Source organism: Megalops cyprinoides, chromosome 4 (assembly GCF_013368585.1).
Source record: "Megalops cyprinoides isolate fMegCyp1 chromosome 4, fMegCyp1.pri, whole genome shotgun sequence".
NCBI lineage: Eukaryota > Metazoa > Chordata > Actinopteri > Elopiformes > Megalopidae > Megalops > Megalops cyprinoides.
In genome coordinates, this window is record NC_050586.1 from 38,392,009 (window position 1) to 38,536,187 (window position 144,179).

Here is a 144,179-nt window from a genome sequence, read left to right on the forward strand (position 1 = left end):
CACTCGTCCACTTTTCTCCAGTAGCCTACTACACTATTGTCGTGAATATGGCAAGATATCCATAAAAACTGGTTTTTCGTGGGAGTAGCATATTTTGCCTTTCGAAATGACCCTGGCGCACAGAAACGTTATGTTGTGTTATGTGTTATCATATGTTTTATGTGTTATCGAGGGGTCTCTGATCTGAACCATGCATGCTCTTTTGTTGTGGAGAGCAGGGTTCAAACAAGTGATTGACAGCACATGGTAGCTCCACTCTGTATAGTGTTTGTGAAGTCTCATTTTCCCATCAGTATCAAAGATCCCTGTACATCTTTCAAAGGGTTAAGTTTGCTTTGGATCAGTAAAATGCTATGGATTTATGGTTATATTTGGGAATTTGTAGTGGTTGATCCAATAGGCTAACTTCATGCATTCCTACTTGCATAACTCTTGTAGATTAAGTGATTTGTTGATAAGCTCCTAAAAGTTTTTGTCTCTTTTTTCCCATTACCAGGGTGTGGGCAGTGCCAGTGTGACCCATGCGGTGGTGGTCATTTTCTTGGAATTTTTTGCCTGGGGCTTGCTCACAACTCCAATGCTGACTGTAAGTAAAAACACACCATTATTATTATAAAAAAAAAAACAGCACTATTTTAAAAAGTCCTTTAAAAAGTTCTTTTCAGCACAGAACTTCTGTACTACTGCCACGGGCGCTACTAATACATCCCACCAACAGTGTCATAACAAAAGATGGTGTATGTGTACTGTTGCTTTGGTAAGGCACCCTGCTGTATAAATTTTTTATATGCTGAAGTGTAAGCTATGCAAGGCATCATTGCTAAGGGTACCAGTAAGGAAATAAATGACACTATGTATTTGACAATGCATTACATTTCACCCGATGTAATGAAGTGCGAGTGTTTGAAATAACTGATTTTACCCTGGAACGATACAGGTTACAATTATCAGCAATTTTGCAGAATCTTTTAAATATGTTCATTCTAGTATAGTTCAAATTGTCAGCCTACTGATTAAAGATTAAAGATTTGGTTTGTGCTTAGTGAAAGACAGAAACAGTCAGTACGGTGGGATACAAGCTAGACAAGAGTTTAGTTCATGTGACTAACTTCATATTTTTGCACTCTTGAAACATTTTTTTTTAGAGATTCATAGCTCAGCGGTTAAGTGGTCACAACAGAGCCAGGATAGGCTTAGGATTCACCTGCAGTCTGTTTATCCCATTTCTTCTGTGTCAGCCATTGGCTGCTCTCTTTCCCTAAACATATTTTTCATGTAGCTTAAGTAGTGTTGAACATAACTGCTAACGTACTTTCAGGTCTTTAACTTTTACCTTAGTCAACCTGTAGAAGACTGTGGGTAGCCATCTTAATCAGAGCCCAACCGTTACAGGGTTTTTAAGACCGATACCAATTTCGATATTTGAGGATTTAAAAATCCGATAATGATATATTGGCTGATATTCTTTTTTTTTTCCCCCAGAAACACATAACATAAACAAAGATTTTCCCTAACATTTGTTATGTGTAGTTATTTAAGACTCCTCAACAAGATAACATGACATAATGCAGTTTAAAAATAAACTTGTTTTATTGTCATAAATAGTGCTTTGAACAAAAGTACAACGAAATATATTAATAAATAATTTGATAATAAGAATAAAATATAAAATAATTATATTTTAATTATAAAATTATAAAAAAATAATTATATTATAATTATAAATATAAAATATATAAAAATACAAAAACGTTTTAAAAAATGTCATGCCATCTTAAACTATGCAGTAAACTGATACAGTGACCTAGAATAAATGCTGCTGTTAAATGCATCTGATACTACATGACTGTCTGCAACGAGGACTTGCGACTTTGGGATTTCACACTACACGTTTGAAAGAGAAGCTAGATAACTTTGTTTGGCTACCAAACCATGTTAGATACTTGTTCTGGTTTAACCCTTTTGCATATAACTTATGCTATGTAGCGCGCATGTTTCGTTACATGGTTCGTTATGTTTTCATTAGTGTTATTAAGCTTCTTTTCAGTTAGCATTTGCTATATTTTTTAGAGTTACATAGCTGTTTCCTCAAAACTAAAATTAGCTAGAATTTCTCCAATAGTGTTCTAATTGCACCAGTTTTAGCATACATGCTAAACGGCTAATCACACCGGTGTGACCGTACGCACGAAAGGGTTAATAATTTCCAATGCACTGACTGTAACTACAGACATGTGAGTCGCAGATATACTTACCATTGCTTCATTTAGGTAGAATAAGTTAAACGCTATAGTTTAACCACTCATTAATGTTAGCAGTCTTCCACTGATAAACATGGCATTAGCTAGCTTTGTGGGTAACCTCATTTAGCAATAGACAGCGTTATAAGCTGCTGTAAGCGATGTTGCCAGAGAATTTTTAGAAGTGACAAAGGAGAACTGATAGGACCTTTGTTCGTTTACTCACTAGAACTGCCACAGTTTCATAAATAAACCTACAATCAAGTTTGTCAACAGCTTAGCCTACACCACTCAACTACCGTAACGTTAAACGTTAACGTTAAAAATAATTTTGGTGTTTAACTGACACTACTTGCTTTCACGTTACTGCAGCAAAACCAGGCATGGCTGACATGAACGTTGTCAGGCTTATTTAGGCTAAGAGGAGAAGTGATGGGGGATATTTATTATTATTTAAGTAATGTATTTCACGTGGCAATTATCAATTTACCTTGAACACAGATGATTTCCATCGTGGGCTACTCTGCTGGACTCTGCTTGGGTCAACTGATTGTTGTGATTTGTGGCGTTTCAAGCACGTGTGTTGCCAACAGTGGAGTTGCAATGTGCCCACTAGTGGACAAACTACGCAACAACACTACTCATAACATGGTTGAAGGATCCATCTTCCATCTCTCTGTCTCTGTCATTTATCGGCATTTGTAAACACGATACCGATTTATCTGCAATTAGTTCATAGGGGCCGATAATATCAGCTTGCCGATTTATCGGTCGGGCTCTAATCTTAATATCATGTGAACTAAGCAGGCATGAATGAAGTTCTATCCCAGCAACAAAGTAGCTTCATTGCTGAGCTGCAGCAGAGCTGATGCATATTTCTGTACTTATTTCTTTGAATTCAGGTCCAAAGCCAGCAAAAACATATCACATTGTTTTGCTCCATGCAGCTCCATTCCTTCCAGTTCCTACAATGTTATGTTCATATTAATCTAAGCATATATTACATGAAATTAACAGCCTTAACACTTCTGGAGGCTAATTGGTGGTGTTGGGGTTATCAGAAAAAATCCAAACTTAATTGAATATAAAAGTAAGAAAATTTAAATATGTTCAATCCCAAGTTTTTTATTCTGTTGATAGTCAGTGTCATATGCATTTGTGTCTGTTTTCATCTCTCAGGTTCTACATGAAACATTTCCACAACATACATTCCTAATGAATGGCCTCATCCAAGGAGTAAAGGTAAGAAGCTCTCCTAAATATTCCAGAAAGCAAGACTGAGAAAGAAATTTAATTCCAACTTTCCTTTTCCCTCTTAATGTTTTCACATGTATTCCTTTCAAGTGGGCTTTTTTTTTGAGACCATATATGAATGCTTTATTTGATGATGATTTACAATGATAGAATGATGTTCGCATTGATGTGTACAGCATATTTTGCTTCATTTTATACTTATTTATCTTATGTGGTTCATAAATTATTAATATTTTAGAATTATTCAGTACTGTGCTGTAAAATAAAATGTTGTTGATTATATGAGGATGGAGCTGTTTATGTTCTTTAATAGGTTATATTCATATTGCATAACTGAAAAATATAGATTGTGCTTTTAAAAAATTTTCTGATTATCCAGTGTTATTTTTTCATACATCAATACATTTTCAAGAAATTCTAGGGTAGGAATGTGTGAACAAATTTCTACTGTGAGGTCTGTATTTTGGTAATAATTTTGGTGTGTTTATTATGTGGTTTTTTGTTTTCCTAAAATTGTAGGTAGGGGGAACACTTCATGCTCTTAATAATAGTAGAAGAAAACATATTTTTTCATAATTAAATAAATATGCTATAGAGCACTGTACTTATGTATTTGTGTGTTTGGCAGACACTTATCCAGACCATTATCATAACGACAATAATGACATATCATAATGACAGGACACGTTCAGTGCAATTACAAGACAAAAAGGATCATAGGTCAAGAATGGTCAATAATATAGTGACCTAGCCCTAGCTAAAATATAAATATGTAACACTGTTTTTAGGTTACAGGTAATGCTTAACTGTTACCCATAAGAAAAACATTCCTACATCATACTAACCTGCACATGACAGTGATCTAGAAGAGTAGCACTCCCTTATAATGCAGAGAATGCACGGTGCCAAGCAGTTGTTTGTTCATGACCGCAACATTACCTTGCACCGCAAGGTAACAGACTTATAGGGTTTGTCAATGATTTATAAGAGTGACATCGCTCCATATCAAATGGCACTCAGGGTTTGGAATAAACAGGTACTGGGTGTTGGGCACAGGAGAAGTGCAGGTTCCTGGAACCAACCTGAAATATGAACAGGCAGAGTTTCATTTGGGGTAGATGATGGTAATGAATTCTGTTGTTCTGATGTAGTTTGCTCCTGGACAACAGGTGATTTGGAGATGTATGGGAGGGGCAGACATCCCTAGATTACCTGGAGAGTAACTGCCAGACCACATATAATTATGTATGATTATTTGTATTTTTTATTAAACATTACACAGAGCTACAAACACTCATATTTAATGCATAAAGGTAGTTCTGCTCAGTGTTGATCCCCTTGTCATTTTACACTTTTATAAAAAATGTAGGTTTGACATTTTCTTACAGTGCACTTTAAACAGTTGCAGCAAGAAGTATAGGGATGTCAAATAGTTTAAAATGAAAGAATTTTTAATTTGAATTCGTCATGTTAGAAAGACTGTGGTTTGGGCTGAGGTTTCCTTTCTAGGTTCTTTCTAGGTTTCTAAGGCAGTGTGAAGTAAAGATATGCCTTTACAGAAATGAGGTTTGTTGAGCATTTAAAACCTTATGTTTCAGGGGTTGTTGTCCTTCATGAGTGCCCCTCTGATTGGTGCCCTGTCAGATGTGTGGGGAAGGAGGTCCTTTCTGCTGGTTACTGTGTTCTTCACTTGCGCCCCAATCCCTCTGATGAGACTAAGTCCATGGTAGGAGGTGCTGCCTACCGCTGTGTTTACTGTGTGCAGTCATATGTCTCTCATGTGCTCCCCCCAGCTCTGAAAGGCCTCTAACAGCAAGCAGCAGCCCGGAGAGGGACAGAGAGAAGCGGGCATTCTATGCAGTGTGTGCAGAGGATTATTTGAGGAGTGGATGTGGTCAAAAAGGCTTGGGAGAGCACTAGATGAATCTGTCCCTTTTTTCTGTCCCTAAATTTAATGTTAAAAAATAAAACCAAACTTCAAGTAACTCCTGTAGTGTCTGCAAATGTTTTGGTATTTGCATCTCTCTACTTTCTCAAGCAGTTTGTTCGAAAGATGAACTTTTGAAGGCGGACGTGTTTAACTGAATAACTTTTGTGCTCCTAATTTTGTTTCATTTTCTACAGGTGGTACTTTGCGTTGATTTCTGTTTCTGGAATCTTCTCCGTCACATTCTCTGTAATATTTGCATACGTTGCTGATGTCACTGAGGAACATGAAAGAAGCACAGCTTATGGATTGGTAAGGAAGTGTTTATAGTTACCCTAATCCCTTCTCCCCCAACTTCTCCCCCAATTTCCATGAAACAGTCCATTGAAAGGTAGATGTGCAAACACATAAGTTTACAAACACTAGAAAGTATCTTGGTCTTGTGTAGCAGCAGTAAATTAACCCTTTGCCACATGGTTTCAGGTTTCTGCAACATTTGCAGCAAGCTTGGTTACCAGTCCAGCCATTGGGGCCTACCTTTCTGCCAGCTATGGAGATAGCCTGGTCGTGCTGGTGGCCACAATCATCTCCTTGGTGGACATCTGCTTTGTCCTCCTGTTTGTGCCAGAATCTCTGCCGGAAAAGATGAGGCTCACATCATGGGGAGCGCCCATTTCATGGAAACAAGCAGACCCCTTTGCTGTGAGTGCTGTTCACACACATGGTGCTGTGTTGAGTTAATTACCACAAAGCCACATGTAGTGCATTTAAATAATTACAACTAATCAACGGGTCAGTGATGATGCATTAAACCATTTCATATTGTCAATATACCCTGATGCTTCACTAATGAAACAGTCAGAATTTCCCAAGTAAGTAAAAATAACACTTCTATTAGGCATGTTGTGGACCTATATGTGGGTGGGTGCCTATGTGGGTACCTACATGAATCACCTTCATGTTGATTGCTCAGATAGCGATAAAAAGTCTTTACGGTGTGTAAGAGACCAAAATGGCTAAATCGGTCACAAGATTTGTTTCATTTCTATGCCGCTCTCGTCCGCAGTCCCTGAGGAAAGTGGGGAAGGACTCCACAGTACTGCTCATATGCATCACAGTGTTCCTGTCCTACTTGCCAGAGGCCGGCCAGTATTCCAGCTTCTTCCTCTACCTAAGACAGGTGAGCTGTACAGCATGTGTCCCATTCTGCATCATGTGTATGTGTGCAGTGCTGTATAGGGCTCTACCTGTGTTTACATTCATAAAATACAAACCGATGCCATAAATTATTCATGTTTGTGTCTTTATGTCTTATGCTCTCATAAAAAATTATGAGTGCAGAAAATTTTGTAGAAAAGATTGATCTGAAAGTAATTGAGTGCCTTTGAATTGACATATATCAGTGCAGTTGAGGGAGAAAGACAGAAATTCTTTAAAAGGTATTTTGAAAAGCTCTCTAATTTAAATTCTTTGAAAGTAAGAAAAAATAACTCATCCCGTTATTTCAAATGCCATTGTAAAATGAAACCTTCACTGGCTATCTGTGACGATAAACAGTTTTTGGGGTGGGGGGCTTTCGTGTTCTTACCATGTATTCTTTCAGTACTGTCCCAATATACAGTACATGCACAGTACATATAATATAACTTTTGAACTTGTAGTGGCCTGGACTGCGAACTGTTCTACAAGCCCGAAAATATTCTTCACAACTTTTGTTATAGCAGTGTTACCCTACCAATAGCCTCAAGGGGGTGCTGCATCTACCAATTAAGGCGTGGAGCTGCGCCCACCAAAACCCCGAAGGCAACATATTAATAATTAACATCAGTCCTTGAATATACATGCAAAATGAAAAAGAAATGCTAATTTGGAATGCCTATGATATTACATCAGAAACATTTCTGTGTTTCAGCTGCTAATACTTTAATAAGTCATCTTTAACGAATGTTTCCAGCTGTGTAATGTTTAATATTACTGTCAGGCTCTTTGAAATAGAATTGTGCAAGGCTGTTGTAAGCAAATTGTATGTCCTCTGTATCCCTGTTTTTTCCATAGCCTTTTGGTCCATATTGCAGAATGTTTGTAGTAATTGCAGACATTGTAAGCTGTAGCTTTGCAGTCTTTGATTTTAGACACAGACTTGTCAGAATGCAAATAAGCTGCGAGTGCTGTTCTGTGAAAGTGAATGGATGTTGTGACATCATAAACAAAAGGGTGAACCTGACAAGAGAACTAATAAGAAACCATTTCAGGAGCAGAGGAATGCAGACAGTGTTCTCTAGAAACCATGTTGTAGGGGTTTCTTTATCCGTCAGAATGAGAGATGGTATTGAAAATTTTCTGTCAAAGTTTGCAAAATGACAGGTAGTTGGTTACGGAGTTGGATAATGGAAATTACACATTAATGTAGATTATCTGAAAATCTGTTTCAACTTGATAGATTGAATATGCACAGTTTTAGTTGCATATAATTTTAGTTTGAACTGTGTTTTTGCACCTTAGATTTTATGACAATTTAACTGATGATCTTTCTGAGGCATTGATGGAAAAAATTAAACATGAAGGATAATTTTTAACCCTGTCCATCAGTTTGATGGATTATAATGAATGTAAACAGAAACGATGATTGTCTTTTAAATGGGTATGCCTAGCTCAATCATCTTTAAGGCGAATGTTTGCCAACTTTAATCAATTACAAGCTTTTACTTACTTATCACCTTAAAATGCTTTCTTTTTTGCATGAGGATCTTGCATGTTCTCTAAATGTGTCTTTTACTTGTCTCTTGAACTTACATCTGCTGTATTTTCTTTAGTGTTGTTCCTTTAAGTGGTAAGGTATGGAGAAGCGTTTCACTCCAGAAAGTTTAAATGTTCAGATAACACCTAAACAATGTGTAAGCAGCATTTTAAATGTCCCACCCTTTTTACCTTTGCACTTAAACTAGTAGCAGCCATTTTACAAACTGGTTAAAAATATATATTTGGATTGCTTCTGGTTATTTGCATTGGTGGAATTATAGTGTGGAAACGCCTGTATGTGTAACCACATACATTGAGCAGAAGTTAAAAAAAAAAACAGCATTTAATGTGGAGTCCAATGTAGTAGGTGGAACGATACGATTTAAGGCACAGTCCTACATGTGTGAACCATACAAATTTCATACCTTCTTTGGGCACAATTTATTAATTTAGGGAATAATCACATCTCTGAAAGTTGTTATAGTTTTACAAAAGTAACGCAAGCCTGGAGCAGAGAAACGTGAAACTTATTGTAATATTTGTCCATTTCTTTTAGGTCATTAACTTTTCATCCGCAACAATTGCAGCATTTATAGCCATGGTGGGGATTCTGTCTATCATTGCCCAGGTATTTTACTTAAGCTTTATAACACTATTTTATAATATGTATGTGTCTATGTGTTAAGTAAAGTATATGCTAAATATGTTAGATATGCATCAACTATTGAAAACAAAACTCTCAGACATTTTGTTGAAAAAGTCTTAAGTGTATCCCACAAATCCATGAATGAAAAGCCTTGCATATCTATACCTGTCAGATTAAACTGTGAAAGGGAATGGGCTGGGTGCATAAAGGGACAGTATCAGGGCAGTAAGGACCCCCCTCCTCCCTCTCTTGGCAGACGGTGTTCCTGAGCGTTCTAATGAGATCGATTGGGAATAAGAATACGGTGCTGCTCGGGCTCGGCTTTCAGATGCTCCAGCTGGCCTGGTATGGGTTTGGATCAGAGCCATGGTAAGTCCCACACCCACCTATAAGGAGTCTCCTTTCAACAGAGGATTGCTTTGTATGGACTAAGCTCTCCAGAGAAATAAAATGTCAAACTTAATGCAGCGTTGGTGCAGAGAGAGATGAAGGACACATTGTGAAGTAAACAGTAGCACAGAGGTGACCTTAAGACAGATTGTGATCGGGCGAACATTGTTTTTCTGTGTAGAGATCTCATCTGCTCGCAGTGACAAGTGCCAGACAAAGCCTCAGCTGTTCAAACAGGTCCTGTCACATCCTGACCCTTTCCTTCAGTTTGAGTTTAATTTTCAAAGGGCGTCTTTATGAGAGGTCTTTTGGATTGTGCATCACAGGAGAAAGTGATTTAGTTTTTATTGTCATTGTGCTCTGGATTGAGTGTATGTCTTCCTTTTAAGCCTGAGGAACCTCTGTCAGCCGAAGTGAAAATTTTCTGACAGCCTCTCTCACATTATTAAATCAAGGTTGCTTTGATCACATTCAGTGCCATCGGTTTTGATAGCTATGGCAGAAAGCTAATCCTGTCTTGCTTGGCTGAACCTTGAGGTGACCAGTGTCAGTCTGTCCCTTCAGTGTTTCCCAGTTAACTTTGTAATGCCTTACTTGCCTCTAAAGATTTTAAGACCTTTTCACTCATTTAGAAGCGAAGCACAGAGACCTCCAGCTGTCCTGCAGTTCCACCTGTTTAACTCCCACTCTGTTTTCATTATCTGGTATTTCCTGCGATACTTGCTGAAGTCATTTCTAGCTCTTCTCTGTGCTCCTGATAGATGTGCTGTATTTTGTCCGGCTAGTTGGACCTAATGGCCTGAAAGACTGAATGATCAGCAGCCTGGGGGCTTGAGACAGCTGCATGTTATATGTTGCAATCAAGTGTACAGCTCACTGTCTCTTGCGACATATGTTTGGCATCTCCATCATGTGGTTTAAATTTTTACTCTCAACATGTCACAAACCAGGTGTATAGTGTCATATCAAGGAATAATTAGCAAGACTCATTGTGGTACTTCTTGCACAAGAAAACTGAGAACGTTTTACACAGTCTTGGCTTTTCCCTAGTTATTCATGTCCAAAGCAATCAAGGCAAATTGTTGCTCTTGTGCTATCAGTAAAACACATTTTTTTTGCTTGCACACTGTAGCCAGGATTGATTTGTGCTGCAGATTGCAGTGAACCATAATCAGGGATTTAAAATGGCAAGTACGCACATGTGGTTAGTCACCTGACAGTCACAAGAGTGGCCATAATGTATGAATGCATGTGTTAATGCGAGGCCTTGAAGGGAAAAGCTTTTCACTGCGGCATTGTAATCAGGAGAACTGGTTGTTCTTCTGCAGCTCAAATTGTGCGTAGTTTTATATGCTGTACAAGAATGCCAGCAAAGCAAGGTTGATACTGAAAAGTGTTGTCAGAGTTTGCCAAGATTGTTAATTTTATGTCCAGTTCTCTAAAAAAAAGACAAGATTTGCTAAAAGTCCAGGCCTATGTTTTAATCAAGGTTTATCTGAGCTGTACATTAAATGCCTGGGTCACATGTTTAACAGTTTAACAGTGTGTTTTCTCCTTTTATTTAAAATATTAAACATGTATTTTAATTTACTTATTTGTTTATTTACATGTTTCAAAACTGTTTCTCTTAGCTGTTGATGAGTATTTAAATGCATTGAAATATACTGTACACTTTCACAGAGCTAGTTTTTTTCATCTTCACTTGAGTATTTCACTCATTTCAGTGAATGACCATCTTGAATGTTATCTTATGACACAAATGAACCCTTGCTGAAGGCTTTGTATCAGCTAACATTAACTTGATACATACTTGATGCATGGTCTTCATATTTAATATCAGCTCCTATCAATGAAATGTATTTTCTTTTCTAGCCAGATATTAAAAATACACACACTGGTAAATATTGATCAGGTCTAGAGGAATAGACCTGGTAGTTGCTGGAAACAGGTAGCTGCTCTGGTGATCAGCTTGGGTTTGCTGTCGGTATCAAGCAGACTAACTGGTGCTAATCTGTGTGTGTGTGTTTTAGGATGATATGGGCGGCAGGTGCAGTCGCCGCAATGTCCAGTATCACCTTCCCAGCAGTGAGCACCCTGGTGTCCCACAGTGCAGATCCCGGCCAGCAGGGTAAGGCAACACCCCATCCCAAATTTCTGCCTCAGCACATCCCCAGACTTCATGGTCATTGAGACGGTTAAGGTCACGGTCCCCAGGCAAAGCACCGTGAATAGCAATATTGTGTTGCCTTATAAGTGCCTGCACATACCCCGGTCAGGATTAATCATTGATTTTACCCTGGTCAAGTGCCCTTGACGTAGCAAACACAACCTGAGCTCAGCAGTCCGTGTTACCCTTAATCTGCCTCAAAAGCTGTTTTTCTGTGAAGTTGGGGTGTTTTTATTTTCCTTGAGTTGTACCCACCCTGCCCTTGGAGCAAGCATATCTAAATCCAGACTAGGAATGTAATCTTTTGTGTCTGTGGCTGAGTTGTGTGAGAAATTGCCCAATATCCTCTCTCCTTGGAGTGGACGTCCCTGGACAAAAGAGGCCCACAGAGATCTATTAAGAATAAATTAGTCCAAATCTGGATAAATGTAGTACTTTCATTGCTAGGGAGCACTCGCTGCTGCATTAACAGGCTTCTGGCGTATTGCAGCTGTTATTCTGCCTTAGAAAACAGGTTTTAAAGTGTTTTAAAGTTATGAACTGATATATAAAATTGCCAATTTTTGGTGGAGTTCCCTTTTTAGGTTTGGATTTGCTAATTAAAAATAAAATGCAGTGAAGTACTGTGTGCAATATTCAGTATTTTTCACGCTGAATATTTTTTTCAGTTTTTCAAAATAAATATTTATTGGTTTTCTTTTGTGCTGTCAGAAATTTATCAAGAAGAAAAAAAATCCCTTTAATTTTGTAGAAAAGTGCAGTGCTCCCACCACATAGTCTCCCCTCCCTCTCCATGTGACATTTCCTACAAAATTGGACCTCTGATCGCAAATTTGCTACCGAATACTTTGGATATCTTCAACGAGGCAGCGCGGATGGCTTTTAATAAGCTTGGGTAATGTTGGCCTTTCATTCGCTGTGTGAACAGACGGACGGTTCACACATTTGGCTTAATGAGACGGAAAGCGAGATTTCTGGCGAAGGCGCTGAGGCAGGGCCGCTCTCTTTGTTGCTCTCCAGGAGTAGTGCAGGGCATGATAACCGGGATCCGAGGCCTCTGCAACGGGCTGGGGCCCGCCCTCTACGGGTTCATCTTCTTCCTCTTCAACGTGGAGCTGAACGACATAGGCCCTGTCCAGAGCGACGAGACCACGCCCCCACAGGACCCTGCCGACAAGGTAAGGGAAGAGGGCGACGCGTCACATTCCTGACGCTAATCTGCATTCGTAGCACAACGTTGCAAGCGTGCGACTGCGGTGTGAGTTTGTTGATTCCAGCGTGCACCGCACAGCTGTTTATCGCCAACAGAAGCAGGCTTTTAATTAGAGGAGCTTGATGGGAATTCATTGGAGCAAATTAAAGGAGGAAGAGAACTTTTAAGACACATCCACAAGCTTGTGTTACAGGTTTATTGGAGTGGTTTTGTTTGTTTCTCTGTTCACCTCTGTTCAGACCTTAGAGCTAAAATTCTTTGAAATCGGGTAAATTCGTAAGAATAAACTTGTACCCAGAGGCATTTAGTGGAGTACAAGAGTACCCCAGATTTCAGTAGGATAGGGGAAAACTTTTCTTTGTGCACACAGTGAAGTTTTGGCTTTCGAGAGGAAATCGACAGTAGATGATGATTTAAAATGTCCCCGACAGTGCCGCACCGGGGAATTGCACAGGCTGGCAAACATTGTTGAATATTTCAATGCAATGCTCGACTTCTCCTGAGGACCAGTTGTTCAAAAACAAATATACCTTTTGAAAAATCTGACAAGACCACTGTGAATGAGTTCCTCCAAGCACAACTGTGCTCTCGGCTGCATATCAAACACCGAATAGCTCCGTAGAGTATACCCCCCAAAATCATACAGCATTGAAAACCAAGGCAAAAATGCTTAGTGGAAAGCTGTCACAGTAATCTCTGTGGAGATTTTCAGTGACGTGTCCCATTTTGCTAGTGGTTGTTTTTTGGTCAGTGCTCTGATTGGTCTGCTTGAAAGTCAAAGAAAAAACAGATCTGAAGCTGCAGGAAATAATTGATGTTACCAGATTATTTCAGTTCAACTATACAGTTGTGGAGACTGTCACAGAAGAAAAAAAAATCAGTTTTAATGAAGTTCTTATTGTGGATATTGACAGTATTGACAGGAAGAATGCCCCCTCCCCCACTCCCACCAAAAATAAAGAACAATACACCTCAGTCTCTGAATATGTTCCTGTTTAATTTTGGTCGAACCAGTGGCTCCATTTGGTAACTTCTCCCAATGTTTCCCTCTGCAGAGATTAGTGGTCCCGGGGCCACCCTTTCTGTTCGGAGCCTGCGCAGTGCTGCTGGCTCTAATAGTGGCCTTGTTCATTCCGGAGCACCACAGCCTGGCTGTAAAGACATGCAACGCCCGGAAACCAAGCGGCAGCGCAAGCAGCCCCCAGACCGTCGCCCCCGCCCCAGGCAGCGATGAGGACATCGAGCCTCTCCTGCAGGACAGCACCGTGTGATGGGTGCGGCCTCCCAGTGCCCGTGTGCCCGTGTCCCAGGGACCATTTGGAAAGGGGGAATCGTGATGTCACAACCACAGAGCTCCTCCCCTTTCCCTAATTAACAGCAAAATTATTCAAGGAGACTGCAGTTTTTTTTGCTAACTTTTTGGTTTTATAATAATTATTGAGATTGTTATTCCAGTGTTTTTATGGCATGGACCATGTCGTTTGGAAATAGGGAGCAAGTACTCATGTGTGCTGGGCTTATTTTTTTATTGAGACCTTGCAAAGGAAAAATGTTAAAATCATCTGTGAAGATTTCATGTTGTATTTCCTGCTTAAGGAGGATATGGGCCTATACTGGTTTTGTGAAATTGTAAGAGGATTTCATTGGTTCTGGTGGCTGTTGCACATGTCTTTAATATCTTTCCTTTTTGGTAAGACTGAGTTAGATTGTTACTGTATCAGTTTTAAAAAGGCAAGGGCAGTTACCAGAAATCGGATCATATCTGGTGGTCATTCAATACTAAAGTTAAATGCTACTAAAAACTCAGTAAGGTTTCAGCCATGAGTTATAAATTATGAATAAGCAGTTATGAATTTGTTATGAGCTGCTTCAGTTCTTATTGAAGTTCAGCATATGTATGCTGGTATCTCGATATCGGTGCTTACAAGTTATGATTATTGCTTTTAAAGAACCGACAAGGTGAGAGTCCATTTCTTTCATGCCAGAACACCGCTTTCCTGCAGTTTCTCACAAGGGGGCAGTGAGAACCATGCAAGTAGACGGGGCCTGTGACAGCAGGATGCAAACCACCAAGGCAAAAGTACACACTGGGCGGAAGTGGAAGTTTACTCTGGCTACTTAGCCTTGACAAGAACAGGAGTGTCTGTTTGATCTACAAAAACCACGCTACCACGACCAAGCATGGAAGCACAAGGAAAGGAGAGAAGTATCTCAGTGGCTAGTCAGGCACATCCCAAAGTTGGCTAACTATCCCCCTGTATTTTCAAACCTCGGGGCAAGGTAGCAAGGAAATTGCAACCTCACATGTAGTAATCTAACAACCATAGCCAAATCCTGGGGTGGTGACTTGTGCTGTGATCCCTTGATTTAAATAAATAATTTGGTGTGTTAGCCCCGACAATGTCACGGGAGCCAGCTGTTACAGTATACACTCACAGTGCACTTGCTTGCATTCAAAAATGTTGTATACCAGGCTTATACCAATTTGTATACCAAATTGTATACCAGGCGTAACAGTATTTATGACTCATGTCTAGCAATCAGACAGCAATTATATTCAGTAGGGCTACAATTTGAGAAATGTGTTGTTGGCCTTAGTAATAGCTGTAATCTGTTTTTAACCCCGTAAGGCCAGGAGTACTCATTGTAAAGCCAGAATGCCACAATTAACATCTTAGATTGTTACCAGGACATGTTATTACACACACAGATGTTGATTTCCCTTGTTTTGCCTTATGTTAGTTATTGAGGTGAAAAACTGAATACCAGTGAAATACTTGAGCTTATGGTGCAGACCTTTTGTAAAGTGGAAAGTTCAGTTCAATCCTATGCATTATTCTATACTTACGTTTCAATCTATGGTAGTCTGGATGCTACAGCAATCTTATATTGTTACTATCATGTATGTTATCTTGTAATATAACAAATGATATATCAACTGAAGTTTATATATGCATATAGCTAGTGTTACTGAAGTGTGCTTTTATGGATATGTATTTTATAATTTTTAGGTAGATTATTTGGAGAAATGTTTTATGTACCATAAAAGGTCCCTTACCATCAAGACTTTTTTATGATTTTAAGCCTTCATTGAAAGCCTTTCAGTCAAACTGCTGCATAAGTGAGGCATAAACAACTGATAAATAACTCTCAATATTTAGCCTACACTCATCCTGGTAAACCCCACCCTCCCCCCATTCCACAGGATGTCACTAGCTACCTCAGAGTTTTTATTCAAGGGTTCTTTTCTTGGGGAGGGGAGGGAAGCTGTGCGCTGTTTCTTTTTTTTTTTTTTACAGACACTTACAAAATGCATTTTTTGTTTTCTGTGACCATTTTGTTTCATATTAATGTGTGCAGCTCTCTTATTTCAAACAACTTTGGAAATGGAAAAACGTAATAAAACTCCAGTAACGGTGCCTCTGTGATGCTTCTCTGTCTTCATTGCATGGAATTCAGTGTCTGCATACAGGGTGACTTCAGCATTCAGCATTTAGTCTTCACACACCACATACATTTAACTTTGAGAATTTAAATGTGTCACTTTCTCACATGACATCATAAATCTAATGGATGAGCATAGCTAAGCAAAGCGTAGTGCAGTAAACTTGAATAGGTGCCTTCTCTTGTTTAAAACCAGTGTATGAAGACATGTATATTTTAGAACGACTCGTTCCTGTTGCCATAGATGCAAGGTGATGTTTTTATAAACTTTGCTATTACCCCAGGCTCTGCCTCTCTACCTTTCTGTGCTTTGACTTTTTGCTGCATTGTTTACCAGCACAGGTTCTGCGGATTTTGGCTGCTTGTGGATTCTCACAGCTTTCACACAGGATAAAAAGAGAACTCACTCTAGCTGCAACGTATTTGAATCGTTCATTTTTACCTCTACTTACATATATGTTCAACTTTATACTGTGAGTCACTTTAATCTTAAAATTGAAGTCATTAGAAGTAAGGCTCTTAGGTCATCAGTAATGTCTTGCTTTTAAAATGCCGGCTCAAAATGCAAGTGGCCTTGAAGGATTGTTTTTTAACTGTGCTTGGAAAATAAATGGAGATGCACGTGCTGTAAAACAGTTATGGAGGGCCTATAGATATCAAACTGTTTAAGTACTCTTGAACTAAGTGTAAAATGAAGACCCAATGATCTCCCTTCAATTTCACTTCATCTCACTTCATTTTAATCTACCATTTACAAACAGTATGTCAGATAAATTGCCACACAGTAATACGGAACATGTTTCAGGTAACTTTTTTGTTTTATTGTACGTAATCTGTACCAGTAAAATTTCATGTATTATGTGTTATGTTATTTTCCTGTTATGTGTATTTTTTGGACTGTTTTGAATTGTAATGCATAGTTTATGTCAGAGGTATTTGAAAGTTTCTTACATAGTACATGGTCTGTGTACCAAATTTTATATTCAAATGTGCCTAAAATGTAACTTAAGCTTACATTAAATTAAATTAAATTAATGAATCAAATATTTCAATTACAATGTAAGCAATTTGCGTTTGGGCATGCAGCTTTGGGGAGAGGTCAATCTTATAAATATTTGTATTAATAAAAAGGGTAGAATATGGTTTGTCCTTGTGGCATATCTCCACAGGGTGGCAGTATTTCATTAATCAATTTTCAAGTTTGAAATATTCACTATATACAGCAAAATGATTTGATTGTAGAGCTGTCTTAAGCTTTTAGCCTCAGGCAAGCTAAAGTCTGCAATTGAGTTGTATATATCTGAAATTGTCATTGTGAGCATCCACAACTGAATTGTGACTGTCTAAAACTGAGTAGTCGATATCTAGAATTGAATTCATTTATCTGAAATGAAATGGTTATCTAAAATTGAATTGTAGATATCAGAAAAATGGAGTACATGTTAAAACAACTTGCTACTGATGGAATTATGGATACCTGGATGCAATGGTCAATATCTACAACTGACTGGAAAAAAAACTGATTGAATGTTAAAAATGGCTTGTCATATAAACCCTTATTTTGGGATGTGGCATTGGCATGCCTCTAATGTTAACAGATATTTCGATCCTTAGTGAGCTAAGGTTGCTCACAGCAAGCCTTCAAATGCGAAAGGAGAAACTAATGGTGACTTTGGGCAAGTGCACAATATCTCACACAAACCACTGGGGACTCATTTTAGTGCATCTCCCATGGATGATGCAACCTTATCTTTAATTACTGTTTTGATCTAATACATGAATGGAGAGAATTAATAATAAACAACAGCACAGATATGAATAAATTACACAAAATTACGTTCTTAATTGGCCAATTTCGCTAATAGAGTTGCTGTTCGTGCATTGCAGACTGCACATTTAATAAACATAGTCGGCTAATTTCAACAGGCACACTGCAGTTAATTAGAAAATAACAATGTGACCCACCATTGTGGAAACTGCACTTGCCAAGAGGTCTCATAAGAGCTGTAATGTCTTTCTGTGGAAGAGGTGGCTCAGGCTGATGGTGACTCTGAAGCGTGCTCCAGAACAGAGGCTTTTTACTTCCCTTCTGCCCCCCCACACTTACAGGCAGTGCAACAATTGCTGATGATATCAAGGTACCTCACTCGGCAAGATCCCTCACTGAGAGTTTCAGTGCTTCTCAGGTAGGTTTCAGACCTGAGCCAACAAATACCATACACCCTCACTCCTAGAGAAGTATTTCCTGTAGTTCTATTTTTTAAAACTTATTTATCAATACCACATTTTTTTACCAGCCAAAATATAATTAGAATGACGAGGGAATACTTGCCCCCTGCCAAGGTTTCTCTGGCCTGCTCATATCAATGTTTCTATATCACATTCTCTCAGCACCAGCGCACATTGCTGATGCCGGATAAATGCAAAAAAATAATAATAATTTGGCTGTGGATAGGACAACATGCACACTAAGCTGAATTGCAACAAAATGAAAAAAAGGAAAGCAACCATTGTTTTGCTATGGCTTACTTGAGTCACAAGACATGGAGGGTGGTGAGCCACAAAATGTATCAAAGTCTGACTTAGACATGGAGAAAATGATAAGATATTTGGATATACCTGCAGTGTTGCAATGCATTTCATCAGAATGACATCTTCCCCAGCCTTTTAAAGACATGCAGTTTTTTATTCTGTTGAACATTACCTCTCTGTTAAAATTACTGGTGTCTGTACATGGAAAACTTCGGCATAGTATTTACACAGAGAATCCTCATTGATTATTTACTTTATTGCTCGAAAATCCTCAGTTTATGGATGGGATTTGGAGGAACTATGAAATATGAAGACTTATTGTGATTTTGAATTGATCGTGAATTGTTAAGACCCATTGCCATGGTGATGCTTCAACAGTACTCTTACTAGTATGTTTCAGGGTGATTTATTTAGATACTATATATCTGAAGCCCCTTCCACCAATGTAGTTTCTAACACAAATAGATTAGGTACCTATAATGTTTCTCATGAACTTCAGGCATTGCAGCACTCACCTTTGATCTTGTTCTGTAAATTGCCCTTAGATGGCAGTGTGGAGTTGAAAACATAAAGATGTGATTTTTTTTTCCCCATGGTGCATAGCAAATAATCAATTAGAAAATATTTAAGTGACGACACCAAACGTAAAAACGTCAATACGTAAAGTCAGAGTTTTAGTTTATGTACAATTCATCAGTTGACATAGGTTGATGTGAAATACTTGAAGTTTATGGCAATGTTGACTACACTTTTTAATCAAATCTCTCTAGAAGCAGCTTGCATGAAATTACAGCCACTGATATCACATGTTATGCTACATTAGCATGGACAGATTTGGAGCAGAAATTTCAGAGAATGCAAGGGCAAATCGCTTCTGCAATCTAAACGACATCATTTATAAACCTAGTTCTATTCTACAGCCATTATGGTTTTGACAACCAAATCTACCAGACTTGAGCAAAGAAGCAATCCAAAAATCCAAAATGGGTCTACTCAATAAATGCAACTAGAATATATGTATTTTTTGCTCCTGAATATCTGTCATGCTATAACCCAGCTATCTACATAATCTCCTATTCAGTACATATAAATTTGAATAAGATAAGACACATAAGTGTTGCTGTCATGTAGGGTATGGGGCACTGAACTTTGGTTTAGGGTCTAATGAAGGAATTGCACCTGGCTGTGAGCCGAGGTTGTCGCCCCCCACCCCCCCTTTTTTGGATATCATAAACAGGAATAAGAAATAAAATGGGGAGATGGGGAGGAGGAGGGCTGACATGAAACGGAAATGGCCAGTGGGAGTTTTATAGTTGTGGATGGGGCGGGTTTGTTAATTGCGTAGGAACTGGCTGAAAACTCTCCTCCTGAATCTTTGTTTGCTACATCTTGAGTTCATGTAAGTTCAACACAGATGTTTCCAAACTTCTGCACAACTTCATATCTTCCCAAAGGTTCAGCTAAGAGCCTGACAGGTTCATGGATTTCAGCAGAGGCAGATAATCATCCCCTTGTTGCCAAATGTGCCCCTTGATCTTTGTATTATAATCTATAGGAAGTTGTAGGGTGCTCTTCCAAAGCATTACTGTTTATCTGCAGTGTCTATGAGCAACTTAAACTGAGTGTGACTTGGATTCTGCTAAAGTTTTGTATATTTTTCCCAGGCTTATAAATATTAATAGATTGTATATTACATAACCAGTGCACATCTCTGGGGAACAAAATGGGTAAAAGCATTATACCTGAATGCATATTTATGTGTGCGACAAGCATCTCCATTGAAGAGGTCAGAGAAAATTGTCAATGGTTAGCACTGATAAACATGTTGTAGTAAACTTGTGTCCTCTTGTATGCTTGTATGCGTAAAAAAGTATTTGCATTGTTTTACCTGTAAACAGTACACAGAATTGAATCTACTGTCTCTTTTGAATTTCTCATTGTACCCTGTTGGTTTTAGCACAGACAAATTATGTACTGTTTCTACACCTGTCAGTACTCCGGCCCCCTAGCTGTTGCTTTGGTGTTCTCCCTGTCTGTCAACGTGGTCCATGTGCTTTTGTTTACTGTTTTCCTTGTGTTCCAGCCCTGCCCCACTCTCCGCCCTGTCCCGGCCCACCTGATTACCTGATCTCCTCCACCTGCCTGCCTGCCCACCTGCATCCCATCTCCTTGTCACCCCAGCCCTATATCTACCCTGCTTGTCTCTGTCTTGTTGCCAGTTCGTTGCAGTGTTTTTTTTTTTTTTTTTTTTTGCACCTGTCTCAGTCCCGCCTGTTATTCTGTTTTGAGTTTCCTGTGCTGACCTGGCCTGTTCCTTGACTTCGTCTCTGCCTGCCGTTTTGCCCTGATTGCCTGATCTGCCTGTCTGCCCGGTTTGACCCTGCTTGTTCCTGTTTTTTGATCCCTGCTTTGCCTTCGGACTGCCTGCCTGGTTTTGACCCTGCCTGTTCTGCCATTACGCTCTTGTCCTACGATTCTAATAAAACCGCCTGGAACCTGAGCACTCGTGGTCTGCGTTTGAGTACATGCCTGAGCCCTGACAACACCTCTTGGTTTCACATTGGAGGCAGACTCAAAGATTTCTTACTAAAGTAATGCATAAACACTAAGTTTGACCAAACCCTAAGAATTTGGGTATTGTTGGACAATTGGAACATATCCCATTGTTGATTTTCAAATTGTTCAACTATTTCATCTATGAATTTAATGTCATTCAGTTGGGCAATGTGAAGTTAACGTAGTCATATTCTCTTGAACCAGAAATGGCTCTGAATGATTTTTCACACTGCTATCAATTCATTAAGTAAAATAACATTTTGGAATGCAATGCAAAGTTAGACATGGCAACGTTTCAGCTTTTTGTCCTATTTTGAGTGGATATGATGATATCCTGATATTTTACTCTCCCTTTCTATGATATAAGCAAATTCTTCTCTGCCAGTTCACAATATTGTAACATAGAGCCAATTCATTGATCCTGTAATCAATATTGATTAGCAGTTTTTTGGTCTTCGTATTTTCTATTAATAGGAACTTTAAATAATAAACATCCTGTCTTAGAGGAGAGTGCTTTATATAACATGAATAATAGGCTAAGAGGCTTTTAAAGGCAGGGAGAGTATAGAGCAGATTAATTTATTATTCATAAAAACTCCCCCAGAGCCAGTTATAGGATTGGTCTGAGCCAGGCATCAGTGATGACGTCCTGTGTTGTGACAGTAAAAGGAAAAAAACTTTCTGGTGCGATTTTTTTAGCTGCCTCTTCAGAATTTCATGACATAACTAAAGATAACATGTACACGTAAGAGGCATAACCACATTGATGTAACATTTATGTGTATAACAAAACTTATATTTTTACTGGCTCCTCAAATTTGACAGCAAAGCAAAACATATATATCTTAGAAGTTTAAAGACTGAAATAGGAGAAACATAAAAAAAAAATGTAGTCTGCACACATTATTGTTGTAGCTGCCAATTTTGTAAGATATACAAAATTAAATAGCATAAAACATATAGCATTCAGGAAAATTACACAATACCTGTATAAGATGTCAACCTTGCACTATTTAACTTGAATTTATGTTTGTAAGTCACTGCATCAATCCATGATTGGAAAATGCTTCTGAGGTTTTTAAGTGTATTTAAGCAAGAAGTATTGAGAAGTAGCTAGGCATTATTTTTGTATTATCTGCTTACCAATGCACAAAGCTTCTTAGTCACTCTGATCTACATCGCATTCAAACATGTATATGTGTACAAAAAATGCCATCTTTAGTTCTTGCCAACAGCAATTCCCACTTTCTTTGCAAACTGCATATTCTGTGGGTCTTCAATACCATCAGAAGTCATCAATAGCATGCTCAAAACAGGCTTGGATGTGAGTTCACAACCCAATTTAAACTCAGTCAAAATACCAGACAGAAGACTTTGATACCACTGTGAACTTTTACTGAAGGCAGTAAAGTAATAAGCCACCGCTGGAGATCTGAGTTTTTCCATTTCACACCCAGAGAAAGACAAAAAAAGCACTGACATTTGGCAAAAAATGATCTTCCTCCAAAGATGCAGCACAAAAAGAATTGGAATATGTTCAAGCATGCACTTCAAAAACACAATAAAATATTCCATTGACAATCTATAAAATGGAACCGTGTAAAGCAGACCACTTAACTCCAGCATCTGCTGGCTTTTGTTCTAGCTGGGTCCTTAACTGCCTAATTCTTCTTGATTGAACCATTTCAGCTTCCCTCCCTACACTTGAGAGCGTCAATGGTATAGAGGGCAGGAAAACTTGCTGGACTGCAGTTCTGCAAGGCCAGAGTTGAGTAGCACTCATTCAAACAGCACCTTGAAACGACCAATGTGTGGAATTGCATGTAAATGAGAGATGGAGAGGTGGTGATGAACTGACATAAATGTGTCATGCTGGTGAGAGTGTCAGGGTGCAGGGACGTGGGTGATTGCTGTAGGAGATATGACTTAGAGGGTGAATCAGTCCTAGCCAGTACAGAGTTTACTTTCAATGATTCAGGTGAATATTACCGTCCATCGATGAATGTTTTCTGCAATTAACCAAAGACGCTGTGAATACATGACAAACACATTTCACAGTTTAAAATAAATATTAATGTGGAATTTTGAATAAAGGCTGCACTTCTCCTTAATTTCACTCTTATGGTGGAAAATGTAGATTAATATTTCTGGAAATCCTTTCATATGTCATCACATGAGCCATAAGGAACATTGGTTGAGTGAGCACACCTCATCTAGCATTGAACATACCTTTAAACATAGCTTTCTATTCTAATAAAACTGAACATTTATCAAGTACTCATGGGATGAGATTTTTTTCACACATATCTTTCTCAGTTTCCCCATGTCATGTCATGAGCTCACTTGAACCCAATGCTACTGTAGTATAAGAACATGGTCAATATGATCACTGAGTATGGGTGTGTTCGTTTCCTTTCTGAAAAAGAATTACTACACATCTCTATTTTATAGGCAGAATGTCAGGTAATAACAGGCGACCGTGCCCTTAAAAGAAGCTATATATATGCTCACCTAAATTTCATTGGAAAATCATTTCTTGGAGCTGAAGAACATAGGCTGGCAAGCATACACTCTTCATCCCAGGCGTACACAAAGTTACAGGTAAATTTCTCTCTCTGAATGGAAGTAATAATATCAGCAATTTTTAGGCTGAAACTGAATTCACATTCACGTGAGTATATATTTTTCAATTTGTATTAGGATTTTCTTCTCTTGTAGGAAAGGCAAAAGGGGGAGATGTATGGATAAATATGCAACCATGCCACCCTAAAGAGATGACAGACCTCTGTTGTATACATTAGAGGGAATTTCACAAGCCATGGGGTGTAGCAAAACAGGGAGACTGAGAATTGCATAAGCAGGATTCAACATCACACTCTAATGGCAACCATATCTTAAATTGTACATGCAAGTACTTGCAAGAGGATGCCTAGCATAGATGGAGCAGTTCTAAGGCCCTGATTACTTGGTTCCGTGGTTTGTCAGCCTATAAGATCAATTAGTATCTGTCATTCAATTATGTGGTTGGAAATGGTTGGAATTGTTACGGGGCAAATATCACTACCTTCAGTACAGTGAAACAGCAATATCACTGTTGAAATAATGGCTTTAAATTCAGGCCTGACTTGCCATTGCCTTGCGTCAAGTGGACAGGAAACTGTACAAGCTACAGATAAGCAGCGTGCATAACATGGACAAGAAAATTACATTTTTAGCCTTTCCATAACATTTTGTCTTCACTTTGTTTATCTGAGATGCCACAGGCTGTGCAATACTGTAATGGAAGTGTCTACATCTTCGAATCATCCCAAACACTGCAAATTATAAAACACTTCATATAAATTAAAATGAATATGCAAACTTCGGTAATGCTGTCATTGATTTCATTATGATCTCCTTCAATTGCCTCTAGTCACAGGAGCTGGGAGGACAATAGGCAGAGTAATGATGAATATGAATCAGACCGTAATGAATAACAATGCAATGATACCATTAACTTGGACCATATTAATGAACCTAGACAGTGCATTGTGCCATGTGGCCTGTGGAAAGACTCTGGTCCTGTAGCAGGGGCATTTACCACCCTGCCACTGATGTGCACCATGGTCATGGTTGTGCCCTGTCTCATCACAATGAATAGACTTTTAACTCAATTCATTGCCATGCTGCATACACTGTGCCTCTGTATATGATTAATAGAGAGAAAGCACCACCGAGACTGTCACTAGATTGCCTTATCATGTTGTCACTATAGCCGTATAGCATAACTGTGACATGAAAAGTTAGTGAAGAAGAAATTAAAGGCCAAGCAAATGTTTTTTGTCATTATTATAATTAGTTATAGTACTAGTTGTGTAGGTGGTAGTTGTGGAGGTGGTAGTAAGATTTCTGTTTGGAAGATACACTGATCAAAAGCAATTTACATAGCATTAAAACCACATTATGCAAACTGCAAATAATATATAAGCAAACAGTAGTACTTACAGACACCCGATTTGTAAGAATTCAAAACACAGATCTTTGATTCTATTCTAATAGAATTCATAACTACAAGTTGTCAGCTGTCAGTAATATATATAAACTAAGCTCTATGAAAAACACCTGCCAGGTGTCTCTGTGTTAGAGCTCCATATCGCCAAAGCACATTTTCTGAGGTATCTTACTAAGCCAGACATAGCCTCAATCCTGCAGTCTATTAATTCTAAATCTTTATTACTAATTCAAAATCCGTTCACAGTTCCAGACAACGGTGGATTTTGGTGACCCTCTCTTGATGTAATATTTATCTGAATAAGACAGATAGGACTATGCATAGGGCTGCTCATTCAAAGCACTTAATGCTTTCGTTGGCAGAGGGAAGAACATCATACTTCTGTCACTGATAATAATATCAGGAACGTGTCACCTAATGTTCTCTTTGAAATCCAATTGTGTCGATGAGTCAGAGTATTATTAAAATGTAGCAAGGTTTATGAATTAAATTATCTTACCTTGTGAGAATTATACTGGGGCACGGTGTTTTAAATGACAAAAATCATGTTGCATAGGTAATCAGCTTTGACCTGCATTGTCAAGTTTTCTGGCTTTTTCTGAGAGAAGTGATGCATAGCTTAATTGTCTTGAAGCACACAATATTCCCTCACTATGTGAGACAATGCCTAATTATTTTTATGTTGAATACACTTTACATGCGCTGTTCATGAATTAACACTGCCAAACAAAGCACTGTTTTCCACTGCATGCTAGAGAAGTTGTAGAATGTTGACAACGGGTTAGACATCAGGTTTTTATTCACCACAAAAAAGCGCTTTTCAAACTACTGTCAGGTCAGGTTTCTGTCAAACTGAGACTGAAAGACTGAAGTATTGAAGGCTTTATGAGATCTTATTTGTATCCCATATGAAAATGTAATCTATTGTAATACATTAAGAAATATGTTATTCAGCCCAATAAGATATTGCAAATACATTTATAAAATATTTTAATGCAAATCAGAAATATATTGCAATATACCAAAACAGCAGTGATTTACATGTTTTCATGTTCAGCTAAAAAAATATATATTCTCTAAAATGTTTTTTCTCAAAGTATTTTTTATGGGATAATCCATGACAGACAGGTGAAGCATTTTCAACTTCAAACACTTCATTGGACTTCTTACTTTGTGAAGTATTGAAAGTTCTCACATTTATTGTAATTCTTCAGACAGTGAATAGATTTATGCATGACCCAAGAAGCAGTGTTTCTTAATTAGCTGAAAACTAGTTTTTACAGAATGAATATATTAATTTGCAAAACTGCAAAGTGTTAAAATGTAACTTTTTTCATATTTTCTAAAAATACAGGTACAGAATATCTCCGTTCTCATTGAAATAAGGTGATAGCCCTCAGTTCCACTCAGTGGGGGATAGACTTTCTTCCTCAAGTCCCTTTGCAGTGTCTTTCACTGTCTACTTCATAACTGCTCACTATGTTTCATGCACCATTGCAGCTGAGAAGTTCAAAAGCAAGTAAATGTTGAAGCAGTAATTCAGAACAAAGCATAGCAGTTTACAATATGTACATATATTTACTGTAGGTAGCCAACCTCTCTGAAATTTTTCTTGTTGCAAAACCTGTCATCTCCACCTTTCTAAACACGCTTCATCCAAAAGATATTCAGTGTCTTACTCAAGTGACACCTTCCAGGCAGTGATACCGAAAAAGCAAATAACTAAATAACTAAATGAATAAAACATTTAAATTAAACGGATTAATCCGTATCTACAAAAATCTGCTAAATTTATTTGTTTTAACATTTTATGGTCTCAGATGTGAGCGAGTCTCTGAAAAATGAATCCTCATACAGATGACCTGTTGTTTTGTCTACCTCAGCCTTGTTTGGTGCTGATGCAAATGTTTTTCAATGTGGGGATTATGATAATCCAGTCACATCCAAGTTTGTGCAAACATACAAACAAACAAACGCAGTAGCATTTTAACGTATAACCATAAGAGTCTCAGTTTCAGTATGATTTGTCTCCATTCATATGGTATATTACTTTTCATGTGGAAAACCTATGACATCCCTTCTCCAGCCACTGTTGGAAGGGAGGCCCCCACCCATAGCCCGCTAGAGCCAATCAATAGCCACCCCTCTGGCCACAGTCTAGATCTGGTAACGGAATGATGGACATTTTCATTTGCTAGCCATCATGTTTCTGTTTCACTCTGGTTTCCCTTCTCCAGGAGTCTCTCAACACCTATTCCCAGGATTGGGGATTCATTTTCCAGCTTTTTCCCCAATTGGCCAGGATTTTTTTTGTTTTCTTCTTCCCTCTAGAGCATGTTGCCCCTCCAGGACTTTGTGACAATCTATTTGTAAAAATGGACAACATCAAATACATTTTGATTGATTGGTTTGCATTTAAAATGCTTTGTGAAATGGCATTTATGAATGCTTAGAATTCATTGAATACAGTATATAGTGAATAGGCTATAATATGAAATGAATAGGTACAGTAAAAGTAGAAAAATAATAAAATAGAGATCTCGGCAAATAGTTCTGCTCTAGACTGTACATTATGATGCTCAAAAAGGAAATGAAGTGGATGAACATTAAATATTATCACATTATGTGTTATTGTAATCTCATGATAGAAAAGCCTGAATGAGTCATGTGTGCTTAACCAAAGACCTTAAGTTCCCCCAGATCACAATTAAGACTTTGAAAGCTATTTTCACCTGAGTGTATGCCATTTCGGATGAGATGGAAATGTGGAGTATTGTCCTTCTAACAGTCTGGGCTGAAATCATTACAGAATAATGCACAGCATATGCCCTCTCCACATTCCATATTTGATTCAAAACCTTTAAAAGTCACATTTTCAATTATAGCCATTATCGCAGCAGGTTTAATGCAGATTGCAGTACCACAGTGAGATACTGGTTTTCCAGAGCAGTCTGGTTATGGCAAACTAAATTCAAGTATCTACATTACTGAAAACCTAAAATTTCCAGATGGTTTTGTGTGAAGCTACTGGACAAAATAACCACCCAAATGTGCTTGGATCATTCTTTTCCTCATTGTTTTCTTTATTATCCCCCATCTAACTTGGACATCACTGAGGAGCTCATTCATAAACATCTCCTCAAAAATGTTACGCAGAAAACCATATAATTCAGACACACTGCTTTTCCAACACACATGATACAGATTCCATTTTTAGTTGTCAACAATTATATGTTTGCGCACTATTAAAAGCTATATTTGAAATCTTATTTTTAAATACGGCTTTTAATAGTGCATGGGCTTTTAACTTAATACCATTAATGAAGTGTGTTGAGTTTTTGAAACAGGTATACAGCAGTACTGTATTATAAGGTCTGGATAATAGTGTGAGATTTGTCTAATGTTCCATGATCAATACAATTTAAGGGACGTTTCTGAGAATTGAACAACTGATGGTGCTTTATTGAGTCCAGCTATAAAAGGAATATTTAGTGACAATTTCAAATATACAGGGTTTCGGCACTCATATACAGTAATACATTTTCTCCCCACAAAGCCAAAGTTATAATGCCTCACTGTAATTATTTCTCCTTTCTCCTCCTAATACATCACAGTTCTGTTTACAGCTCAAGGTCAGTTTTCAGGCTCAGGTAAGTGAAACAGTTGATGGATTAGTAATTTGTATGGTTCTGGACTCCACGCGACAGTGACAAATTCTCAAGTTTGAAAATTAGGGAGAGTCTTCTTTCTGAAATGCTGCCAGACAAGCAGTAAAACACTCTCAGAGGCCTAATGAAAAATGGTCTTGGCCTTTGCATTCCTAACCCATTGCTTAGCCAACGGCATGAGCTTACACCCCCACTGTGGGTAACTTGACTTGACATTTCTTGGTTTTCTCGAAACAACTTCCAGGGATTCAATAGACCGTAAGAACACAAGCTGTTGGGTCTTCCTCCATTCTCAAAACAATAAGCATTTGCACAGAAAGAAGAATTGTGCCAGTGCCACATGGTAATTTTGCCTGTGTCATTGGTTTTTGCATTGGAAGTGACAATTGGTAGTTGCTTGCACTTTCCTGTGTGGTCCCATTTTTAACCATGCTTCTTCATGTTCACTGTAGTTCCCACCAGGAAACTGCAGTGCAAAGTTGGTTATGACAACAGCTCAAACACAGGCAGGGTAATTTTAAAAGCTGAAAAATTATATATGAAGCAAAAAGAGGTAGAGAGATGCTTACAGACACACATATATTACACCACATTGCACTTATAAGATAGACTGACATAACAATCAATACCATATAGTGATCAAAAACACAGGAAAAAACATTCACATCTTAAAGCTGTTTAAAAACTCCACTTTTAAGAGCCAAGCAATCTGCTTATAAGAATAAATTTTGGTTCACTTACAACATGTACAATAATATTGTACTCAATGGTGCGCAATGGTGCATGATTATGACAAAAAGCAGTTTTTGAATACACTGTATATCTTACCTTTCCTAAATAATACACTTTGAAGGAGCTGATATGTTTTTGTAAAAAAATTTATTCAATGGTTGTTAACATTTCAGACAAAAATATGCTGGGCAGAGAATAGAAATTAAATTATTTAAAGGCCATAAATACCTTATTACATCACCAGCATTTAGCAGACAGTCCCATCCAGAGCTTCTTACAAAATGAATCTAACAAAGTGGCATGAAATGAAAATGTAAAAACAGGATACCACCAAGCATATATGAACAAATGTCAGAGCCAAACAGTGCTGAGATCACAAATGTGTGCTTAGATCAACATGTAAGTGCAACACAATATCCCCAAAAGAAAGACAATGCCTTTCCAAACACTATAGTCTTGGCAGCAGAGAACCAGGATTTAGACTAGGATTTTGGTTGAGTAGGGTAGCAGTGTGGGCAGCAGGTTGAGTGGGCAGCAGCGTGGCGTAATGGTCAGGAGCAGGGCTCGTAACCAAAAGCTTGCTTGCTCGATTCCCTCCTGGGGCACTGCTGTTGGGCAAGGTACTTAACCCACAATTACCTCAGTAAATATCCAGCTGTGTAAGTGGGGAAACTGTAATGTACATGTATGTAAGTCACTCTGGATAAAAGCGTTTGTTAAATGACACTAATGTAATGTAATTAGTAGGTGGTGACAAAGGGGCAAATTCTTCTGATGTTGTATAGGAAGGATCTGCAGGTCCCATTGACTGCTGCTATGTGATCCGTGCATGTCAGATCAATGTCAAGTGTCACCCTGAGGGTCCTGACAATCCAAAAGGCTGATACTTATGTGTTTTCTATGGTGTAAGTCAAGTCTTTGAATGGAGAATACTTGGCTGGAATGTACAATAATACAGATACAGCTCCATGTTTTATAAAACGCCAAAAAAAAAAAAAAAAACAGAGTCTATGCTCCAAAGACTTAACGGAAAAGACCGTGAGACCTCAGGCTAGCTTATTGTGCAAGAAGATGTTTAACAGAGATCCATAAATCAGCTAACTGGCTCAGGTATTATCATTCACCGCACAGCAACGTTACGGCAGTGCTTGCGTTTGTGAGCCGTGAGAAGCGCGTTGCGTTATGTACAGCGAGTGGCTGTTATGAAAGGTGACACACGGAGGCTTCGGGGACGGTGAGCGCGGGGAAGAGCAGATAACGATGAGATTTCCTCTTCATACGACTGAGAGGACCGTGAATCAAAACGTAAATGAGCGACAGTCAAAGCAGAAAGTGCAGGAGGGCAGCGATGTGAGGAACAGGGCTGCGTTGCTCAGCGATGCACTGCCCCGCTCCCAGCCGTTGGAGGCAAAAGACAAAGCTCACAGTGATTATAGTCAAACGCAGGCTGTTGGATGATTTGTCAAGGGAGGGAAGGCAAATGAAAATGCAAAAGAGAAATTTATGGAAATGTATTCCTCGCCTTTATTTACTAACGTGCAGGGGTGATTTTTCTTCCAACGGCTTGCAAATGCGGGAGTCAATGGTGTGTGACTTATGGCAGCCGGTTAGCCCTTCTTCCTGGCTCCCCTTGAGTAATGGACACCAGGCAAAGACGTTGTGGCCACATCATAATTACGTAGTGTTTGCAAGTCGGCTACATAGAAAACAGTAGCGACACTTGTTGAAGATGAAGGATTGCCCAGGGACTGCATTAATATTAGCTGCTATCCGTACATGTCCTCTGTTACAAAAGGATACTGCCAAAGGGATATTCTAATAAAGTGCAGGGCATCTGAGTGAAGTACACACAGATAAGCATCTTCTAAGTATCTTGTGCAGTGTACTTGGTCATTACCATTAGGTCTGGCTGAGTTCTTTGTATGCGTAATGATAGAAACCAAGTGAGTGCATTTTATGTGTATGAGCTGTGCTACACTGTGATACAAAGCTTCCGTATTCCAAAGCAAGAGTTTTTTTTTCAGATATGGAGCCTGAATTAGCATCAGTCAGAACTCTGCATTATTGTTCTTTTTTCCTACAGCTCTGATTTCCCCTGAGTAAATAAGAAAGGAAAACATACAACTTACGTATTCCTGCTTCTCATCTTTAGCCTTTTTTCTTTTCCTCTGTGCCCAGTGTCTGGACCTTGGTATCATCTCCATTTCATATGGAGGACTAACAGAAAGGGCTGACAGGCCCAAGGGCTTCAGCTCCTCTCCCTCATTCTTTTTTTATGCCTTTTTCCCCCCTTCAAGCAACCCTGTTCGTAATCACCAGCTGTACGTTTGGCTTATCTCGCCACAGCAACCGCTGTACTCGTGCAGGAGCACTGAAGCGAGACCAGCGTAGTCCTCTGATACATTCACACAGAGCCGGTGGCTATTTTTTTGCATGACAGATCTCTCAATGCACCACAGTGAAGTGGGCGGCAAATGGACATTACTCCACTTACGTCATCCGAACATTCACATGCACCTACCGAATCTCAAGGTGCCTAAGAGGAGAGTGGTGAGACGAAGGAACCCTGGCCAACCAACCAAACCATGTCCCTCTGGGCTCCTGGCCATTGACAGCTGATGACACAAACAGCAGGAATTGAACATGGTCTCAACCTATACTCAGGGCAGGTGCCTTGCTGACTAAAGCACTCAAAAGTCCCCCTTTTTGTGCTTGTTCTGGATATAGGTTCTGTCACTATAATAATATAGGACAGACATTATTGGCTTCAACTTTGCTATTATTTTATTTGCATGTCTTGTTGTTTTTCAAAAGAATATACTGGCAATTGTGATGTTGGGGGCTAAAGACAATTATGCTGAATACTTAGTCCCAGTGCCATTATTGATCCTACCATTGCAAAGGCTGCTATCAGCATCAGCACAGTATGTGCTACTTTTTCTCGCCTTCACCACTGAAGACATTTTTATAATGTCATTGTATAATCATTACCAAGCTGATAGTCAGTCATTTTACTCTACAATCTTGTCTGCGTCGATGTTCTCTTGTCATTTAACTGAACAAATGAATAGACTCAGCAACCCCTTTAACAGAGCAAATTAATGACTTGTATTAAATATGGAATTTGGCAATTGTTTATAGATGGGAAATCTGCTTCCAGAGTGACAAATCTCAAGTGCTGTGCAGTAAACCGCCAAGATGTGGCAGACCATAACAGGGCTTTGAGACAAGGAGCAACAATACTAACAATGATTACTTTAACATCACTGCCCATTTTTATGCCAAAGTATATGGTATTCAAGGTCGCCTGTACCCCACATGATGATGATAATGCTGCTGATAATTAAAATTAAAGATGGTGTGACTGTGTTACAGACTACAACAGTTTGAATGTTATCAGTTGTAATGTTTACAAGATCAGCAGAATTAAATTTAAATGTTTAGTGTGATGAATTAAACAAGGCAGCAATTTAAAATGAACTCAGAGAAGGCTCGGTGTGTTTCTATTTATGCATACACAAAACTTGCTAAAAAATTGTTTTTCAATCTCAAGGACAACGCCAACGTGCCTTGGGGAAAATTCTGCATGTCTGCTCAAAGCAAGATCTCTTCTTGAGCATTTAAAGCTTCACACATCAAACGTATGAGGCTTGTCTAAAGTAGTCACTTGTCTTGGAGTCTGCACTTCCCTTAACTGTTCCTCATTTTCCCGCTAATGGGGTGAAACCAGCCCTCTGCCTGCTGGTTAGACATTTCCATTGGAGTGCTGACATCAATTAGCAGCTGAACTCCCTCACTGCATACCTTCAGGATTGTAGCGGGTGATTTCTGCTGTAGTTGCAGCCAAACCTTCACACTTTTTATATATGGCATATTCTGCTCAGCTCAAATTTTTTTGTTCCTTCTTGCTTTGGCAACAGACATTGGATTTGTCGTTATATTTATCATTTCTTACTGTTTTGCACGGTAGAGAGGAAGGTAATTAAATAAATTAGAGGGGGTCCTTGTGCCATTGTATGGTGATGTGGGGGATCTTGTGTTCAATGACTCCAATGGTGACAAGAATGACAAGTGGAGTTCAAAGCTTTCAGCAAAGCTTGACGTGTTTTCAGGAAATGTGATCTGCTGTACTGAGCATGTGATGGTCAAGAGAGGGTTATTATATCTGGAAATCAAATGAAATTGGACTGCAAAACCCCACAGAAGCTGCCTGCCATTACACAAGAGATCACAAATTTTGAGTAAATGTATTCTGTATTTCTCCTATTTGATTCTTTTGAATGCATATAAATCCATATTAATATATACTCCATAAAGTAAATTCTCTTTAAAACTATGGTTCTGTAGTGGCGCTTTGCATGTATTTCACAGAGGTAAAGAGCAACTTGATAAGGTAACTTATGTATAAAGGTTATTTTTGGGTGTAATTTCTTTTAAGGTGTCATAGTCCAATGAAAAATGATCCTGTATGGTTAGTAAGCCTACAACATTGATTGAAAACCTCCAAAAAAACGAAGTCTAGAAAAGACTAATGGTACTTTGGAGAAGCTGTCAGACCATGAAGAGAAGACACTGTGGCAACTACAGAAGAGCCTACATCAGCAAAATATATAAGCACTTCCTCCATGCCCATCCTGAGAACAATATCTCTAAGATATAGAAATGGGTTCATGGAATACATAAATACTTGTGAGGTATGCTTGCAGATTGAGGTCAAAGGTGCAAGACTTGTATTTATTGTAATTTTCCACTGTATTGTTATTCCTGTCGTAAAATACAAACACCCTGGTCCCAGGTCGGTAAACTATGTCAGACAAAATTTATCAGAGCACCGAACCATAATGCCTGCCAGGGAAGTGTGTACTAATGAACCTATAAAGGACTTGTGGCTTGAGCAAGTGGCTGAGACCCACATTTAGTTATGTTAGCGCTTGGCCAGTGAGCCCTTAAACAGAGGTTTCCTTGCAATTCAGTCCTCACTAAAGGCAGAGGGCAAAAATAATTTGACATCAGCAATTCACACATTAATCAGATGCGCATAATGGTTATATTCGTAGGCACAAATATGCACAAATGTCCCCACAAAAAAGAGGCATAAATTGAGCAGGAGACGTACCAGTATCACAACCATGAATCTGTAGATGATAATCACTGTCAAATGAAAAATGGCTCTTTCTTACTATAAAGCTGTCAGGTTGTGAAAAATACTCTGTAGGGACCAGGCAATATGGGGACTTGGTAGTGTATATGATGTTCCCATACGCCTATTGAATTTGTATATAACAAGGTGACATTGTGGGTTACTTGCTGAACTCTTCCACAAAGGTTTTAGACAGATGAGGATTGTCACAGGTGGTGCACTTACATAAAAAGAGCAGATGCACATTTATGCACAAAATATATTGTACCCTTAGCAGAAAAGGAGATTGCATAAATCATTCTACGGTGCCTCTTTGGGACTGCAGACACTGCACTCGTTACACTTGGCTTATACATCTACTTCAGTGTGCCTGAGGTCCTCACAATGACCTATACACAGCAAGTTAGCCATAGGAGAGCACAGGTGCTACACAGTAGCATTTGGTTTTGTTCAGTTAAATTGATCCTGTTTGTAGCCATGCATTTAATAAAAAATGAATATTTTCCAGTTGACAAGCCTGTGTTTGCATTACCTAGTGAATTCTGTTATTAATTGTGGTCATACAAATCACTTGAATTCAACACAAAAATACAAAATGCAGTACAACAAGTACACATTTTGCTGTGCATCAACCACAGAGCTAATTATGTTAGAAGGTATCGTTAAAATAATTCCAACTACAACCTGCACTGTATGATGGTCAGTCATTTTTCCACATGTAATAATTTTTTGTTGATATTTTTTCCATATGCAATAATAATCCAATAGGTAATTCTTCTTAAGCAAAAAAGGTTTATATAGCCCATCTATTTTCCTGCAGCATTTTGCCCTGCGTTTGTAATAGTCAGATGTTTTTTACATACTCATCCAGAATGGGTACTGGCAACTAGCCATGTATCAACATTCATGGAAAACATGTATTGCATGTCTGCAAATCAGTTTGATGACACACTTGCAAAGGAGAACCTCGACTTTAAGAATCTTTCCTTCTCCTTTTTAAATGACAAAAAGAGAGAAATCCCCATAAGAAAATGTAATGTAGAAAAAGAATGGGAGTAAGATTTAGGCCAACTCATACGTGTTCATTAAATAAAAAGCACTCTTGACTCTCTTAGATTAATGAGAGACAGACTGGCACATTCCCTGCTTGCTGTAGCAGAAAATGAATGAGTATTAAAATAACTCTGTCAGCTGTTTGACACGTTTTTGATTCTTTTTAATCCATTTAGTTCATAGATGTTTTATTTCAATCCCATAATCCTCTTCTCTGAAACCAGCGATCTTAATCTCGCAAGTTATGGTAATTTGTTTGGTGCAAATTTCAATATCTTTGTATAGGACAGACTTGTTTGCTGACTATCTCAATAAATTGCTGCCTTTTAGTCTTTTTTAAAATGACATTCATAAGGCTGTACCAGCTGAATAAATTGTTTACATAAAATATCTGTGACAGCTCATCAGCATAAAATGACTAAGGCAAATCCACTTGAAGGTCACTCCTTATGCAAGCAGTGTCCATTAAAGTTCTGTGAAATTGCTATGGCAAGAGGCAGTGATGCACAAAATAGAAATGTAAGAGAAATTTGGCAATAGATTAAGGCTATTTTTCACCTGAGTGGTTTCTTCCCTTTGGATCAATGAGAGCAGCATTAGAATGCACAGAAGATGTATATACCTTATAGATTACAATACCCCATCTAAGGGCAGGTTTACAGGAACCACAACATGTGAGAGTCACCACTCCATTGGGTACATATATAATATTAAATAATGGTACCCAGTAGCAGCATCAAGAAAAAGTGATGCTTAAATTTGATATTCAGCATTAAGGACAAGCTATTTTGCCCTTGCAATGCATCTTCAGATTTCATTCTGAGGTAGATTCAAGGGTTTCAAGAATTTCACGTCACCGTCTATGAAGCTATCAAGGTGGGGGTGCATGCAATTATGGGAGGACCAGGACTTAGTGGCTGGACCTGACTGGCAAAAGCAGGGTGATTGAAATGATCTTAGCAAGTGTTTCAGCCTTGAGCTGATACGACAAAGCCACTGAACTCTATCTGTGAGATTAGTAACAGAGATTTCAAAGGTCACCTGTTGAGTGGTAGTAACATAGACAGAATTATGCCAGACTGGGACATGTTCCACCTAAAATTATCTTGGCCCATCCAAAAATGTGACACTGTACTGATAAAAATAACATATGCTGCTGCAAATGCTATTATTTTTATTATTGGTAGTGATACTGGTGCTGGTAGTGACATTTTTTGGTGAGCACTGAAGCAGGTAAATTATTATTTTTTTTTTTTTGTTGTTGTTTGTTAGTTTTTAGTCCCTATTTTCCCAAAAGAGGTACCTAACTTTCAGTACATGCTGCTTGTACTCAGCTGTGTTCACAGGTCTGTGGCTGAGTGTCTAGTTGACCTCAGGCCCATCTTAAAAATATGATCTGCCCTCACCACTGTATAGTGGACTAAACCTGATTTTAAATTACAGCTTGAATCATTGCAACTGGCCCCTACAGACCATCTTAGTCAACTGGAGACCGGAGTTCCAAAGACGGGGGATGACAGTAACGGCCAGAGGGTACTTTATTCTTGAACAGGTTCTGTACATACTGTTACTAGGGGGAGCATTTAGCTCCACAATGGGGAAATGCAGCTGCCGTTTGTTATGTTGCTGTGGCATTTTCTTATATTAGCAGGGTATTAGTCTGTCAACAAGAGGGCATTAAAATCTAGACCCAGAATGTACTTACTTTAAAATTGAAATAATAAGTCTCCACTGTCAAGCCTATTCATATGTAAAGTCCTCCAATTTTCTTCAGACAGAGGTTGTTAACATTTTTAAATGAATAGAAACAGTTTTCAGACCAGTGAGTAGCAGGTAGGTGAGGGTGTGATTTAACAGCGTGGTTCTCATTCAGTGGAATGTACTTTTGAAGAGAGACAGCAGTGGATAGAAACACAGCAATTTAAATCTGTAACACTATGACGCTTAATTCAGCATTGACTTACAGTTACCAGTTATCACTTTAGAGACACTTCAAAATATAACAGCATGCCATACAACATATGTATCAACTGGCTGTGAACAATATATGTAAAACCATTTGCAAAAGTATGGAGCTTGCTCAGTAATGAAAGACAAATCCTCTTCAGTGTCCCAATATGTTACAGTATGTTCCAAAAAAATAAAATAATAATATAAAATATAAATATATAGACCAGCAGGTCTATATATTTATGAAGATATATATGTATGAAGAGCTGTTGAATACATAGATTAATCTTGCCCCTTTCACTCTCTTTTTTAACCCAAACCCTAACTCTGACTCTAATCTCAAAGTTACATTGTATAAGGACACTTCTTTTATTGAAGCAAAGCTGTATTTCAACAGCATCATAGGTCATTGATTGGTCTGAACTGGGAAAGAATACTACAGCATGTGGAACATTGCAACAGTGTGTTGTTTGCTAAAAGTACTGTATGTATCATGTACACCAATTTTTGGTAAGTATAAATATAGTACATATTTCAACATAATGAAACACATAAAACAGACATGAATTGTACATAAAATACATATATATATATATATAAGGTATATATATATATACCTTATTTTTTATTTGCAATGTTTTGCATCTATTGTAAATATTTTGATTATGCCATTTGATAAATGTTTGTGAAATGATTACAATGAAGCCATTGTACATTTAATGCTACACCAACACGGGGAAAAATGCAAAACGTGGGAAACGCAAAAATGTACCTGTTTTAGTTTAAGTAGAGGCCACAGTAACAAAATCCGTCTCATGCTGAACGTATGAATATACTGTAAAAGCATGTGCCTTTCCTGGTTTAAAAAAGTAGGATTCCCAAAATACGTAGATATGTTGTACTGTGTGAACATTAGAAGTATGAGTCCTTTATAGGGGTGGGGGTGGTGAGGTGGACAGCAGGTCTGCCTAAGAGTTCACACTTTAAACTGGTCCAGAATAGAAAATGTCATTGCATGAGGTTGACATGTACACTGCCAGCTGGGTCATTACCCTGAGGTGCTGTCTACCTCTTCCTTTTTTGTCCGTTGACTTCCTTAAATGATTCGTTTTTATTCTATAGTGAAGGCTACCTTGGTTCCAGAGCAGATAAATCGGCATTTGTTCAACTAATTTTTTAGAGCTGTATCATTTTGATCTTCACATTTCAAAGGGGATGCAGTTGGAATATTACAAAATAGCATAATCAATGTGATTGTGGAAATTCACAGCAGCTCCAGCTGTGGGATGAATGGCAGCACTCACGGAATATGTCTTCAAATAGCTCTGAGCATGACTTAGGCTGCAATATAATTTGAGCAGCAGTAGGCCACTATTTCTAGAGGATTTGGTGAGGATAGCAAATGTCTCATTTTATAAGATGTCCCTCACATTCCACCACCTGTATGGCCTGAGTTAATGTTTATATGGTCTAACCTCTCCTTGCCGCCTCACACTGCGTTTCAATCATCATAGTTCACATCAGATTCGGGACCCTGGTGTTAGCCTACTGTCAAGGGCATGGCCCCCTGTAAGATTAATCCATCTTCAGACTGTGAATGCTGGCAGAAGCTCTCCGCTCGGCAGCCTCAGGTCATCTGGCAGCTCCTCGCCCCCACAGCGGCACTTCCAGAATTCACCTTTTCCCCCTTCACCGGACCCCAAGCGGTGGAACGAGCTACCTTCAACCGCTGGAACTGCAGAATCTCCCACTGACCTCCAGTGCGGATTAACAACACACCCACTGAGTCTTCACCCTTCTTCCCACACTCGCTCTCTACCTGGTACCTGCTTATGATCACATCAGGTATGGTGTACTGTATGTGACATGGATCATTGTTTGGCATCATGTGTATGGTGATATGACAGGAAGATTCAAGGTAACATTGCTGCAATGGATGTTCAGCACTCAGTCTGAACTCTAAGACGTAATTGTTGTCACTATAGATCATTTTCAGGCTCTGTGTCCATGTTAGTCAGATTTAGGTACTGTGTTGCTCTGAAGGACACCTGTAGTTATTGCATGCATGTTACAGCAATTTGTTTGAAATGCTTATTACTGTTCAGATTGATGTTTACTGACAGTCTAACTGGCTGTTCTGTACCCTCTCATTGCATCTGTAATATGAAAATTAATTATCTTGCCATGATGGACTTGTAAGTCACTCTAGATAAGGAGGTCTGCTAAATAAAATATTAACAAGTCTGCTCAGTTTTCAGTAGTCTTAACGCTCAACAGTAATTGGTGATTGAGCAAGATATGTATGTTAACTCAGAACAGAATGAATTCACATTAATATTCATTTTACTGTCAAAGGTCTGCCATACTGTGCTAAGAGGTGAATATAACTCCTCTTACTGTCCTTAATGCCAAGCTTTCTGGTTTCATCATAACTCCACTCCTTACATATATTACCCATAATTCTTTATTATTGACAATAGTAACATTTTACAGTATATCTCAGAGAGAGGAAGAACTGGTGATTTGCAATAATGTGCCATTAAAAACATTCTCTAAGAACTGAAGTATGCCAATTTTAATCAATTTAGTGACATTCAAGAAAGTGTGGAAGATTTCTGAATAGAATTCATAATTTACTTAAATACATATTACCTTAAAACTTTTTAAAGCCTCATAACCATTTTAACGATCAAGTATAAATGCTGTTTTTGAAGTTTCTGAGAATCATATTAATGAAATTGAGATGTGTCACTTGTAGTATTGGAGTATTAAATTGCACCCTTGTCTCTGAATAAGTTTTCTTTAAGTTTTCTTGGATTCATTTGAAGGGTTGTTTTAAATGGGTCTGGCTAAAAAAAAACACTTAAATAAACACTTGGCAATCCTCTTAATATGTACATCAGATTCAGATAAGGAGATTCCAGAGGATGTGTTCTTTTTAATTCTGTATGAATCACAGGTACAGTAGTTTTGTGTTTTTTGTTTATTTGTTTTCTTTTCTAAGATTAATTCAATGTACTTTAAATTGTCTCTATAAAATGTATGCAGTGTATATTTCTGTCTTTGGGAGATGTTTGTAGAAATACAATAGCTGTCCTTTCCCTAGTGATTCATTTGAACTAGCAATTACGTTCATAAAATGTTTTAATGGGGATTCAGCACTTTGTTTAATGTAGGTAAGCAACTATGCATAATATACCGTGTACCCAGGTCAGAGGCCAGAAAAATACTCTACATGAACAAAACAAAATATGACTTACTATTATGAATAAAATAAATAAAAGCATACTGGTCAAGAAAAATGGCCAACCATAATCAGTTGAATTGACCCCTGTGTCAGCTTTTATTGAGTAAGGAATCAAATATAATTAGGGAGAAATATAAGACACTGATTATCATAAAGACGGTACCTTACTGATAGCACTTTATTTCACATCCCCCCTATTGTGCCATGTCGGCGCCTTCAGACATATCTGTAGTTATTTACAACAGCTTTTGCTAACCGATTCCGAAAGTGTTACAATGCCCGTGACAGTAAACATTATTGCATATGGCAATATGGCAGTAAACAGTAGGTTGAACAACATGGCATAAGCATCACTATGGCAACAGTGACCTAGGCTGGCATGTCACACCCATGTCTGAGTCAACCTCTGGCAACTGATCCTTTGCTGAGCCTTTGAGAACATGGTGGACAGAGGGTGTGATGGCCATGTCATCTGTGTGTTACAGTCATCCAGTATGCTGCTCTTGGCCATTAACAAACATGCTATCTAAATTAATATTAGTATGTGTATCACTACTTTCAAAATGGCAGACATGTATTTACCTTTATTGACATAAATAAAACGCTATATGGTAAAGTCACATAGGTCATAATGTTTCCTTTTGAAAGCATTATTTGAATTATGCAGGGGCTATACAATGGTAACAAAGGATTTATGTGCTGCAGGCTAGAAGGGACATCAGATGAAGTGCTACAAAGCCAACATTAGCATTGTACAGAATATTTACAGTCCATGAATGATATTATCACATTTTATATCTATCTGCCTGTTATACAGGATCGGTTACGTATTACCATTTCAACAAAATACAAAACAGACTTTTCCACATTTCAGTTTAGCACTGGTTAGTCATTTAAGGTTTTATGAGAATTGCAAAGCCAATGTTATTGCACCTTGCTATTGTTATTTGACAGTTTTGGCAAAACATTAAAGAAGCAATTCATCAAAAGAGGAAAAAAAAAATTCATTTGTTTCTTACATTAAAAGGTGGGCCCAGAGTCAACCATACCACAATGCACTCGGTCCTCGAACGTGTACACGTTACAGTTTTTCAATACTTAATTTCAATACTTATATATGCACAACATGATTTTGGTGGACAGTGAAATTAAGGAAAACACGTTGTGTAACAATGAAAAATGCAACATTTGCCAAACTGTTTTTACAGACAACGTACATTGCGATTAGATTAAATCAGGTGTTTGGTGTGCTTTTTCTCATGTCACTTGGTCACATGTCACTCATGTCACTTGGTTCTGGTGCCTCTGAAATGATTCTGTACACTATGCAAAGGACATCCCAGTTCCACTGACACTTTCTTCAGCCCTCCAGCATTATGGTCATGAAAGACTAGATTTTCTCCCCCAAAAAACTGCTGAATGGTTGAGGATTACTGTACCAAATACCAACACAATCGCACCAGTTGATTCTAAATTGATAAGCTGTCAGTGAGACCAAAGTTACATTGGCATTGTCATTTCTTGCTTTGGTTCACAAAGTACCATGATCAATTCAAAACGTGAGAGAAAGGAAACAAAGTATTGCCACTATGTCAAATAAACAACAACAAAAACAGCAATTGACAGCTTTTTTGGGGGGAATGTCATTTAGCATCCGCAGTTTGCCTTGACCGTTCAGCTGAAGATCGGAGAGGTGGGAGCGCTGATCATATGAAGTATTCCTTTTGGGTTTCACTCAGTGCACTCTGAAGATTCATGTCATTGTTGAAAGTGGAATGAGGGCTAGGATCGGTTTTGGGGCTTTTGGAGGCCCTGATCCGATAGGCCTCCTTTAGTCGGTACAAAAACCTTACCATTATTACCAACGCACAAAACAGTACAGAGATCACAACAGCGATGACACCTGCAAACAAGATACATTGGGTTAGAGTAGCACATGTAATGTCAGCAGGATTAAAACCAAAATATTTCTATGTGTTCACTGCTGCTCTGCCTCAGTGTTGCACTTGAGTTTGAGGTGTTTTAACTTCATAACTGAAGTATTACAAAACTTCAGAATATTAATTTTAAGAACTAACACAGTTACATAACCATGAATGTTATCTCACATAGTATGCAGCATCTGATTTTAAAATACACCCACAACTGTTGATTGATTTACTTAATGAGAGCGGCATTGGAAAAAAGAAAAAGAAAAAAAAAAACATCCGTAGGTTTCAATTTGTAGAAAAATATTTTTATTTGAACTCAACAATTTACACCTCTGTTGAAAGCCCTCCTGCTATTCTGTTAATTGTATCCTATCCTTTTATTATGCAGTGAAATTTAATTAAGTGCTATGACACAGACAACCACTGTGCCATTGTGTTGTTTATGTGCTGCTGTGCTGGGCATGTTTAACAATAAGAGAAAGAAAAAGGGAGAAGAGAAGTGGACTGAGATGTCAATATAAAGTTAACCTCAAATTAATTGCAAGGACAATGTGGATTTCGGAAACAGTTTAAGAGGAACAGTGCCAAATTGTTTCTTAAAATACAAAATTCGTTTTGATTTCTCCGTTGCTGCCTGTTGAAACGTTGTCTTCTTTTGTGTTGTCAGTACACAATCTAGTGAAGTGATTTTGTCACTTCCTTTGCCAACTGCTTGACAACCACACTTCCTTAGGCACACTCTCCCCTTTATCTGCCATTTATGTCTCTGATAATGATGCATTTTTATCACTGTGAAAAAACATGTGGCATGTTGTGATGGAAATAAAATAGGCCACTGTTTGAATTTTGCTAATGTATGATACATATTTTTATATTATTTCAGTGGTTAATAAAAATGCGCATGTAAGTAATAAGCAACTTAGAATATGGCCATGTTCATGTTACCTCCAATAACAGCAGAGTCACTCCTGACGGCATCTACTATTAGTTCACCCATATCTTTTGCACCAGAATGATCTAAAGGAGAACGAGAAGGACAGAACATAACTCATAGAACTTTGCACAAAGACAAATAATTCAGACTGTTACGAAATGCAGGGGATTATTATGGTATTCACCCAAAAGTAAGGCAAGGGTTTTTTTCCTCAGTGTATACATTTTAAAAAAGCAGTGTGCAGTGCAGTGCAGAAAGTTCAAAAACAAATGAAATTATATATTGAGAATATACTTTAGGGAATTTAATTCTGAGCTCAGTAAATATATTTAAAATATGTAAATTATTCAGTTTGTTTTGGGATATTACAATATATTCCTGATTTCCATTAATATATTTTAATTGTATTTGCAATATATTCTAAACAACATGTTTATCAGTAAATTAAACATAAACATAAAATAAAGTAAACATATTTCATTTCCGTATGGGCTGACACCACTGGCCAAGAGATGCATGCTCAGAGGCTGGGGTGTGTAGTTAGGAACAGCGGGAAAACAGATACATGTCCCTGCAGTGACCATGTGAAAAGAAAGAGACGGATCAAAAGCTGGGCAAATACCCAGGGGATTGAGAAGGATTTACGATGCCAATTTTAAGATGGTAGTTAGTGATGCAGAAGCCTCAATTAAATGCCTTTCAGCTAAAAATATGGTGTCACCAAAAATAACATAAGAGAATGGTGTGGGCCTTTGCGCACTGACTCTCATTTCACTGAAGTGTAGTCAGTTTAAATGGCTAGAAAAGCAGTCTGTCATCTTAAAAATAAAAACACAGAACAAGGGAATGCCAATTACCAGGGCAGTAATGTTCACACTTGTTGATTGATTGATCGCTGAAGTTGCATTTGAATTGATTGCTGAGGTTGCATTTGCGGTGATGTTTCCAATAGCCAACACATTCACGAAACGCACTTTATTTTTGGGGGGGCATCTTTTTCCCACAGCACCCACGATCAATCCACCATCAAAGCAACAAAACATGACCCTGAAATTTCAGTAAAGCTCCAAGGGTTTACTTTTCCATCAATCTGAAAAACCAGTCATGAAAATGAATCTCTAAGTGCTTGTAAATTTGAATTATGACAGCTCGGTTTAATCACCACTTTTACTATTTCTAACAAATAAACAGAATTTGATCAGTCTCTGATGTTGTGTGGGTCTTATCAAGTTCACTGGGTCCCTACAACTGCTGTTTATGAAGATCTGCTTTCACTCGATCCATCTTGCCACCTGGAGCCCTCTGTCTAACTCCCTTGCCCATGTGTTTAGGCTTGATATTTGGGCCAATACAATATTTCTTGTTTAGTCCAAACTGACAGCAGCAAGGATAGAACAAGAAATAAAACATAGCAGCTCCCATGATTTTCAACAGAAATGCTGTGAGATCATAAAGTGGTTTCAGGGAACGGTGTTCAAACCCATTTACAATTTCACAGGTGAAATTATACTGATAATGATCATAATTATGAGATTCCCAAATTATTGGGAATCAATTACCCACTAATGTTACCCCCCCCGTAACAGCTCTTATACAAACCTTTCAGTGATCAATTGTGTGTCTGTCATTGTAAAAGTCATTTTCTTTAAACGACCCTTGACCTTACTGGAGACATTACTTTCATTAACACGCCTTCAAAGTGTACAGTACCTGAGAGGGAACGGATGGTATCAGTGTCAAAGGGATTGGAGGATCCACAGGTGGACTCCCCCAGCTTTCCTGTGACGATGATATTGTTAGCACTAGGGTACAGCAAAGCCTCTTTCAGGGGGAAAATGGTGTTGAATCGCACCACTGAGATGCACCCACTGAAGCCCAGTGTGCTGATCCTAAAGATCTCAGGATCCAGTCCATCACTCTCTGTGAACACACAACCAGTGTCAATGGAAGAGAAGAGGTGGTGCGGAAAAAAATGACATATGGAGTGGTCTTACATCCTCTTGTTCAGAAAGGGAGCACTGTCATGCAGTGATGATGGGTTTTCGCCTGTTTAATCACGTGTTACCCTTTTGTTAGGTCTACATGCTGTGGAGTAGAAAATCTGTTAGCTAAGCACCACACACACGCATAATGTCTCAGGTTGAATAAGGATAAAATGGACTATTTATTATAATACATTAACACCGTGTTTCTAATATGCATGTTAAATTGCTGTACGTGTACAAATTTAAAATATTTAACTGAGATCATTTTTATACTGAGATTGTGCCCTATGCTGGAATAGCAGACTTAAATAGTTCCTTTAATTACAGTTGCATTTACAGAATAATTTTTCATTGTGCCCTTTGCATCTTGATATGATATGATAGTTCATTACGTTTCTTCCATCTTCAGCGATAAGCAGAGACATATTGTGGGGCCCGTAGTCTATTGTGTACCATTCTTTAAGATATAAACAGGATCGTTTGTCTCCTAAATGAGCCCCCTAATCAGCCGAGCTTTTCTGTTGCCATAAGGTATACCTGAGAGGAAAGCCTGAACAGATCATGGAATGTTAAGTGAGAACATTCACATGACTAACAGATTCTAACTGCACTGTTTCATATGGAGGACAAAACTTGCTGCATGTGTTTTTGACCACCCATGACAAGCCAATTTGTTATTTTGAATGATGACAGGCCTTGAGTGGACTGACACCAAAGTCACAGTAAAAATGTCACATCTACAGCATTCTGACACAGTGTCATTGGTGTTAGCAGAGGTGATTCCCTCGGAAGTTGAAACTGACACCTGAGAGAGACACTCAAGGCATGCAGAAAAAGAAGCACTTACAATGAGACAGACTCAAGCTTAAACTCAGATGAATATTGTGCATAACTACAGAATAGTTCTCAAAAGGACAGCAAAAAATTTAAAGACATTCTTGTGACATTATATTTATATATTTATTCATTAAGACATTATATTTGATCACTATAATTTTATTGACTTTTTTAACCAGTGTTGTAAAATTTGGTGAACTATAACTTAAGTATTTTATATTGTACTTCATGAAAGATTTGTCATTTTAAACCAAGCCTAACTATTATTTGTTGACCATGAAGTAGAGGGCCATGGATGGGAGAATGTTTGAGGCCAATCTAACATGAATGACTTTACTTCAACAATGGATTTGCAACTGCTATAGTTGGGAAAGAATGTAACAGAACATGGCAGTACTATTTGTACTATGTTTCAACATAGAGACACATGCAACAGGCTGCTAAACAGTTCTCAGCAAATACATTCAGCTATGCTGTGCTTATTGATTTTACATAACACTGATACACTTTACATTACATTAATTTTAACTGACATCATATTCCATTTTTCATTTTGTTAGTTTTTAGTTTCAGTTCACCAGGGGCAAACTTTTATGTGCTTTTCAATTTATGCTTGAGGCAGAGCATTAAATCCTGTACTTCTACATCGAACATGATGGCAGCAATTTAGTGTAGCCTTTCTCACCTAAAATCTTTCCAAGAACAAGAGACTTGATAGAGTTGAATTCGACATCAGCTGTTACAATGAAATATTCCCTTGGATGTTCGTCAATCTGAAAGAGAGAGAGAGAGAGAGAGAGAGAGAGAGAGAGAGAGAGAAACAGTGCAGTCATTACAAACAGCACAGTCAATTTATCTGAGAATTAATATGACACATTCATTATTCAAATCATCCGGACTGTATTCTTCCTCTGAAAAGTATTTAATTACTCTTGCTCTTCAAATTAATTGAAACAATCTTTGCTTTATTGTTGAGCTTGCGTCGTTAAACTGAAAATAAAAGATATCGGACAGCTTGGACAGGTTTTTAGATACTGCAGAGCAAAGAGATTGAAATGAGCTACTTGGTGATGTTACTGTATGCAAATGACTCTTGGTGAGACAAGCAAGCTCTGCTAAACAAACTAGGGTGATATTATCTTGAACAAGTATTGCCCATCATCAATAACAGGCTGTAGAAACGTGTGTTACAAGGGACCCTTGTTTTGTTTGGTTTATCTCCTGCTAAGACAATGTGTTGGCAAGCCACAAGAATATGATGTATTACCTGAACAGTTAGAGTTTCTGCTTCCCTTGTGATATTCACTTTATGGAGCATCCCATTTGCCATGTTTCTCCGGTTTATTCTAAAAACCTCTGCATCTTTCTCATCGTCCAGTTTATATACAATATTCAACTGACCTTCAAAAGGAAATTTCTGTATCATTTCATTGAATGAACTGCTTAGTTAAACGATTACATTCAGTCACTGTTAATAAGCACATTTGGAAATCTGTCATTTAAAGGTGCTTTACAAATATACTAAACAGCAAATAAAGTTTCACCAATCTCACAATTGTAATGTTTACTGGAAAACATTTTCACTGATACAATGATTCTAAACCCACAGTGATAATTGTACACAACTGCATTATGGGAAATCGGTTACAGGTGTACATGTTTAACACAGGAAAGAACTGGGCTTCATTCACAGACAACCCAACTCTCTTGTGTATCAATGAGGTTACCTGGAGCTGTCAACCTCAGCAACGGATCGGGAAGGTCTTCTCATTGATTCCCTTATTAAACATTTATGATAACTTTCAGATGTTTTTGTAATGCATGGGATTAAATTAATGAATGTCTCCAACTCAAAAGTTTGGTCCACCAGGAGAATAACTAACTGAAAAGTCAGAGATACATAGTGAGTGATGCTTAGAGCAATATGCTGGGGGGTTTAGCTAATCTCACAGAGGTACTGTCTCTTTCACAAAACACAGATGTCACCTGCATTGAGACTCTGTGTGATTACGTAGAACGGCAAATGGAATGACACATGACATTTAAAAGACAAAGTGAGGCAGACATGAGGGGAGGAAAGAGTCACTCCATGAGACAGCTTGCCATAAAGAATTATTTCACTAATGTATAGCTACTGTTTAGTTGCTCCCTCCTAGTAAAGCAGTTAACTATTTTGCAACATGAAGCCCTTTTGCCACACGGTTAGCTAATGTTATGGAGCATTGTTATGGAACAATGCCACATTGTCACCTGTTCACCAAATCCAAATTAAAGCACCTACAGTCAAACTGCTCTCCCCCAAGCAATGGAAAAAACTGACCAGCTCACCATTTCTGTTGATAAGAATGGCAATGTATTCCCTGTAGTGGGAGCTAACACAGAGCAGCAGTGCTGGTGTCTGAGTTGTTCGGAAGCTGAAAGCGATGGTCTCTCCTTCTAGGCTTAAATCAGAGTAAACTGTGGACGTCTGAGCACTTGAGTTTTTATTCAGTTCCTTAAAAGAATATGTCACTGATGTTCCAGATCTGAAGTAAGAAGACACCTCTGAAAAGATGAAGAAACAATGCAAGTTCTGAATCTGCATTTCTCCACAAATCAAATAGAACTGCGACTGAACCTGGCAAGCACATGATCATATGTTTGACAAGAGATATTACTTGCTAAGAACATGTTTTTACAAGTGCTACCATCATGGAATTCATATTTGAAATGAAGCTCGTGAAAAATAATTTAAAAACTGAACAATAATCATTGATTTATTGATTAATTTCATGTGCCAAAAATAAATACAATTTTGTATACGCTAGTTAAATATGGACAAATATGGAGACCTCATTCATAGTCAGTTCCACCAAACTGCACCTCAATGCAAATTTAACAAGACAAATTGATCACTTGAGGCTATGCATTTACTGACCAGTCAATGAACGGACCAGAATAACCGGAATACCTGTTGAGCAGAATGGTCCTGTGAAAGCGGACGCACTGCAATCACAGGCAAACCCGTTGTATTTCTCCACACATTTCCCCTCGTTCTGACAAAGGCTGCCATAGCTGCTGCAGTGCCCTGGGCAGCCTGGGCTGACTCCAGGGGTAATCTTGGCTCTTTCCTCAAGATCAAGCGTCCTTCCGTTTAACTGTAAAGACCGTATACACCCCAGAAAGCCTTTCTGCCTTGAAGCGGTGCCTCCTATGAGAATGAAAAGGAGTCATTGTTTATTTATTTATTTATTGTTACATTTATTTCCATGGCCATACCGATGTTTTTTTTTTCCTCTCAGAGAAGTAACTTTACTAAATACTGTCACAAAATTGACAACAATATTCAGCCTGAATTACAAGTCACACATGATTAGAAATATTTGTTGTGACTCCTTGGTGGATAAGCGGATACCCACTCATGAATTTAAACCACTACTAAATTAATATTTACAAATTTAGAATACAGTAGCTAAACCGCAAGTGTAGTAGCATTGTACAATTTAGACAGTCATCGTGTAAGGAAGTTACTGGAATGTATATTATGATGGTATAGATATCAGTTCAAGGAAAAACTACAGATGGATGAGTATCAACAAATGTGTTCTTGAAAAAGTAATCAGGAGCTCCTAGGACCATTATGTCTGATCTTTAAGCCTAAATTCGAGGTTCTGGGGGGCACTGAAAAGAGCACTTTTGTAAACCTAAATTGAAATACACACACAAGAAGTCTCAATGGGTTTGAAACCCATCCTCATGACCCAAAAATCCGTAGGGTTCTGAGAAATAGGCAGGATAACATTTGTGTAAAAGTCTTTCAAAGGTTGTGCAAGCAGTACCAAGTCACGGAAATCAAAACAAAGGTTTGTGACCTTCAAATCTGTAACTTCCAAACATCCTCCTAAAGACTGATTTGGAACACTGTGGACAACAACTGCATGATTCTTAAGAATTCATGCACAGCTGACCAAGCAAGAGAATGGAAACTAGAGAGTAATCAGGACTCTCTGTGGCTTTGCCTTTTGACCTTGTGACCCAAAAACTAATATGTTCTGATAAAGTATTGGGAATGCCTATACAGTCAAGATCATTGGGGCATAAAAATGACAACAATTCTGTGATAGGGGAACGTCTTAATGAGGCTACATTCTATTTCAAACAGCTTTTCTTTTGTTTTCCAGCAATTCAACAAGTTCTATCCCTGACAGCAAGACCTGGCGGGTTTAAAAAACATAGAAAATAGTTTGCTGCAGGACATGCTGATAGTTTTTGTGACTTTGACCTTCTGTTTAACATCTACGAATTCTCAAATGAGTGCGTTCTTTGCATGTGTGAATACTGGTAAAGAGAAAGCCAAACCGAAATGAAGCATTCTGTTTATTTTCATGATGTAATGCGATATGCATATTTGTCTGTGTGGTTTGGGGGGGGGGCGGGGGGGGGGTGCAGTAATTGGTTTCACTCACAGCACAGCCTTTGGGTACGTGGCCTTTGGCACGTCTTTAGATCCCTTTTAAATTGCAATCACCGCACCCACAATGAATGTTCACTCGGAAGTAATTTGTTGAGATTACTTGCTGAGCCTACTATGAAATTCAATATTTTCTTTAATGCGTCTTTGCCTGTTGTTGTCAAACAAATGCATTTACTTGCTCTTAGCAGTCCAGTTTTCAATAATACAACGGCTGTTTACTCGCGACTTCTTTCATGCGTATGACAAATTCCTGACTTTATTTTTGGTGAAATTCTGTGATAAAGCTTTTGCAATTTGCGTTAAATAGCAGCATATGCCTCCTACAGAGGATGGCACACAAAGCAGACGAGGCACGGCCATTTGTTTGATATAACACCTTTTGAAATAAGCAAAAAGAGCAAAACAACCAGGGTATTGAGGTTTGCACATGTACAGTGCTGTGAAATGCAGAAGTTAAGGAGATTCTATCCAAGGCATAATAAACCAACCAATTGAAGATCACTTCACAGCACATCTTCTGACCGGGGAGCCAAGTACTATTTATCCCCTTATAATTTTGTGTGATGTTAGCACTTTTGCAAAGATCGCTTCAGGGAATAACAACACTAATCTATTTGAAGATAGTAATGAGGTTATCATTTTAATATATTTCCCTGCAGGATTAAACAATGGTAGAGATACTTGTTATATTATTCATCGTAATTAATTTATTTTGAATCCACAAAGGACCTTTGGGATGGCTGATACATTCAATGGGACATTTCACATAGGCCGTTTACAACAGGAATTTCTGCTACATTCAAGGAAACCATACACTGAGAGAGACATACATCCCCTTGATCTAGTAAAAGCACAGGTAAAACTGCCCCATTCCATATTCCTCTTTCAAACTGCCAAAAGACAGAAATATTCTCCTACCTACAAATAATTGGCTGTTGAGCTGTAGGTGAATGTGTCCATCTGTGGGAGCCTTCTGTGACCTGGTCGGTAGCTGGTCCACTTGAAGAGATGCTTCTTTCACATTCCTCTCAGCTTTCACTTGGTGCCACTGGTTGTCGTTTAACTTGGTGGGCGTCTCCACTCTCATCTCAAAAGGACCATTTCCCACATCATATGAGAAAACCACTTCAGACGGCGCTTAAAGAGATTTGAAGAAACAGACACCCAAGGTATTGACAATTTAAAAAGAAATTGACATTTTTTGTTGAAGGCCCAAAGATGGAAAAATGGTGGTCCTTCACTGTTGGGAAAAGCCTGGATATTGCGACCCGTTTTTTGTGCCCTGTGAAATATATCCCTCTTGAGCTCCACATCATCTGCCATCAGTCATAGTGCTTACCATTAAGCTTGAGCTGTTTCAAACATTACAAATCCATGAGAACGGATCAATGCCATGCTGAGTGAATATAGTCTGTCTGATATTTACTGTTCTTGAGCATTGCAGTTTTGTTATTGATCGAAATATGTTCCATAAATTCAGATTCTGATATCAATTCCAATGTCAAACATTCAACAGAAAAACAACTGGACACTAAAAGGTAACTCCAACTATCATCTGCGTTTATTAGATTTCTGCACAGCCTGCTGCTTTCTGTACAATTTATTCTTCATGAAAATGATGGTGAAAATGATGACATTGGTATGATGAGAATATTTTATCTGAAGAACTCTATCACAAATTGAATAGTGTTGTTCTCAAACAGGAAATGGCATTATAATAAGCTAATTTAGCACCATTCCCTTAACACCATCACACTAATTATTTCACTCAGAATATTTTATGCTAAAATAAAAATTGTTTATCACTGTATTTCTTTCAATGCAAATTTTCAAGATAGTTAATATTCCTGTTACTGATTTCACTGACTGCCTCAGAGGTGGATTCTACAGTTCCAACATGGCAACCATTTTGTCACAAATTGTTTGGATTTTCACAGCTACCTTTTAAGGCAGCCATAGTCTGAGATCCATAAAGATAAAAGTAGAAAAATGCCTGCTCAAGGACCTTGACAAACACACATCTGTCAGATCGAGTTCTAAATTAACAGTAAGAGATATTCGCTTTGTGTTAAAAAGCTAACACTTAATCCGGTCTTCTAGTCAATCCTACATTATTACTCTTTCCACTAAATGTGGTTAATATTATTCAGACGTGTCTTTGTGATGAGGCCTGATTCAAAGCCTCTTTGTATTAGTTGAATCCACTGTGATGCTAAAGCGTTGATCCTGTAAAATGAGAAAATGAATTTAATAGCAATCAAGATGCTAAAATGAGCCAGCAGTGACCAGTGATGCAGAAACACTGACAATGATATAGTCACAAGAAAACTGTATATTGATCAGGGTGCACAGTGCTTGTCCACTCTTAAATAAGCACGACTGTTCCTGGCAACGATCAGGGGTGTACCCATGGAATTTTGCCACCAATCATTATCGTCTATCCCTTTAAAAATGAGCAGTACATAAAAGTATTTATCCAGTCTTATAGAAAATAGCAGGCAGAATGCCATTGAGGAGACAAAATATTGATATTGGGTGTGTAAATGACAAAGTGAACTATAAATATAAATTTAACACTTTTATTTACAGCCATATCACAATGGCAGTGTGCACAGTACTCCATGAATAGGCAGTTCTCTGTGCTCCACTCACTGCTACCATGGCAATATTAGCCATTATATTGAGCATACACAGGAGTGTGGTTATTGCTTACTGGATTTATGATTGTTTTCTGTAATAATACTTCAAATAACCTATAATTATGAAAATCAACTGTGAATAACATAATAATTATATTTATTTGCACCAGATAGTCAATTATTCTCCACCTAGCAGCATGTATTATGAACATATATGGTCAGGTCTTTCCGTTTTAATAGGATTCCTTGGCAAGGTAATTTTGTTCATCACTTTAATGATCTGCAACTCATAAACAGGGGCATTTTGACCTGTGGTTCCTTCTCTGATACCAAATGCCAAAGTTGCTGTAAAAGCTCCAAAGTTTCTGTATTGCAATCAGATTTAGCATTATGCCAAACCTTCATATATATGTCCCACAACCTCAAAACCTGGTTCCAGGCTTCACCACAATATTCTTCTTCTATATGCACTTTATTTAGCTGATGTATGTGCTGATGAATAAAAAGGTTCTTAGCCTGGAAGTCTGTGTACTGTAACAGCCACAATGCTAGACTGCACTAATGTGATCCACTATCCAGGTGTCTACCATTGGGGATATTGGCTTCATCAGAGCACCTTAATTACCATAGATATATTTGCTGTGTTCAGTTCCTCAGTCCTGGCATTGTCTACAGCTACACAGTTATTGTTTTTACTTTTGAAATCTATCCTTTTGTTATAGTTACATCATATATACTGCAATCACACTCTGGCTTTTTTATAGCTCTTGCTATTTACACAGCCTTTATAGCAGACCTCTTGCAGTTAGCTTTGCACACAGACTTCAGGGTTCTTTGCAAACTAGTTGGGCAAATTGAAGTTGAATGTCCTTCATTCACCTCATCGTCTTTCACCTGTCCCTGGTCTAATACCATCCTCCTACACACAGAGCAAATTTAGGTTTTGCCAGTTATATAGGAGAGCCCAATTCAAAGATGCTGGAGATGTTTGTGTGAATGAGTGAGAAAACACAGTGATATCTAATTTGTTAAAGTCTGTTAAACAGGAAGGGCAGCACAACCTTTTTACAAAACCTGGAAGGTTGACAGTGCCCCTCCTGAACCCAAATAGCATTCCATTAAAACGATATGGCCCCTCAGGTGTAATAGAAGAACTCAATCTCCCCTATCCAGCGGCCAGATCTAGTGAGCTGCAAACTTGGTGCCGATAAAAATGTTCAGGCTTCAGATGGATCACACAGTTAACCACTTAAGCTGCATATTAAATCTGATACTTTTCCCATATAAATATTTTAAGATCTCCCCAAGCTGATATACAAAAGTGGATTTCATGCTTTCATTGATAGGAGAATTATCTAACTCATCAGCAGAAGTATGCTTTCACAAACACTCAAAGCAATACAATACAAAAATAGAAATTTCTTTCATTTTAATTACCTAAATATTTCACTAAATTGTGTCAAGTTAGCTTGACATGTTTTACAGTGCCAATGCAAAGGGCATTTGTACAGGATCTTTTATTTACATTTTAGGGTAGGCACTAGTAATTAACGATTTTGTGCTCCTGAATATGGAATACAATGCAATTCAAATGCAGACTAGATTATTATCATTTTACTTTTATTTATAGTCAACATCATCATCATAGGGATGGTGCTATCCAATATGTACTGACAACAACTTATTATTTGTTGTAATTGATATATTCATTTTTTCACCTGATAATTTTATTTAAAAAATTTCCTTCTTATTTATGAATTACGTTAGATGTCCAAATTTGGCGTTTATATCACTGTGAATCGTCCTTGCTGCAGTATAAGCCAAGTTGTGTTCTGTTAAAAGTAAGAGATAACCAAACAACCATCTGCTTTAATGGGTTATCACACTTTCTTCTTGCCATCATCCCCCAGTGCGACCTTTGCTAAAACCTCTATTTTCAATCCTCTGCAGTTGGTCTCTTGAAATCTGCATATAAATTGTTCAACTTTTTTCATCTCTCTCTCCTCATTCGTGCACTTTCTGCACAGTTTTCACCTTTCCGCAATCAGTCTTTTCAACGATAATAATTGTGTCACATCTTTTCCCATTCTGTAAGTGACTTGTGTTTTCACCTATTGCTTTTAAAGCCATTGCTTCCCTTTCTTACTCTGACCCCTGCTCTCTTCTTCAGGACCGTAACCCCACCCACACTCCACCAATCTTCGGGACCTTGTATTTCCAAATCAGTTTCAGACCACTTCTCTTAATCCTGTGCTCTCTATTTTTCATCCCATTAACACATTCCTCATCTGACATTGCGTCCTTTCTGCTTAAATTGTTACATTTCATCTCAGGATACAAACTTCAATTGCTCCATCTCTTAACCTTGTTTTGATTTAACTTCATTTGTTGAATGAGTCTCTGTGTGTCTCTCAGTGTTCTCCACATGATCCTCTCAAATATGAGTTTGATCCTCTCACTAACAGAAATGGCTCCTTCATCTGTGACTGGTTCGTCTGTCAGCTTGTACAGCTTTTTTGGCTCCATCTTAACTGTTTTCTGATGTTTCTACATTTTACATACACATATTTTATTGTAGTAATCTGTACTTACTACAATATATTACACTCTGTATAATTGTAAAATCAACTGCATTGGGGAGAATAAGACTGACTTTGATCTCCAAGCTCAGTTAAAGACTGTTTGGAATTCATATTCTTAAGTCAATACAAAAAAAAAAAAAACATTTCAATGTTTACTTACAGCTGAGCTCAATCCGAATGAAATCTTTAATTCCCAGATTTTCCAGAAAAACACCAGATGAGGCTGTGGTCTTGAACAAAAAGGATATGTCAGCACTGAGCTCCCCGTGGAATGTAGGAAAATGCAGATAGGATGTCTCTTTGTTGAAAAATGCTGAATTCCAAAAGTTCTCTGGTCAGTAAAACAGATAAATATGCAAATAAGAAATTATAGCTATATCGGCTGGACTTGTATTCATTAGAGGTAGAAAAAAAACAAAAGCTTAACTAAATACTAACCATGTTTTCTTTGGCATTTAGGACATTTGTGTGTGGGAGCAAAAGCTAATCATGACATTGCCACCTTGAAAAGCCTATTTTAGCTGAAACAAAACTGTACCAAACTGCAAATTGTAAAACAAAATAAATCACCTTGAATCATTCATCAGTTGACCTGAAAATATTTGTATAAACATAAATTGCTGTGATTTTTCATCCATCTATTTCAATTGAATTTAAGCTTAAAAATCAATACAAACAAATGAATGAATCAGATATATCAGTTGAATATGTGTTCTGTCAGCAAACAGAACAATTAGCAGAAGAGTAACAAATCTGTGACTCACTGTCACCATAGCACTGTAGATGTCCAACTTTATAAGCTGCCTCCGAACCTGCCCTGTTCAGATCACCAAAAGCTATTTTGGTGATAGGCAAATGGTCTTTAAAAGACAGAAGACCTGAATCGCTTGTCCTGGATGAAAGAAGAAAAAGAAGGAGTTTGTATTTAGAAGTGCATTCTCACTTCCTCTGGGGAACCTGAAACATTTCAAAGAAGAAAGGTAACAACAACAGTGCCCCAGCATGCTTCGTCTGCGTATACAGTGTTTTGCACACTTTGCCTCATTGCGCAGATGTTTTTTCTTCCGAACGACTCTAACAAAGCTAAAACACTGAGAGTGTAAGAACCACATTCGAAATATGACAAGATGTCATAGTGCAACTTTTTTTTTGTTGTTGAATCACTGTCACCGTTTCTCCTCACTCTTTTGAAAGGCGTAACACTACCATTCTTTCATATCAGCGTCGCAGTTGCAGTGGCGATCTGGTTGGATGCAGTTTTCCTGCAGGCCACAGGAGCACCTCTGACTCCCGGGCACTGCTCCGCTCCAGTATGTCTGCGCCTCGTCCGTCCTCCCCACCCACCAGCTGAACGGCTCTCCGCCTCGGGTACACACAGAGCGCAAGCACGTGAGCTAGCACCAGGAAGCGCATCACAAATACATGAGAACAAGCAGTTCCATCATAAAATCAATATTTCATAAGAGTTTCCGTGAATGCATCAGTCAGAAAGCTCCTCCGAGTTCCTGCTGGAGGGTTGCACATTTTACGTTCATCTTTTTGGTGGAAATAATTCTGGGAGTGGAGCAGTGACTCAGTACGTTTCTAATTCAAAAGGATGAGAGATTCTGCCAGGCCTCGTTTGGCCACATTAATCCATCTGAACTGCACCACAAACCACACTTTATGGCCTGTTACTTTACTGGTCACACATTCAGTCAGATTCATGAACCAAGCAATGAATATGAAGCTTTTTCAAAAACTATGGCCTCACTTGAACTGGAATACTATGGAGCATTAGTATGTTCTTTTTTAAACAACTTTTACAAGAATATTATGCATTACAAACAATGGACGGATCTATGCTCACATTGTACAAAACAACCTAAATATTAGGACGAATTGTCAGTTTAATAAAAAGACATTCATGCTCTGCACATTCCTTATGCATTGCCAGATGCAATGTACTGATCTGTTGTGGACTTGCATTCAAACCCTGTATTCAATCTACCCACAATGCACTTTGTCCTCCACCACGAAACACAAATTTCAGCAAGATATTTTTCTCCCGTTGTTACATAATGGTTTTTCCCCCATAATTTCACTGATAATGACAAAATGTCACATTTTCTATAATGTACTGCTTGGAAGTTACTCTAGATACATATAATATCAAACAAAATTGCTTATAGCATTAGTGTCATTTCAGAAGCAGGTAAACGAGAATTGACTGACGGTATCTCCTTTAGGCTCTTACCAATGCACACACCCAAACCAACATCTTAATGAGTCTTTGGAAGATGCCCTTAAAGAAAACCTGACTTACCGGGTGAGTTTAAGAGCCGTGACTGTTTGCAGTGGTAAGACAGCTCCTGCTGACAGTGCTCAGCCTGGTTGATTACAGCCTGGAGCTGCTCGCCATTGACAGAATAGTTCAAGTACACAAAGTGCTGATTTGCCCCTTTGGACGATTTTAATTTTGTGCGTTCTGTGTTATTATGCTGTATCACTGTCCAAGCTTTATCTGGAGGAAAGTGTGGGAACAGTTGCAACAGGATGTTACAGGACATTATCTTCCAAATAAAAAAGACATAAAGAAAGAATACAAATGAGAGGTATAAACACACAGGCTACAAGAGGATATCTGATAAAAGGAGTGAGTCTGTCCGATCACAAAGCTCTATTATCTCCATGACCCAATGCACTTTGGCTTTTCTGTTCACAAACTATTCCTTCCTATATTTTGGGAAGCTATAGCTAGCTGTAGTGTGTCAAAGACTAAATGGCAAGTGCAAGTGCATGCATTATTAATTTAACATAACTAACATTATGCATTACACACAGTCTCTATGAATGTAGAACTATCACATCACAAGCCATACATGTCAGATGTCAAACAGAAAGAGAAAAAGACTTATTCATTCCCATTCAGTTAGATATGCAGCATACCTGTCATGTTGCAGAAGACCAGCTGGGGGTTGAGTGGACCACTTCCATCCACGTCTACGTAATAAAACCCCGATGTGTTTCCTTTGTGTTTGTATGCCTCACAAGATTGTTCGTGGACAGCTATGAAATATGGAAGAAAGCTTATGATAATAGGAGTCAGGTGCTTCATATTTCAAATGGTAAGCATTCTTATAAGCTGGGTACAACCAGTCCCAGCTCATGTAAATTCAGTTAATGAAAAGCACCCACAATTCTCTATTTTAATGCCACAGTACCCCAATTTGCATTTATGAGACAAAATGCAACCTAAATGGAGAATTCCTCTGGGCCAGAGGAAAGGAGCAAGCTACCTATTTGAGAATAGCATGAAAAGCATGCTTTGTGTCTGGACTGGCCTCCTAACATTTGTCTGGATTGCATTATTATGGCATGCAAAATTAAAGGTGCTCAGTTAAAGGTTGTCAGCCTCCAAAGGAAATGTGTTGACAGTGTTCAGGGCTTGTCTGTCTCTCATGGGAATTCAATGACAGTGCTCAGGGCTTGTCAGTTTCTAAAGGGAATTCAATGCCGGTCCTTGAGGCGTGTCAGTCCCTAATGGGAATTCAATGACAGCTTCGGATGTTTCACATCTAAGCACTTTATACCTAATGGAACCCCAGGCACCAAATCCAGGTACAGATTTTTTTCCACCGGAAGCCAGCGTATGTGTACACAACATGCAACATGCATGATGAACAATGTAGTTTAATAAGCTTCAAAGTCAGTGCTTTAAAATATCGACAATTTTCCATCTTAGGAGAATCCTTTAGCTGTGTATCCTCAGTTTCAGACCTTGGATATGTGATGCAAGATGCAATAATCTGTCACCATCACAAAATGTACTGTGTGAGAGGTAACCTCCCACAATAATGAAATCAACTATTTCTGAACATATGAACAAGCCGACTATAAAATGGTGTTGCATTGGCTACCTCAAATTATTCAGTGTTGTCACTGCGTACTGCTTTTAAAACTCTTCATGAGGAGAGCTACTGTATTTGAATGACAACACCTAATTTCCCTTGGAAATTCCCACAAAACCTATGTTGATTCGAGCACCTTACAATTGGCAGACAATTTTCTCAGAAAATCATTGCTTATTCTTCCGTCCCACTGATTTAATCAACGCAGGAGTGTTGTCATATCGATTGCTTCAGCAAACATTGCAGGACCATGTTAACCTGATGATTTAAAAAAAAAAAAAACTCTCTTCAGGTCGTAGATGTGTATGACAATTCTGCAGATACTTACAACTGTGGCATGTTGCCCCTGTGTAGCCAGTGTTGGAACAATTGCAGTAGAACATATTCCAGGACTGTGAGCATCTTCCTCCATGTTCACAATGGTTAGGGGAACATCTGTAACGAAAACAATGAACAATACAGAATAAATAAATAAAAGGACCAAAGTCAGGCCAGTGTTTTTTTACTGTTATATGGCACTGCTTTTCCAAAGATGAGGTGAACAGAATAATTACTGCTTCTGTTTTAATATCTGCGCTTAATAGATAAAAGTTGTTAAAAATATGTATTTGTATTTTTTTATTGTTGTGCAAATCTACAATACTGTATGCAACATAACAACATAACAAAACCAGACAGAACAGAATCAGGTTGCAATATTTTTGTGTCTGTCTGTCATCTGTGCCAGATGTTGTACTGTGGGAATATATTGTAGATGTTAATTATTAAATAAAATTGCTAAACATAACTGCCATCATTGGATGCAGGATAAAAGCATATCTACACACCCTCTGACAACCCTAACAAACCATGTTACGGCCAGATATGGGCACTACGACATATAGTACACTTTTCTATCACTTTTCTTTGAGGACCCATTTTGACCCATGCTGACACAACCTAAAATTGTGACAGTAAATTTTTCATCAGGGCTGACAATTCAGGTTTGCCTTGACACCCCCCCCCAAAAAAAAAATGTCTTTGAGCACTGCATTGGCTTCCCTTAAGTACATTTTCGATTAAACTAAAGGACAGCAATTATAACACGGTTGCATAGAAATCATCCAGAGCATGACTGAAAGCAAAGGAATTGAGGCTTATTTATATAAAATTTAACAACATTACAAATGACTATGACCATGACCATAGGTTTACACTGAACGAACACAGACTTATATATATATGATGTTCTTTCAAAAAATAATAGGAGTTTTCAGAGCTGCAGTACATAAATAAATACATTAAAAAATGTTTCCATTTTTACATACCTATCGATGATCCCACATGTATCCATTTGCAAATCACTGAAGTTTCCAATGATGGCTTGATGCACTTTGGACAGATCTACAATATTATTACCAATCTTTATAAGTCTCATGCACCCTTGAAAAACACCATATGGGTTGCTGCACTCTGGACTACTTTTATTGTTGGGGCAACCTGTGAACCAAATAACAACCATAATCCGTCATCATGACACGCTATCTGATAACCCTGCATTCAACAAAGCAGCAAAATACCCCAAATCAGGAAGGCTCTCTGACTTTGCTGAGCAATACTGTATCATAAAGTGAGTGAATTTCTACTAAATTAGTTAATTTTCTCTACCCTCACCGATGTTAAGCATGTGAGTCTGAGTATGTATGTGGTGGAATGGTGTTAATAATGATAATTTAGTAAATTATATATAATAATAAAAATACTATGTATAACAATTTAGTATTTAGTACCAAAGCACATACCAAACTGCAGCTTTTAAAACAATTAAGTATTGTTATACCATATGTTTCCATGATAAGACAAAGTTTTCCCTACAATAATAATCCTTTTTCAAAGTGTTTTAGAAATAAATAAAAATCTGCCTTTCAGGTTACGTTCTTGGCCTGGCTCTGGCCTCTGAAAATACATTAGCAGTAAATTGTAAACTGCTTTTTTTTTTTTCTTCGAGAGCAATTTAGCACAATATTGAAATATTGAATAAAAACATTCACTCTGCTCTTCTCTTTGTCCTCTCCAAATGAGGACAGGGAATTGGGATGAAATGCATTTATAACGTGAACATCCTTCAAAGAATCACATTCATTATAGCTGAAAGATTTATGGAATGTTTCTCTGTACTGCTGTGTGATTTTACAGCTTATTATTCCATATTGACATATGTATTCTTTCACAGTTTTTCACAATGTTTTAAAAAGCAATTGAAATACACAGGCAACTGTTCTTACCCCACTGTCTTTACTCTGTGATTGAACTTGAAAACACTGGTCATGGCTATTTAAATAATCAACAGCTTTATTGATCAGACATATTTGTATGAAGTCTGTAAAAAGTCCCTTTTAGATGTAGAAGACCTGGGAAAGGATTTTATACAAGGAACTGCACAGTCAAATATGATTGCTATCCCCACTATTTATCAGCAGCATTCTAGACTTGGTTATTGTTTGTTTACATGTAAGTGCTGCAACAGGTAATGTAATCATTACATGACATTTCATTACATTACAATGATTGCATTGCAATCGTATTACAGTACAAGAGTCTGTTACTGTAGCATTGTTTTACTTTCCTCAAAAAGTAGCAGGTAGGTTTTATCATTTTTTTTGGTTCAAAACACAGAAAATATAGATTTTTACAAACTTTCTATTTAAAATTCAAGGTCTAGCTAGACTTCTGTAATCCAACAAGAATAGCCTGAAAATGTGAAATATGAGTTATTGTGTAGACAACCCACTATTTATAGAGACCGCACAAATTTTAAGAGGTCATGAACACACCCGAACTATGTCACTGCAGAGTTACACACTCAATTGTGTCACACAAATTTAGTTTGCAAGTCCATTCCAGGCTTTTTCACTCTGACTTTGCATTGGATTATGCTATAGACTTAAGGGTCTTTGCTGCATATGTTAATATAAACACCTCTTTTTAATGGAGAATTACTCATCTGTAATCAAAATAGGCATCCACAAAATATGTAATATTGCCAAAAGTTTTCAACATCAGGACATTGGAAGAGTCTCACAATCAGCTGTTTGGCTCTCAACATCAAAAATCCAAATATGATGTCATATCGATCTATAGAACCGAGCCCTAGACTGATGACTGGAATGCTTCTGGAACCTGGTTTTGGCCTGTTAATTCATATTTCCTATATACAACTTCTACTTGTGCATGTGTATTGTGTTATGTGTAACTTGCATGTGTGACTCTCAGAGAAACACAGGGCAAATCCCTGTAAATTGTGTTAGAGTGACAGTTAAGCATTTGAAATCATTTTCAAGAAATTAAGTGAAGGCTGAATCACAAAATTCAAGCTTACCACCAAAAAAGTAATGGTTTCCATCAGCAACATGGAAAGAGGAACCACCAGGTACAACAAATCCTTTCTCTCCATCAACTGTTAACAGTCCTCTCATGGCGTTAAACTCCACAGAGTGCCATTGGCCATCATTTAAGTTGGGTCCTGGGAACACAGAACCTGCTCGTTTAAGTATTAAGATGTTTGGCATAACTTCTGAGAAATGCCAGTTTAATTACACATTAAGTCGCTTACTTTTGTACAACCTTTAAAAGTCTGTGCTGTTTATTAATAAGTTATATGAGAGAAGGATTTGGAGAGATTGAAAGGCAAAGATCAAAGCATATATGAGTAGTGTACATATACCTTGGTTAATTAATTAGATGCATTCCATAAGGTCACTTTTTAACTCAAAATTTCATTATCAGAAACATGGCACGTATATAACATCTAATGCACCTCAAACATGAAATACACATTAATTTAACAAACATATATTGACCATTAAAAAGGAGAAAGTAGGAAAAACATGAAAATGTATCTCAAAGTACACAGTCCCAAGGAAAATGTTTAGTCTGACATGCAAAGCACATGTGATTACATTGGAAATATGCCATCCTGCTTCCAATGAATTTATTTCCATGCGTTTTTTTCCAGAGAACCAATGTAGTTTCCAGCTTTCATATCATACTCTTTGGACCCTGATTCTCAATGTCATTCAAATGATTAAGATACCACAACATGAACGTCAGAAAACGTGCAAATATATGAGCTGCATAGATTCATAGATCATTCAAGCACTCATGCTGCTCAAATAAATAAAATAATTGAATTTAAAATATTTCTCTGTGTATCATGTGAACATTTCTCCCCCGCTGCCCTATCTTATTACCATGTGAACACTTCTCCCCTGCTCCCCTATCTTATTGAGAAAGGTTGTGTAAAGGATGACATTACCTGCTGTGACATCTGCCAGAATCCTTGCAGACTTGGCTAGCTGCAACCTGACTCTGCCCTCACTGATGTAGAGCCACAGTGTTCCGGCATGTTGGTGCAGCTCTGTAGTCATCAGCAGTCCTCCTTTGTTCCACGTTCTGAACTGTAGGCTGACAGACAGGCTGGCTCTGTGTTGCGCTCCAGACACCTGGAGGTAACTCTTACTTCCCAGGAATGTCACTGGGACATTTGGTGGCTCAGAGCAAGCGAATGTCACATTGCCCTGAAAAACATTGATATCAATTACTGCCTCTTAAACATGTGAAGTAAGGTACAAAATCTGATATAAAAGCCCTGTAGAGGAGTACAGTGCTTTCAATGGGCAAAACCCTCCTTAAGGTTCAAATTAGCATTATAATACCAACATTAATCAACTCTAAAATGCAAAAACAGCAATGAACACAGGTGTAACTTAATGCAATCATAAGCAGTCTTAAATAAAAAAATGAGAGGGCCCATGCATGGTTTTACAGCCTTCACAGTATTCTCTGGCCATTTGTTACCAATAATACTTTTTAATTATTAGAGCCCTAGACTGATGACTGGAATGCTTCTGCAAGCTGGTTTTGGCCTGTTAATTCATATTTCCTATATACAACTTCTACTTGTGCATGTGTATTGTGTTATGTGTAACTTGCATGTGTGACTCTCAGAGAAACACAGGGCAAATCCCTGTAAATTTTCTTAGAGTGACAGTTAAGCAGTTTAGATTTCCCTGACAATTTATATCAAAAACATGAGGCTCATATACAGTACAGCTCAGGACGGAGTCTAATTGTGATATTCATGACAGGCCCGAGGTACAGTACCTGGGTCAGGTACATTTCAGGGTAGCAGAGAGCTTCAAAACCATTTACAGATTTATTTGGGCATCAGATTCAAGTTTGAGATTGGAGCAAATAAATTACAGGGGGATATCACAGAGAAAAATGCTGGAACATATGCAATCACACATTGACACTGTATTAAAGAACTGGACTGGCTCATCACGCACTGTGGTGCAGCATTTTAGACATCATCTTCTACCTGCCATTATCAATGCAGTTAATGTAATAATACAGGTTACTATTCATGAAAAGGCAGGGTGCGTTCATTTTAACTAACATCATATTATCATTTTCTAGCTTTTAAGATAGCCAAGCCCATATGGACAGACCACCGAGCAGTGGTGTTGACTGGGTGAACTTGCACAACATTGTGTGTAGTAGTGTGCAAATTTAGAAAGCTAAAGTCACTGTATTTTCTCACATTCAGTAAATCTTTTTAAGCAAATGAGTGTTTATTAATACAGGTAACATTAGCTAAAGGGGCAGCAGGCCATTGAATACAGATTAGTGTTTTCAGAAATTAACATGAACCACCCAATTTGCCATATGCTATCTGGGTTTTGTGAGCAGACACAATTCCCAAATTTGTTTTTACACTTCATTTTAAAATGATGAATGCAATTATTTACGTCTTAGTGCAAACTGATTAATTCCCCATTCCTTTGAGAAGATGGCAGTGACAGCTTAAGAGTAAAAGTATTAATTACAACTTTGCCAAGAGGTGTTGAACAGCTGCTTTGTTTTTTGATGTGCATTCCTTCTGTTGCTAATGATCTTTTAATTAAATATATCATAATCAAATGCATGTTCTGATTTGTAATGTGGTGGCTCAGAAATGTAAAAGCCAATGAAGAAGTTTCGTCCTCAAGCGTTAACCTCAAAGAATAAGATCTAGGAGGTTCATCCATCAGACACCAGATACATGAGCTGCAATCATGTTACCACAGATTATGCAATGTTTTGGCTGTCACGTAGAGGAATGTGGTTTTCAATCAAATTAAATAGGTGCTTTATGTAAACAGCATTGGCATGACAACTGTAATTTCATGCTGTACACTTTAATTTAAATTATTTTCCTTAATGTTCCCAAGCCTGAACACTATTTTTCACTTTATGTACTACAGACAAACTGCAAATAAACACAGCCGCTACCAGAACAAGGTTTATTTGCAATTTGATGGCTGACCACATTTGCTTCAAGATCTAGGTTAATCTGTTAGTTGTGGTTAGTATGGATTAATCTGTTAGTTGTAGTGGGTATGGAAACTTACCTTAACAGATACCTGAATATTGTGTTTTGCAAAGTCTATGACATTCACATTGTTGTAGAACAGGTTCTCCAAACAGCCATGGAAATTCCTCCTGGAAAGTGCTCTTAATTTTCTGTGGTCCAAGACACCACCAAAGCTGAGCTTGTAAAAGAACATCATTACAATGTTAAATTTCCCAGGGGCGCAATTTGCCGCATTAACATTCAAAGTAGGATTAAAAATAGAGGCACAATTATATAACTGTTGCTGGTTTCACAGAGCCAATTTCGATAACCAAGTGTTATGTATATTTATTACTATTCTATTAGCATTCACTACTAGTTAATAGCCTCACACAATAGCCTCACATTGTTGTTGATGGTCATATTTTACAGTTGCATTAATCCACATACCATTTCCCACTTTAAACATTAAACAATAAGATCTAAAAATCTAACAAAATGATGTATTTATAGAGCTTCACATTTCCTGTCAAACAATATTGAACTGAGTTTATTTATTGTTCTATTTTCTGGGCAGCTCTGAAGCAGGTACACACCTCATTAATCATATCAACGTGACTGACGTCTCCCTTGATTTCAAACTGACGCGTGATCCTGTCCACGGTGAAGTTGATGTTCCCTCTGATGCGTTCGATAGCCACGTAGTGCCAGTGCTGGTCATCCAACAGGCTGCCCAGTGTCACGAGGGCATAGCTGTCATCAGTAGATGACCTTGTTTTCCCTGAAACAGTGCCGTAAATACATTTGTGTTAAAATAAGTAGCTTACATTTCACAGGCATATATAATGCCACACAACTGAGACAGAACACAGTAGAGGAGTTTTTATGGAGTAAAAATGCATTAAGAGAGAGATAAACAGAGCCAGCGAATGGAAACAACTTATTGTGCGCATGACGTGAAGCCATGGTTATGGGTTGTGCATCTTCATTAGTACTTAATATTGTCAAATGCGCAGTACAAGCTGTAGCTCTGTTTCCATCTGTTTCCATCTAGGAGCCTGTCACATAAGCCAGCACTCGGGCCCTGGATGTGTAGCTCGTGGGATCTACAGCAAACATTACATGTATTTGTTACATTTGGCCTCTGCACCACAGGGACCGCAGGGACCACATGGCTATGACTACAGCGGCTCTCCGGATCACTAAAAATGTGTCAGACATGCTCAGAACTGCGTATTTCTTGTGGTGGAAACTCCTGATAGCTTTGTGCCCCGGGATGTACAGAGGCTAAGCCCCATGTTGTTGCCTCAATATTTCTCATTGTATTATTTATTTATTTATTTGCTCACAGCTTGGCCTGCAATGCTTTCATTCTGAGGTTAGACATTTTTGATCATACTGGTGCATCTGCTTTGTAATGCTTTCAGTTCTGTTACCAGCGATGTGGGCAGCTGCATCTTGGATGATGAAAATGACACATGACATTCTGAGGATGAACTTGAATCATCAAACTAAGAATACATTATGGTGGTTTGGGTTTAGAGTGTTATATTTTAGTATCTTACAAGTTAGTGTCTTTTTTTATAATTGTCTGTTGGCAGTATGTTCAAAAGGGAGACAGCACATATGTAATCCTAATGTTATCTCTGACATTAAATGCTAACCTTTTTGTATATTTTTTGTCGGCTGCCAAATCTGTTCTGAGAAATTTGCTCATATATATAACCTCAGAAATTTTGTTTTTTTCTGTTTGAAAGTAGGATGACTGTTAACATTAAAAATGCATCAGCTAAGCTCACACTGAAAATAGTTCAACTCCTGTGTCTCACATTAAATACGTTTGGCTGTATTTCACAAGTTAATTTCTATAATGTCAAGACACGGCTTTCTTGGTTTGTGAGAAAGATTTTGCCCACAACTCCAATGTTCACTAAAGCCAAAGTACGGGCCTCTGTGGAAACATATGTTTTAGGTAAATGGACCTGTGTGTCATTAAATTGCTGGTTCACTGATGCTTGTGCCCCTGGGCTCTGGATTTGTGGCTCTTCCTAAGCCATTTAGGGCATCGTTAAGGCAACGGGTTCATACACATTCATCACCAAAAAAAAAAAAAACTTTCCAATTCAACAGCCAAGTAACAGTAACAGAAATTCCACTAAAAATAACCAAGATCGAACAGCAAATGCTGTAGGCACAACAACTGACACAGTCAGCCTAAACAGAATGGATGCCATAAATATACAGTAAGCGATGAGAAGGGAAAGGATGGGAGGTGTTAAGAACTGATACCTATTCTTAGCAGAAGCTTGCCCTCATGCAACTCCAGCGTTATGCTGTCTCCATGTCGTCCTTCACCGTGCACCATTATCCCAGAGTTCTGCAGTGTTTTGAACTTCACGGAAATAACATCTTTGGTTGTTTGACTTGACTTTTGATTGAACCTGTAGAGCAATGAGCTGCTGCCATCAAAACTTGCCACATCAGACTCTGCAAACAACATATTACAAGTAAAAGCTCTATAAGGTGTAGCAAAGTGATTTTTTTTTCCTGCAAATCATAATCAGTGGAAATCCATAATGCTCAACAAATTGTAACATCAATGAGTACATCAAAGTAAATTGTCGAAACTTTCAAATACTTCATTATACATTGTCTGAAATCTATTGTAAACAAACCACTGGACAGTGGGTGTGCATGCATGTGTGTGCACATGTATAGGGAAGATGAATTATGGAGTGGAGGCACTTCTATTTCATGCCTTAATGAAAGCTCACATGTTAATCATGAAAGCCTGCGACTGTATAGCCAAACAACAACAACCTAGCACTTATTCAGTTTTTAAATTTATCTATGATCAGCATTATTGGAATATAAGTTTTGAAATTTCTGTGGGGTAAATGATTTCTAAATTTCATATAAATTTGTTACATTTGGTAAAATTTTGTATATTTACTGCTGTTTTACATTTTGTACTAATCTTTCAAGCATCATGCATGTGAACCATGAGCTGTGAACCAAACAGAAAAATTCAATATACAACACTTGAACTGACAACAATACTTTGGGGTCACCGAATAATAAACCACTCTTTTGTACATGTTTATGCACTGCAGATGAACAGGTAGAAATAGAGAAATTCATTCAGGTGGCATAATGTTGGTTGGTTTTCCTATGCTGGATCAATGTTGAGTGTACTCTTCCAAATCGATGAACATCCCAGTTCTACCCAGATATCACAGCAATGTACAGCACAGCATGACTCCAAGCGAGGGTTCTGCTACTGCAGCATGCATATATGCCTCCAATTGGCTACAGTTCTTAACAGCTCCTCCCACTGGACTAATGTGCAGACATAAATAATTCATGCCTTAAATCCATAAAATTGAATGTGCATCCTGTGTCAAGCCACATGGTATACGATGTTTAGACTATATTAGTGTTGCAAAGTATATATGTATTTAAATTGTAGAAGAAACATCAACATCCTGTAGATGGTGAAATCTAGAAACATACATTATTTAATAACACCAATGCAGTATTCTGCAAGTCATTACAAAATATGTGATGTGCGCGATATCACAAAAGCTGCTGTGTATTCAGGTAACTTAGTTTTTTAGATCACATTCACTCTGCCACTCGTCCATTGAGAATATGCAAACACCAGTACATTGGGTGTGCCTCCTCACCACTGGGCTGTTGCATGGCTGTTGCATGAGAGCCTGTGTTGAGTACAAGAGTGGCTGATAACATGCGTGAGCGCAACGAGACCTGGCTGAAGTGTCCTCATGTGTACTTACTGTATGAGCACCCATACACCTCCACTCTCATGCCAATCCTCCCATTTGAGTTCCATTCTAGGGGAGCAAAGCGTAGAAACCGAGCGATTGCAGGCTGCTGTAGTCTGTACTGCACAACACTGTCAGCGTTTGTGTTCCCAGAAAAACCCTGCAAAGCCCAAATGTTTGCAAGTTAATGTTTCACACACTGACTGATATATACAGCACCCTCATCATTAGAAAGATGTAAGAATCCATCATGGGAAATCAGTATTTCAAAGTTCCAGCATTAAAGCAGACAGCTGCGGTTTAGCAAGGCTGTATGCAATGAAACACTAGCACTATATTTACACAGGGTACCATACATTATACTATCTACATTTTTGCTCACACTAATGCATACATACCTTTTAGACCATACCATTATTCTGTTCCAGAAACTGCTTTAATTTCACATAAAGAGGTTAGGAGGATAGATGGGTGGAAAACTTTGCCAACTTGACAGTCAGAATAATTATACATTAAATAAGAATGGAGTGTTACTACCGTTTAGGTGCAGATCCAATCCATGCACGGCGTGCTTTTAAATATCCCTATCCCTGAATACTGAATGTAATAATATTATGAGTTTGGCAGCTACTTAAAGTAGCCACAAATATCATTAGAAATATAATAACAAAAACAATATTTTAAAATAAAAATACTAACAACAGTTACAGTTGTTGCTTATAGTGTTACTCAAGGGCACACTATAGCACACTTAGATAGACAATCTAAAACCCAGATTCAATCATTCTTTCCAAATCTTAACTCAGCATTTGGATAACTCCCAGTGGTACCAACTTAATATGCTAAATTTTGCATGGCAACCCTCCCTTTTCCCCCATCATAAATTCCACACTCAGTGACTTTAATATCTAAAACCAGATGTCCATGGCACTCCTCACAACAGACCTCCTACTGTTTGCAAAGTCTTATTTTGACTTAGTTTCATAAACAAGTCCGGAGCATGAAAGTGATTACCTACTCCATTACAAATGGCTGCAATTCACTCCTTTCATTGGAGTTTAACGGTTGCAAGGAAGCCTCAAGAAAATTGACAACAGTGCATTAATTACACTCCTCTGTGATAATTTGATTTTATTTCTGATATTCTTGCTCATACTTGAAAAAAACACACTTTTAATGTACTCATAATGTTTTGTACAAAAAATGAAACCAGGTGATAATGCAAATACTTGTGACATGTTTACCACAGCATTTGGTTACAGAATGATGCTGCAACCAAATGATGTGGTTACACTAAACACATAACATGACCAAAGATTTACATTCGGAATGCTCATCATACAGATTACTCTTAATCATACACTTCCCTTTGTTCCTCTGACAGGTCTTTAAGGAATAATTAAATACTACTTCGGAGTGTGTCCATTCTTCAACCTCCCAATGAAAATGTGAATACAAATACAGACCTAGCCCAAAGCTCTGCTGCAAAGATTTATGGCATGCCAACAATGTGTGAAGAATGAAAGGTAACACGAGTTTACTCACAAAATACCCAATGAAGAGGTTTTGCTATGTTAAATTGTTCAATTTTTGGCCAGAGAATTGGACATTGAAACAAACTTTTGGAATTCCAGGTGAGACAAAAACACTGCACCTTGGAGCAAGGTTTTCCACCTCCACAGAAAAGATGCCTTAGTAGAGGAAGGCCATCCGCTAAGCAAATAAACAAAGTGATAATGCAGTGTAGTTGTGAAGGATAGTCTACTCCCTATTCTACTTAGCATTCAGTGTTACGTACTGAAAGCCAGATTCTGACAGCTCTGAAATACAATGGCACTCTTCACCCACGGCAGAGGTGCTGGCTCAGCACACTATCTTTGCTGTGTTCCCAGAAATGTATGCATGTACCAGTATCATACGAAAAGTAAAACATTACTTTACAGTTTCATTAGCTGGTAAAATACTTGGTTGAATATGGTTAAGTGCAGTAGTTAAAAATTTAATCTGGTCATTGTCTCTGAAGCATATATATTTCATGCAGTGGTGCTCCATTCAGCAGATGTATGGATGTTTACTTTTGCTTTATTATTAATATCATTCCCACAATGCCTTTCACCCTGCTACAGTCTGGAATTTGGTGGTCTCAAAATGAAGTATTTTGCCTTATGGAATAATTTTCATATACCCATGGATTTGAAAATTATGTTCACCTACTGAAAGCTCCTCCGTTCCCTGCACCATATGCTATATGTATTGGACTCTAGATATTCATTTGTGATTCAATTTCCTTTCTGAAAAAAAAAAGATATTTTTAAAAATTGGTCGTACATTTGCATTTTTCATCTTATTTTCAAAAATGTCTTGGTAGTTTGGTGTGAAATATAATGCACTGTAATGTCAAAACAATCAGGGACACGACACCACTAACTTGTCTAGAAATTAACTAGGAAAATATGTGCAACTACCTTCATTTTTCATGAGATGAAAACTCATGTAGGTGTGACATATGGGAATTCATGCTTATGATGATTGCTGAGGTTGTACTGTAATAAGCAGGTAACAGTATGTCATTTCACACTGAAATGAGAAAAATGTCATTTTCAAAATGATTGAACTTACACAGGCTTACGGTCTCTTTATAAGTGCAATGGTTCCCTTATTGTGTTTATTACCTGCAGTGCCAATTTTATGACTACACCTACCATATCCACCAACCATATGACGGCCGAAGGTGTCTCTAGCTAGCATGCTCCATCACACACTGTAGTCTTCCCCACCTAACTGTGTTTTAGAAAGAAAATATCCTTCTCATTCTTGCATAATTCATGTTAAAAGCATTCTCAGGGCCCTTTGAATGGATCTGCTCTCTCGCGAGGCAGAATGGTAAGCTAGTACAAATTATGCTGTTTCAAGCTGAGAATGTTCAGGGAAAGCATCTCATTTACTTAATGCGCCCCTTGAAAATATGCTTGGAGTCAAGATGCAAATTCCGGACATCATGCTTGACAACCCCTCTCTTTCACAGCAAGCCAGCGGAATCCCTGTTAAGACTAACTGCATTTAAGTACCAATGGAAAAATGACTCATATGTCTTATATTGTCATCCTAAGTGTTTGGAAAGACAGGATGATTGACACCTCCTGCCAGCAGCATTAAGGCACGATGTGGAAAGCTTTCAAGATTTTGGAAATGTGGCTTAAATTATCTGACAGGATGCCATCAGTATGCAGAAGGCATAACTAAAAATAGGAACCTTTGAACAGTGAGCGCCTCGTTCATGCTCACTGCTATGTAATTATTACATTTCCATAAATGTAAATTAGTCTTTATTCAGGAACATTCAAATGCCTACATGTATAAGCTCTTCAGATAATTGCATGATTCAATTTTAATTTTTAAATAGACTGGCAGTCCCTATTTCACAACAAACCGGTTTGCAACAATCCACTTTTTTTTTGACAAAATGGCACTACTTATCGTTTTACAACACAAAATTCAAACTTACAACAAGAGAGCAGCAAGAGTTAAAATGGGAGAAATAAAAAAGTGGGAAGGCAACCAAAGTTTTTTTTTTCCTTCACTTTTTCACTTTGTTGTTTTTATATATATTTTAGCTTGTTGTTCAGTAAATATTCAGTAAACCACTGAGGGAGAGCTGAAGAACATTATTTTATTTCTGTAACTTTTGTTTGTGTTCTGTCTTTCCCACCCTACCAATTGCTAGTCAAAAGATTGCATTGTGGTTTGGTAAATGTGCTTAAGTATATAGTACAACATATTTACATAGTATTAATAATGTGTGAATGTTTCACCTAATATTTAAGTTCCATGCTTACTTAGCCTTTTTGTGAAAAAAAAAAAAAATCTACAGCAAGCTTGTGTTCATTTTCTGTTAATCCAGTTTACCACTGGGTTTCCAAAAAATGCATTGTGTTGTATAACTACCTGCATATTCAATTATGTGTATATTTTAAACACATTTATTGGTAAACTGTGCAATGAGCAATAGCCACTGACATAGATGGCTGAATTGGATCAACACTTGGCTTTTTTTTCATTGACAACCAAATCACAATGTTTCTTCACAAATGTGGTCATGCGAATTCAGGATTCACAAAACTGAATGTAAAACAAATCCTGTTTATACTGAGTAAAGTAGCGCTTGCACAAATGTTGATTGAATCCAACATAACTGGACCAGCACTGATCTCAGGTAGTCTTTTCAGTGAAAATAAGCGTGTAAATGATGTAGTCAACCATGAATCACAAATCTGAAGAAATGATGCCCAGCTCACAATGCCAAAGTGCAGAGAAACTGTGCTCTGTGCTTTGTGCTCCACCAGTGAAGCAATATTAATATTATAGGGAATAATATAATATTATAGGGTAATGCACAGCAATATTGTTTTAAATGAATGATTATCATTACAATATTTAATCTGCAACATGACATATTTATGTTAAAACTCCAGATAACCATCAGTTAACCATCAGTTATCAACCACCTTCTCCACTCTCCACCTTCTTAAAAATAGGCATTCCAAGGTGTTTTAATAGTGATGTCCTTCTACCTGTCATTTCATTGAGATGCAAATAAGGAATAGGACCGTTATGGCCAATATTACTGTCACTGCCACTACAAAAAAATGCTAAAGCTATCAAAAAATATCCTGGTTTACTGCTTTATGTATCACCAGAAAAAAGGCATCTGCCATCAAGTTTAGTGTCACAATACTATTTATAGCATTTCTTACTATTTATGGTACATGTATATATTCATACCAAAACCCCATTGCGTTTTTTTATTCACTAAACTGTTTTTTAAAGACATGCCACTCATGTCACATTCCTAGGAGACCATAACGAAACAGCAACATATTCTCAAGTGCATTCCCTGATATTAAAGATGTAAAGAGTGTGTGAACTCACCCAGGTGCTTCCCTCTTGGCGATACTGTTTCCAGTTCCTGCCTGTGTCACTGAACATCAGAAGGTAGCTGGTAACCCAGTCTGAGCTGCCGTACCTCCCCTGAGTAGCAACAGCTCTTATCTCAGTCCTTTGGCCAAAATCGATTTGAAGCCATTGATATTTGTTAGACTCCGATGGGGACCATCCACCAGCGCCTTATAATGGAAAAAAGAACATTAAACGCATGAGTGGGTGGGACAGATCCTAACTCCTAATGGAAGGATAGCGGGAATAAAACCACTTTCTGTATGGTTTTAGAATGACAAGATATAAGCATATTTTTGGTTACAATGTCCAAAATGGTGTTAAGACTTACAGGGCTACAGTAGTATTCACTTGAGTTAAGAAATCAATTTTACAATAACAGTTAAAGGCAAAAAGCTGTAAGTACATTAAATCAACTAAGAACAGCATTTATGCCTCAGGTCTTCATTTTTACTTTCATGTCTGCTCATAGTGGCAAAAGACATAGCCTAGCCTGTCATCTCTACAAGAAATGTAATGTTATTCATATTAACTCCATATTTACTAATTATGAAAAAACTGTGTTAATGTCATTGAGCAAACATTTGGAATTCCTGATCCCACCTGAACTTGGACACTGAAACTTTAAGTATATTGTGTGAATATTTCAGGTACTTTATATTCCATTCAGACAGTTATTGATTTGAAACGCTGTTGCATACGTTTCCTGTGGAATAACAAGCGTCTCTTGCAGCTTCAGATGGCAGAAAATGCCCAAGATTAATAGTTACTTCAGTCAAAGACACTAATTGACACACTGGAGTAGAACAGGGAGCAAATAACAAATATCTTTGCTCACCTACTGAGGGAAAAAAAGAGGTAAAGGCTAAGCAGAAATTTATAATAGTGCAAAGTCTCAAAACTGACAGCACACAGTCTTTTTTCAAATCAATTTTCTTTTACCAATTTTCATGAGGCGTACATTTTTCATGTGAAATTAAACATGCCATTTACCCCATCCTCATATCTTTTTATGTATAAAAATGACCAACATTAACTCTAATTTTAGCTGTCTTCATGAATGGGTAATATGAATGAGAATCTTTTGAGATTCCCCCCTTTACAGTGCAGCTGCCATTGCCAAGGTCTAGTCACAATTTTCTCTCATGCTGATCAAAATTTTCAGGTCATTCCTGACAGCGCTTATGTGATTCAGTTGAGTCAGGAGATGAATAGGCACAGTTCATGCGTTGTGACTACTTTGGTGGATTGCTTTTTTTTGTACATCTAACCATATCACAGAAATACACTAGTTACATTGGAGTATCTGCTGTCAGTCATCTTTTAACTCTAGATAATACAAGATACTAGGCCACTCACAAAACAACAAAATCTTAACAAAACAGCCTGTAGCATCATCTCGCCTGATTAAAACTGCACTGTCAAAGCTAATCCACTTTAATTGCTATCCTTCAAGACTTCTGACACAACCATCAACCATTTCCTAAATATAGGAAATATCAGTTTATTTTTTTCCTTTCTCATGAAGGAAAGCAGTAGTGTTCATGGGACCTCAGAACAGTCTATGTTGCTTTTTGTGTGTAATATTGTGTAATATCATAACCTTTCCGTGAATGTAGTAACTACTATGAATTAAGTGTTTCTGTTTCTGTCATCTACTTCCAACATCTAAATTATGTGTTATCTACTCTATCAGATACCCATAGTGAATTTGAAATTGATTCAAAATTTGATTCACAACTGTACTCAGAGTAAATACTGGTAGCTTCAGAAAGAATGCTCACACTGATATTGCATAACAAACTTACTAACTGGTTGACATAATAAACAAACAGACAAAAAACATAGGCAATGTGTTGCTGGGAAATGTGGACTTTTTAAATAAAAACATCACCAGCTACAGTATGTTCTGAGCAGGCATCCCAGCACACATATGAGTTCACTTTAGACAAAATATCTTCAACACAGGCTACATCAGTTAATACTTATATTCTTGATGCTTCCTTTCATTAAACCATCGAGATTTTTTTTTTTTTTTTATTATTTTAAACGAACAACAACAAAGGGTAGTTTTAAATATGAAGAAACAGCTTCCCACCAATAAAGGAGGGGGCCACATGTGTTAATGAGATGAAACTGAGATAAGATATTTTTAGCATCAGTTATGAACAAAAAAAATTAAAAAAAAAAAAATCTCTTCAACATAATTGTTCTAACTTCTAATTATCTGCAATGTTATTGTACAGGAAAGTTGCTATATAATTATTAGTGCGGTGTGCAGTATAACGACAACATCTCAATGTCAAGTAAACTGCATTGCAACTTGCTACTAATACACACATATACACACACACATACACAATTTTATAATACATGTGTGACTGATCAGTCATTCCTGAAGCTGCTTGCTGACAGCAGACAGGGGCAGTTTTTCCTTATGGGTTTCACTGTTTTAGACAATCTCATCAACCTAGAATAAACACATATAGTAAGTGTTTTGTTTGTCTTAGAGTGATTTACTTTTGAAGTATACAGTCTTTCCTTGCAAGGTCAAAAATGATGAATATTTATAAGCAGAAGGCAAATTAATCAAATGTATATAACCTGAGGGATGTGGGGAGTTTCCAATTCAAGTTCCTTTCCTGCACACCACCACTCCTCATTCTGTATACAATATGAATGACTGGGGAAAATATACTGACATAAAACCAAAGCAAATTAAATTGGTGTGATATATCTAAATAACAATATTCCTAAATTAATGAAGCTTCTGGGATTGATGCACTCTGATAATGAAGTACAAACATCTTTTAAGATTAAAAATGTATACACATCTGTTTAAAAAATCTCCAGAATTTGAGTGAAGCTATTCAAAACAGTACCGATGTACTTCATTTTGAAAAGTAAAGGGATTATGTTTGTTAACATGAAATTAAAAGCAAACCCACAAAGAGGCCTGCATGTCCCCCTTTTAAATAAACGGTTCCTGCCTCACTTCTCCCTTTATCATTTCTCCCAAATGGCAGTGATTAAGCAACTAAAGCATTCAAATGGCCACTTAATGCAACTGCAAGCGGCCTCCCTGGGCAAAAGATGAAATGTAAATAAGTGTTCCTAGTGAATAACATGCAGACCATAAGCAGGGTAAGATCAGGAGAAATGGTGTGTTCATTAGCGCTGCTAATAATATTAAAACCATATTAAAATAAGCAGAAATGACAAGTGCATAATGAAGCACACTAGCAACATTACTAATTGGAGCTAAGGCAGTGGTGATTACAGTGTTAGCTGTGATTTGCTCACTACCTCCATTATCTTAAGTCCTGGAATACTTCTCTATACTGTATATGCTGGTAAATACATTTCTAATAGTTAGAAAATTAGAAAGGTTACCTTATGGAATGATCTACCTCTTTGACTGAGGCATACATCAAGTACATCAAATAATCACCTGGTAAAATTATAATTGGGGCAATCACCCAGCTGCAATTTGATAATTATTAGCTAGTTTTCCAATTAAACGGTGTGGTGTGGTTCCATCACTTGGTTGCTGAAGAATGTACAGAAAATAGATTATAAATTGTATTTATTCTTTCTGAGGGCCAAAAAGAACAGAACTGCCAGAACAGTGGTGGGCTCAATCAGTTGAGGTCAAGCCATAACATGCAGGCAGCAGAACACCAAATACACAATCAGACATAACAACTTAGTAGCGTGCAAAAAAAAGTCTGGGTATCAGGGCTGTAGGAGTTGTCTTTTCACTGTACTGAACTGTTCAGTCTTCTACCATTAAGTATAAGGAATCTCACCTTATGGTGTGAAAATAACCCTCTGGCAAGAGGTACAGAAGTATGAAATGCAGAACATCCAGACTCAGGAACAGCTTCTATCCAACAGCCATCAGACTCTTGAATGGGTCAAATACACAAATACACACCTCCCCGGCCTAGCCCATGCATACATTCACACGTACACACCCACACCGCAACCAACTGTGCAATGGAATGGAACTGACATTGCATCAACATTGCACATCCTACACTGCGCTGATGTCCTTTTTGCACATTTAATGTATATATCCTTTATTTATTTTTTCTTACACTCTCTGACCTTTTTTATATATTTTCTTTCTTAAATTCTTGTGTTTTCTTGTGTTTTACTCCTAAGGGCATTCATAAGTGGAAGGCAAAGGAAGAATTTCATTGTACAGGGAACTTGTTTCTTTACTGTGCATATGACAATAAACAATGAACTTTGAACTTTGATAAGCTGTATTGTGTAAGACATCGATACAAAATTAAACATAGCAATGATTCTCCTTCTCCATCTTCTCCTACAGTGTCGATATTTTGAACATCACTCAACATTTCAGCATCATGCCCTCTTCAGTTACAAGCTTCTGGCTTCATGCTTTGTGCATTAGATCTTTGCTCAAACAATATTTAGATATTCAGAGATTAGGAGTCAGCCATTTTAGACCTCTTGTGGTTTCTAAAATGGCCATCAAAGAGGAAGTATGGAGTAAATATTGTTTAAATTAGAAAGATTTGTAAGTCACAGTTTGTACTCATAATAGAATAACTATAAAACACATAAAAAACTGTATATTTATCTGTTACCCATTGTTATATCTATTAAGTATTTAGGGTTTTAAGGTTAAAGTATTTAAGGTTTTAAAATGTTTGATATTTAGGGTTTTTTGGAAATTATTTGGCCAAGCCTGGGTGTTTAAGAGCACGCAATTTGAGTAGTACTCATTGACATACAGAGGGAGTCTAGAGGTTTTCCAGGCATTCCAATTTCTCATCTGACTAGACCAAATGGAGCCTAGAAGACTCCACTCACTTTAACCTAGAGATTTAAAAAAAAAAAAAAAAAATGTACTGCTGGGGCAAGACCAGGTTTTGAAATGTGTCCAGGTTGCATAAAATGGGGTGACCCAATAATCTCTTTTGCTTTGACATTGCTGTACTTCCATCAGAGTTCAAAGAGTAGCTTTGAAGATCATCTGATGCTTCAGAGAGCAGTAATCACCACTTTTTTTTTTTTTTTTTTTTGGTGTGGGGGGTTAGTTGGAAGTCATATAAGTAAAGGTTACAACCCTAGAGTCTTGACCTGAATGTCAAGACTTCAAATTCAGTCTCATCTGAGATTCTGCTATTTATAGGAAATAAATATCACTGTAATCAAAGGTATACAGTTGTCTGCTAAGTGAAAACTTGACTGATTGAACATCAGTCAAATAAAACAGATGGGCTTAAAACAACAAAACTGGGTTTGGTGAGTTGATACTGATTGATTGAATTCTGTCACACATTATATATATAGTACATATAAGCATATTGTCGTAATGCCCTAATAAAGCATGCACGATGCAAGAATTTTGGCATAAAGCAGTGCTTTTATAATTATGACAATTGACATTATTTGTTAAATAACACGTGACATCTTAATGCTTAATTAATGCTAAATGATTAATGCCATGCTCAGGAACATGTTATGTATGCATTATGCAGGCTTTATGATAAGAATTGCAATGCTCTATATAATAGAAGAAATGTAAGCAAAATTATCTTGAAAAGTCCTTCAGATTTCCATGGGACCTTTTTAAAATTCACTCAGATTACACTCACCATCTCTTCTGTTAAGCTTGGCAAATCCAGGGCTATGAATGTTGGACAACTGGGAGGAGCTGTTGAATGAGGTTTGAGGCAGAGATGAGACCAGCTGGCCATCACAATTATCTGTTTAGCGAGACAGAAAAGAATAATTTAACAGTGACTTTCCATTAATTCCACTGAGTTAAAAAGCATAGTGTAGAATAGAATATGTGTGGTCATTCCCAGGATAACTATAATAATTTTTTAAAAAGTACAATTGCTTGTGCCAAAATGAATGAAGATGTTTTCATGTAGCTGGGTAGAAAGAAGAAACATTAACTATGAAAATAACCTCAAAGGCCCAGTCATGATTATTGTTGGGATCACTTTGTGAATGATTTCCTAGATGTTTCTCCAGCTATATTGTTTATCTATCACAACTAAAACAAAAATATGTGTTTTTAAAAATATGGAAAAAATTAACAGCTGCTTTAATTTGTTGAGCAAAGTAAAGGATGGAGCACATTGCCGTTAGAGCCAATCCAAGCCAATTCTGTATGCCTATTTCAATAGGATTGGAGAACAAATCGTGGGTGTCTGACAATAACATAAGGCAAACACTACTAATGATAGAAAGTCTGGAGCATCAGGGATCATTTTACACTAAAGTGAAGGACTTTGATGTTTTGTTGTTCTGTCATAAATAGCTAAATAGCTCCTGATATAGTGCTGTCCTTGGTTTTGAAATGCCTGTTTTGGCCTCCATGGGTTTTTTCATTAGTTAATAATGAACATTGTGAATTCATTCGGCTCTTAAGACTCTAAAACGAGTGAGTGGTTTGAATGCTTTGAAAACAGAGTCAACTGATGCATTTGATTACTTTTCATGTATCATATATAAGAGGAGAAAACTAAATACTGTCAAACCACGGACGGATACAATGACAGCAAATAGCGAGTTTTACTTTGATGGAAGGTTTTCATTAATTAAAAAATGCAAGTTCCTCATGCAGTGGGTCTGCACCAGAAATATTTGAGTAAGTGTAAAACTGAGGAACGTAGCTGGTATTCCTTTCTGTTTAAATTGTTGTGCTATTTTAAATGAATCATTGTTATTATCACTGTACGGCTGATTGTGCAATAAAGTTGAACTAGAACACTTTCTACACTAACTGAAACGACACCTCTCCATGCATCATGCACACTTTTATTTACCTCATTAGAGGAAGAGCTTCAGGATTCAATAAAACAAAGCAATAATCACAAGGCCAGTAACATGTTCATTATTATTGTGAATGAAAAACTGTTCAGGGGGCCTAGGCTATATTTTCAGTAGGGAATGAATCCTAAAACACATTCCGTACATCATATTGGAACAATATGTTCTAGGTCTCATGACAAGAGCAAAAACCTAATACATTTCAAAAATACAACAGGGGCAACTAAGTGTGAACACATGAGAACCATTGGTAGAGAGAATCACTGGGTATTTTGAGCTTTGTTGTAAATAACAGATGTTAATCAGTATTAGAAAAATCGTTCATTCTCATACAAATTGTCAACATCGCAACACACAGTGTCTTTTTAACATTAATTCTGCTGTGTCCTTTGGAGGAAGGTTGTGAGTTGCTTTTTGACATTTGGTGCATGAATACTGTTAGCTTCACTTCCAAGTAACTTCATGCATAACAATTAAGAAAGCTGCATTTCAGATGCCGTTTATTATTTTTACCATCATGGCATATGATACCTCATCGGGTCTGGTGTCTTCCAAACTCTCTCTCTCTTTTTGGAGTCTGCGTGGCTGGCTGTCTCACACTCCTACACCCTTTCACCCCTGCTCACAGAATATTTGCTCTTCGTACTTCTTGAGTTTCACTGTAATGAGGTGAAATTGCCACTCATATTATTCGTAAGCTGTCTCCTTTCTCTTAAATTACATTTCATGCCTGTTACTTTTTAAATAAACAAATAAAAATATGCTGAAATCCTATTAGGTTGTTGGCACAATCCCTTCATGCAATTATACTGCTTTGCTCATATTCAGTGTTGAGTTAATAGATATGTTTCTTAATTTCCTTCAATGTAACTGTCAGTCCTTCAGTAAGATACAAGCATTCATGGAAAACTGTGTCATAGGTGGCCATTACCTGAACTGAGAATCACACAGACAGATATAGAGTCTAAAGCTTCAATGTTCTTGCTCTTAATTAACCATAAAATAATGTTTATTAGATTAATGCAGTTCTTAAAAACTTGGGCAATCCTTCACAAGGGAAACCAACAGACAGCCCCAGCACCACCACCCAAACATCAAAAATGAAAACAATAAAAATCAATACTACAGAGGTGTTTAACTGCAAATGAGCCACATCACTTACAAAAATACGCTGCAAAATACATTTGCATACGCGTTGGCAGTCTCAGATGAGTGATCAGCTGTACCTCTCCAGCTTTAAGTGGATCCATCTAACATAAATGTTAAACTGGTTTGAAATTGAAGTGTTTGACCAAAACAAAGTGAGTGTCTCATGCCTGCTCCAAGGATCCCTTGTCTGTGTATTACTTGTTACTATTCATTTAATTTCCTATTTACCTAACATTTCAACCATCCTCCTCTGATATGTTACGTCATTAACACATCACAATACACAATATTAGTAAATATATTGAAATGAATATTGTTTTATCATTACAAAAATACTGCATTCATCTCACCATATAACACAATATAATATCTGTAAAAAAATCTATACTCAGTTTTTTTAATTGTTCATTGTAAGAACTCAATTCAGTTGCACATCTTATAAACTTTTTCTTTCTATCAAAACAAACCTTTGGCACATCTATTAAATTTTTTCTTTCAAAGTCGGCCTGAACCTCTCTAGTCCTGCCCATAGTCTCCTGTTAATTACGGATTTGGAAAATTACATCACAGTTCATACATGTTTGTGTCTCTTTACCAACAGATTTACCATTCAACAGGGGTATGAAGGCAGCCTTGTGACACTGTGATTAGTGAATTTAGTTTTTTTTTCTTGTAATCAACACCTACATAACTGATTTATATCATGCATAATTGAAATAGTACGTAAGTGTGTACACACTGTACATATCATTTATATTCACCTGTAAAACAGATCTACATCTCTGAAGCCATGGTGAGTCTTCAGTCTATTTATAGTGTTGCAATGTGCTAAATAACACACACTTAAATCATCTCAGTCATCACTATAGTGGTGTCATATTGTCCCATTATAACTGGCCAGATGAGCTGTCTATATGTGCATTGAATGTCACAACAGCCTTATGCCAGCATTGGATGTGCAAAAAGCTGAGTCGTGGAGGAAGCTGTAAAAGCTTCGTGGCCAGTTTAAACCAGACACTTCTCATCAGCATCAGCCAATATTGTTACATAATTACACATAATGCAGCCCTACCACCAAAAATCTCAGACCTCTGATTCACACATTTGTCCATCTTTAGTAAATACAGCTGACAGCCCTATGATGCCTCATATACATAATTCAGCTCTCTGAAATGCTATTTGTAACATTTCAAAGCAAATGTAATTCATCAATGTCACTGGGGTACACAACAGAGTATAAATTAAGAATTTGTTTATGCCACATAATAGGTTGTTTTGATATATCAGGCGCTTACACAATACTTTAAAATTAAAATCAAATTAATAACTCATTGCTGAGTTTTTGTACATAACAACAAAACAATGAGACTGCACTGACATTGCAATCACTGAGCTTGTGATGAAGTGGAAGCTGTTATGCCATGTTAGCATTTCCAGAAGTATTTTTCCTTTGGCAAAGTTCATTTTCTGGTAGATGTCAGCATGTTTTTTTTTTTTCTGGGAATATTGCTGTAAGCCAACAATGGTGCTTTTATGCACTTAGGGCGTCAAATATGCCATACTGTCTCCAGGCCCGTGCATTAGCTTTGAGGCATATAAAAGGTAGAATGGACAATCAATCAACTATTCTACATTATATGTCTCATATTACCAGTTTACAGGAAGAATCCTTGATACATTTTAACAAACATTCTGAGACTGTATCCTGAAACAGTTATGAGAATCATTCTGAAGCTTCTAAGCCTCCTAGGGACTGTGGCTATAAAGCTGTTAATAATGCCATGCAGGATGATCCCAGAGGATTATGGGACTTAAGGGTCCCTTCTCAAAATCAATCTTTCAATATCCACTCAAAAGTATTATGTTTTTCCCCCTTTTAAAGATTTTTTATACATCTACCATCAGAGAAAATTACAGTTTAAGAGCAAGCATAGCCAAAGCACAGCATCTAGACCTCTATATTCAGGGGTAAACCAAGAAAGTTTATTTCCCAGAGGAAGGTGGCTTTGTTTTGTCTTAGGTGCTGTAAGGTTAACGTTTCAGTGGGAAACATGCCTAAATTGTCTAATTAAAAATTCTGTAAAAGTTTTGTAAGCCATGTATGTAAACGTGAAATGATTTCTCATATACTATACTTTATATGCTAAGTGGTTGAAACTATTTTTTCTTTCCATGGACATAATGTACGTTTGTATCCTTATCAATGGTGTATCTACAGAATGATATATGTCCTTCAGTGATCAGACACAAATGCTATTTTTGCAGTACTGCTCATGATTAAGCTTTTTTTTTAAAGTGAACTTTAGAGGAAGGCAAAGTGCAACAAGGCTTGATGTACCTCAATGGGATTCCTGTCCACAGAGGAATCACAGAGTGCAGAAAGGGAAAAAGTCTGCTCCAGTTTATGTTACTCTAAGTAGTGAACTATTTATAGAAGGACACAAATTAAGCAGTAAGACCTTGGCTTCTGACTAAGGAATATTATAGTCTGTAATACCAGGGTGGTCCCGGAGGGCCACAATCTAGCAGTTTTGCAGCTCTCTTTAAGATATTAATACTCTCAGGGCTGGCGAGAGAAGTGAAATTGGCTCAATCAAGATGATGAAGATACAGCCAGTTGAATTAAGTGGTTAAGTGCCTGGCAACAACAGAAGCCTGCAGAAACCCGGGTGCCCTCATGCAGAAGTGAGTTACTAACAACACAACACAAGTAATAACTTGTGAAATTACAGAGCAGGTTGGATCTGAGATTAGGTTTAGGTTAAGTGACAGCCGTGAAGTTGGAGTTGGTGCATGGAAAGGTGAATTACATGACATGTAATTTGTGTTCCTGACTCCCCATTTGTGCTCCACATTATAATCTGCATAACAACACATACACAGTAGCTTCACAAAAATTACAATATTACTACAAGGAAAATGAGGACAACAGTGAGGACTTTATTACAGGTTTCAGTCTGAAGTAACACTGCGGTCTATTTTTATCGCATAGAGGACCAATTAATTTCGCGATTTGATTGACTCATCTCTTTTAGTACCTTCTATGTCAGTGGTCCCAAACATTTCTGAGTCTCCTTTGTTCCCACATGCACCTAAAACACACAATACTCCATTTAGTCATGACACACACAAAAAACTATGAGTAATAATATTTAAAAAAAAAAAAGGTCATAGCTGCAGCTACTTTTCTGTTTGCAGAACGGTAACCATTTCCCTCACTGCATCTTGACAGCACTGCAAAAGCCATACACGTGTAACAACTTCATATGTGAGTGAATGTTTGGCACAACATTTGTGACAGCACATATAAAGTGCATCCAATTTGTCGCAAGCTTTGCTCTTGCTGTATCACCAAAATGGCTCTGAAAACAGAGTCCCAGTAGGTGTGCAGCTGGAAAAGGGGAGGGAGGGCAGTCTTACTGGTGGTATGCAATGGCAGCTGAGGGGTAATGACTGGTCATTAGAGAAGCCGAAACTTTGGAAATCAAAACTTTTAACTCCTGGAAGCTACTCTTCCTGTGCACAGCAAATTTTAATGTAGAACTATGAGCTCACATTCTTCAAATCAGATATTCAGCATCGTCTATTTTTGCCAGGGGTCCACACAATTCATGCAACTGTTGAGAAACTATCAAATTCTGAAAATTAGGTTTGAGAACTTCATTGGAAGCTTTTATGTGACAAAAAAAAACACCCCACAGAAAGCTGCGGGTAGCTTGACAGTTTTGACAGCAAGGGAAATTTAGAAAGGTCAACTTTTTCAAGCTTGCTGATTCAATGCTCCAGTTTTCAGACTAAATAATGGCCTCCTTGCACTGTAGAGCATTCATGCAGAGCCCTTGAGCCACTGGTTGATAAAGGGTGAACATAACTAAAACACGGGCAGTTGTACTGACAAAAGAATCGGTGCATCGAACTGATTAAGCAGGACCGTGGGGTTTAAACAGCCCTTTTGTCCTTGAGAATAACAAAGCATGCAAATACCTTTCCATACAAATGTCATAGGACTCTGAGTGTAACAGCAGTTCGGCATGCTTCACTCTCACACAAGGACTCCACAAAGAGATTCTTGACAACTGACTGACTTTTTGTGAAACAGACTATTCTAAATACAGTGTAACCCACTTAATATTCCCTAAACTAAGCAGAACAGACAGACAACAAAGAATAATTTTTTAAACATGCGTATTCATGCATTTAACATTTCAATTAAGAAAAGTAATTAAATTGACTTTTGTCCATATTTTTATTTATTACAGTTTGAAATTTTTAAAGTTTTAAACTTTTTTTTTAAAGACATAGGCATGCAAATGCACATTCAACTCTTTTTAACACCTTTTCTGTTCTCAGAGAAGACAATTCAAGAACATGAAGCTCTCAGAGTGAAGTGCAACTGACACCTGGTTTCACTGAACTTGCGGCAGCTTTTGACATCAAATCTTGAGATAACATATCGCTAGCTGGTGTTAGTTTAGACAACTGATTGCACCTGAGGTGTTTTCGCTAAAAAATTAAAAGTGACAACTAGCAGAAGTTTTATCTTATTTTAAAAGGGGTGTTTTGTTGCCTTCTTGGAGCTGAACAGACAATTTCTCCACAGTCATGGCTGTTAGTTTAGCTGACGACATTCTTGAAAGTGCCATCCAATCTACTTTTATTGTCCATTCATTATGTCTACAGACATTCATGTTCAACATGATATTGTTGGTTACATCCATTCACTTTAAAATTGCACCTGTATAAACTATAATATTAATCATAAACAGATTTTCTGCTGATATTTAAGAAAACAATTTAACATTGAAACCAATGGTAGTAGTAAGTTGTTTTGAAAAAAAAAAGACACTAAGATGATTAAGATATTAGGTGGTGACATCAGCCAAATCTGAACTTTCTGAAATGTAGGTTTCCAACATTATTTTTTTCCTGCCAGGACTTGACACTCAATGATATAATGAAATATTACACAGTTGGGGGCTTTTTCTTTCAAGTGGCTATTTCCCTTGTTTCTGCCCATTACAGAGGCTGCTCGAACAGTACAGTGTGCAGTAATATTTTCAAATAACAGGCTGTGCCCTGTGAAGTATTTCACTTCTCAAAAAGATATACCCTTGTGTTGGAAAGATTTTCTGACATCAGTATGTCTTGTTTTAGCTCTTCCCCATCAATGTGCCATACATACCAATCAGCTTAACCCTGTTCGGTACAGTTGTCATCTCCTTGAGCTGGATGGCAAAAGGCGTCTTTTTGCAAATCAGACATTTTGTTGATTCTTTTTATTTGACAATCTTTGCTTCAGTCTGGTTCCTGATTAGTGTCATTTTAATGTGTGCTGCTGTTTCAAATGCATTCATATGCATTTAACAGATTTTTAACTGTTGTGTTGTTTTTGGTGCACTGATTGAAACTGAACACCAAGAGGGGGGTCTTCTTACCTTATGTCTGCAACTTTAAACATCAAACATTTTTATATGCATCTCAAGTGATACCTGGCTTAATTCCAACTCCAATTAATTTTTTCATGCAGAGACCTTATGGTCTTTGTATAAAGTTTCAGACTGTTTTGTCTCCTCATGTCTTCTTAATTATTTTGGCCTCATGCTGTCATTTGCCAAAATCTCTCCCCCACAAATTAAATGTGAAAATTTACCTTGCGTTCCATAGTAAAGAACCAAACTGATTTTTAAATTAAAATAAATCAGAACAATACAGATTAAAAAAAAAAAAAAAAAAACTTTTAAAATATTCCAGTCTTAAAATGTTTGCCTTAGAGATTATAATGCCATAAAAGAGGATGTCTGTTAAACATTTAAGTATCATAATTTAAGGTTGCTATAGGTTTTTTTTTTTTTTTACAGGTTAGGTCATGGATGCAAAATAGGGTGAGTGGTAGACAGCAATACACCAATTAAGTTTGTGGGAACTTTGATTTGATTTGTCATTTTCTCTTTAGCATTTTAGCTTTTTTTGGAGGGAATCCATGAGCAAGAATTAGACTTCTATTTATCTAGACTTTAAAAAATATTCGTGCTCATGTCTGCAATAAAAGCCAGTCAGCATGACAACTGTCCCTTTAGGTTTCCCAGCTGATCACTCCTGAACCCAAAGGTGGTGTATAGTAGTTATTTTCAAAACAAATCTATCATTAGCGTTGTCTACCAACATCAGGGAGTTGTTACATTTCCTTCTTTATATAAAAATCAGGACCATGCTCTCATTTCAAGGAGTTGCCTTTAAGTCAGTGTCCTACTATTTTTGTGACATCAGGCTTCCTGTCTGAACTGCCCTCTGAAATTGACAGATTTACTTCTCATTGTTCTCTTAAAATAAAGAAAAATGAGCCCTGCTGTGTAGTTCCCTGTATATAAAAATACCCAAGCAGATCAGATCAAAATACATAATTTTAGAGTCCATCTAAAAGCATATGGGCCCTTATTGGTTGGCAAAACCCTCAGTAATGGTGCTGGCTGATGCACACAAATACATAAATTCAAGAAGGAACAAAGTTACAAAAATCCTTTTTTTTTCCATTAAACAACATAAAGGAGGCACTGGCCTTGCTGGAGCTACAGATGATGGCTGTTGAAAAAGTGATTGCTTCCCCTCAGCCACATACCTGTGTTTACTGAGCCTTCAACAAGGCAGGCCACTAGACACAGAAAATTGCAGTCATAGACAATGACAAATAACCTGTCATTGAACTTGATTGAAATAAACTTGATGGAATTATAATCTGTTATGGGTAGATTTGAATTGGTGATTTAGAAAAGGATCATCCACTATACATAAAAACATGTAAAACACAATTAACACACATTACTAAAACACTGCGTTAGTTGTTGGGGGCAGGTGAAGGTTTTCCTCACAGTGAGAAAACACAAATTATAATTGATTTTTCTTTTATCCTGCTGCCTAGTCGTCCTTCACATGGCATGTCGATGCTATTCATTCTTCTCAACTCTACTTTTGCTATGTTGGTATTTCAGCCAATTAATTCATATGTTTCAAATTTTTCCTCCTATGTCTACTGTGGAAGCAGTTTGGTGTAGGGGTAAGGAGCGAGGTTTATGTCTCAGAGGTGACTGGTTTGATTTCCTGGTAGATTAGTGCTGTTGTTCCATGGGGCAAGGTACTTAACTTGAATTGCTTCAGTACATATCTAGCCATATGAATGGATAACACAATCAAAACTGTATGTTGATCTGGATAAGAACACTTGCTATGCCAATGTAATACAAAGCTGGCTTTCACCTCCTCCCACCTAAGGCCAAAATGGTGTCACAAACTAAATTGGAGCTATCACTCAAATGAACATGTATTACTACTTAAAACATGTTCGGAATGGATATTTTGTACATTGCTACTGTTGTTGTTGCAATTTTCATGAGAAAATGCTCAAACTGAAGGCAAAATTGTAGTACACCACCACAGAAATTTTCTTACAAAGTTACTAAGCATCCAGCATTTTGGCAAAGAACCAACAAAGACTTTAGATATTTACTAAAACTATTTCAAGAAGTTATTGTTTGTTTAAATGAGTTTGTTTTGTGCTGGATGGAATGTCTTCTGTCAGACCTGAGAGGGTCATGTACACTAAGCCAAAGATGCCAAGGGAAGGGCATAAATATCAGAATACATTCAATGTACTTTCATAAAAACACATATTTTCTGAGGCAGTCCCTGGTTCCCAATAACAAAGTCAATACTGCAGCATTTAAATAATTGATTTTTTAAATTAAATATTAAATCCTGCATACTTGAAAATTTAGCAAGATGATGGTTGCCTGTGCTGCCTTATTAAACTCTACCCAGATGCAACAAGATGAAAATTTATCACATTTGTGATGGTGTCAGTGATAATACGTTTTCATCCTGATAAGCCCACTAGCAAAGGAAGAAATAATCAGCCAATCCAATCACTGAATATGTTGCATCTTTGTAAGCACTCTAAATTTGTAGTTTATTTCAGTACCAGTACAAAGATTAAAGGGCAGGGATATTATACACCGAAAATACCAAGTGACAAGAAAATTGGGGAGGTGGATGGATATAAAAATAAGTTAAATTCAGTATGATGTTTAATTAAATATGTAATATTTATGTTTCCAGCCTCTTTAAGACCTTAAACTATGGTGATAGACATCCTTTGATGATTAAGTAACAATTATACAATTAAAATTCTAAATATAACCATGCAGACAGTTTTGGTTCTTAAAGGTGAAGCAAAACTGGCATTTGAGCCATTGCAGTCAGCAGTTATAACTTTTATGCCTAGAAACCCCAGTCCAAAGTTTAGAAACTTCTGTGTATATCTTCTTCATCAAACAGTGTGCCTCATACAACATGCTGTGTAAATAACTCTACACAGTTTTATAAGTAACTATAACAATCTATTAGGCAATCCTGGCTATAGTACTAACCACTATCCACACTTTGCAATGCGTGTCTGCACACATACAATGTAGTTATAGTTGCTGGCTACAGCACATGTTAGCTGTCTATCTGCCAAATTTAGGGATATTACACAGATTGCTGTTTTCCCTGGTGGTATGGTACAAAATAACATAACGTTTTAATACAGCATATTCAACATTTTGAATGGTAAAGGTAGTTACCTCTTTACTAGAAGGTTGCCATCCCAAATTAGGATACAATGTGAAAATAGCAGCGTACCCATCAGTGAAAACATATAGACATTAACAAGCTAAAGCTGTGTTTCTCAGGCCAGGTCCTGAGGACCCACTGTGTATGCAGGTTTTCCCTCCAATGTAGTGCTACATTAATTAGTTTTGTATGAGCTGTTCATTGAATACTGATGTAACACTGCATACACACTAGACGTGTAATTATTTATTTATACATGGACCCAAATAATTTCTTTGTCATCACTTACGTATCTGCTGTTACAAATATGGGCTGTTTGAAATATGTTTGTTTATACCAACAGATAAAAGTAAATGTGTTTTGTGACAGTTATTTCTATTCATTTGAGTCCATTATATGTAAATAAGCAATAAAAACACCTATTCATCATTGGTTAAAGGCAGTTGCTAAAATTGCCTAAGACAGGTAATTGACAACTAATTATCTTTAATTTGAAAGGGAGATATTCACAAAAATATGTCAAACAAATTCAGCACATTTTCTTCACAAAGAATTTGTGAATAGCAGGCAAAGTGTAAAGATATCAAATAAAGATAAGTATTTAGTTAACAGCTCAATCAAACCTAATGAACTGGGAGCTCAGATCAAATGAAAACTAGCTTTGGCTGTGGGCTGAGACCAACCTAGACCAGGGCTGAGAAGCACTCTCCTCAAGGGAGAAACTGCATTTTGAAAAACATTACAAAGCTGATGTACACTGGTACATCATGGCGCAACCAGCCTTTTTGGGCATGGGAACTACATGAAAAGATATGCCCTGGGTAATAACTGTGGTCCAAAAAACTTTGTCTAACTCTGACACTGTCTGGTAATTGTGATGCCATCTGTGAGTTTGCAGGCCTTCTTCTCATCTATCACATCTGCTAGAATCCTTGAGCCAGGAAAAAGATGAAGCTTCTGTTACTAACCCATGCAAACTATATTCTACCTTCTCTTCTCTTCTAATCTACTTCCTTCCTAAATTCTGCAGATGACTTTGTAACATTGACAACAGCATTGCAGACATCCTTGGGCTCTTCAGGTCCTGAGCTGTGTGATCTTTGGACCTCCCCATACCTCTGGCTTCCCTTTCTCTCTAACGTCACCCCCCCCCCCCCCCCCCCCCCCCCAGATGACTCCAATGTCTCCTTCTGTTCCACAAACCAACCTGCTCCCATCTATATCCTACCTCCTCTTCTCTCTTTCAGGCAATCTTCCCCTATCTGCTCTCTTTCATTGCCTCTTTAATGCATCCTTCTCCTATGGCTATTTTCCTGCTGCCTTCAATCAGACACATCTCATGCCTCTCCTCAGAAAAACCTGCACTTGACCCCTCTGTCATCCAGAACGATTGCTGTGTCTCGCTCTTTCTGCTCCTCCCCATAACACTTGAACATGCTGTCTTTAATCTATCATCTGCTTTGCTCATACGGAGCAATCTCTGGCACCCCAGCCAGTCCGGTTTTTGCACTGGACGCTTCACTGAGATGGCTCTGCACTGTTACTAAGGTACTCTGCTCTGCAAGAACTGCCTCCCTGTCCTCAGGTGTGATTCCCCTGGAACTCCAGGCAGCATGATCACCAGGTTCTCCTGTCTACCCTGACCCATCCCTGACTCTGCCCCCAGCTGGTGCCTCTACCTCTAAAGAAGTTCAATCACGACTTCCCACAGGCTCTCTACAGGAGTTCCCCGGGACTCAGTCCAATGCTCCCTTCTGTTCTCCCTCTACACCAGATCACTCAGTCCTGTTATTTCCCCCTCATGGTTTCTCCTATCGTGGTTTTATTGATGATGTTCATCTCTTTCTCTCTTTTCCTGAGTCACAGGTCTCCTTGCTCACCATATGCCTCCACACCACCTACCCAACCTCACTGCTGGCCCAGGTGCCTGTACAACCCCATCACAGCAACCCACTGCTGGTTGACCTTCTTGTAAACATCACCACACTGCTTTAGCTTTTCAGAGCATGCCTGCTCCAAACAAAATTAAGGCCTTGTCATTTGCTAACCAGCCACTGAGGAGTACAGCTCCGCCCTCCCTCCAACCCATTATCAGCTCTAGCACATCCGCATAATCCCATCCTTCAAGGCCAAAAATCGCAATCTAGAGTCTTGTCCTCAACGACAACCCAGTGGTAGAATAAGTTATCTGCAACCATAGAATAACTCATGATCTTCATCTTGTACCACCAATTTAAAATACATTTTCAGACTATATCTTGGTTCCCAGAACCCTACGCCTTGCTCTTTGCAGATTTTCATCTTTAGTTCAGGCAAAGTCTTGGCTGTAAATGCCTGGTGTTCTATAGGGACTGAGAGAGTTTCACACAAAATTACACAGATACTGTTTATCCTTTCTGGTGATGCAGAAAGCTCATGCATCATCTTTCCTCTGAAAATAATCCTTAACAAATCAATCAATGTGCACTCTGCTATATTGAAAATTGGAGAATGGGCAACTTGCCAATGTGTAATGTATTTTTACAACAGCTCAATGTTAACTAACAATGTCATCTTAAATTATTAAAAGTTAACGCCATGCATGCTGATATAGAACATGAACCAGGTGACCAATTATGAAGACATCTTATCTGCATAATTCTTGACACTTGACCAATGCCAGTACAATATGAACATCAAACATATTCAGCTCTGATGTACTGTTATGAAGCCAGAATTACCAATTGACTGTGAAAAGCTATGAAACAGCCATAAAAACTACCAGCATCATATTGCCATAACTCTTTTGTGTGAAAGGTGAGTTGAGATCTTGAGTTAAGATTGTTGTGAATTCTAGCTGGACACACCAATATTTTATTTTGTAAATGTTCTATTTAATGAGGGATAGTCATGTCTACGGTGTGACCAATTCTAAAATGTCACCATAATTAACAGGTTAATCAAAAAGGAACTTCCAGTCAGGAACACCTCTGTTCCCAGTATAGACTGGTAAAACGACAACAAAGGCAGTACACTGGAACACGAATCTCTAAAGGTACAGACACGGTACAACTCCTGAAGCAGAAAAGAAGCTGAAAGGTTCTCTTTTCTATGGGAAACCAAAGAACCTTGTGAGACAAGCAATTCGTCCAACCAGCTCAGCGACACCACTCAGTAGGGCGTTCACTGATGCTATTTCCAGAGCGCGGCATCTGTGACATGAAAAATGAGGCCGCAGCAAGGCAAAACCTATCAGATTGTAGTTGGAGGACTCTCTGTGGTGCCACCCAGACACTCACACAAACATGGAAAAACAAGCAAGCATCACATCACTACGCAGGTAGTTTGTGGCACAGTAGTTATAGATTTTATAACTAACTCTTAGCAGTAGGTGAGATGCAATATGTCTGTGGATGCTGCTCACTCTTGGTCAGCTTGAAATGTGCTTGATGTTTCATCCAGCTGCTGTTCATGTACCACTTGATGAGATTCACTGTGCTGTTTCCTGGGTTTCTGCATAAAACTTCATATCTACGGCTGCTTTTTCCCTCCAAATGAAGCCTTCCAGCAGCAGTGATTTTAAAGACTCTTACCCACCCACTGTTGTCCCTCTGTCAATACCAGCAGCGCAGAGCTTGAGATCTGAGACTGTTTGCCAGCATTAGCTTCATCTTTATTGAATAAGAAACACTGGGTTCAGGACTTTTCCATAAATCAAGCTGAAAAGCTAACAGTTGCTAGAGTGACGATACTTCCGTGGAATACATAGATGCAAGCCACAGGCATTTGTTTCAATTGGCGGGTGGCTACTTGAATAGATGAGAATTAGAACATTTAACATCATAGGTCTATTGTGTCTGCTAACTGACGAGGCAGGTGGGGAGGGGGGGGCACTTAAGATGCTTAGCTTGACATAAGAATAACAGAGAAAGCTCTTCCAGCTGAAAGACGCATTCCCCATACCTGCACCTACAGCTTAAAACGGTGACCTTTACACCAGATAAATGATGAATCTGAGATCAATATCACATATTGCACTGTGAATTTGAACAGTTTGTTTCATCTCTAAAGCTTTCATAGAGAGTCCAAAATAAATCATACTAGTACGCAGTTGCATGTAGAATATAACTGTGCTGCTTTTTTCCCCAGCAACTGTACTACTTATTGTTGGTTCAGCACATTGATGAGAGTTGACAGTAACATTTTGGTCAAAACCCACTTACAGCAAGCAATTACCAACCCAATATTATTGCTTTTAACACTGGTGCGGCTCTGTGAGAGGCCGATGAGTGCAGGCATGAGTCTGTCACATTGTCCTGTTTTTTTGGTTCACTGCTCGTACAGTGGGTGGTGCAGCGGCACAGTGGGAAATGCTGTCGTCTCACAGCTCCAGGCTCCTACATGTGGGTGCAAATCTGGCCCTGCCTGTGTGGAGTTTGTATGCTCCTCCACACATGGGCTTCTCACTTGGCACTCCAATCTCTTCCAACAGCCCCAAGGTCAGTCCTGGTTTAATTGGCACCCTCGAATTGCCCTGCATGTGCGTGTGTCCTGTGACCGACTGGCCGGTTGTCCTGAGTGCGGTCCACAATTTGGTCAGGATCCAGGTCTGGGATTATGTGGTTACTGAGTGTGGATGCATGGCAAGACTTTCATGAGGTGAAGCTTAATTAAATAACACTTTAGTAATATTTTTATAATCACATTGAGTCTCTCCCATGTAAGAAACTGGTGCTGTCCTGAGGCTTAAATGAACACTTGCGAGAGTAAGGAGAAAGGGCAAAGGGCTCAATCCCCTGCAGAGTCCCTTCTGTGCAAGTGTGTGCATGAATGTACTCTGAGTTAAAATACGGTACTAAAACTGAATTACTCCCAAGAGCCATCTTTGATGCTCTTAACATGAGGAAACTCTTTAGCAATATATCTTTTCAGTATCCTCTCGGAATGGGTAGCAAACACTTTCTGTTGTAGCCACACGCCCTTACACTGTCGCCTGGTGTGCACTCAGTATCAGATGTAACTACGGAGCAAATGTTTACTGCCATCACATTACAGTCTATTAAACCACATATATTCAGCAGCTATAACAAATACTTTGCTGGCGATTATCTTCAGGAACAGATAAGTCACAAATATTTACATGTATGTTCATACTTGAGGCACACAGATTGACTGTTGAAATACAATCAAGAATTGATTCTAAAATGTCTAAACAGAAAGGTCATCTGATACATTTTTGGTTTTATGTACTCTCAAAATCATGAATACCAGAGTCAAAACAAGCATGACCAGCAATGAAAATGGTAATAAATTAATAATACAGGAACATTTTCAAGCACCTGCTGTTTAGATTACTGTCACTCACTGATTCTGGTGAAAATACTCCTTCAGGGTGAAAAATGCGACAGTCGAAGGTATAACTTTAGCAGAACTCCAGTGGCATGAATAATAACCTTGTACGAGTCACTATACATTAAGCAACTTTATATCAATCACACTGTAACGCTTGTAGGCACTAAATAATATCCATGCACATGGCATAATGGTAAACATTTGCCCTTTGCAGCATGCATAATCTGTACAATTTGCTGAATGTTCAATAAAAGTGTAATGTCAACTGAATGCATTAGAGGCGTCATTTGCATGTAGTGTTTTCTATCATAAATTAATTAGGCACATTAAACGGATGCAGTGGTACAGCATCAAAATCTGCATACCACTGCCTATGGAAAAAGTATTTGCTTTCTAATCAATGAGAACATTCTAATAATATACTCTCATTTATACACCTTACTGTAATTTATTCTGTGTATCCGGGTTCCTGCTGAATTTCCATGAGAGTATATAAATATCACGTCTACACAGAAAAAGCCAATTTGAGTTCTAACTCGAGCATATCTCACTGGAAACATATATATTTTTATATACCCCTACTTTGTGTCTAATTATCCACATCTAAAACGAATTAAATGAACTAAACGAATACAGACTTGCAATGGTATGCGTTAACTTAAATAATTTACATAAAACACAAAGTTGATGAATCGAGAACTTGTTTTTTTCATTCAATAGCAATACTTTCCAAGCTGTTTAGATGGTTTGTCGGTGAACTGCATTGACCTCAACAAATCTTTATTATTTACCAGCCCCGATACTCACCGTTTCCAAATGCTCCACTCAGGCAGGAGATCATGAAAGGGAGAAGCGCAAGCATTCCGGTACGCTTTGAGTGAGCGGCATCCATTTCCAAGAAAAATGTCACGAGAAATGCGCCTTGTCTCCTCTTTCACGGTCCTACGCGCGTTACACTATTGCCTTTGCCCCCTCAGCACGGCTCTCTCACGCCATCCTGCTGCTGAACATGTTTTCATACACTCTGCATGTTCTCTCCTCAGACGCATCTACAGTTCTGCCTCCGCTGAAACGACCCCCTGCAAAAGTACTCTTTCTCAGACCGCGACGGTAGCAGAGCTTCTTAGCGCACAATTTCACTACGGACTGCCCGACTGTGTCCGAGAACGTCTTTATTGAAAACGGGATGAAGCGTCACATGCTGAAAATAGATACGGTTTGTTTCAATCGATTTTTCAAAACTGGTTCTTTAAAGTGGTTTGGTAATCGTGGACAGTATCGGGGGTGTTTTCGCGTTGCGCTTCTCCTAACTACCAGTGTGAGCTGAGGCAATTACGATGCCCCTAAGAATGTATGCGACGTTCTGACAAAGTATATGAAATATTTCGTATTGTTTTTCTCCATTCAGGTATTTGATTGAACGTGCATGGCATTTGTGGTAGATGCCTGGCCAGGAAAATGCAAGTCACTCATAAAAACCACAGACAGGAGAGAGCTGCCGTGAGCTTTAGGCAGTCACTTAATTAAGTACACTGCCTGGCCAAAAAAAAGTCGCCCTTTGGATTTAAATAAGCAAATGATCTGGGGTTGCTTCAAGTGGTCAGGTCTAGGCTCAGCAATGTTATGTGGCAATAAAATGAAGTCAACTGAGTACCTGAATGTACTGAATGACTAGGTTATCCCATCAATGGACTTTTTCTTCCCCGATGGCACGGGCATATTCCAGGACAACAATGCCAAGATTCATCGGGCTCAAATCGTGAAAGAATGTTTCAGGGAGCATGAGGAATCATTTTCACACATGAATTGGCCACCACGGAGTCCTGACCTTAACCCCATTGAAAGTCTTTGGGATGTGCTGGAGATGACTTTATGGAGTGGTTTGACTCTCTCGTTGTCAATACAAGATCTTGGCCAAAAATGAATGCAACTCTGGAAATAAATATTGTGACGTTGCATAAGGTTGTCGAAACAATGCCACGGCGAATGCGCGCCGTAATCAAACCTAAAGGGGGTCTAACAAAATATTACAATGTGCCACTTTTTTTGGTCAGGCAGTGTATGTTGGTCGCTGATGTCTTGCTGAGAGGTCCAAGTTAGGCCCGAATGTCACCTGGACTTTAGATGTGACCCAGCACAATTAGTTGATAAAGGAGAGGCCAAAAAGAACATAACAAGTGGGTGCAATAAGCTCTTCAGAGCATGGATCACTGGTGTGAATAACATTTACTGCCTGTGATGGCTGTATCTTTCCAACCTTCCCTTTCAAGTAGAAGATATTTAATTTATTACCACTTTGTGTGAGAGGGGTCCATAGGCTTCTAAGGAACAGCTGAGGCATCAGGGTGGACGCGGGATGGAGATTTAATAGTCTTCATTAAACATTTCACCTTTCATTGCCCCCATACTGGTCTCACAAATTTAAGCCCTGGGCTGGAGGGTTTATGAGCCCCCAAATAAGGCTGTAATGTCCTACAAAAGTGAGATATGAGCTGCTTTTGGGTACCACCACCTTCTGTATACAGGTGAAGTATGAGGAAGTACTGGACCTGTGGTCTACCTGTATCGAAAATGTAATTCTATGAGAAAACAATGCCTACTGCTAAAATGTCACAATTATTATCAGCTGACATAAGCCATAACCATAAGATAAAAATAGTCATCTTAGGAGCTGTGTAGGGCCAGGCAAATCTATACTGGCAGTGTAATGTTTAGCAGTACATTGATTTATTATATCTCATATCAACTAATAAAGAATACTGAATGCAGTGCATAAAGACTCTTTTGCTGGAGTCGTAGATACATATAAAAGTAGAAATGATGCACAAAGTGTATAAAACACTGCTGAAGTTAAGGTAAGGAGCAGGTTTGTGCTGCTGTAAGGTTACTGGTTTGATTCCCAGTTCGGGCAGTGCTATTAGACCCTTAACCAAGGTACCCCAATTTGCTTCGCCAAATATGCAGTTGTACAAATGGATAAATCACTCTGGATGAACTGTGCTAAGCAAACAAATAATGTAAACTGACATATGGAGAATTCATGATTTGTGATTTTGAGTAACTTGGCATGTTTGTGTGCTAAAAGAGAATTTTGTCATGAGGAATAGGGAAGTGATGAGCAAGGAGGGAAATGTATTTTTTTTTTCTTTGAGGAAAAGTTGTTAGATGGAGACAAGTAAAACTGCAGTCAGATCTGTTGGATGGTGAGAATGATATCCATCTTGTGTGTCATGAGAAATTTGCCTCAATCTCTCCCAAAGAGGCGTGGCTGTAATGCAGTGGCAGCTGGTGCTTTCAGATATTAGTATTTGTTTGCTTGACAGGCACCTTCATCCAGACTGACATTCACAGCTATCAATGTTACCTGTTACTCAGACAGCTGGATATATAATGAAGTAATTTAGGTTAAGTGCTTTGCTCAAGTGCCCCAACTGGGAATCGAACCAGCAGCTTTCTGGTTACAGATTACAGATCCAGTTATTGTCATTGTTAAAGCTGCCACTGAAAAACAAACATATTTTAAAATATTTAAAATAATATATTTCACTAAACTTCACTATTTCACTGAAGGGATGTCCTAAGAGAGAACAGTCTTACTGTGTAGGAACTGAGCAGGTGGCTGGTTCATGTCTATGTAAATAAATAAAGTTTATTATTATTATGTCCCTGACTGGCTGTCTCTCTATTCCTTTGTGTGAAAACTTGCCTCGCTCACTGGAAACTCAAAATGGTGAAGTCAAAGTACAGCTAGTGCAGTTCTTTCCAACCACAGCTATGAAAAACAACTGTCAACAAGTTATTTTACTATTCATAAGATTTGCTGATGCATGTATAATCCAGACAGTGCAAGCTATAGAAAACTCACAGAGACAAAATCACTTGTGGGATAACTTCTGCCACTTTGCTGTGAGCAAGTCTGAGGCAATGAATATACCAAAACACTTTAGGAACAACTTCCATCGCATTAGTCTGTTACCCATTTAGCTCAGAGGCCTTGACAGTAGCCCCCTCATACAGTGTGTCTGTGCCACTAATTTCTCTGTGTAATTAAACTCCACCATTGCCATATTCACAAGATTAAAATTGCAGCAAAACTCACCCGCAGGACACATCAGAGGACCCATTTGATGCTCATGAACGCTGCCCCACTCCTCAACTTACCTCACAGTGATGGAGAGCCGAGAATTACAGCTGATGTCATCTTCCATTTACCTTGTGAAGAAAGGTGCTGTGTTATGTCGCATTTAATCTTGCGCTGGGCTGACGAAGTGATGGCAGCAATCAAATTGTTCTGAACGCTGCTTGCAGCCTAGTCCATTGTATCCTTGTATCTATTTTGTTTAATTAGCTTTCCTTGTATGATCTAACATTACAAGATACCTTGTTAATGCAATGTTATCTAACTGTATTAAATACTCTCCCTTGTTACAAGTACCTCCAAAATGACTAAAAGTGAGGACAGTATAAATTGTATTTTTCTAGCAATAAACTGTATGTTGGCTATCACAAGTCATCTGTTCATAACATCCCTCCTCCACTCCATCTCCCTCTTTTTCCTCATTTATGATGTCCACATGGGGGTTGAACAGCCTTGGCCTACAGCCAGATGTGATCCTTTCATTGGACTCCAAGCCAAATATTAGTACTGCTATAAGCACCTCACACACAACCTTCACGCTTTGATTGTGTGGAAATGGATTTACTTGATTGTTAATTTGATGTGACAATCAGTATGTTAAGGTTCATTGGTTTTTAAACAAATTTTAAGATGTGTAAAAAGTCTGAGGAGGCATTGCTGCTCCCGTCTCCTCGGAGAAAATGTTGCTGGTACACTGCTGGCTCTCCCATTTCTGAGCTCATGAAGATAACTCTACATGAGGAGGACAATCAGAACTGCCGAGCTCCCAGCTCAGAACCTTCCCCCAGAATTTGCCACAAAGAAAAGGGGGCTGAAAATCAAAGTCAAAATCGAAGATGGGCTTTGTTAAAAAGTGTGCATTTTAATTCCATACACTGTCTGGGTATCTCGGCTATATCCGTGTCAGTGCGCTGGCGAGATGCGATAGAGATGACAGAATGCAGTAACAACCAGAAATCTATTTTTATTTTTTATATTTGAAATGTAATATGATGAAACCAATAAAATGTCATCCCATGTAAGGCAATGCTGTGGTGGCCATTGCAAACTGACTAGGATGAGAGTGAGAATTCCTGTGCGAGTGAAGTTGCTCATATGTCAACATACTCTTTTTGAAACTTTATGAATTCCTTTCCCCAATTCACACTGCAGAAAGGACAGAATGTGAAGCTAGCAGAAGAAATTTATGAGAGCTCTTTTTTCAAGAAGACTTAAAAAGGGCCACATTGTTTTGCCTCTGTTTGTGCATACCACCCCCATGTCTCACAGACCCTTTGTTTATAACTCAAGCCCCTTTCAGACATGCACTGCAACCCTGAACTTATCTAGACATTACCCGGAGGAGCTGTATATGAGAACGCAAATGTCCCAATCGCTTGGACCAGACATTACACGGACTTTACCCTGCCAGCTCCCTAGTACAAAGTCCGTGTAATGTCCGATTGAGTCCATGTGTGAATAGAGCAGGTCATTCACAGGGAGCGAGTGGGCGTGTTGATTACGTTTCTCATGGGACTAGCGCGAAACCGGAAGAATACAAACATCTGCTTCGTACTCTTTTCTGCCTGCCTGTATATTGCTTTCCACTCTTTCATTGATATTGCGGATGCGTCCAAATACATGTTGTTTTGAGTCCAATGATCGTTAAAGAGATAGTTAGCTATAGCTATAATGCCAAAACTTTTCTCTTACAATGATTAATAATGTTGGTTAGTAGTTTAGTATCTGGTTAGTAGCTAGCTAAGCTGTAGCTAAGTAATAGTGATAGGTATGGTGACCTAACATTACATAACGAACAACAAAAACTTACCTTCCTGTTACAATAAATGAATAATTAATAATAAATTATGTGTACCGGTAGTACCATTTGGATGGCTATGTGTAACCTTTTTTTAATAGGCTACCCAAAAGTAAAATAGGTATGCCTGCCTTCTCCTCTTCCGTGCCACATTATGTGCCCATACCACCGAAAGGTAAGACATTGAAAAGAAAAAACCTGAAAATACTTCATACTGGGTACTACACTGAAAAATAGCATGCAGTATGCAGTATATATTTGTGCAGTATGCAGTACACAGTATGCAGTAGGCGGTTTCGAATACAAACACTGCGATTTCTGCAGTATACTTTGTGTATCATGTCCTGCCTCCTGCACGCTCTATCCAGGCGCCAGCCCTCACCTAAACCAAACAGAGTATTTCCAGTAGGAGAGAACGCGTCTGACACAGATAATCTCCAGTTGTGTGCTACATGTGTGAAAGGGCAACTCCAGACAATGTCCAGACCTGATTCTCCGGACATTGTCCAGAGTTTATATGTGAAAACGGCTTCAGTTGGAACCTGCCCAAACCAGTCCTGCTGCTCCCCTTATCGGCAGCACCCCCACAGGTCCCGAGGCACAGGCACACCCCCAAGGACAGCCCCCAGGTCACCATTTGCCCTCTGACCTGTCTGTATCCATAGGCCACCAATAGGAACCCCAACTGGGCCAAGGATTTTGGACAATATAAACGTTGTGGTGACCTCCCCCACCTCAGTACTGCACCAATTCCTGTGGGGTGAAGAACTGGGGACACCAGACTCTCTATGGGGCAATCTCTCACACATACACACAAACACTCTATAAGGTGGGCTCTCTCACACACACACACACACACACACACACACCACACAAACAAACACACCCTCACACAAACTCTCTGTGGAGCAAGCTCTCTCTCACAAACACATATACACAAACACTCTCTGTAAGGTGGGCTCACACACACCCTCACACAACTACACATACCTGCAACCCATCAATACAGCTCTGAACGAGAAACCTGATTCCTGTGTTCTGACCAACACACCACTGCGACACCAACCTTCACCTGGATCTAGTTCACGGGTGAAACTGCCTCAGTTTCAGAGAATGTAAAGATTCTTACATGCCATTGTTAGGATTTAAAGAATTGTCATAAAGATACCCCATCAACCACACACAAAGCTCCATTGTTGACTGAAACACGGAATACAAAACACTCTATATTACAGTCAGGAATATGTTTCAGTCACAATCACGCTATAACATTTGCACAAAATGCTGCAATCAACTCTGAACCAAAAAGCGTAGTTAAACTGTCCTATATCCTTGATTATCTTTATTGGGCAATTTTCCTTTTTATAATTCTCTCAACAATTGCCCTATATTTCCAATGTTTTATCCATATAAAATACTCCAGACACTGACAATCTTGCTCAGACCTGTTCTTAGATTGGGAATTGGTTTAAGGATAAATTAAACTATGCATTTCCCATTCAAAAGGCATCCTCCCTCTCAACCAAATCCCATATCGCCCATTTACTAATTACTGGTAGCAGCCTTCATCAGATTCAAAACTCTGCCACCGGCACACCATGCTGTCCCCATACACCAATAAAATCTCATCACTCCTGAATCACTGCCCGAGCCCTGCAATCTTCACCCAAGGGCCTTTTTATTAATTTTCATCAAATACCAGGATCATCAAATAAATGCAAACTGTGAGCAACAGTTACATTCAAATGTTGTTTGCTATAAACCAGTTTATTGCATCTCAGGCATTAATAGGGGACGATAAATGTTTAATGCAAAGTTATGAACATATTTAGCAATGCACATCTGTGTACACTTTTTTTCACCAACTAACGCTTTTGTAACACTGTGATTGGCGAAGTCTTATCTTTATTATGATCACTCCTAAAAGCCACATTGTGAGTGTGGATAAATCCTGTCAGTTGATGTCAATGTTAGTTCCCACCTTAGTCGATCTCATTTGTTTCCAGTGTAAGAGGTTATCTGAACATTGCATTGACTTTTCAATGTAAGAGTCAGCCAGTGATACGGATACTGAAGCTGAGACAGATATGCAGGCAAAGCGAGAGCACCACAGCAAATCAACTGTGACTCAAAAGGAGGAGGCTTGTAATCTGTTGAATCATTGTCAATGACAACTTTATTGTGAAAATGAAGTGATACAAAATTCTTCATGTCACATTATCAGTTAAAAATTTCAAGTTCTGCCAAAACATTGCTCAACCACTAAACAAACAATCAATCATCCATGATATATGTATGATATATGAAATGAGAAATATCAAGCCAAGTTTAAATCATCTCACTATTGCACAGCAACAAGTGTTTGGTCACATCAAACCAGTTATTGCTAACCTACTTCACAATTCCCTGTATATACAATTGCTTTAATCGCTCAAAGCTCCTGTGAAATTCAGCTTTAGCAATGAGGAACATTTGCAACATTCTGCTATCAAAATAATTGGAATAATCTAAAGCAAAAAGAGTGCAATCCATGTGGCTCTGGGTTTTTGTACATTCTACTTCAAAATGATAGTATGACAATAATTAATACAGCCACAACACAGGATTAAACCTTGACCCCTATATTACTTTTCATGCAGGTCTAAAATGATTGCTCAAAGGATCTCTGTTCTCCTATTCAGAAAATGAACCCTTGGGAGGCTCCTTAAATCTCTCACGCACTTGTGTAAATTGATGTTTTTTTTTAAAAATAAAAAAAAACAGTGAATGTACCACATGTAAAAATCCTACAAAATTAGTTCATTTTTATAAAACAGTATCTGCTAAAAATCAAATATATATTTTAATACAGCTGAGTAAAGCAGTACTTAACTGTCCTGCTATGGCTTACTGAGGATCTGGAGTCATCGTTTCATACTTCATAGTCATCTTTGGAAAACAAATTTATAAAGTCTATAGCTGCAGTATCGAATAATGGTTGTGAGAAATCATTTTGATAGTTCTCCAAACAAACATTGAACAAAGTAAAGCAATGAATGACACATAATCAGCTAATTTCAAATGACTGAAACAACAGCAAGGGATGTCGACCCCACCTCGATTCATTTTGGATTATTTTTCACTCTGAGTTTTAGAACTGAGAGACAAGTCATATAAACACACAACACAGAGAAGCCTTTTTTGGAATTAAGAATATTGAGACATTGGAAATCACAACCTGATTGATGCATACTAAAGCTAAACCAGGCCATTGAATCAGTATTCAGTGACTAGCATTAATGGCTCAGATTGATTTAACATCCTAAACTGAAATAAAAGGAATTGCTATTAAGTTTACACTTCAACATTTAACACAGCAAGAAAAGCAACAGACATTTTTAGCAGATGCACCTCTTACCACTTTTCCATTGCTGTATCTGAGGTACGTCCGCCAGGCAAAGCATCTTTGAAGTCATCTTTGTTGAAATCATTATATATGCACGCATAAACAACAATAAGATTTAGTTGAAATCAGAGAAATATGGTTGTCATGTACTGTTTTATCATTGTAAGGAGTACTCTAATACGCATGCATGGCACTGTATTACAAACACTGAGAATGACCACAATTTTGTTCCCTTTGTTAACACTTTTTTTCCTCACCGGGAAAATTAAGTGACAGGGAGAGAGGATGTTTTTGGGTTTGTGGTTGGGTCTGCACTGCCAGTTGGCTGGATAATGATGATTGCCAATGTGCCTCCTAATCCACTAAATCTGACTACCAAAGTTTTACACCATAATTGCAGTGCCTTGTAATTAGACAGTTGTTGAATACTTAATAAACAGTAATTAAGTTTCCTTTATTTGTTCATCACATTGAATTTAATTGATGCTTTCAATACTTCCTTCCAAACAAATTGATTATTAGTTTAAATATTTTCAAACTGCAGTAAGCAGGAAGTTAATTAATTGTTAAACCTCGTTCTGTGGTATCTCAGATAAAGCCAAACAAGTTGCAACAGTTGTATCTCATCCCAATGAATAAACTTGTGCGTACAGTTTTCCTAAAAAGAATCATCACAGTTTCAACAAGATGGTGAACTGGAAGATATCATAAATCATTAGTCCAGTCCTGTCCAGTCCAGTGTTGATCTCGTGCGCTGTTCAGAATCTCATCTTTCCTCGGCATTCCATAAGCATTTCATTTCACATCATTATAGATGACAGCTCAGGGACACTTTAGTGGTGTACGATGGAGCAGTTTCTAAAATACAGTGAACAAAATTACATGTAAGCGCCTTTTTAAATGTAAAACTGCAACAAATGAAACTGTCATGACACACAGTAGTCCACTCAGCAACTGTTAAATTCACAAGCACTCGTTTGATTGCTTTACCTCTGTCCTTAAGGGTTTCAATATATGCCTGCATAAATTCCTTATCTTGGGCATTCTGCTTTTTGTCCTTGTCTTCTGATTCATCTTCACTGTCCTCCTCTTGAACACCAATGGGGTTGTCATACAGTGTTATGAATCTTAAAGACAACAGCTAGCATTAGATTATCTTAACTTCAAATGCAATTTGAGAATTTGGATTATACTGTACGAAAAACGACAAACGTTTAATCTTTTAATAAGAGGTGATATGTAATTACAGTATTGGCAAGCCATCATTAGCTGTGACATTTTCAGGAAATTAGTGTCTAAATGCCTAAAAAGACATATCATTTTTTATTTTATAATAATTTTCACACATCCACTATGCTAGAAAGCCACTACTTGAAAATGTCTGTTACTGCACTGAAAGGACAAGATCAATACAAATATTTGTTTCTGTCCATCCTAGCAAGGATGACAAAGCCCTGACATCCATTCATTAACTCAAGATAAGCACTATGCCTCTTTACAAACTACTTTCACCTTTCACCTTTCATCATACTTTAGGGGAAACATGGCCATTTTGCACACCAATGTAAACCTTATTCTTTTCAGTGGCTTTGGAGGTTGAGTCATACCTCCTCCCAAACTAGAGAATCATTCAAATGGCATTCAGATGAAAAGGTTTCATTTTCTTCTTTGTATTTCAGTCATTAAAAAATGTTGCATAATGGTAAATTGTTGATAAAACGACTTCTGTGATTACAGTTAGTGAAAATGGGTGTGCAGAATCTTATTTCAAAATTTGGTACCATTTATGTCTTTGTGTGATTGCACAACAGGTGAAGTTACGAGATGTGCTTTCTTGCTGAATGCTGATTAAGCCTACGCTTTGCTTGGAAGAGTAGTGAAATAGTCAGCACTATGTCAGAATGACACAGATTCTTAAAATCTTAAATGGGACAATCACATAAAACATTATTAATTTGTTAACACAAAAATGATTTTCATAAAAAGCAATTTTATGCTGTTGCTGTTGCCTCTGATCAGTATGTCTACAGCAGGTTGCTTTGCACACACTAGTAATGAGTGGTCATACAGGCACATTTGAGTCTTACAGTGCATTGATCTATTGCTCTGTTCAGTTCTCATTTCCATCTCAGTACCACCAGGTGTTAGCTGTGCTGCGCAGTCTGACCTTTCTCTTTCTGACATCAGCTCTGATGATCCCTGCAAAGCAATGACCTTTCTGCCTGAGGAAGCACTGGTCAGCACTTCGTCACTGTATAAAGGGTAAGACAGGTTTAATAAATGACAGCCCATCATGTGTGTCTTTCCCTCAGTAATCGAGAGCACGCGGTGAACCATTCTGACATAGTACTTACTATTTCAGTATGCTCACCTACTCTCCTGAGCAAAGCTTAGGCCTAATCAGTATTCAGAAAGAGAGCACATCTTGTAACTCCACCATTTGTGCAAATACACAATGATATAAACGGGTACCAAATACAGAAATAAGATTTAACACACTCATGTTCACTAACTGTAACCACTGAAGTCTTTTTACCATTACGTGGTTTTTTATATATATAAATGACTGAACTACAAACAGGAAAATGAACCTTTTAATCTGTCTGCCATTTGAATGAATTTCAGTTCTGGTTTGACTTCAGACTCAAATCTGATACTGAAAATCTTCTGTGGAGAATAAGCTTTATGGTGACGTGCAAACGGTGCAACCATTGCATTTGACATAGTGAAAGGCACACCAGCGTTTAAGATGTACAATGATTTTAGGAGGAATTTATGAGACATTGTTTTCTTTCATTAGAAAAGAAACAAACCTCAAATCTCAGAAAATCTCTCTAGAGATCAATAGAAGGTCACAGTACATCCCATTGTTGATTTAATAAACTCCTTTTTGCAATAGCCAGGGATGAAATCTCCACATACAGCAACACAGCAACAGCAAAGTTTGGTGTAAATGGCACCAAGTAAAAGGGACTTGGAAACTTGAACAGGCCCGTCATTTCTGTGCAGGTAAAAATCCTGACTGGTGTGAATGTGGAGGCGCCAAACCCCCTGGGCCATTTACTACTGGTGTGGAGGACTGGCACAGGAAAGCACAGAACACCTAAAACCACAGGCCGGCTTTAGGGATTGACAGCAGCAGCTGAGTTGTGGTAATAGGGTTCAATTTATTGGATTCTAAAAAAAGAATGGCACGTTAAAATGGTGATGTCCATTCTGCTGTTTTTGCCTCTCATCTTGTTTCCTCTAATTACAGTGATATACTTCAGTCTGAGTGATCCAGCCGTAAAGTACTGTAAACACATTAGCTAACAGGTCCTTGCAGCTGCCGGAGCACACAGGTCCTTGCAGCTGCAGAGGTACTCAGGTCCTTGCAGCTGCAAGAGTACTTGAAAAAGCATGTGGCACGGAGATCCTGTACTTTAATACATAGCAATTTTTTCACTTCACATCATGTCAGTGTTTTTAAAAATAATATAAAAGAAGATTTGCATTTTTCTAGATAAGCTCCAAAACATTTCTTATCAAGCTGTCAAAACAACAGAATTTAGTGGAAGACTAATGCAATATCACCTACATTTTACTCTTACTTTGTCTCCTAAAAAGTATCCTCATTGGACTGATATTTAGGAATAATCCTACACTCCACTAATCCTACTCTAATGCAAAAAATGATATCAATGATTATGCATAGTTCCTGTGATTTGCATAGGTCATAGAAAGATATGTTTTTATATGTGTGGGCTCTGTGAAGAACCTTTTAGCAAGGGAATGCTTTTACTGTTTATTGTCGAATTCATTTTTAGAAATGCATATTCATTAGGACCCATGCAACCCCTGGCAGCTCCATAAATTAACATAACTTAATGTGATTAAAATTAATTAAGCTGATGAACCTTGATGAGAGAACCAATTACCACACAATTTAGGCCATTAAAATAATAAAGTATAAGATAAATATAGCTGACGCTAGTTACACAAGCATCTGCATTAATTATGCTGGAGTAATTGATTATTAGTTACCCATCCAAAATATCTCTAAAAAGATGACGAAAATGTAGCCTCTTTGTGGTGGTGAATGAAACCACCTCTTTCTTTTTCCATTAAAGAAATTATTACTCCTGGAGAAATATTACAGATTATTTAAAATGATTTCTTAAAAATCTCCTTGTTACCTAATACTGTGGTGTTATTCAGTTGCATTCTCCCCTAATACTATATTCACGCATGGATGTGTGAACACTTTTTTTTTTTTTTTTTTTTTTACTGATAACCACTTTGCACTTGGCCATCCTACTAAGGTCCTTAGCTATCGATGTTGCAGTCGTGTACAAGAGAGAGTTTCAGTTTACAACTTCACCTCTTCTGCAGACACAACATTTTAATGAGTATATTCTTTCAATAAAGGCAACAGAGGATAAAGGGAGTACGAATATGCAGAAATGTCGGTACAGTAGCTGGTTTATCTTGATTCCATCCAAAGTTTTAGGAAAGAAAGGAAATTCTTACGGTAAATACTTTTTCCTTTTGTAAGCTGCTCTGGATAAGAACATCTGCTAAATGATGAAAATGTAAATGTAAATGTTCTTCAAAATAAAGTAGGCACCATCTTTGTCAAATATATATAAAACATAACAAGCCCTGGTTCCAGTTTTTTGCGATGTTGGTAAAACGTTAGCTTGCTTGGCTTAGATTTAGAGTAGGTCAGCTTTAACATGTGCAAACAGCACTGTACTTTTACTCAGCGGAGAGCTCACCCTCTCTCTAAAACAGAGACTGCATCCTCAATTCCCACACACAAATGTCAAGAGGTGCAGCATCGTTGTGAACATGGAGGCAAGTTAGAGAGAGGTAATTATTTGGTGCATTTATATTAGTCTCTTAAATTGCGTGTACATGTAGGGATCGCATACATGTCAAACAGACCAAAGGCCTGACATGTAAAACATTTACCGTTTGTGGCATCTCCTGACTAATGAATAAAATGGCCTTGTCTGAAGACAGATGGAATGGAGGAGGCTAACCTGAGATAATCAATCAGCAAGGGGGTACCGATCCAGAATCTCTTGTTACCTCTGTGTTTGTCAAGACCCTAATTTTTGCTCCATAGGTAAAAGCAATACTTCCCCAAGTTTATAAATAAACGTGCAATTCACACCACCATGGTTTTCACATCATTTTTCACAGTGACAATAGCACAAAGATGAGGCTGTGAAAGTGGTAAACTGACTAGCAGGAGGAATTCATTAATTAATTATAGGTATATTTTAATGCAATTCAATAAATGCTGGAATAAAAAAATATATACACACAAAAAATACTGTATTTATTTCCTTAGAGCATCTCCATTTTGGGGGTTAGCAGGTGTGTCAAAGGTTTTGCTTACTCAGAAACAGAATCTTCACATTGTTTACGAGAATTTGACGTATGAGTATTCTATATAAAATAATGCATGAACTATGCTTCACTTGGTCATACTTACTTAATAGCAGGATTGTCACAAAGCTTCGATGGAATACAGACCAACTTGTCTCCACTGACGACCAACATCTGAAGAGTGGTTACATTTGTCAGCTGCATTGGCAAGTATGTTAGCACATTTTTGTGAAGGAACAATGAGGTCAATTCTTGTAACCTAGGGAAAAAAATCAATTCCACATGGTTATCCAGAGGATTGCTGACTTGTTTAATGAAATGTTCTGCATAGCTTTATTGCTTTAAAAAGGCTGTTATTATTGTATGTAAATTATTCAATGCATTGCCGCCTACAGTTATGTTTGAAATGCACCCCACGTTCATTTTATGAGCCACATTCAATGAATGTCAGAGCTCCTTCATGTAATAGAAAATCAGCTATGATGCATTTATATTTTTGAGTATCAGCCTTATGAACTTTAAAAGTAAACCCCTACATATGTATCTGCTCATGTATATAAATAATAATGTCTTGTTAAGCACTCCTCATCAAATTTCCACACTTCCAAACAACAGGAAAGTCAACCAAATCTGCTCCACCCACTTGGAATATGAAAGGTAGTAGTTACCCATCAGAACACATCAGTTACAGAGGAGAGGGGAGGGTGAATTTAGCCAGTTAACCAAGAGGATGATTAGGTGAGCAGACCAAACTAGCCTTACCTGGTCTAGATATTGCCAGCGTTAGCGCTAGACTTACTTTGAGTTTCTCTGTAGCCATGAAGCTAACAGCAGCTGTCCTCATAATCCCTTCCAAGTATTAACAGACTTTTATTTCAAACATTAATCTACTTTTCACAGTCAAATTCAATTTTTTTGAACTGGCATTTCATATTTAGCTTTTGCTGCTTCCAGCACATTAGAGAATTCAAGAAGGGCAAAAGTAAACCTTTACACTGTGTTGTCTCACACTCCTACAGAGGCAAACGTGATAATGCACAGCGGGCAAGAAAGCGAGATGACACTAAAGCATGGAGGAACTGTTAATCACAGAAAACACTGCATTATAATAGTTATTTTTTTTTGCCACATCTATCAAACACAATGAAGTTGCTTCTTATCACCCATCTCAAAAGAAAAATTAGATAATGCTGACTGAATCCTGTGAACATGGGTATTTTGGATCCTTGTTACAGAGGGGCCATAGCCCATAAAAATACCAGCAGCACTGGCAATACACTGGCTGGACAGCAACCCTAGAATTAGGCAAGAGACCGATGATAAAATTAAAACAAAATACGATAAAATGTACAAGCTGAACACTGAGCCTCAGGGTTCTGAGAAGGCAAAGCTGTCGAAATTCTCAATATCTCATATGTTCAGCGTGTGCACAGCACAGTCTGTGTCTGTAAAGGGAGGGCTTGCATCTCTTGTAGCAGGCAGCACCTTGGTCCATCTAATTTTAGCCATGGTGATGAAAAACAGGGTAATGAAACACAAGTGGGACTGCCGAGTGTGGCGTCTCTCATACCTATCGATGTCCTCAGGCAAATCCTGTAGCCTGTTGCTGCTGACATCCAGCCACTGTAGGCTTGACATGCGAAGGACACAGATGGGTATGCTGGCCAGTTTATTCGCAGATAAGTCCAAATAAGTGAGCTTCTTCAGATTGCTGAGCTGGAATGTTACAATGAAACAAGGGCATTGGGAATACTGTCCGGTCTGACATTAAAAAAAAAAAAAAAAAATTCTTGCGGTAGGTCATTTGCATATTGTACATTATAGAAATGAGCACTACCATGAAAAGAAGAATAATCTTCAAAGAAATGAAAGTCCTTTCTGTGTAGGCCTTTTTACTTCAAATTTTATCACAAATTATAAGCGGGGATTTTATACTCAATGGCATTAATTTAAAAGTTTAATTTTAGGTATTTTGTGCCTGCTCAGGCTTCTTTAAAATGCTGTGATATTTTATCTAGTCATGATAAGAACACAGTCTTTGTGTAATGTTAAAGGATGACTGCATACCCATAAATATTCCTTTACAGTTCCAGAAAAGCCAGGGAATCTATTGTCTAACACATAATATTGCTGATAAGTTTCATTGCTCTGGTGGTGCTGATACTTTTGCAGAAACCCTGCTTGAACGATAGAAGTTACATGTAAAAACACAATTGATGGTCTATATTGTACAATGACCAGTAAAAATTGTGCATGAACTGACACCTTGAAAATTAAACTTTTTCTTTCATTTTTTTCATCTGCAATTACAGTATTTGATTTTCTGGTGCAAAAAAGTAACTGGCTAATAATATAAGGTCTTTTTTATTTGTGTTAAATGTACTAATACCCACCTAAGGGAAGTTGGAAAACATATATTAGATGTCAGTCTTATTTGAAAAGATTGTCTTTTACCTCAAATGGCAATTCTTTGATATCAAGGTTTGCAATTACTTCCAGTCTTTCCAGGCTTTCACAGTCTCCAAGTTCTGGAGGAATACTTGACAGCTTATTATAACTTACATTCAGCTCCTTCAAGGTAACCAGTTTGCCTATTAAAGAGACACAGAGATCAAAATGATTTTATGCAGTGAATATCATTATCAGACAAAAGTTTCACATTTTCCCTCAGCCTAGTCTGCGTATAGTAGTTTATTGCTTTAGATGTGCTGTGAATAAGGCATCAACCAAGAAACATAATTTTTATTCAGTGTCACTTTTTTCTATCATCCAAAACTCCTCAGCAAGTAAATCCATATTCTTCCATGAATTTAAAGTAGGTATAAAAATGTAAAAACGGTATATGATTGTGAGATTAATACAAATTCATTAATTAAGTATGAAAACAAATGAGAAAAAACTTCTATTACTAAAAAACACCATCCAACAGATGCAGATACCGAGATGCAAATAGACATATTAGTTAATAAACAAATATTTATGCTTTTGTTCATCAAAAAAATCATGTGGGTATTTAAATAATTTATATAGGTAAATTGCTTTAAAAAGTTCAATTAAATGTTGTGACTGCACTGGAATTGTGCAAATTCTGCAGTTACAATTTGGCATCAACACTATAGCGAAGGCAGTTGTCCTTCAGATGAGAATTTCGAAAAAAAAGAAAAAAAAAGTATTACAGTAAGTCCATGAGTACGTTTGTGTGTGTATGTGTGTGTGTGCACATTTATGTGGTTGCATGCAAGAGCCTCGCACTTCATAGACCAGTGCACATAACGTGTGAGGACGGTAAAACCATTTATGAGGGCTGCAGTGTATTTAAAATGTCCGTACAGTGACATATATTTTTGCTTGAAACATGAGCATTACATTCACCATGACTGAACAACACAAAGACACACAAGGATTCTCACCAATTTCAACCGGTAGCTCTTCGATGCCATTTCTTGGTATATCCAACACGTGAAGCTCCTTAAAATTCTCAATATATTTTGGGATCTTGTGAATGCTAGTTCCTCTTATGTGCCACTGCCGAAGGTATGTCATATCTTGAATGTAATCAGGGAGTTCCTGAAATAGAAAATAATAAGCGCTCCATATCACACAGACCAATGCCCTGCATTGAACTTCATAGTCACATTTTTATGCCAGAATTTAAGAGAATATTAAGCATCAATAAAATGTGAAACAGAAATGTTTACCAGATTAATAGTGGTTTTTTATTCTATCTTGCACCATGTTTAATTGTTCATCCAATGCCGTCAATGTACAGTAATATGTGTAATGTATATAATATAATTCAAATGCAATGTATAAACATGTATAAGTATAAATAATACACCAGTGAATTCGATCTACACTCCCTGTGTTTATAGATTGCTCCCAAAGCCATGTTTTGCTTTAAAATGTCAATCAACTTATAATCAAGTTTACAACTATGAGGAAGGAAGAAAGAGGTCAATACCGTTGTAGTCTCTCCACCCAACTCAAAAATGAATCTCTGTTCCTCGATCAGAGCTTTCTGGTCTGAATCTGAAATGGAGAGATATGCAGTCTGAGGAAATGGCAGCATGCAGGGCTGGAACAGCATGAAAGTTTAGAGGTTTTGTGCTTGGGGATTGGCAGACTCAAAGCTTCCTTTGGTCCTCTCCCTCCCTCTGACCTGAATGCACTCTCCTGTTTCAAGGCCTTGAAGTCAAGGGACACCCTGCTCTGACACGAACATTCTTTTCATAATAGGTCGTATAGACCAAGATATAATTGAGACAATTTGCTCACAACATGCAAGTTTCTATATGATGAGTCTCGCAGTCCACAAACTTATTGATATCAGGTGGTGCCTTTTCCCAGAGACACAACCTCCCTACAGCTGCAGTGCTTTTGAGGTTTCCTGTGTTACAAATGGAAAGGCTGAAATGCTATTATTTTGAAAATGTTATTTGAAATCTATATAATTATATTATGTAGATATAGTACTTCTATATAAAATGTCATCTGAAATCTTCTTGAGTGTTGTCATTTATTTTTGCAGTGTCAAACAGGATATTATTCATATTAGTCATTTTGGTTTGGATCCATTCTATGTATAATGTTTCTTCAGTTTTTGTTTTTTTTTTAGCAATGAAAGCTGTTAATGGGTAATACGCCCTCTAGTCCTGTCCCAACACCCTGAACAGTCGTGCTCGATAAAAACACTTAACCTGCCACAAAGGTTTCTATGTTATTTGAAGGGATAGAAAATTGTTATCACATTTTGAACAGTCTGCCAAAGCTCCACAGATTCCAAAACTCAAAATTAACCCTTGTTAAGGTATCTGGGTGATTTCCAGTTAACAACAAAAATAAATGCTTTTGAAAATATCAAATATATTTGTACCAAAGCACACTATAATTATTACTTGTATGAACTTGTATCTCTGTGTAAAAACAATTTAGTATGTAGTAATATAATACTACCATCTTCAACTTTCCATTACACTTTAAAACAGTCGATTCAATCATACTCTAACCCACTTAAAGGGTACCAGGGGTATATCTGTAAGAAATTAAAAAGTGTTGATGTATGAACCACTTATAAATTCATTGATTGCAGCAATTGATTTGCTGTGTGCATGGTAAGTCCAAATGAACTCTTTCACAGGGTCTCATTTTCAAATGCTTATTGGCTTTTTTACAGAACAACTAAAAGTGATTTCAAGTTCAAAATGAAAATGCACATTAAAGGTTAATTGTAAGATAAACTAATGATATTTACTTGAAAGATTATTAACTTATTTTACCTGCTCAGTGATGTGTGTAACTTTGGATTAATGGCCTCTAAAATCATGTGATGAGGTCCAGAAAGTGACAGCCATTCATGTCACTCCTGCTGTTAGTGGTAATGGAGCTATGGTGCAACTGGCATGTCAAAACGAAATCAGTTTGTCTTAAACATCATCTCCAGGTAAAAAAGGTATCATTTGTAGTAATAAATAGTTGTCAGGTGTGATTGACATGCTAAAGGAGTAACACTTTTAGCAAAAAAGCTTTGACGGAAATTATATGAATGTTACCCCGCTTGTTGAGCCAGCCTTTATGAAAACTCATGAACTCTTTTCTTTGTTTGCCTTGACATGTGAAAAATTGCTGGGTCTGCCTTTCTCTGAGACAGTTTTTCATGTAAACTGTTCACTCTTTGGGCACAGGAATACTGTATAACCTGAAACAATGAAGCTGCGTTGAGAGATGCATTTTTATCTATGTGAGGTTTTGGGGACTTGATGATGTAGAAGCCCACATTAATTGGAAGTTACTCAAATCACTGATCAAGTCAAATAAGCTAATAATCATTTAGGTAATTTACCTTACAATTGCCTGTAATGTGAACGTCTAACATGAACTTGAAATCACTTTAAGTTTTTCAGTGAAAAAAGTCAGTATTTGAAAATGAAGTCTATTAAAAAGAGCTCATTTGGACTTACCAAGCACACAGCAAATCAATTGCTTTAAGCAATGGATTTATAAATGGCTCATACATCAAAAATCTGGGTTTTAATTTCTTACATATATACTCTTGGTACCCTTTAAGTGGGTTAGGTTATGATTGAATCTACTGTTTTCCAAAACGGAGAAAGTTAGATTATTAGGTTATTATATTCCTCCACACTGTAAACTGTTCATTCTTCCTTCTTGCTACCAAAGTACATCCTGGACCTGTGTTGCCCTGAAAGACACCTTTTCTCTAGGAATCTGATTGACTCACCTGTTTCAAGAGATTCCTGGTATGGCTGAAGGTTTGAGATCCCATTGTATCTTCTTGTATCAGACAGTGGTGACCTCTCCAAGTATTGCTGGAGTTCTGAAAGCTCTTTGGCCTTCATCGTCCTGCACGCTATGCGATACTGCCACTGCTGATTGACCCTAGGAGAACAAACAGTACACCCGAAGATTAGTGCCTCCTGAACGCCTCGCCAAACCCATCTATGTAAAGCAGAGTAAAATTGCATAGTTAGTTCTACTTCACAAATTTGGAAAATAATCACGGGCAATCTTCCATCTTATTTAATAAGGGTCGTTCTAAACGCCTCTCAGCCAAAATACTTTCAAGAAATGTGAGACATAGCCATACAATTATTTCAATTTTACAGCTTGATCATTTGTCTGTGGAACTTTTTTTTTTCTAAAGTGGAACATTACTTTCTAGGTGACCTTTGTAAATGAGGACTCAGTGGAAAATATACTGTGAGGGCACAGATATGTAGAAGAATGCATATGTTTAGACTGCAGCAGAGTGGCTTGCAAAATAGAGATCTTTATTTATTTACTAAGACAACACAAGAGACACAATTAAAAGGGAACTGCAATTAAAGACACAGTGGCCGATTTTCCAAATACAAGAGAAGGGAGAAAGAATCGAAGGAGCTGTATTGTCAACACATGCTCTGTGATAATGTCATGGACATTAAGCATGGAGAAATAATCAGTACAAATGAATTCCAACACAGTAGTTGTGGAAGTAATTTGTTCGTTTGTATGCTACAGCATACAATTACCCTGGTGCAATTAAATAATTTATGGAACACTGAGTGATGATAGTGATCCTGTTAGAGGCTTAGTGACCTGAGACCCATTTAAGACTGCGTAGGAGTTACACACTTTTGATTAAAGCACATGAGGTATCACACTGTGTAAGTGAAGAAGGGGTGCCGCAAAGGTGTGCGCATTGAATACTTCTTCCTGTCAAAACATTCCTTCCAGGAGGCTTGCAGAGCCTTAGTATGCCTACAGTAGCTTTGGACCTTTAACTACAAAAACTCTGCAAATATTTTATGTGAAGGCAAGCTGCCCAGTTAAAAAGAAATGTTTCTTAACAATACATTGATGGATCATATTACAGAGGCACATCTACAACAAGCAGGGCAGCTCAAACACATTTGTGTAAGTCTTACTATTACACAGCAGCGATGATGTCCTAGTAAGGTAAGACAGAATGGAGTTGCAGATATATTTATTGCTTTTATGAAGCTATAAACATACTTGTGAGACTTAACGGGACCATGGAAATAATTTAAACCCCAAATCCACAAAGATCAAGCTAAAGACCAAGCTAAAACAAATTAAAATGCATGTAGATGCTAATGCTAACTGCAATGTACTGTGTCATTGTTGTTGTTTTCAGTAGGCCATGGCAGTACTCTCCTGAAGATCCCCACAAATAACTATTCAGTCGTCAGATTTCATGAGCTGTGCTCTGCTGCTGCATGCTTTCCCTGGTCATGTCCAAACTGCCATGTTGAAGATCACATACCAGATGGTAACCTTATGCATAGCTGTGGTAACATCAGCTCTGCACACATAATCCTTACTAACAGACCTCACATTCACTAACACTGACACCAGCATCAGTGTGGAAAATATATAGCGGGCCTTCTGAACCATATATGATGAGAGTTACAACATCTTAGAGGTGCGTGAGGATTGGTTTTGCCTCCGCCACCTAAAACCTCCACAAAATGCCCTGTCCACAGCCCTCCGCCTCTGCATCTGTGCTGGCGCCTGCTCCGGCAGAAAATGCACACTAAAGCTATGTACCTGTCCTGTTGAATCTGTCTGGGTGGTGCTACACCGCATGGCAATGACAGCGCATTATGAAAACTACTTTGCATAAGATGAGGGGTGTTCGTTGGTTGTCACTGTCTCTGCTGATTTCACTAAAGCAGGTGTGATCTGATGTAGCAGTCACGTCGTAGGTTTTTCAGTGTGTAAGCAGGATGGTATGTGATGCAGGCAATTCCATATCCGGCGCTCCGAAGATGGACGTGCTGCATGAACATAACCAGCGGTCATCACACAGACAAACTGGTAGGGTCGTGGAGCTGAAGAACATTGTTACATTGAATGATGAAGTTACTGATTATAACAGGTGCTTAAATACTACAGTCCCTATTTTACAGAGTTGGTGAAAGCCATCACATGTTCCTCAGTCTTGGAAACTATGATATTATTTTTACAGTGCCTTGTCAATATGAAGGGTTTCAGATGCTCTGCCTCAGGGGACATGGGAACAGGGATTGGACAAATGCCAGTCATTGTTCAGGTTATAGCTCACAAATCACTCAAGGTGTACACAGTGTGAAATGTGCACACATTTGTTGATAAATTGTAGAATGTAACTGACACATTTGCTTGATTTCATACTGTTGACTTCCATTAAACATGTGTGTGTGTGTGTGTGTGTGTGTGTGTGTGCGTGCATACACCACAATCATATGTCAGAATATTGTGGTTGTATTATGCAGCATATGTGCGTACAGCTAATGCAAGGTACATGCACAAGCTTAGCTTACACATCAGCACTTCCTTAAATAGAAGCAAATGTGAGTCAGAACAGTTTGTAACAAAGGGAGGAGATCAAACAAACTGTAAGATTTTCCATAAATGTCAACCAGACACTCCTGCCAATCAATGGGTCTTGCTTTTAGTCAACAAAGGGAAAGACTCTTAAAGCACTCATCCCTATATTCACTCCTATAGTTAGCAACTTTTTTCTTTGTCATTGGCTCAACAACTAAATGAAATCAAAAAAATAAAATTCCTGGCTCTTAACAGATGGCTTACTTCTTTAGCTCTGCTTCCTTAACCATCGGCAAAATTGAATGCTTCAGCTGTAGAAATGTATTTTTTTTACTGAATTCATGCATTTATTAATTATTACATTTGCAGAATATTTGAAATTGATGCAGGGTTGTGTTTAATTACTCTTCTATTTTATTCTAATGCATTCTTTTTTTAGGTTAACCATAAATTTGTTGTTCTGAAAATTACATTAACATAAAAAAAACATCCATTTAGTTTCAACAGGAAACATCTTCCTATCCCTTTGCAACTCTTGAAACCTCCAATTTTTCCAAGTATATCAAAGAGGCTATGGAGGGCAGATAAAGCCAACCAGATAAAGCCTCCTTTACATTTCTTTGTTCCTGTTTAGGTGCATCTCATATGATGATCTCAGTTTAAGATGAGCGACAGCCTCTGTAGTGGAAAGAGTCAGGCGATTTGGAATGGAGCCACTAATTAGACATTCCACAGACTGTTACATAAATCAATATAGATTTAAACTAAGATACAGCAGAATAACACATTTGAACACATATTATATATAAACAATTGCTCATGACACTGACATTTTCAAACACATTCGATCAGAAATTATCTCAAAATATTCAGCCCATCCTTGGGAAGTGTCTAAACTTTTGATTGTGTCACCGTAGCAGAATGTCCCAAAATTGTCATGAGAAACACATTACACTTACAAGGTGCACGTTGCACTTCAAAGTTCATGATGGAAACTCATTCCACCTGGGGTTTGTGAAATTAGCCACACACAGAGTATTGATTGCATTGACAATGGACCTGAAGGCAAGTGGAATGAGTGCAAAGAAGAGACTACATCTGTAGCTTAAATGGATGAGTACAGTGGGTGGCTAAAAACCTGCTCGGATCATGGACCACTGCATGCCTTTGATGATAATCTGACCTGTCGTGAGCAAGTTTTATCTGTGATGGGAAGAAACATCCACAGGGAAAACAGCATGTGACGAGCACAGGTGATTTTATGGAAGCAGACGGCTTCTACTCAGCATCCAAAGTACTTCTGTTCGAGCTGAAAGCCTGAGCTTACAGTCTGTGCCTTCTAGTCATAAATGGAGGTAATTCAGAGCTGACAAAGAAAAATCAAAACAAAAACCCAGGGTGTTATGAAACAGCTTGAGACCAGCTTCTGGGCAGGGATCAATTATTCCTTGTCAAACACACTGGAGTTGTGAACTGTGATGTTTCAATGCAGTTTTAAAATGCTGAATTCAGTTATAAGGTGCTAATGATGACAGGGCTTAAATGTCCCTTGGCTGTTACAGAGGGAGGAACTGCAGAGAAAGATAGAACTGCAGAGAAATTTCCACAAATGTAAAGCCCACCCAGAAAGCCTGCACTATCCTGTGGGTGGCAAAGGTCACAGATATGAAAGAGGAACAGTGATCGCAAAGGATGAAAGCCTTCGAGGCTAATGTATCTGACAAACAATGGAACTAATGAGGCACATATATGTTCCGCATGAATTGCACATGATTAGCACATCTCCCTTTCAACCAAAATCTGTCCAAGAGGCTTGAGTTTTCTCAGACAGGACACAGAGCACACATTGTGCAGGGAAGCAATCATTCATACAGGAAGCAGATTAATAACATCATCAAAGCAAGAAGAAACTATGAAAAACCTCCAAGAGTCTATTATCTATCAAAAATTGCAATCTATCATAAACTGTATCCTTCTCCCACTGGGGTTGAGGCACTGTATCAATCAGTTGAAATTCTCTTGAGTTTACATCATATACATTGCATTTTTATAGCTAGCTAATTTCAGTATTTTATTATATAATTTATATTTTTTCAAAAAGGTACATGTAAATGAGAATGAGAAAAAAACATTTAAGTTCAAATGTGTCAGAATATCTGAGACACACTGTGAGACCAGAGTACATTTAATCAGTCAGTGTGTGAAGGGTGACATTTACAGGTGTGTTAACAAAGGTTATCATATCCAAGACATTTCTCTTCCATTGATTTGAACAGTTTTCCAGTTTTCCTACTCAACTGATATTATGCTAACCTTCTAGCTAGTTTGAGTGGACCTGCTGTTGTTAAATGGTTAAACCAACTGGCTTACAAAACCATGCCTGTCTAATGAGCTAATATATCATTGAGCTGGATGTTGCCTTCCCCTTTGATGACATAAATTAGCTCATTATCTAGACACAACTTTTCCAGTTCACATTCACGTGTGATGTATGGGTTATACAAATTATGTTACATCCCTTTAAATCAGATTTGATTTTTTTAAAATTTACCTTTCAGTTTACAGCTACAAAGTCTTCACTGTGCTTAAACACAATAATTTGTGATATCTACATTTGCTGAAGAAAGTATGAGCAAAATTGTTATATATGGCAGAAAAGTATATTTATATATGTTACATTACATTCATCACATTAATTTAACAGATGCTCTCATCCAGAGCAACTTCCAGCAGAAGAAAACAGAAGTGTATCCATTCAGCGCTAAATGAGCAACAGTGTCAGACCAGGGTAGCAGCACTCCCAGCACAGTGAGTGTGAGCGTAACACTGTTCAAGTACTACTGCAAGTTAATTTGTTCTCACCTGAAACTAAAGAGCCTAGAAACTAAGGGAAGCCAAGTACATACACTACCATACATCACAAACAATTTGTAGCAAGATTTCTGCAGGAATGTGACATTCGCTGAATGCTTATATTTGGTTCTGATTACTGGCATGTAACAAAGCAGGAGTAAAGCTTCCACAGGCCATTAATTACTTCCTTGCCATGTGAAAGTTCTCCTCACTGACAAATGCTTTTGCAGTATTTTTAAACGACACCCGAGTATACATACAAAAGCATACAGTTAAGCATCAATCGCCAAAGCTCTGTGAGTCAGGAATGTGGAAATGCCTTGCTTACACCTTGAAAATAAAGCAGCTGACAGACAAACATGGCCTCAACACAGTCCTTGAAGTGTAGAATCTTTATATCCTTCATTACTTTGGGGAAAATAATTATCTTGCCCTTTTCTCTTAAAAGTGTGTAATGTTGAATAATTGCTTTTGTATGAAAGCAGACAGCAAAATATATGATCAAATCAGCACTGATATGCAGGTCAACTGATAAAAGTCAAAGCGAGAAATAATTAATTACAAGGAGAGAAATAAATATAATAGTAATTATGGAAGGAAGGTTATGTTTTTGTGAAGCATTCATTTCTTCCTTCGAGAGGCAATGTGTACTGCCAACTGCAGTAAAGATTTAGAGCTCTAACTGGCATGGAGAAACCAATGATATGAGTGACTCCTGGTGATGGTTGATAGTGTGTTAGTGCTGTCAAAAGCATCAGTGGTATGGGCAGGGAACAAGGCACAGTGAGGTTAAAACAAAAGAGTATGAATCTAAGGTACAGGTCTTACCTTGAAAGAGCACTTTTCTCCAGTCGCTCCTGTTCCTTCTTCTGTCGCTGCCGATACTTCCTCACTCTGACCTCCCACATATTGCGGATCAGTGAGAGGTCATACACCGGTATGTCAATGGCTCTTTTCACTCTCATCATGACAACCTCTATCAAAAAAAAAAAAAAAAACAGACAGATAAACAAAACATGAGTTAGCCATAACATAATATAATAATCACATAATCAACATAATAAGGACACTACTCCTGGCAGCAGTATTAATAGAGTTTTCCCCTGCCCAATTGGCTTCACAGAATCTAAAGAATCTTGAAGAAAGTTTCCAAAGAAATTGAATTTAAAACTTTACATGGGCTGGCACCATCATATCTTTAAAAATAAACATATTAGCCAAATAAGATCTCAAGCTATGGGACCAATTTTTGGCATGCATAGCCTTTACACCTGCCTCTGAATCATGATGTTAATAGCAACAGTTAATAATTTGTGCAACAAACTACAAGTGCAAGTCAATAAAGTTTGTTTTGTTTGCCCATTAACGCTCTAATGATCTACTGGTTCTCAAATCTGGCATATAAAGGGCCGGGGAATATCGCAACAAAGCCACCACTTCTGCTGAAACACTGGTTTCCTCTCTGAATTAACATTAATGGGAGTTCAAGAGAATATAAAACTTTCCTAATGTTTTTGAACCAAGTTGTTGATAGAGTGCAAAGAAAGTTAACAGAAAAAACAAGGCTGCCACATTCCAGTCAGTTTGTAAAATTTGCAAAAAAAAAAACATGCATGAGGAAATCTCATTCAGCATTGGGTGATATAATAAGCAATATAATAAACATTATGGATATTAGCAGTAACTCAATAGGCAAACTGTACCAATGTACTTCAGTGTATAAATGCTAAAAAGGATCGGGGCAAGCTGTTAAGTTTAACAATTTAAACAAGTTCATTTAAATAACATGGCCATCATAGGCCAATCAGTTTGAAGCACTGAATTCAATATGATTTGGTGCAGATTCAATGTGACTACATCAGTCTTTGCTATACGTGATGACAAACGATATCCAGCTGAGGAACTGCAATAATGTGGCAGATGTACACATAATAATATGTGAGGATTTTTCTTGATAATGGTCTTCAAATTTGCCACGCAATATTTTTATAGCACATGCCTTGAGCATAAGCCAAATAAACCTTATTAATCCATGTGTTCTCCTGATACATACACACTTCTGGGTGTGATAAGAGCCTTTGGCTTTGCCTCAGGCCACATCATCACCTCAAGGTGTGCACAATACATCGACAGGATACACAAACTGGTGTGGTTTATTTACACATATATGAATGTGTATATTTATACACAAACAATTTAGACCCACAAACATTTACAAGCTTTACAGGAAAAAATAAACTCCTCGTTTGTGGCACATGTACCTTCTTTTTAAATATCAGTCCTTCCAAAAATTAATTTTAGGCAAGATCAATCTGCTATGATCCCACTTATTCCTAAAACTAAGTTCTTCACATCTCTCAATAAATCCATCAAAAAAACTCTATTAGAGAGACAAAACCCCCAGGATAAGATACACACGTGACAGAAACACCATGACATCAGTTGTCTTGCCTCTTGTTTTTCTCACTAAACAGATGAAAGAGAAAATAACAATATTCCTACACAGCTGATAGCAAGAAGCTTAGTTTGTTCCCCACCAGCTGAGCTGATCAGCTATTCTTTGGAACTGAGGTTCCCCTGTTCCAAAAATTCTAGCATGTCAGCAAGAATTGAAGCAATGTGGAAAACTAGTAGAATTATACATGAAATTTCCCCCTGTACTCTTACTCCCATTTGGTACAATCCTTTCTTCAAAAGTGATGGGCTTATTATTATTCACCTCTGGCATCAGATGGGAATAATTCACCTGCAGTGTAGGTCATGCATGGCACTCTCGTAAGCTTTTAAAAACTACTGAGCATAAGCAATACAAACCTAGCTCCACTTGCACAAAGCCATGTTGTATCCCGAACCAAAATACTCAAGCAAAAAGTACATACCTCCCTACAGATGGTCACAAAGTAACTGGAGACTCTAAATACAGATTGTGATGGCAACCACTGAGGAACTACTTACAGCAAAATCTTTTTTCGGTAACTACAAGATCACAACTTATGAAATGTACATTTCTTTACATTACACTCAGATTCATTCAAAGACAGGTCTTTCTGCAGGGAATCTGAGATTCACCTGTATTTTCCCGCTGTTCAGACTCGACCGTGGGCACATATATTCACACTCTACTGCCAGCCTTTTCTATGACAGCATGACAACTACAGTGTTGCAGGTCTATATATCTCCTGGGCAGCCCCAGTAACACACTCCATAATATTTACCAACTGGCCATTCCAAGCTTTTGTTCATTCCTCTTTCACTGGCCAAGAAATACATACTCCACCATTCTATAAGTAGACACAATATCTCTGTAAAACACAGGATTAATTTTAAGATTGACTGCATACACCTAGAAACAAACCACATGGCAAATGACAACAAATGGGTAAATGGGCGAATTTGAGCAAATACCTGTATGGAACCCTTTTCTCAGTCTCTTCAGAATATAATACTCAAACCAATGTCCAAAATCCCAGTACACCTCTTTATCCTCAGGGGTAAAATTATGCTGATGACCTCAGCCTGCTCTCAACTTAGTACAGGGACAAGCAGAAGAAGAACGATGGAATGACAGACAGCCAGGAAGCTCAACCAAACTGAAGTGTATGACCCCACAGAAAAGTAATTCAAACTCTTTGAACAACAGGGCAGGAGAGGAACCAAAATAAGAGAGAGCAAGTACCGACAGAGAAGAGAGGCAATTAATGGTGACAGAAAGAGGAATGCTACAGCAAAATGAACAACAGTTAACCTGTCACCCATTTTAAGGTGACAGTCAACTTCCATGTAATGCTAAATGGTTCTTGGATAGTTACATAAAGAATATCCAATGGCGTAGACCCTTTTCAGAGATTTACAAAGATCTTCAAAGTTTTGAGACCCTCAGTTCTCAGGCCAAGAAAAATTTCAGATCAAGAGCTCCACTGAAAAGCAGACACAAGGCCGCATTAGCCTGGGTATGTATGTCAAATGACACCGTCTAGAACTGTCTTCTGAGGGGCATCAGATGGAGGAGAGGAAATGGGCTGATCAAAGGAAACTATGGGGGAAAGCAGGGGAGAAAGAGATGAAGGCCTGCAGACTGACAGTAGTGTTCTCTTGTTGATGCTTTGTTGTGCTACCTTCGGCACTAAGAGGATTAAATGTAAGAGTGAAAAAAACACCCATGCAATCCACCCTCCAAAAACAGCCAGCTTGATGCTTTTTCGGAAACAGAAATGAGTAAAATGAACTGAGTAAAAACAAAAAACAGCAAATGGCATGAAACTGAAACCAAACTGACTGTCAATGCAAACACAACTCACTCTCTTAACAGCTGGCATGTAGGGGTGCAGGGTGGGGACCTCTAACACTGTGAGAATCAATGTAGGATCAAGTATACCTGAAGAGATTTAACACTAAAATGCAAACCATTTTGAAAGGCAATAACACAATATGGCATGCACCTTAAACTGTATTTTGGTACCTCATACTGAACATGATAACCTAAAATAAAATAACCTTCTTATTTTTAAATGACCTTTTAATGGATATTGCAGACATTACATTAGAAGTTCAACTGTCAACACTCAGATTTTTCCAAGGTCATTTTTAAGTATACATATGTATTTAGCCATTCAAATATGGCTCATTTCTCTCACAGTACATTAATTGTTTATGAAAATGCCATTTACTCTTTGTAATTCAGTTCTTGCAATGACAGACTTTTACCCCATTTCAAAACAAATGTCCCAGAAAATGAAACAGCATTAACAGATTCTGGCAAAGTATGTTTTTGAATTTGTTTGTTAGGCACCATTGCGATTATTTGATCAAAAATAGACAATAATAATAATAGTATTGCTTACCAGAGTTCCAGGTTTGAGTCTTTGCTCAGTGTAACTTCAACACCTTGTTTACAGGGGTGGAAAGCGACCCATATCCCTGTGAGTCAGCTGTATTTAGCCAGACGGTGTGACCAGGGTGCTATTTTTAATCTCTGAGATACTATTCCCTGTGTCACACTCGCCTGTGTCACATATGAGGAACTTGATGAATGCCACCTACCAACATGCTGCAGCTATCTAAATGATGAATGACACTTTCGCTTATAGCATCAATAATTGCCCAAAAGAGGAGCTTTATTCTTGAAACATTTTAGCATCTAGCATTTAGTCTTTTGCAATGACAGCATTTCTAGCCCTAAATGGATTTTGTGGAATTTAGTATTACTTACCAGCCACTGCTGCAATAAGAAAACTACTCATTCAGGCCCGCACATAAGAGGAAACAAAAACACATCGTGATTCGTTTTTGCTGAATTTGGCAGTTGTATTTTGATACAGCTGAAAATAACATAGAGATGATTTCGACACACTATGAATTTCAAGATTTTGTAAACACAGTATGCAAGTCTCATGAGACTGGGGCTACATACCAGATTATCCTAATTATCGTTAACATAATATTATACTTATCAATATTTTCCATCTAAAATTGATGGATAAAATTGATGTTGCTTTTTACTCATCACAAAGCACACAACCTAACTGCAAATTTCATTTATCTGTGATTAAATGAAAAATTACATTGTTGTGAATTTTTTTTGTAGAAACTGTTGGCTGGTAGACCAGCGGACCAGTTGCCACAGGAATTTGGCCTGGATCTGGTCAACGCTGCCAACACTGGCTAAGAATGGAGCGAGCACTTAGCCAAAACTGTCAGACAATGCCAGATGTGGTCAACATGTCACCTCTGAAGAGCCAACTCAGCCATGAACCCAGTCTTGTGTTGCCTGTTTTATACATTGGTCTGTACCAGGCACCTTTTATCTAATTTGAACTTGAAACAGTAATGGATTTTCAGTTTTAGTTAAGATCCAAATTAAACATCTAGCTTTCCATTTTTTTATTTGAGAAAAATCACCAAATAATTGAAACACCCTTGACCAAACAAAAATGTAGTTAGAAATTGTAATTGTAATTAGCTAAGTTTTTTGCACAAGAGGTCCAGCACTGCCTTGATTTGATTTTCAATAAAAATAACACAAAAGCAAGAAAACTAAGAAAGAATGTGAAACAGGTTTTAGGTTTTTAGCTTTTACTTTATGTTAAAAAGTATATATGCTTTTATTGTGTTTTACAAAGGGTCAAATCCTTTGTAAAAACCCTATTTAACCCATAATCTCCCCTATCTATATAAGTAATGTTAAAATGTACCATTTTGGGAGCAGAGAGACTACCACAAATACTGCTGTTGCAACAGGCATCATCTATAGAAGATGGAAGAGGGATGTTGAATTCATTTTACAAAACACCTTAATATCTTTACATAAATCTAACTCTAAATGTGTATGCAGTTTTTCCCTTTGATAGAAAAAAAGAATTTCTGCTGATGGATAAGGGGGAGAGGAAAAAAAACACTTACCAATTATGACATCCAAGCAAGCAGTGGAAAGGCAGTTTTCCATTTATATCCCCCCCATAACCCCCGCCCCCCAAACTGACTTGCTTTGCCACAGAGTTAGTTAGGGCATTCTTCATCACTTTTCACACTGTTTCTTCGATGTCTGAGACTCCCAGGAGGCCAGAGTAGATTACCTGGAAATAGAACTAGAAGGTTACATCAATTTGTCATCAGTTACAGTAAGACAACTCTCATTTTCGCATTTAACTCACTGCGCCGAGTATCATTCTGTTTATATCAAGATGCTGTGAAATGAGTAATTTCACAAAAGAAAACCCAATGCACAAAAGTATTCCATCCAAAACTTCTAAACACTGAAATAGAAACCTCTTTGAAAACCTGGAAAAAAACAAGGTTCTCAGCAACAAGCCTGCATCCTACCATCCTCTCTGCAGATTTATCTGCACTAAAGCCTCCATATCTTTTATCAGGAGAAGATCCTCTTCAAGCTTGCACATGTATTTGTTGACCTTGTTTGACTTCATATCCTGAAGCATCAGAATCAGGCTTCTTTGTAGCTGAAAGACCATTTTCCACTTTGCCAGGGTATTATACGGAAGGGCTAAAACATGAAATATGGTTTTAGGTTTGAAACTTTCAAATTTATCTTCACTAGGCGTTCCTAACCTAGCGTCACAGGACATGACATAATTATAACACATTTTTGAAATGTAAAGTAACATGTAGTAATATTCAGGGAGTGGACAAAATAGCGGCAACACCAAACAATATATGAATATTTATTAACTAATAAAGAGACAAACCATTCAAGTAGGAAGAACTCCAATTCACTGAGAGATGAAGGAGGTAGGAATCTACTCTGCACTGCGGTTCCAGAGCTTCCTATAAGGGTTCAATGATCTTTAGATCTGGTGACTGGGGAGGCCACAGATCTTGGTGCTCATAAAACTACTCATGAATCCATTTTAGCTGCGTGTGTGGAGGTGTAATCATCTTGGAATATGGGAACATCTTGAAGAAACAATTTTTGCACCATGTCGCAGAAAATGGCTTTGTATTCTTTGGCTGTAATTCTACCATGCAGAGTAATAATCAAACCCAACGACTCCATTGAGATGGCTCTCCATACCATAACAGACTCATCACCACGCTTAACAGCTGGGAACAGGCCATGTGTGCTGAAAGTGTCCTCTTCCTTCCCCAAAACAAACCTGTCCAGACATCATCAGACCATATTACTTTCTTCTACTGCTCAGAAGTCCAGATTTTGTGCTCCTTACACCAGGTTATGTGTTGTTGCACTTGGTTACAAGCAGGTACTGAATGGCACACCTACGACAAATATCAGATTTGTGAAGATTCAGTTCTGTGCTGATTTTTGAGATGGCAGTTTGGTGTTTTTTTTTTTTCCAGCCATTGTATTAAATGTCTGTCTATCTTAGCTTAGTGAGAAAGCCTGTGAGCTTAGACTTGCAACCACTGTACCCAATGCAGTTTTTCCCTGTTTGGTGCATGCTGTCACGATTTTCAGCACTGTTACCCTTGACACATTAAGTAATTTTGTCATTTCTGGAACTGATGAACCTGCAATTTGGGCACGAATTATTTCAAAATGTTATATTTGTCATGTTGCCTGTAAACTCACATATTAAAGTGTTGATGTTAAAATGTCTTGGTAACTAGTATTGACATTAATATAAAACACATGTGTAGGTTCCTTTTTTAAAAAATCCTTTTTCCAAATCCAAATCCTTTTAAATTGTGATTTAGGTGTTAGAGACTATGAGTCCTTTTTCATTTGATGTTTTCGTTATTTTGTCTAGCAGTTTTTTCCTTTTTCAACTGACAGCCATAGACTTGCTAGCTGCTAGAAAGCAATTGTGCTAGTCTTAAGGATATGGGAGCTGACTCATAGTCTATGGAGAAAGGAATCATATGTTGTCTGGGCACCTCTGGTGTAATAAGGTATTGCACACAGCTGGGGCATTTTTGTTACTGAAGCCTCTGGACTGGCTGTTGTCAGTTCTGTGACCATTGGTATCATGTGGGATCTACAGTACGTTGATCCCTCTAACTAGTGTCTTCATTTGGTCGACATTTTTGGTAGATTTCCCTTTAGTGAGGGGAGGCATTGTCCTCATTCTCACTGCAGTATGCTGTGTTCCCTCTCTAAATGACAGTAACTGCAGTACACACTGAAAGTCTTTTAACATGGTTCAAAGAAGTACAGTATTTTTGCACAAAAAGTAGATATTCATGCATTTTGTCATCCTCTCAAAAACCCCTCTTTTACCAAGCAGACTTGAACATTTTGAAAGGCCTTACAAAAAGAAATTTTAATCGAGCAATGTCATGACTTTAACGTAGCCAAGTCTTACACAAGTCATTACTTAAAGAGTGCACTAAATATTTATAATATATTATAAGGGCTTTGGATTTTTGTCCCTTGGATGGCATGTAATTTTCTGCCTCTTTCTGAAGATCCTTGTGGATTTCAGCATGTCTTCCCTGTAAGTGCCTGTTAATGACAGTTGCCGGAGTTAACCTCTCACATTAAATGGTAAAATGAAGGCATACCCTTGGTTTATGCTTTCCACGTATGCCCTGGTGGCTCCTGTTTCTGGGCTGTCTTTTGAACGCCTTCAGTGCAGATACAATCTTCCTCCGCCAAAGCATCTCAGCGGCTCCCTCTCTAGCGGCTCTGTCTATAGCTTTCCTCTTCACGCCTCCCTCTTTCTATGGTTGCTGCGTATGTTGTGTGACAAATGAATCCCCATCATTTCGAAAATATCCTAAATGTGTCCAAATAAGTGCAATAGGAGTGCATCAAAGGAAACTGAAACTCCTGAATAAAGGGGGGTCACAAACAGAAAAAAGGGATCAAAGATTGCAAAAGGGATAAAGGCCTAGAGAAATCCTGAAAACAGGGTACTCAACCAGAGAAAATATATAACAAACAGTCAATTATCCTGATGAAGGCTATTGACAAAACATGTCAATCAGTATGCTTTGGCCATTACAATAAATCCATTTTATGTATTTTCTCTGGTTGAGTGTCCAGTGTTTGGGATCCTTTTCTTTTCCATCCTAAATGTGTACCTGATCTTTAGTGTTTAGTTCCACTGCAGTTGGAACCCAAGCAATTTAGTTTCTAGAAATGTAGAAAGAAAGAAATTTTACTTTAAAAACACACACATACTGTAGCTACATTTTTAATAGGAAACTCAAGCTGTTCATCTATGCCAGATATACAGTATATGATTATATGTAGCTAACTATAGCTATACTACCAGTTATCTCTTAGGTACCTATCTGGCTACAGCTAGCTACTTATCAAATACATACACAGAGGCATTACAGTAAAATGGCTTCTCAGAACAACAACAGCAATTTGGAAACACTCTAATTAGCCTGTTAAAAAGCAATCTGAATCAATCTTTACAAGGTACCTGTGTATAAATGGCTGTCGGTTGGGATAGCGGGGCACTGTCCAACAAATTATACACTATACTTATACATACATCCAGAATTAGCCCCTTTTTGGATTACTAGTGTTTACATCTGGTCGATCTAATCTCATATGAACATGTAGACTTCAGATACTTCAAATGGCCACACAATGCATAACCAAATTTGGGTAATTTTGCACCTTTTTCCTTCCCCTCTTCAGAATATTCTTCATCTTAATTTACCTGCCACACCATTGCAAAACCTCCAGTACCCCAAATAATGATTTTTTCATTGAGTATCTCTCCTACTTAGTACCTCTGTTAACATCCAAATGTTAATAGTAGTCTTACCCCTGTGCTTGTCTGTTTTAATAGCAGAAGACATATAACATGGCACATATAGCTATCTCTGTTAATTATTGTCAATTGCCCATATGCTACTTCCTTCAGCCAGCAAAGTGCTACATCTGCAACCATCATGGAGGTTATGGTAATGCCACAACGTCTTACTGCACACTTTTGGACCTTCAGTCCTTACTGGACCTTTTATCCATCAAATGAGAATTCAGTTCATAGCATAAATTTTGCTGTTTGAAATTATTGTTACTATGCGGGAGGCTTTTTATAGTCTTGAAAATCACATAGTAATGCAATTACAAAGTACAACGCACAGATGAGTTTCATGCATACACCCCAAGGTCCCAAAGTTTCCCCACAAAGTCAGCAAAGTCTTTTAGCAACCAGAGCCAACCACTACTTTTGAATGTATTTTTGAATGTTTGAATGTAAGGAAAATGTCAAATCCTCTATTGTGAAGAAGTAAAGAGCCAACATTCACAGGTTGTGGCTGACACGTTTCTGACGTGAGTCAGATCAGAGGTACTAGGTCCACTTAAGTATATTGATTATTGTCAAGAAAAGAAAAAAAAACATAGCTTTTGGATCAAGCTTGCCTCTGAGTATTGCTCTGAGTATTCGAAGGGTGTTTTAATGCTTACCGAAGGGATCCTATCATCCATGAAGTGAATGCTTGAAATATCTCTCAAGTGAGCATTTACAAAACAAAGCACCCTAAGGATCAAATCTAACAAAACTAGATTTATCTTTGATTATATCTTACTTTAGGATTCCATCAGAAGTTGTTGGATTCAATTTGAAACCCATGTGTAATGCAAGCAATACAATAATGAAAAGGAATTTAATAAAAGGAGTTTGCTTGCCTTACCTCAAAACAATTCAGTCCAACGCAAGCTCATTGAGACTACACAGAGACAATGTGTTTCATATCACATCACACAATCGAATTAAATCTTCCAGATGAACTTCATAGGCACAGATGTTCAAAGCAAGAACATCAAAATGAACCAATCAACATTCTCCATATGTTTTATTATAAAAAGCACCTGTTAATATAAAAGTAATTTCATTGTAAAGCAGGCATATTGATGAATATACTTGGCAAGAAAGGCATGGTTAAATCAGCAGTAATTAGTTTACGTCCAACGATCCTGTTAAAGATGTGACCTGATTGATATGCAGCTGAAAATGTGCGCTACATTCATATGCACAACATTCCAGCACGGTGCATGTTATCAGTCTGTGGCATATGGGCATATAATGGGCACATAATTTTTGAATATGAATAAAACATCTGTACACTTGCCACACGCCAGTGACCAGGCTGTTTCTACACCTCACAGATCTTAAATAATAGAGGAGTGTTGTGTTCATAGATCCCCCTGAGAATCATTCCAAAGTGCTTTAGGATGAAAATGCAAGAAATGCACTCTCTCACCCTTATTATTCTGCAGCTGATTAAACAGTAGTGGACCCAAAGGTAAACTCTTTCCTTGCTACTGAACTTTAAAAGGAGGCACAGAGTTTAACTGTAATGTATTGACTCTCTTCATTTGTCTTCACCCATCTGAAAACTGAGAAAACCTGGGAAATGAGATTATAATAGTACAGTTGAAATTTACAGTCATACAAAAACAATCTCACATATATTTAAAAATGTACATTTCAGTTGAAAGACCTCCTTTGAATATAAATGAGTTCTGTAACAAAACATTACCTAAACCCATTTGACTACTTAAAAATGCAATGAAAAAAAGTCACGCATGCAAGAAATTGATCACAAAATACATGTCACTCACACAACAGCTAAGTAGATCGAATAAACTGCATGTAGCATGATATTTGGATAAGGTCCAATTAGACAGCACTAGACAGAAAAATATGTAATATACCGGTGATTACAAATTCTTTATTGTTAAATGTGTCCATATCTCAAGGTATTCTCTCCAACTGCATGTGCAATGGCACAATATTCCTAACTATGGATAATAAATTTAAGTAGATATTACATTTCTGTTTCTATTACAAAATATCACTGTAGTCAGTGAAATATTTAGTAATGGTAAAGAATACCCTATGGTTGCTTTAAATTAATATTTACAATAATGCTTCATAGCAGTTTAAACGAAGGCTCTCCCTCTAACATCCCCTCGTGGGTGCTGTTTGGTCGTATGTAAAACACTGCCATCTAGTGGTTGTGAACCCCATACTAAATTTGTCAGAAAGTTTGGTCTGTTAACCGTGGCTAAGAGTAAGATTTTGTCCTGTTGGTCTTTTGAATTTAATTCCTGTGAAAACTTTAAATTCCCAAAGCCAAGCATAAAATATGAGGAGGGAAAAAAAAAACAGAAAACAACACTCATTTTTCGTTGCATTGAAAAAAGGCCATAAAATACAAAAATCATACCTGTTTGTCTTGCTGAGAAGGGCAGTGCTGCACCCAATTTGCACTTCACTGGTTGGGAAATAGCGTTTCATGTCACTTTTGGAGCACACCATGATGAGTGTGCATTGAGCTGCTGGTTCAAAAAAAAAAAAAAATGCTGGTGGCAAAACCGGTAGCAGCAAAGTGGCTAAGACTGCCAGGAGAAGATGAGTTCCTGTTCAATACTGAGAGGGAGCAGAAAGGGAAGATTGAAAAGGAAGGAGGACAGACAGGAGATTGGAAAGAGGCAGATTGTTCTTTTGTGCATCGTGTAATGTCCCTGTTGCATCTAACAGCTTGAAAGAGCTTTAACAAGCTTCAATAAGATTACCAGTTAGAAAGAGGAAGGCACGCCAGTGATGCAATTGACAGCCTGTTAAAAATAAAATTATTGCTCACTTTCAACTGACCTTAAAAGATTAACTGAAGCATTAATAATGTTAACAAGCTAAGCTTCAAATATGTTTATAAATAATAGTGAGGTGTATGAAGCATCAGTACATGACCATTCATCAATGTACTAATATCATATGTATTAAGCAGGAGTCCATTCCAATATCATTTTTTTGTCATTTAAAAGAAAAGTTAGAGAAAAGACTTTTTCAGGGTAAATTTAATTCATAAAGTCTTGCCTAGCTCAAAATAGATGTCAAATTCATGCCAACGCTTTATTTGTGGCACTTTAAGAGCCAGAGACTGACAGCGCTTTTTACCACAAACCCCTTATTAAATTTCAACAGCCAGCATAAAATGACAGGAATCAGGAGAGAGTACAGCGGACTGATATTAAGTATTTTTATCCACAATACATGGGTTGCTAATTCACACTGAGCCTGGTTGGAAGTGAAACTAAGTGGGGCTGAAAATATTGGGAGGGCCAGAGGGGACTTTCAAGGATGTCAACCCACTCATATGCAGGTGCAATGCTGCTAGTTCATATGGTTGGACCCCTTCATCCACATGAAACCTCTACATTGCCACACATTAACTGGATATATTGCTGCAGCAGTAATCATCCACTTTTTAATTACTTTTTTTTGTATTATATTTATACAACATGTGTGTCAGATTTTTGTGTCATTTAAACTCAAAATTTTAATTATTCAGTTATGTTAGAGTTTGATCAGGGTCATTGATCTTCTGAGGCTCAAAAGCACTAGATGTATCGCTGGTGGTGCAGGCCAACACAGCACCCCACAGATAGGGCTTTTAGCAAGCAGGGCTGCAATTGCTCTGTGTGTTCTAGGCTTAGGACAAACAATCGGTTCGGAGCTCACTAACCACATCTCACACAAACCTCATCTCCTGCCCTACCCCAAATAGCATTTTATTGCTGTTGTTTGTCAAGTTTATTTCTTCAATGTAATCTCATCGATCCCCACAAGTGTTTCTTCTGTATTCCCATCGGCATGTTTGTTTCTGGTGATGTTCTGAAGCTCAGTACAGGACAAAGAAGGTAAGACTCAAACAAGAAACTTTTGAAAGGGGGTGTAGTTGTGTGACTATTTTTAGAGGTCTGAAAACCAGGTGTTACCTTTTGCAATAAGGCCTGAGAGGGTCATAAGGGTCAAACTACTGCTCGTGTTTACCGTAGCATGGAGGGGGGCATTATCGTGAAGAATTGTGACAACGAATTAGAAATACCCTTAGATGTGACTGTAGCGAAGGGCGAGAGCAGTCACCCCACCCGACTCGAACCCGGATCTACAGGGTACCAAACATGCGACTTTGACCGCGACACCAAAGAGCCAGGCTCGTTGGCATGGCAGTCAGAGCGCATACTCAACCATGGTGACGGCACTCTGTCACACTGCCCTCCCCTTCGGGAAGCACGCCCATGTGCTTCACACACCATGGCGTCCTTCACGCATTCTCTTGCCGTACTTCTCCCATCCCAGGGTGCCCCACTCACCAGTGCTTCACCCATCCCTGGGGTCCCTCACACTGTGCTTCACCCATCTCTGGGGTCAATCCCTCACACACCGGGGTCAACCAAACCTGCGGGTGCCTCATACGGCTCACACACCGGGCACGCCTCCGATGGCCTCGCTGCGAGCCATCCCACTGCTAACACCATTTGTAGCGAAGGGCGAGAGCAGTCACCCCATCCGGACTCAAACCCGGGTCTACAGGGTACCAAACATGCGACTTTGACTGCGACGCCAAAGAGCCAGGCTCGTTGGCACGGTAGTCAGAGCACATACTCAATCGTGGTGACGGCACTCCGTCACAGTGACCTTGGGGTGTCTTACTTTTTTTCCAAATGTACACTGAGTTACAGCAAACAATTTGGGCCACACAATTAAACAAACACTCTTCTACAGGAATGCTACCTAATGTTTGCTCCATTCTCTCATATACCTTTGTCCTGTGTTTCTTTGTCTTATCGTCTGAGGACAGTGTGGCCTTTCAGACTTTGCATAGCATCATAATGAAATTTCTGGTCATCTCAGGAAGAAATTCAAAGGGCTTATTTTTGGCACTGTGAGAGTCCTGCCAACCCACAAACTCACTTGTCATATCTGCCATCCAGAGCTTTAACCTGCTCCTGCTGCAATTGCTGGATATTTAGTATCACACATCCACCTGAAAGACTTTATTGCTACCTCAGTAAACTTTCTTGACACTGTCAGTTATTACTTAGAAATAATGAGGACTGAGACATACCACCCTGTTTGTCGGCAACAAAAAATGTTGCTTAGGGTCCAAGGAAACAAGTTAACCAGACTTTTCTCATTTCTACTTGCTTTTTTCTTTGGTACAGTCTTGACTCCCACGCATCTGGATCTATTTGTCAGTTAGTAGAAAGCGCAGAATAGCTACTTGTCTGGTTTTGATCAGTATTTCTACAGAAAAGCAAAGCCTGACCTCATCATTAGAGCTGATGTTTCAAAGTTGAAGGGATATTAGTTTATATACAATATCACTTTCTGTTCCAGTTTCACTTTTTGTTCCAAATTCCACCCAACTCCATGAAATTCAATGTACAGCACAGATACCAATGTGTAAAGTCATGAGTTTCTGACATTTCGAGATAATTAAATATCTTTGCTTTCTGCAATAAGACCTGATTCCCAGAAATTCCTCCAAAGTAGATCTTTCCGTCTATCAGACAATACCCTGTCTGGCCTCCCTACCAAAATAGCCTCTTATAGTTGCTGCTACTCTGTCCTCTCGGACACAACAGGTGCTGGGCTTTGGAAATGGTGCAACTTCATTGTCAATTATCTTCAGGGTGCAGTTTAACATGTAGGCAAAGGCTCATATGTGAGCTTTATGGAGATTAAAGGTGTTCTTTGAAAACAGTCATCACATGATCAGGAGTAGAGTTATTTTTAATTCTGTGGACCTACACTTTTAAGAGTGATAAGACCACACCATATTGTAGATTATATATCTTGGAAGTGCAAATGTTTGATGTTTTGAATGTGTAATACCAGAAACACTGAAATATTAGTGAAACGTAAACCACATCAGGGTACAAAGCTGAGGTATAAAACATAATACAAAATCTTGCCTTAATGGCATAAATGAGGCAAAGTAAAAATTGTGTACATAAAGAGCTATCAGAGATATGGACAAATATAGATGATATATGATATTATGATATTTTAATTCTAATATGGGACTCCGTTGTTGATGAAAAACAAAATGTGCGTACATGAAGAACATATATAGACCAAGTGTTTTTTAAATAGTATTAAAGCCCCCAAATTGCATTGTAAATTAAAATTCAAAAAGAGCCCAACATTCAAATACCTGTAATTCCAGGCATATACATTCATACAACATATTTCTTAATAAATGCAAAAATGAAAAATATCAGTACATCCAACATTAAAAATTTTTAGATTTTGAAATGTCTTACATGGTATGTGATGAAAATGAATCAGGTATTGTGCCAGCACTCTTCCAAATGCTTGAGTGCAGAAATTAATATTTTTGTGGTTTACAAAGATGTGATAATGTATTTTCATTGCATAGCCATGTATGTTTCTTATGCACATATGAACACAGAGATCATATGTCAAGTTATTCTTCATATTCTCTTCTACTCTTTTTCATATATTCTTACTTACCCTTGAATACATGTGTTATTTGAAGAACAACTGTCATGTTTTGAACATGGGCAACACCAAGTCTGATTGAGGATCCCTTAACACTGTTGTATCTGGCATATTCATGAGGTATGTTAGAGGTTTTGTCTGCCAAATACCTCTATCAGCCTGCAGCACAGTGCTTTGAATTGTACAGTATTCCAGTCAGCTAAATCTCTGTGGACTAAAGGCACTTTCACATTTACCCACTGCAATTGAATGTGTCTTATAATTCCTCAAAATACAAATACAGACACTACAGCAGGCTCGGCGCCAGGAGAAAATACAGAGGGGTGCAATTGCAACCCACAGAGGTGCACAAAAAGTCATAAATACTATGTAGACATTGGGATAAAGAGACAACTAGGGGTGTACTGAGGTCTGTCTGGAGGTGCAATGCACCCCTAAGGTCCCCCATAGCGCCAAGCCTGGACTACAGCAAACCCTAAGCATTCTGTTGGTAGCCTACTCCCATAGAAGTAGATTTGCAAAGAAATTCTGTGACTATTGCAATCTGACCAGAAAGTAGTTCACACTCCTTATGCAAGACAGCAGAGTTACATTCTTATCCCTCCACTGAATCCATCAAAGTGAAAGACTTGTCAACGACATTGCCCCACTTCCACTCTAATCCATTCATTTCCTCTATACTGATGCATGGCTCCACGTGAGACAGAAAAAAGTAGGTCATTTGTACAATTTCTTTTTTTTCAAGGTATTCAGTGATCAGTAACAGTGCCGTTTGTAATTACACACAATGGAAAGACAGTTTTCAAGGGGAAAACACACAGAAAAAACCATTAAAAGCAAGAGGAAATCTGACATGCAAAAGAGATACGCTACACATCTAGTCAATCAGTCAGACAACAACTGAGACATAGGAAAACCAACTATACAATCATAAAAAAACATACAACATACAAATCCAAAACACAGTGACATATATAACATACTTAAATGACAACATAACATAAATACACATATACATGCATGAATTAACTTACATATACTACATGCAGGGATAGAAAAGGAGTTGGGTCACCTTTTGCTACGCTTTGTCTTCAGAACAGTTTCAATCCTTAAAGTGCTGTTATACAAGTTTGACGTGGTGTCTAGTGGGACATTGGACCATTCTTCAAGAAAGAAGCTTTCGGTTCTTTGAAAAATGAAGGAGATGAACACACTCTACAACCTCCCAAATAGGTTCAATAAAGTTTAGATCTAGTGAGTGGGAAGGTCATGGAAGGTGTTTGACTCGATCCTGTTGTTCATGAAACCACTCTTCAGTCTTTCTGTAGCGTCTGGGAGTTGTTGAAACATGGGAACATCTTCAGTAAACAATTTTTGAACCATAGTGCACATGGATTTTTAAAATCCGTCCAATGATTGTATCCCTTGTCACACATTTTTTTTTTTTTGGAAATAAAACTGAAAAAAAAAATCACTGCAGTATTTATCTGTTCTTTTCAAATAACTCTCAATCTGCTCTCCAAATGTAAACATCTGCAATTCATTAAGAAAAACTATCTTGTCCAAGTTTAATATTGGCAACAGCCACAAAAGAAATTCATGAAATTACCTCTGTATTAAACTCAGCCTATGCACTGTGAAGGCTTTTTAATACAGTGATCTGATACAGTACATGCTATGATACTTTAGCTACATTGGATTACTTCATACAACATGTACTCATCATTGGGCAAACAGCTGAAGATTCACTTTCTCTCAAACAGCAAAATACACGGTCCTTAGAGAAATAAAGGAAACAACCATGTAAGTGTTTGGTTACTATCTGTATTCAGACATTAGTTTCTTCATAAAAGTAACCAATTATGTATCTTGTTATGGTCATGTAAGTAACTGTTTGAGTCACTACACAGAAACATAAAGGGTTGAAAACCACCTTGAATGAAAATTGAATGCAAATCTCCGATCAAAATTATAAGTAGACCAGGAGTAGTACTGGTCTGGAAAAAGTTAAAAAAAAAAAAAAACTACATACAAGAACTACTGAACCCCTTACCAGAGCCAACACACTTGTAACATTGTTGAAAATTTAATTCAAGCATGAGCTGTTCTGAGATATGTGAATAAAGAAATCTTAAATGTAGCAAATGATGTTATGGATTTTATGATATATGGTAAGTTACTCCAGTCAGTTGGACCTATGAAACCAGATCATTTTGTCATTACCAAGTTATCTTTTTATTGTTATAATTGTCTGAATATTTGTGGCAGTTTGTTACAAAGGCATTCAAATATAAATTCCAATATTTGTAACTGACAGAAACACAAATCTCAGCCACATTTGTCCCCTGTTTATATTTAATTTAATATCAGTCCTGATACACTGTCAAACAGGGCAAAAGTCATGATGCGGAAGGGCAATAGTCATGATGATGATGATATATATATATAGAGCGGTGAATCATTTGGTGGAGCACTCAGTGCCAACAGACACAGGCAATGCCTTACAGTGTGATAAAATCCAAAATTGGTATAGTGTATACAGGAGTGAAACAAACTCCCTTGGTACCACAGCAACTAATAGGCACTTCTGTGACAACCACACGTCAGATCCAAGGTTGCCCTTTCATTTCAGGACATGGGCGAAAACCTGATACAGGCATCAGTTGTTCGGCACCGAAATATGATCTGCAACCATCAGCACAGCTATGCCGATCTTTCGCTGTTTTGTTGTGCCAGCTTCTTAAAACTCAATGCGAGCCATCCAAATTGCATTAGGGTGGACGTGTTCCTGAAACGCCAGCCAGCACAAGCAAGACAGTGCATGGAGCCGGGTGATTAGGAGGATGGTGTGTGGTCTGGGATGTGGAGGCGGGGTGAGGCAGGGTGGGAGGTGGTGGGGTATGCCTATGTGCCACCTGCTTGCTAGTACTACAGCATTGCTGGGCGTCCTCTCTCATTTGAATGTCATCACACGTCACATGTCTCACAATGGGGAGGAATGCTGAGATTTCCCATGGCTTCCAAAGTCCTTTCAAAAAAGGCTGGGTGAGAGAGAGAGAGAGAGACCCCTGAACCACCCATTTGTAAGTAAATGTGACTTTGCAGAGAAAGCAGAGAGAGAACCTTCCATCACATCCTACAGCCGCGCAACAGGCAACACCACACTTTGGTCTCACAGTTCTCTCAGAGAAACACTCCCCACTGCAGTAAGTCTGCTTTTTTCTCTTGTGCATGCAGTAAGCCTTCCTGTCTTTTGACTTGCGCTGCACATTGTGGTCTCATTACACATGAAAGGGAGAGAGTAGATTGCTGACAATTAGCTATATCATCACCATGATTATATTAGATGATAATTTTTTTTCTTCATTTCTTCAAGAGGAATTATCTTGGGGAAGAAAATATCTCTGAAATGAACGTACATGAGATTTTTTTCTAGATCTGTCAGTCAAGCTCATTGTAATTTACATTTAGTTGTACCTCAGTGCAAAAGGTTGACGTATGTTTTAGACTACATTTGGTGTGATGTGTTTTCTTGTCAGAAAATAGTTGGGGTAATATTATTAAAAGTGTCTGAACTCTACCTTGTGACTTTCTTATTTGATTTGAGTAAGTGTGATTCACAGAAGGGGGCTAATGGATGCCACAAATGCAATTTATTATTAATATGATATTGTTTATTCAAGCCAGACTGATTCATTGCTATTACGTTATTCTATCCATTTATAGAACACAATTTAGATTAGCCAAAATGATAAGCATGTTTTTTTCAATCCAAGCAAATTATATTTAATTGTCCCTGAAACAAGAAAAAAAAACTTCTAAAGGTCCATGATTTCTTGCCAAACAGTTTCTGTGCACAATCTCAATTGGCAATATGCATGTTTATCTCAAATAGAAATGCTAATATTTTCAAGGAATTGATTTAATTACGGTAGTGCATTTGTAAAAA

The 144,179-nt window shown here is 38.0% G+C and overlaps 3 protein-coding genes across 4 annotated transcripts in view; 1 reads left to right on the forward strand and 2 right to left on the reverse strand.

The window, feature by feature from the left end:
- The window catches only part of mfsd14bb (major facilitator superfamily domain containing 14Bb), a 17,040-nt gene extending 1,640 nt beyond the window's left edge, over nt 1-15,400 (forward strand). Inside the window, exons 2-12 of the mRNA XM_036527570.1 lie at nt 497-586; nt 3,420-3,482; nt 5,093-5,220; nt 5,619-5,733; nt 5,905-6,123; nt 6,488-6,601; nt 8,717-8,788; nt 9,063-9,175; nt 11,227-11,324; nt 12,384-12,541; nt 13,632-15,400. Of these exons, the coding sequence (XP_036383463.1) occupies nt 497-586; nt 3,420-3,482; nt 5,093-5,220; nt 5,619-5,733; nt 5,905-6,123; nt 6,488-6,601; nt 8,717-8,788; nt 9,063-9,175; nt 11,227-11,324; nt 12,384-12,541; nt 13,632-13,847 (1,386 nt within the window). The 3' untranslated portion in view covers nt 13,848-15,400. The remainder of the gene's footprint in view (nt 1-496; nt 587-3,419; nt 3,483-5,092; nt 5,221-5,618; nt 5,734-5,904; nt 6,124-6,487; nt 6,602-8,716; nt 8,789-9,062; nt 9,176-11,226; nt 11,325-12,383; nt 12,542-13,631) is intronic.
- A 26,954-nt stretch (nt 15,401-42,354) lies between these two features.
- LOC118776118 (contactin-associated protein-like 5) lies at nt 42,355-98,221 on the reverse strand. The gene is made up of 24 exons (XM_036526212.1): nt 97,962-98,221; nt 80,885-80,995; nt 75,228-75,421; nt 70,311-70,458; nt 68,803-69,000; nt 67,110-67,294; nt 66,572-66,712; nt 64,435-64,696; nt 63,499-63,642; nt 61,448-61,619; nt 60,469-60,575; nt 59,179-59,298; nt 58,556-58,753; nt 57,457-57,613; nt 57,015-57,142; nt 56,411-56,581; nt 51,948-52,166; nt 49,527-49,766; nt 48,905-49,120; nt 47,844-47,977; nt 47,262-47,349; nt 45,465-45,674; nt 43,766-43,837; nt 42,355-42,792 (listed from the first exon to the last, which is right to left on the reverse strand). Exons 1-24 carry the CDS (start codon nt 98,044-98,046, stop codon nt 42,596-42,598), a joined length of 3,897 nt encoding a protein of 1,298 aa, XP_036382105.1. The 5' UTR covers nt 98,047-98,221; the 3' UTR covers nt 42,355-42,595.
- Nucleotides 98,222-105,336: 7,115 nt separating this feature from the next.
- On the reverse strand, nt 105,337-128,449 carry lrrc2 (leucine rich repeat containing 2). Of its 2 annotated transcripts, XM_036527969.1 has the most exons (11): nt 128,375-128,449; nt 127,832-127,908; nt 124,362-124,509; nt 118,090-118,247; nt 115,813-115,880; nt 115,262-115,418; nt 114,306-114,442; nt 113,422-113,567; nt 111,958-112,110; nt 107,466-107,602; nt 105,337-107,333 (listed from the first exon to the last, which is right to left on the reverse strand). In XM_036527969.1, exons 3-11 carry the CDS (start codon nt 124,499-124,501, stop codon nt 107,284-107,286), a joined length of 1,146 nt encoding a protein of 381 aa, XP_036383862.1. In that variant the 5' UTR covers nt 124,502-124,509; nt 127,832-127,908; nt 128,375-128,449; the 3' UTR covers nt 105,337-107,283. The 2 variants fall into 2 exon arrangements, with proteins under 2 accessions (XP_036383862.1, XP_036383861.1); XM_036527968.1 differs by lacking the exon at nt 127,832-127,908.
- Nucleotides 128,450-144,179: the final 15,730 nt, after the last annotated feature.

Coding starts and splice junctions, on each gene's coding strand:
- lrrc2 (XM_036527968.1), bottom strand. CDS start 124,501: ATGATGAGAGTGAAAAGAGCCATTGACATACCGGTGTATGACCTCTCA. Junction 115,881..118,089: donor CCAGGAATCTCTTGAAACAG/GTGAGTCAATCA, acceptor TCTCCATTTCAG/ATTCAGACCAGAAAGCTCTG. Junction 107,603..111,957: donor TGTGACAATCCTGCTATTAA/GTAAGTATGACC, acceptor GTTGTCTTTAAG/ATTCATAACACTGTATGACA.
- LOC118776118 (XM_036526212.1), bottom strand. CDS start 98,046: ATGGATGCCGCTCACTCAAAGCGTACCGGAATGCTTGCGCTTCTCCCT. Junction 60,576..61,447: donor ACATGTGGGATCATCGATAG/GTATGTAAAAAT, acceptor TTTTCGTTACAG/ATGTTCCCCTAACCATTGTG. Junction 57,143..57,456: donor GACGCTGATATGAAAGAATG/GTAGTGTTACGC, acceptor TCTTTCATCCAG/GACAAGCGATTCAGGTCTTC.